Source organism: Argiope bruennichi, chromosome 6, assembly GCF_947563725.1.
Source record: "Argiope bruennichi chromosome 6, qqArgBrue1.1, whole genome shotgun sequence".
Classification (NCBI taxonomy): Eukaryota; Metazoa; Arthropoda; class Arachnida; order Araneae; family Araneidae; genus Argiope; species Argiope bruennichi.
In genome coordinates this window covers 5,153,132-5,274,232 of record NC_079156.1, presented here as the reverse complement: position 1 = coordinate 5,274,232, position 121,101 = coordinate 5,153,132, and the positions used below count along the sequence as shown (strand labels likewise).

General features: G+C 30.6%; 3 protein-coding genes across 10 annotated transcripts; 2 read left to right on the top strand and 1 right to left on the bottom strand.

Annotated features, from left to right (window-relative positions):
* Nucleotides 1–10,222: 10,222 nt before the first annotated feature.
* Nucleotides 10,223–12,334, bottom strand: LOC129971257 (uncharacterized). The gene has a single exon (XM_056084852.1). The coding sequence runs from the start codon at nt 12,332–12,334 to the stop codon at nt 10,223–10,225; it is 2,112 nt and encodes a 703-aa protein (XP_055940827.1).
* Nucleotides 12,335–26,222: 13,888 nt separating this feature from the next.
* Nucleotides 26,223–83,767, top strand: LOC129972235 (TM2 domain-containing protein DDB_G0277895-like). Of its 8 annotated transcripts, none has more exons than XM_056086282.1 (3): nt 26,223–26,513; nt 43,091–43,347; nt 77,776–77,983. In XM_056086282.1, exons 2-3 carry the CDS (start codon nt 43,154–43,156, stop codon nt 77,966–77,968), a joined length of 387 nt encoding a protein of 128 aa, XP_055942257.1. In that variant the 5' UTR covers nt 26,223–26,513; nt 43,091–43,153; the 3' UTR covers nt 77,969–77,983. The 8 variants fall into 8 exon arrangements, with proteins under 8 accessions (XP_055942257.1, XP_055942264.1, XP_055942262.1 ...); XM_056086289.1 differs by lacking the exon at nt 77,776–77,983 and adding an exon at nt 63,584–63,725 and having other exon boundaries at nt 26,318–26,513; XM_056086287.1 differs by lacking the exon at nt 77,776–77,983 and adding an exon at nt 82,095–83,767 and having other exon boundaries at nt 26,323–26,513.
* Nucleotides 83,768–94,994: 11,227 nt separating this feature from the next.
* LOC129971498 (uncharacterized) lies at nt 94,995–113,927 on the top strand. The gene is made up of 4 exons (XM_056085324.1): nt 94,995–95,325; nt 97,300–97,640; nt 106,774–106,953; nt 108,566–113,927. The coding sequence occupies exons 2-4, from the start codon at nt 97,302–97,304 to the stop codon at nt 110,228–110,230; spliced, it is 2,184 nt and encodes a 727-aa protein (XP_055941299.1). The 5' UTR covers nt 94,995–95,325; nt 97,300–97,301; the 3' UTR covers nt 110,231–113,927.
* Nucleotides 113,928–121,101: the final 7,174 nt, after the last annotated feature.

The following is a 121,101-nucleotide window of genomic DNA, read 5'->3' as shown; positions in this document are numbered from 1 at the left end:
TTTAATTTTAGTATTTAGAAATGGAGTTGCTATAACCGTTTCTTGTAATCTATCTACTGAATAAATTATTTTATATATAAATTTACAATTTGCAAGTTAGTTTGGGTTTAGATAGAGAGGTATGCACTTACAATGATGGCTTCATTTAACCATCATCAAATTGTGAAGAATTATTTAAAATTCAAAAAGTAAATGATAATTGCAACTGTTCTGTTTGGTGAAAAGACTGTGATTATATCTGCAGCGGCATTGATTCTTCAATCAGAAGGAATATGTGCACGCATATTCATTTTGTATGCATGTACAATAAGAAAACAAATAATGTTTCCAATGATGAAAATTGATAATTGGTGAAGCTGCAGAAACCTACAATCTTAATGAAAATATAGCATCAATTTCATCTCCCAGACCAACCAATGAAACAAATAATTTAACTTTTAATGAATCGGATTCATTTATATATGTAAATAACAATGAATCTGTGATGCCTTTATCGCCCCAACGAGAAAAACTGAGGGAATATTGTAATAAAGTTATTGATTCCCTTGTTACGGCAGAAGAATTAAATGTTGCTCGAACAAAAATTTCTTTCATTATGCCCATTTTGAATGCTTTAAGATGTAATTTAAAACCACATGCTGCTACTTTACAAACCAAAAGTAATGCTTCTGCCAACAAACATCTTGAGCAGCAGAGACGCTTGTTTTTACAAGAAGAAAACATTTCAAGTCATGAAAAAATATTTCTGTCCTTTCTGCCAGTGAATCTAAAGCAATAGCTTTAAATCTTTTAAGTCAGAATATTAATTCAGCAAGCCAGTAACAAAAGTAGTGTAATTATCCAGCATAATTTTATATTAATATTTTGTTAATGCATTAAACCCAGCATCAAAAGCCATAATAATTTTAAATATTTTATCAGTTATTTATAAATAAAATTAGTGTGTTATTGAAAAACTATTACCTGTTTTCAGTCATTTACAAATGTAATTATTGTGTGAATTTGAAAAATTATGAACCTGTTTTCAATTATTTATAACCATTATTGTAGTACATACTCAAAATAATCTGAACTTATTTTTTAATTAATTTTAGATGTGATTGTAGTATGTATTTCAAATTTACTTTGGATTATTTCTAAATATGATAGTAGCGTGAATTTATATATATGATTAATATAAAATGTTTTTAACCTTAAATGTTTTAATAATCTTTTCAAATCTTAATTTTAGTCGCACTTCAGAATTAAATAAATATATATGTATGTTACAATTAAACTTCCTACACAATTCTATTTTTGAAATTGCTCATGTCTAGAAAACAGGTATAAGATTAGATGCTAATTATAACTAATATTTATCTTTATTTACAAAACTTTCAATGAATTCCCCCATGTCACTGATTTTTTCAGATTATTAAGCATGCAAATCGCTTTCAAAAAGTTCACTTTATTTACTTGAAATATTTTATCCACATATCTTCAGAAGTTTATATATGTTGATAATACATCTAATGTATAGTAATTTTTATAATATAGATGAATATTTCATTGACAATTGATACAATAATAAATTATTTGTAGTTTTTTAAGCAGTTGGTAAGCATGACATTGAATATGAGCAAAAGATTATCTTCAAATGTAAATTTAAATCCTACATCAAACTGGGAATTAAATGCATGTCTTGCATTTAGTTATGTAAAAACATTTATTAAAATACAAAATCTTGTTTTTTTAAATTATTAAATTGTATTTTGTAATGAGATATGAAAATAATTCAATATTTTTATTATTACTGAAGACTAAAACAAGATTTTTTGTATATAAAAATGTTTATTTTCAATCAAAAGTAAAAATCTTTATAAAAAATATGTTATGGTGAATGAGAATACATATTTCAAATTACATTTCTTTGTATTCTGAAAAATAAATGATTTCATTGTATGCTGAAAAGAAGAGCACTGAAAACATTATTTTTATATTATAACATCTCAGCAAAAAAGAAAATATATATATATGATAAAATATCCTTTTAATTTGCATTATATCTAAGAATTTTTTTAAAAGATAAGTCTTACTTCTTTTTAACTTAAAATTTCATATTTAATGTCTTTTAATAATACTATCATCATTTCATGCCGTGAAGACTTATTTGTATATATGCATAGTTAGTCATTTTCCAATAATAAAATTCCATTTCATTTTTTTTATGTTTGATTGATTTGATTTTTAATTCAAATACCAGCTATTCTTGTACAATGAAATTATTAAAAAGACCAGTTAAATATTCCTAATGTAATAATGTAATTCCTAATGTAATGCACATGCACATAAAATGTTTAAATACAATTCTGTAGCTTAACGCTTAACCCTTTCAGAATCAACTCTGCCATAAATAATAGTACTACCTTCAAGAATCAGAGGGTTGAATTTATTAAACTATTTACTTTCTTTACATTATATATATAAAATATATATATATATAGTGATATTTTGTGCAATCAGTTTCACTTACACTCTTCTTTAAATATCCCTTAGGAATCATTCAAAAATATTAAAATTAGTTAATAACAAATTAAAACCATAAAATAATTTTAGGTATCATCAAACCAACAATTATTTACTTAAAAGGATACTTGACAAATGGATTTAACAATTTGTTTAAATAATTTCAAAAATAAAATCTTGCTCTTATTACATTTCAAAATAATTAATTTTTTTCATAAACTCCTCCCTTTTTATAGTAAAGATGTCCAACTCAAATGCTAGCTTTAACAAAATAAATAGGGTTTGAATTTATGTAGGAGAGAAAAAAAAATATTTTTAACAGAAATATTAATCTATTTCAAAAATGTCATTAAAAAAAACTAAAGACAAAAGTAATATTAATGCTGCCTTTCTTGCATGTTTATCTCAAGGAATATGTTTTGCATACAGTGATCAATTTCAAAATTATACAAGGTGAATATCAGTAATTCTGGATCTGACATAAAACATATTTCATGTCATAAGCAAAAAATAATTGCTCATACTTATAAGTATTTCCAAATGTGGAAATAATTTAAACTTGTCTGAGAGATACTTCTAAAATTTTAGCCTTTCAGCCTAACTGAACTTTACATAAAAAATGAACAGAATGGCATTGATATATTATATATGGTTAAATACCAATATCGTAATAATGGAGAAAATTGAGATCAATCAATAAAGCTGTACATACAAGGACTTTAAATCCTGAAACTTGTTTCATATGCAATTTCTCAGCCTTAAAAAAATGTCTATATATTTTTGATGCTATGCAGTTTTTCTTAAAATTAATCTGTTGAAGACTGTAAATAGGTATTTTTAAAATTATAGTACAAAAATTTCAATACATATTAAAGTTACTAGGCCATTGTCATATTTATTGCAATTCATGCTCTTATTTTGAGGGATAACATATGCAATAGAAATGCAAGATTAATGCATTATGTTAAGCATTATGTTATTATGTAATTTTTTTTATTGGCTATATTTCTATACTAAACTTTAATGAACAAAATCACAGCTTTGGGCCTTTATATTTTATCTTCTACTAACACTGGTTATTAAGATGCGCTTGATTTTACAATGATTAAATTCTAATAATATCTTAATATTTTAAGAGTTAAAACATCATCATAAGATACTGTGATTTACAAATGTTGTCAGCAAATAAAAATATTAAAAACTAACATTTCAAATCATAAAATCTCAGTTATATATTATATATATATATATTATTAAATATTAATAAGTAAAAAAAAAGCAAACCTCAAAAGGCATGGAGTTGACAATAACAAAAGTCTAGTAAAATATTATTGAAGAAAAAAGGATAATTTTTTGATCATGAATAATAAATGTTATCATTTTCAGTTATAGTTTTTCACAATTTTTTAAAATATAGGTACATTTAACATTTTCAATAAGCTATTACATATATAACATTTCCAATAGTTAAATCGTGCAAATTTAGATTACAATGTATAACATTTCCAATAGTTAAATCGTGCAAATTTAGATTACAATGTGATTATTAACTTTTGTTCTCATTGAGACATGAGTAAGGCTCTCAATTTAATTTATTAAAAAACAAAATTAAAAAGGAAAGGTAAAAAGGACCAGCAAATTATGTTTGAACTAAAATACATTCTCATAGCAGAATAAGCAATTAACTCCTTCATAATCATCAGTTTAATAATAACTGATTTAACACTAATTTAATAATTTGGTAGTCAAATGAAACATCAAATATTTCAATGACACAGATATCAAGGCTAAGTATGCATGTACTCAAAACTGTAATATTAATTTACCGCAAAATAATAATATAAATAACTTTTAAAAATTTAAATGTCATTTCAATATAGTTTAATAAAATTCACTTGAATTATGAAACTGAAATGAATGCAATTTAATATATAAATTTATTTTTCATTTATGGGATTGAAATATTAGACTCGTATATATCCATATTTCTACATAATTACATTTTCAGATCTATGTATTTAATACATATAGTTAGGTATGTATTTAATACATACCCAACTATATGTGTTTGAAAATATTCCTTAAAAAAGCATACTGGCGCTGAAATATATATATAACAGTAAATTGATGAAATCATAATTTTCTCAAATAAATACAAAAGCTTTCAATAGTTACTAATTGATAATATAAAACAAAAAATACTTGTCTGTTGTCACAATAACTCCACCTAAACAAATAATATGACATTGCGTTTGGTATTCCGAGATACGTTTATAAGTAAACTGAGCTACTTTCAAATTAATTAAAGTATTTAAAAAGTAAAGGAATAAAAACTAAATCAATGATTTGGGTGACATGGATGAGAAATCTATGGGTTAAGTAAAGTTTACGGTACGGCGCCAAATTTCAATTTTTCGTAGCATCTTACTTTTCATATGTCATAACTTCTATATAAAACACTATTCTAAAATCAAAGGCATCTACATTTCAGAATTCCGAAGGCAAATTTCGAAACATTATTGAACATACGGAATTATACAGTTCAGGAATCTGACGGAGAAATCACGTGGGCTGAAAAACTCCGTTTTCCCTAAACATCAGAAAATCAGTATGTTTTTCCCTAAAAGCAAAATTTTGGTGCTGTCCCTAGAGTCTAGTCACAAGTATGAGGTCGGCTTTACTTCTAAAGATGACATTTTAAAAACAATCGTATGTAAATGATTTTATTGAATTGCATTTTTATTGCAACGACTTCTTTATCAATCGTCTGAATAAAAATTATTTCTTTAAACATTTTTATTAGTGTGAGGTAGTAGTATTAAATTGAGGTAGATATTAAATTTTAATTATTTTCTATTTTTCAGATTTTAATTTACGATGCTATATATTATTTTTATAATCAAAGTTTCATTTTTACTTCACCGTATATGAAGTACACAAACAGAAAGCATACTAATCATCAAGAAATTCGAACTCCGGATTTTAATGAATTTTCCTGTTTTAGATCTCTTTCACTATGAAAACCTTTTTGAATTATCCTAATGCTTTTTTGGAATTATGTCTGCTGTTTCTATATCTATGGAACACGATAATTCAAAAATGCTTTAAGCTAGACGGACAGAATTTGATATAAATACGTAACACCAAATTTGTATATTCTTATGAAATTTTGAATGCAGTCTATTCAGAGGAAGTCTGTCTATGTGATTTCTCAAATACAAATAACATTAAAATTACAAAACGTAAAGATCTAGATGAATTAAATTTGGACTATACATTTAGCATTTAAAGTGTAGATCCGTTTCAAATTTGGAACCAAATCTTAGAAGGAGTTAATCGTGTAATCTCTTTTATTTTTAAGCGCATGTAACCGCAATAATTCAAAAACTCAATTCTTTAGATAAATGAAATTTGGTACACAGTTTTAGCAGTAGTAGATTCTTATCAAATTTTACATTAAATTTAGCAAAGAATTCCTCATCTATCGATCTTTAGTTTCGCAGGCTTGAAAAGCGATAAACCAAAAAAGGAAACAACTCTGATCGATAAATTTCGATTCAAAGTTTTACTATCAAAATTATATTGAATTTAACGGATTTGATTCAAATTCGACAAAGTGTTGACCATCCGTCGGCCCATGCATACAATCATGATAATTGAAAAATGCAGTGACTCAGAAATTTGGTATGTAATGTTTTTACTGGAATTTTGGTTCCATTCTGTCGTTCAAAATGCGGGCTCGATTTTCTGAGCAAAGCGATGAACAAACGATTTATTACAAATCATAAAACCATCATATCGCTTGTTCTGAAAAAAATCTGAACACTTGGGGCATTCTCGATTTTGACCAAGGTCCAAAATTTTTTACTGGAGTATTACACCTTTTATTAGGGAGTATGGCAGAAATTTTCGGGGCGATTATTCTTGTTGTTTCACAACAAATATAACATGTCGATGACAAAATTATCATTCCCTTCAAATTTTCATGTTCATGTCAGATTCACAAACTCTGCAAAGTTGATAGTTTCGTTTATCTATTCTCTATTACATCAAAGATGAAGGAATTGATGATTATGCTCCTTGAATTAATTATTAAAATAATCTTTACGAATTAATTTATCCTTATTTATTAATCAACTATCCATACCTTTGTACAGAAGTGTTTTGAAACACTCCTTATTTTATCAAATCAGTAGAAATCATGATTTGATACGTGATAATTAAACACGTGAATAAATACATTCATTTCTGTACATTCTCCGAGAAATAAATTTCCAAAATCAACTCTGTCAGTCAGGAAAAAACTACGCCTTTTTAGTAAAAAACATCCAATGAATTCATTATTTTTTCCCGGTTTACCACATTTAAAATACCGAATATGGGAAAATATCAGAAAATATCTTGTTCTAATAGGGCGTGCTGATGGAAATAAATTGCTATTTTAATCCCACTATTAGACCCTCGAAGAATTTTAGAAAACTGGAACACCGTATACCACAAAAAAATTATCACAAACAAAAACAAAAAAAGTTCAAATTTTTAATTAAATTTTTCAAGTATGAAAAAACTAAAAAAAACACTTATAAATATATTTTTCCACTTAGAAATGGAAAAAATACATTTTATGCAATTATTTCTAATTATTTATCACATTATACGTGAATAAATTTTAGATTTAGATTTCTGGCGCAAGATCCTGTTGCAGAATATGCTGCTCCGAAGCAACTTAACATTTTCACAGCAAGATAAAAAGTAGTTTATCGTTATGAGAAGTGCAACTGACAGTGTTCAAACTAGTCAAAAGTTAAGGAAAGAAGGTATTAAAATTGCAAGTTAAATTTCATGAATGATACCAACATCTTTAATGTACGAAAAAACGTTTGGATGATGCGACTCACCCAATAAAAAATCTAAGGTAAAATTGTTGGACTTAAAATGCTTCCAACGAAGATGGCGCATTCTATGGGGTCAATTCATGTGACGTAAAAGTCACATGTCATGAGCTATCCGCGCATGGCATTTAAGTTTCATCCCCACCGCTTTCGTCGATTAGTCTGCCATTAACGTTCTCCGCCGAGTATGAAGCGGATTGTTTTGTTTACATTTGGAGTTATAATTTTTGAGTCATTTTCTTCCCTCTTATTATGTGTTAAAAGAGGAAATACTGGTGGGCTGATGTATGTTTTAATGCGAACCACAAGAGTGACTATCATGATAAAATGTTTTCTTATTTTCCTTTGAACAATCCTGCCTAGGGTTGGTACCTTTGGTATAGATTTTTTCAAGCCTTCGAAGTCGATGATATGCTTCGATCATTTTGAAGAATTCATTCAGTGTGTATTCATTTATTAAATCGTAAATGGAATTCCAGTAATCGCAAATCTTTCAGTAATTTTTTAGAAAAATTCTTCGAAAAAAAGAAATCAGTAAGCGATTTTCCAACAAAAACAAACAAAATCGTGAGTGAATTAGAAATGAATCATTTCTAATTAACTTTATTCACATTTGATGAAATTTCTGATAATTTTGAATATGCTTAGAAGGTTTTAAAAGGTTTACATGAATATTACATTGCATTTTCTAAAAAATCTTATCTAAATTTAATTAATGTAAGTACACAAACTCCTGCTGCAGAAATAAAAACTTCTATAATGCTAAACTTAGGTGGAAGTGAATAAATTTCTTAAAGATTTATTTAATAAGTGAAATCTTAACTAACTACTGAAAATTGAATTTTCTTATTGACTGTTATAATATATATGTAATTGATGTATTTTATTAAATGTGCTCTTAATTTGATAAATTGAATGCTATATATAAGAAATATATATATTTAAGTGTTGAAAACACATGTCATTTAATTAAGTATATAAATCAGTTAAGTATAAAAACCATTAATTAACGTCAAATAATTTTTGCATTTGATTTTTAGTTTTTGGCATTATAATAAAATGCATTATGAGGTTTTACTTTTTTATTATGAACCTTAAAGTTTTCTTTATCTTTTAGTAATTCATGTTATTCAGTTATTGCTGGGTAGTCATGTCTAATAACAAAAGAGCAAAATGGATGACACCAGAAAGCATTATTACTAGTTTTCTAATTACATTTGCAGATTTGTGATGGATTCAAAGTGAATTTATATCAAACAACTTTTCTATTGTTAAAAATGAAATGTCAATAGTTTATTGTATTTAAACTGAAATTGACTGTTATCATAATATCATGTTATACCATTGTGCACCTCAGTGATTTCTGTTTTAATAAATACAGGTCTTTTCATTCAAAATCAATTTCCATATCAACATTTATTATATAATTTTTATTCCCAACTTCATTGCTACATGCATGTTTCACTTTTTTTTTTTTTTCTATTTTTTTAACATATCAATTTTGAATTATAAAATTCTGTAAAAGTATAAAAGTGTTTCTTCCAACTCATCTTTATATCCTATTTAACTTCTCTCTCTTTATATATATATATATATATATATATATATATATATATATATATATATATATATATATATCATGACCTTATTCTTGTTTATTAAATTAACTGTATTGTATGTTTTATTTTATGATATTCATTCAATGTGATTTTTATCAATGTAACTTTAACATTTAAAAAAAAATTAATAAATGTTCTGCTTTAAAAGTATATTGTTCAACATAATTCATTTATTCATGATAAAAAAAAACCCCTGTTGTTTAGTATTTAGAATGTTTCTGTTGAATAAATTTGATTTCATCATTTACATTGACATTCTTGTCATACTGTGTTTATATTTTTTCTAAGTGTCTAGAAAAATAAATGTTGATAAATAGTTTTTTGTATTAGTGAGTACATTGAAACATCCATTTGATCATATTTTTTCAAATAATTATCATATATATTTTATCTATATATATATATATTTTGTAATGTGTAAATAAAAAATATGAAAGTGTAATTTTGTTTGTTTTCCTTTAATGATCTCTACAAATTAAAATGAAATAACTGATTCATAAGTTGCATAGATTTAAAAAAAGGTATCTATACTTTTTATATTTCATAATTTGAAATTGTAAACATAATTTATTCAATACATACTAATTTGAATTTCATGTTCTTTCCTCTGAGCAAACTGAAAACATCAAAGTCTCAATATTAATAAAAATCATTACATAAGAAAAAAATGCAATAATTTTATTAGTAAGCTTTAAAATATTAATTTATCTAAGAGTAATAATTTATTTTTAAAAATAACTATATTTATAAGATTCAACATTCAATAATATGTAAAAAAAGAACATATGTAATTTTTAAAAAACACTGCCATAGTCATTTGTCAAAATGTATCCTTCAGATAAAAAAGGATTTGGGAAAGGAAAGAATAAAGCAGCACCAAACTCATTAAAAAGCTACGTTAATTAATTATGCAAAAACAATAATTCCATTGAAAATACTAATTAAAATTTTAAGATAAGAAATAAAATTATATAACTACGAAAATTTGGAGAAAATAATTCAAAATAATATCTTCAAAAAAAAAAAAAAAATCAGAAGTTTTTAATGGTTGATCGGCTAGCGTAACAATTACTAAACAATGGTTTCATCAACGTTATCGGCAGACATCCCGTCATGCGCAAGACGGTTGAAAATTGAACAGAAACTGTTTGTTTGGTACCTGATACGTGACCGTGAATTGACCCCATTGAAGATCGCGCATCTATTTTAATAGAATCTTGCGTATTCTATTAAAATGTGTCGGATTGTTAAAATATCTCCACAATTAAAACATACTAGTGGTGGTTCGGCAAAAAGTAAAAATCTATGTGTCAAACGAGTGTGACCAATGCGTAGTCGGGATAAAATTACATCATAGCGCCTGCTTAGTTTTGAACACCAGTTGGCCAATTGTGGTTTAATAAAGTGAAGCTTGTTGTTAGTTTCCATGTCCCATTGATTTTGCCACTGGCGATGGCACCAATGAATAATAGCTGTACGCATATCTTTATAAGAAATACGTTGGGGCAAAATTACACTCGCTGACTTAGCTACTGTATCTGCGATTTCATTTCCAGAAATACCCATGTGCGAAGGGATCCAGGAAAGCAAAACTCTAATATTTTTCAAATATAGAAGACGGTATATCTTCTTCACTTCCTGTAGAAGTGGATGACCTAGAGATGAAGAGTTTAGAGCCTGCAGAACACTCAGAGAGTCCGTGTAAATAACAGACTTATGGATCTGTTGTTCATCAATATATTTGAGGGCTAAGTAAATAGCAGTTAATTCCGAGGTAAAAACAGAAGTAAAAGGATGGAGTTTATAACTTATAATGCGATGACCATGAACAAATGCGCAACCCACATGATGAGGTGACTTAGAACCATCCGTAAAAATGGGTTCATAAGAACAGTAAAATTCCCGATGATGTTTAAAAAGTGAAATAAAAACCGAGCTATCAGTGTCAGATTTTCTAAATTGTTTCAATGGGTCTTTATAGTGTAATTTATTTTCTATCCATGGAGCTGAATTTGGACTATCATCCGCATATATCTGTATATCGGTAAAATCATTTGGTAATATTCTTCGTATACGCAATCCCAAATGAGGTATGTAGGATTTGCACGAATTAAACAAACGGTCGTTAACGTCATTCTGGAATTTCTCATGAAAAGGATGGCGTTTATTGGATAAAACATGATAGAAATAAAACAATGATAGCTTCAATCTCCTATTAGACAAAGGAGGATCAGACGCTTCAGCATATAAACTAGCTACTGGTGATGTCCTGAATGCTTTAATGCACAATCGGAGAGCTTGATGAACAACGTTCAAACGTTTAAGGTAAGATTGCTTAGCAGAACCATAGATAACACATCCATAATTAATTGTTGATCGAATGATACTTCGGTAGACTCTTAACAAAGACGATCGAGCACCAGCACCCCAAGAAGTATTGGATAAAACCCTCAGTATGTTTAGTGACTTCAGGCATTTACTCCGCAAATATGTAATGTGCGGAAGGAAAGTAAATCTTTTATCAAGTATAATTCCTAGAAATTTGTGCTGATCCTGAATGGAAATTAGATTACCGTTCAAGAATAACTCTGGCTCTGGATGAAGAGGACGTTTGCAGAGGTGCATTGCAACTGTTTTCTGAGGAGAGAATGTGAAACCGTGTTTATTTGACCACTCTACAATATTATTTATCGCTGTCTGAAGCTGTCTCTCAATGTATCGCATGTCACGGGCGTAGAAAGAAATTTGCATATCATCTACATACAGCGTCTTGCTAACACTTGCTGGTACAACAGATAAAATAGGATTAAGAGCTAAAACAAAGAGTGTCACACTTAATATACAGCCCTGTGGGACACCTTCTTCCTGGCAATAAACATTGGAATAGGTATTCCCAAGCCGCACTTTAAAATATCTCTGGTGTAAAAAATTTTGAATAAAAAGAGGTAAATGCCCTCTAAATTTAAGGTCGTAAAGATTTTTCATGATCCCATATCTCCATGCTCGATCATATGCTTTATTTATATCAAAAAATACTGACACCAAATGATTCCTTTTTATAAAGGCCATTCGAATATCCGTTTCCAAGGCCAAAAGATTATCAATTGTTGAACGATTCTTTCGAAAACCGCTTTGAAAAGGGGAAATAAATTCCTTTTCCTCCAGTATATGAACGAGGCGTGCGTTTACCATTTTTTCAAACACTTTACACAAACAACTGGTAAGAGCTATTGGTCTATAGTTAGATGGCTCTTGTGGATCTTTTCCAGACTTTGGTATAGGAATTATTATAGCAAATTTCCATTTATCAGGAAACATATGCTCTTTCCAAATTCTGTTATACAGGATCAAAAGATTTTGGAGGGATCTATCAGATAAATGCTGCAGCATTGAATAAGTAAATAATTCCCTCCAGCCCCGGTGCTGTTTGTTTTGTGACAGATAATGCTCTGCTCAACTCCAAGATAGTAAAATCAGCATTGTAAGACAAACGCTTTTTTGTTTTAAAGCGTAATTTGATGTATTTTTTGTGCGTGAGGAAAGGTTTCGTGTAATTACTCGCTGAACATATAGAGGCAAAAGCTTCTGAAAGAGCATCAGCCATTTCCTGAACACTGGAAATAACTTCCCCATTCTTCTTCAGGCAAGAGATGGAACGATCAGGATATATTCCGCATACTTTTCGAATGCTGGTCCACATATATTTGGAAGTTGCATCAAAATTTATGATCGATACAAATTTAATCCAATAAGTCCTCTGACTTCCTCGCTTAACTCGTCGTGCTATAGATTTGGCCTTTTGAAAAAGAATCAAATGATTCGTTGTTGGACGCCACCTAAAGGTGTTCCAGGCCTTTTACCATATTACGTGTTATCAGTGCCCTTGAGGTAAAGTCTATCCAGTCAGCTTTTTGAAAAATATATCGTGGTAGATGTGAAATATTTACACCACTTCCAGTTAAATGATCTAAAAAAAAATGTGAAAATGGTCGCTATCAAGTAAGTCAGTTCCCACTCTAAAATTAAAGTACGGAGCACATAGCGAGATCTAGTGAATGAAAGGTTTTGATCCTTTGATGAAAATATGTTTCTTCTCCGTTATTGAGCAGGCATAGTGAATGGTTATTAATGAATTCTTCAATCAGCCGCCCACGAGGGTTAACATCTTCACTTCCCCAGAGAGGGCTATGACCATTTAGATCACCAACTATGATGAAAGGTGATGGTAATTCATCCACTAAGGCATTAAGATCTCTTAATTCTACCGAAGTACTGGGTGGCAAGTAAAGACAACATATTGTCGTCAAAGAAGGGTTCAAGACTCGAACAGCAACAGCTCGCAAATTTGTACGTAATGGAATGATAGACGACGGTGCATTATGGGATACAAGGAGAGCAACACCTCCAGCAGCTCCGTCAGATTCCTTATCCTTTCGGATAAAGCTATAACGTCTGATTTTCATAGTGTCTGACGGTTTCAAATAAGTTTCTTGCAGAGCTATACAAATCGGATGGGTTTCATTAATTAAATCTTTAATATGAGTTGTTTTGTTACGGAAACCACGGCAGTTCCAGGAAACAAATTTGGCCATCAAGATTGAGATTTATCTGGAGGTTTTTTCTTTTTTTCACCACCTGATTGATTTTTAGAGATAGTAGAAGGGTCTAACTCCATATCGGAGAACTCAGAAGACGATGTATAAGTTTTCAAGAAATCCTCTGCCACAAGGGGTCGATTCAATAATGCTTTCTTTTTTGTTCTTTGCTTTGTATTTACTTGACAAGCTTTAAGAGATGATGTCGTGGAGATTTTTGTTTTATTACTGGGATTAAGTTTGCCAGTTTTATCAGTTACAGGGTAACTGGATGACATCGAAGAAACAGAGGAGACTGCTAGCAATTTTGCAGTTTATTTGAAACTGAACTAGTGGGTGGTAATTGAGTTATGCGAGAATCGGTTTGAACACTACTACATATGAATGTTGCTTTAAGTATACCGGAGTAAGATGCACCAACTTTTGGAGTTCTATCATTTATTAATTTTCTAGCTTCTGCGAAGGATATGTTTTTTCATATTTTTGTGGATATCACCTCCTTCTCTAGAGTCCATTTAGGGCAAGACTTGGAGAAAGAAGTATGAGACCCAGAGCAATTAACGCACTTCATGGTGTCTGAATGGCAATTATTTATGTCATGTCCATGTTCAGCACATTTTGCACACATGATCATTTTGCTACGACATGCTTGCTGTGAATGGCCGTACCTTTGGCATTTAAAACACCTTAGAGGGTTAGGTATGTATGGCCGAACTCTACAAATTTGGTATCCTGCTTTGACTGATTTAGGAAGAACTGGAGTTTGAAAAGTTAATACAATGTGTTTTGTTGGTATAAGTTGACCGTCACGTCGAATGTTAATACGACGAGCGGCGCATACTTGCTGGTCTGAAAATTCTGTTACAAGATCTCCATCAGATAAGTCGATGAGATCCTACTCGGAAATGACACCACACGAAAAGTTTAAAGTTTTATGTAAGGCTGTTTGAACCGGAAAATCTCCTAATTTGGTGAGTTTACTAATAAGAAGAGCTTGTTTCTCGGAAGTCTGCAACAAAAGGTCACCAGAACGTAGTTTTTTTATATTTTGTACTTCACCAATTGTCGATTGTATCAATTTGTGCACAAGGAAAGGAGAAACTCTATGAAATGTGTTTTGAGTACTAATAATCATGAAACGAGAATTGGATGATACTACAACGACATTAGATTCAAGACCCATATGATATAGATTAAGGTTCGGGCCTCGACGGCACCACCCACCACGGAGCCCAACAAGGGATGGCAGCCATCGGCTCCAGACATTCTCAGCCTCGGTGCTTACCATGGTGCTAGCCGAAACCTATACGCTGGAGTCACCCCCGGGGACAGTGACCACCCTTAACGCCAAGCCCAAGAAGTGACCCCTTCGCTTAATACCCTTCAGCGGCCCAGTCAAATCTCTGGGATACCAGCCGATTGATACATCAGGGATCGAAATGTACCACCCGTCTAAAGGGTCGCTACGCACGGGAAACACGTGGGGGTTTTGACTGTCCATGAGAAGCAAGAAGCAAACAGAGCGGCGACAGCTTCTCATGGAGAACTCCCTCGCTTACCGTCGAGGGATGGAAGAATGAAGAAAACAGAAGGGAAGGGGGGATTTAAAGAGAGAAGGGGGGAAAGAAGAGAAAAGAGAGAGAGCGGAGAGTTGAAAGAGAGAAGAAAGAGTAAAGATTCCTGAGTACCTCGGGATTGGGATACCCGTACCCACCTAAAGAAGGAGAGCCCCTGAGGGGACGTGAATAAATATACGTGAATTTCGGGTACATTTTCCGTGAAATAAAATTACAAAATCAATTAAAATTTATAAAGTAAAACTATGGGGAAATGCTAAGTAAATGATATTTTTTCCAACTATATTAAACAAACAAACAAAAACAAAAAAGATTTTAATTTTCAACTATTTGCTGTTTTTCAGATCAACGTGTTAAGAATTAGCTCAGACGTACAAGATAATTTTTGTCCATGTGTAAAATATGAGAATGCTTTTCCTTGACCTGATGTCACTAAGCATCAAGGAGAGGCGATGGGGAGATTGAAGGGATGCATATCTGCCTCCATATTTATTCCATGGCCTGCATATTTGATCACTATTCGGCAATATCGAAGGGGAATCTGAATATAATATTTATTCTATACGTTGTTGGCATATGAATAATATGTTGTTACTTTTCAATAATCTCAGCCTGGTTTTTGAAGACAGCACATTTATTGGACATAGAAAACGAAAAGAAAAGAACACAGGTATTGACAATTACGCACACAGCATCTTGTTCGCGGGAGGAATGGTGCCGGAACGAAGCGCCAGAAGCGTAGTCACACAGATATTCCTACGCGAGAAAAATAGTCCGCTCGCTACATCCCAACATAATATGATTACAGTGTTAAAAAAAAAGTGAAATTTTACATCTCAAGTTTTTATTTTTGTGAAATATATATATATATATATATATATATATATATATATATATATATATATATATATATATATATATATATATATATATATATATATATATATATATATATATATATATATATATATATATGAATATTGTTGAAACAATTTAGTTACCGAGAGAAAACTTTTTGTCATGTGACTAGCTTTCTGTGCAGTGATAAATGTCGCTTCATGTGAATACCATTTCCGCATCCGCCAAAGTCAAATTTGTAAAGATTCAAAAATATGTTATTTTTATTGAATGAGCAGATAATTCATATTACTATTTTAAATATGTATTTATTTTTCGAAATCCGCATATATACCGATCCAATTAATGCGAATTAATCGGCCAAGACTGATAACGAAAAAGAAAAATAATTAAGTGGAAAATAACTGCATGACAATTTGTAATCTTATATTAGCCAGGAAACTAATTCCAAATGGAAAAATCAAAGCATATTTTTTTTAATGTATCACACGCAATTTTTAGAAAACAAATATCGTTTTATTGTTTTTAAACTAAAACAATTTTTTGAATTCTCGATGATCCAACTGATGCAATAAAATAAAAAATAAAAAATAAAAAAAAAATCCCAACGAGTTTTCGTTTATTAATTTTTGGCTTAAAAATAAAAGAAACAACCAAGTTTAAGCTTTTAAATGAATGTTTTAATAGATGAGTTTGAATTTCATCTTAATATTAAAATATTTAAATTAGAACAATTCTTTTAAGATTTTCATTTTTCTTTAAACCATTAACTTCTACATTGTATACATTTGTCTGCCTTGCTCTAATCAAACATTTTTTAGCGAGTTAAAATTCTTCAAAAGCTATAGAGCCAATCTTTTTTTCCTTGATTTTACATTTATGCAGAATCTAAAAAGAAAATTAAGGATTAGAATTATTTTATGAAAATTGTTACTCTAATAAAGAATTTTGTCAATGAAATCACTTTTAAAAAAAGTTAAGTTATCCATAGATAACTGTTTATTTCCAGCAGCGGCAGCTTTTCACATAGGCGTTGGTGGCGGTCGTCTCGTAGCTTGAAATCTAGGCGGCTCATATTCAACTTCGCCGTACTAAGCCGGTTGAAAAAATTTTGCATTGCAGATTTGTTAACAATTATTTTTCTTTTACTTAAAAAAAGAAAGGAAAACAATCAATGAAAATGAAAATAGTGTGGTGATGTTCATGTAGAGTGTAGTGTAAAGCATTTCATCGCTATTAGAAAAATAAACTCTTTATTACACTAACAACTATCGGAACATCGCTGCTTAGCGCACGTATACACAGAACGGGGATTCCCCGGGAGAAGTAATAACAGAGATTGTATTAGGGAAAGTAGATAGGTAGCGCTTTAGAATGACATGATTAAAGATGGTGCTACGATCACTACATGAGTATCCCCCTAGTGAACAAGGAGAACGACAAATGTAATAATACAAGATAATTATACGCGCATAAAAATAAAACATCACATAATACAATAAGTATAATATAGGATAATGGTTTCAATGGTAAATAGAAATTGAAGTAAATAGATGCAATAATATATGAAATACATAAAATTACAGTTACAATATATATATATATGCATAACAATTTATATCTCAGTAATTAATCTCGTTGGAAAATGGACATGACGTCCACTACGAGTGGTAGTTGGTTTTGTCGGTAATTGTTCATTTTTAGAGGAAAGTTCACCTTGAGTTTTATGAATAGTTGCAGGTATAGAAGGTAACGAGTCATTAGATCCTGTCAACATATATGCAGGTTTGACACGGTCTATGGAAACTGTTACATTTTTATTATTAACTTTTAATACAAAAGTTTTATCTTTCCTGCTGATTACAAGGTGTGGACCAGTGTAAGGAGGTGAAAGAGGAGGTTTAACACTGTCCACTCTCAAAAATACATGAGAGCAAGTACTTAAGGATGGATGAATATAAATAGGTTTAACCGAGTGTCTAGACGTAGAGATAGGATTTATAGATTGCATTAGTGCTTTGAATTTTGATACATAAGTATCTGTTGGTACTGATAGATCTACTTTTGAGGTTAAAATGTCAGAAGGCAATCTGAGAGTTGTACCAAAGACTAATTCAGCACATGTGGCATTTATGTCCGGTTTAATTGCAGATCGAATTCCGAGTAAAACTATGGGAATAGTTTCAGTCCAGTTTGGTTGACAATGGGCTATAATAGAACTCTTAAGAGCCCTGTGGAAACGTTCTACAAGTCCATTGGATTGGGGATGGTAGGACGTTGTACGGATTCGATTTGTACCCAAAATATTATTCAAATGTCTAAATAGATGTGAATCAAAATTTTTACCTTGATCTGTAGTTATAGTTACTGGACAACCGAAACGAGATATCCAATTATGAATTAGGGCTTTACATGTTGTTTCAGCAGTTATATCTGAAGTAGGAATAGCTTCCGGCCATCTGGTAAATCGGTCAACTATTGTCATACAATATTTATAACCATCAGATAGTGGGAGTGGTCCTATGAAATCAATATTTATATGGGCAAATCAAGCATCTGGCAAAGCGAAAGTGCCTATAGGAGATTTTGTATGTTTTTGAATTTTAGAACGTTGGCAATTATGACAAGATTGAACAGAATTTTTAATAAATGAATTCATGTTTGGCCAAAAATAACGTTTAGTAATCAGCTTTCTTGTTGCTCGAATGCCAGGATGAGAAAGACTGTGAATATTTTCAAAAACTATTGAACGAAAAGAATTTGGAATGTACGGACGAGGTGAATTAGTAGATAAGTCACAATACAAGGTTACATCCTCTAAGGGAAAATATTGCTTTTCTATTTTACAATTTGAAGACTTCAGATATTCTTTAAGTTCAGAATCATTTAACTGTGCAAGTGAGATGTCATTAAAATTTAAATTTTTCTTTGAAATTGAATTGATTTCAATGCGAGACAATGCATCTGCAACAATGTTTTCTGTACCCTTGACATAACGAATATCGGTAGAAAACTGGGATATGAAGTCTAAATGTCTCAGTTGACGAGGTGAGCATTTATCCGGCTTTTGCTTAAAGGCTTCAGTAAGGGGTCTTTGATCAGTATAGATTGAAAATTCCCTACCTTCAAGCATGTGTCGAAATTTTTTTATGGAAGCATAAATAGCAAGAAGTTCTCTGTCGTATGTTGACCAATTAGTTTGACTTTTAGAAAGTTTCATTGAGAAGAATGCAATAGGTTCCCAAATTCCATTTGAAAGTTGATTTAAAGAGCTTCCGATAGCAAATAAGGATGCATCAGTCCACAGACTTAAAGGAGCTCCAGGAATCGGATGTTTGAGTAGGGTAGCTTCGGCAAGAGCTTTCTTAGCATTAGAAAATGCCTTATCAGCTTCCTCAGACCATTGCAGAGTAGTTTCAGATTTTTTTGCTGGCCGTGGTGATTTCTTTTTGTTAGTATGGCCTTCAAGAAACTTAATCAAAGGTGATAATATGTGAGCTGCCTTGGGAAGAAATCTGCGGTAAAAATTAAACATACCCAAAAATCTACGAAGTTGAGTAAGGGTAGTGGGTCGTGGGAATTCTTGAATTGCACTAACTCGATCAGGAATTGGAGAAATACCTTCTTTGGAAACTTTAAATCCTAAAAAATCTAGGGTAGGAACACCAAATGTACACTTAGAAGATTTAATTGTAAGTCCATAATGGTCTAATTTTGAAAAGAGAGCTCTGAGATGTTGTCTATGCTCTTCGATTGATTTTGAAGCAATTAATAAATCGTCAATAAAAGCATACACACCATCTAAATCTCTAGTAACTTCATCAATAAATCTCTGAAAGGTACTTGATGCATTGCACAAACCAAATTGCATCCGAGTGCTCTCGAAGAGTCCGAACGGAGTACAAATAGCTGTTTTATGAACGTCCTCGGGAGCAATCGGAATTTGATGAAAAGCTTTTACTAAATCAATATGAGAAAAAATTGTGGTTCCATGTAGTTCGCTAGTAAAATCCAAAACACTGGGAATCGGATATTTGTCCTTTTTGGTCTGAGCATTAAGAGCTCTAAAATCACCAACAGGACGCCAATCGTCACTTCCCTTTTTCGGAACCATATGTAGAGGAGAGGCATAATTGCTGTTGGATGGCCGCATATGGCCTAAATCCAACATATGCTGAAATTCCATTTTAGCGATTTTTAAGCGATCGGGTGCTAGCCTACGAGGTTTTGCATAAACAGGAGAACCAAAAGTTTCAATATGATGCATAACAGAATGTTTTACAGTTTGGTTTGCACATGGAGCTTTAACAATATTAGGAAAATCATTCAATAACTTTGAAAAATCATCATTACAAAATACAGATTTTACAGAATGAACATCAGTATTATTAAGAATAGCATGAGCATTTATATGTGTATACATATCATTTAAACGACGATTTCTTAAATTAGGTTGCAAATTAAAATGATGTAAAAAATCTGCACCAATAATTGCAGTTTTAATATCACAAACATAAAAAGGATAAACAAATTGTTTTCTTAAACCTAAATCTAAAGATAATAACTTTTGTTTATAAACATTTATAATGGAACCATTTGCTGCAAAGAATTTTTGAATCGGAATACACAGTTTATCATTTCTAGTCGCAGGAATCAAACTACAATCACTGCCAGTGTCAACAAGAAAATTTACATTTGATTTTCTATCGCGAACAAAAAGGCGACGAGAACTACTGGGCGAGGCGTATGTCGCCGCTACTCCTTGCCGTTGTGGTTTGGCTGATAATTGCAAGGCAGAATGCATTTTTGCGCTTTGGAGTCGTACTTCCGATGATACCAACAGATATCATCATTACTGGCAGGGCTTTTCCGTCGAAAACGAGGTTGGCGATTCCGTGAATGACTTCTGGAATGGCGACGCATCTGTGCAATTTCTTTACGCAACATTTTAATTTCTGATAACAGTTCAGAATCAGCTGTAGCAGTTGCATTTGAAACAGCACTTACCTGGTTTGGTGTTATATCCAGTATTTTGTCGGCTATTTCAGAGGCTTTTTGAGGTGTCAAAGGTTGTATTGAGGCAAGAATCGATTGCACATTAGATGGTAGTTGCTGAAGAAATAATTCCAGTAAGAGAGAATCGGCAATATTGTGACTTTCGGCACGTCTTTGCATAATTCTTAACAGCTCGGACGGCTTTCTATCATGCAACTGCTCTCCAGCCAATAACTTACGAATTTCCTGAGATTTTGATTCTCCGCATCGGGAAATTATCTCAGATTTAAGTTGGCTGTAAGGGTCAGTTGCATCTGGCGAAAGAATGATATCGCGCACAGTTATCGCGATTTCAGGTGGCAAAGTGCTCACGCAGTAGTTGAATTTAGTGCGAGAAGCTGTAATTGGCTTTGGAATAGCCAATTCAAATGTTGACTCCACCATCGTAAACCAGAGGGAAGGGTCGGACGGAATGAAGTTAGGCATCTTCACCGCTGAGATTTCCTCCATCATGAAGTGCGCTTTCGTTTCAAAACGAAACTTAGTAAGATAATATTAATCAAATTAAATCAAAAGAGATGCGTGATTTCTTATCCGGGTCACCATTTGTGGTGATGTTCATGTAGAGTGTAGTGTAAAGCATTTCATCGCTATTAGAAAAATAAACTCTTTATTACACTAACAACTATCGGAACATCGCTGCTTAGCGCACGTATACACAGAACGGGGATTCCCCGGGAGAAGTAATAACAGAGATTGTATTAGGGAAAGTAGATAGGTAGCGCTTTAGAATGACATGATTAAAGATGGTGCTACGATCACTACAATAGTCAAAATAACGGTACGAGGGGAATAAAGATGAAGAGGAAACACTAAGCTAAAAAAAAAAAAATAGTAAATAATTTCAATAGCGTTTTCAGAAACCTACTAAAATATAAAAATTATAAAACAAAATTGAAAAAAAGCCAACATATTGAAACTATACTTTCTAGATAAATTGCAGTATGATTAGCAATATTATATGATTAAAATATAGTTAACTAAAAAAAGATATGGCAGAAATCCCCATGTTCTGAGGTGATGATTCAGATGCTTTTTTTCCTGGAACCCAGAGTCAAATTATCAGATAAGCAATGTAGGCAACTGCCTTGGAACTCCGATAGTTTTTTTTTTGTTTTTTTTTGCCCAAGAAAATTTTTATTAAATTATTTATTTTGATTGATAAGGATATTGTTCTAGAATGTATTCTAATTGCAATAAACATTCAGAATATTTTTCTTATGATTTATTTAAACGTTAAAATTTATTTTTGTTGGTTGATTTTTGAGCTTAGAATTCCCTATTATCATAAGATGAAGAAAGAAAATATAATTTCTTATACAAGAAATGCCAATACCACTCTTTTCAAGGAAAAGAGGGAGTGTTCTGCTTGGATATTGACCCATTTGATCTTAAGGTTTTGTAATGAGTGACTTTTCCACACATTTTTGCATTTTCATTTCTTATCCATCACCATTTTTTAAGCCATTACAACTTTTGATTCTCACGTGATACTGGCATTTTTTTTTTTTTTTGCTGAATTGTTAAAGACAGACTGGGACACACGAATGAATCAGCTATCATAAAATGAGCAATAATTTTTGAGCAATTGGACACAATTTATAAAATAAAAACAGTGAATAAAATTTTTTTTAAATGAAATGATAATCTAATTTTGATGTTTGGCTGACTTATTTTCATATTCATTTAATACTTTTAAATGCAAGTAAACATTTATGATTTTTTTTTAAAATTCATAACAAAAAGGAAATATATAACTGTCCAAATTCTCTGGAAGCGAAAAATTTTAAAATATGCAAATAAGAATCCCTGAGACATAATATTATTAGAATTTATTTCCAATATAGAAAAACTTCGAATTAGAATAAACTGTCAATCTCCTGTCAATTCTATTCAATTTTATATTTGTGTGCTGTTTTTAAATTGTAATTTTTAAGTAAGATTTTATTTTAAATGAGTCAATTTTATCTCGTATCAATAAAAAATTTTAAAAATTGTGCAGAATTTTTGGTATGTGAAAAAAAATCGAAGGATCTTTGCTAAAATAATTGTCTTGGAAGATATTGTAAACCTTAACAGAGAATATTTCATTCTTTTTAACTGTCTTTGATAAGTAAAACATATTATGCTAATGGAAGCTGTTGTTTTTACCTAGAGTAGAAACTTTATGTGAGTTTCAAAAAGGTGAAATCGCCGCCTACAAAAATGATGTCAAAAGTGTGAAAGAGATTGCAAATGTGTGGGTGATGCCAGTCCAAATACTGTTTTTCCGCACTTCATGAGAAATCTTAATAGTCTGGGGGACAAAACAAAGATTGCAGTCCTAAAAAAACTGATGCATTAAACTGAGAATTTAAAAACAACAACAACAACAACAAAAAAAAAAAAAAAAAACGAAAATGTTGACAAAGCTTAAAATAATGCAGGCATCACACACGTTTCAATAAGAACCGTCTACAACTGCAGAAAAAACTCCAAAAGGTAAAGGAAGCACCAGCATAAATAGACTGAAAGTCACATTGAACACCGACTGCAGTGAGGTAAAAACCATACATCCTGTAGTTTATAATGGACCCTCCAGTATATTTTCTGATGAGAAACTAATTATGAGATTGAGCTCTTATAAAATTAAAAACGTAAAAATATCATGCCAAAAAATTATAAAATGAATTATATTTTATATTTATATCGTTATTATTATATTATGTAACATTTCATATTCTGACTATCCATATCTGACATATTCTAACTTTCACGTATACGTAATTATTAAAAAAATTCGAAATTAATATTTTGACGAATCTTCATGTTTTAGACCTTTCTGAATTCGAAAAACACACTTTCAGAAAATGTCCGTCTGCCTGTGACAAAGATAAGGGAAAAACGCTTTGAGCTAGACAGTTGAGATTTGGTATATGGTCTTTACATCCCATTTGCAGATTTTTATCAAATTTTGAGTAAAATTTGTTCATAAAAGCGCTTTGTGTCCCTGCAACTGTCACTTGCAATTACAAAACTTGGAGAGCTAGACAGATGAAATTCAGTGCAGAGTTTTAACTTCTATCGTGTAGACACCAATCAAATTTTGAACTAAATACAAAACAGGGTTGATTGTCTGTCAGTCTGTATTTGGTGTGAGATTGTGTGATTTTAAATGTAATTTTGTGATACATTTTTGTTTCAATAAATTGTGAAAAATGCTTCTAAAATACAAGTTCTATTTTCGGAAGATGGCCCGACAGATTCAGTAAAAATACTAAATTCATGCCAGGTTAATATTTCGTAACTATTGTACGCCAATGCCATGCAAGTTGTTCTCTGGACTAACACCTTTATGAGAGAGTATGCGAGAAAGTTTAGAGGAGGCCACTCCTGCTGGTTTTCAAACGATGTTGCGCTACATATCTGACAACGGTTGATCTAATGTAAATAATCTCTTAATAATATGGATGAATTGAAAAAATATATATAAGCAAATGGTTCGTAACAATCACATATTTATTATTTTTTTTCATACTAAGCACTGAAATATAAAGCGAAAGAATAAAAACATAAAAAGCAAAATAGTCCTTCTGTTCGGCTGTACGAATTCGGCTGTCAACACGATAACTGTAAAACCAAAAATAACTTGATGGATAAAATTCGGTGCACAAGTTCAACGTATATAGTGCAGACACCTATCAAATTTTGAGTCAAATATAACAAAGATTTGACCACCTGTTAGTCTGTTCTTCCTAAAGCATGTAAAATCGATAACTCAAAAAAAAAAAAAAATGAAATTTAGTATGTGATTTTATGACTACACTCGCAGTTTTATGGTAAATTTTGGTTTTAGTCGGTTGGAAACAGCGCGTTAAAACATATATTCGATATTCGCGCTCCAGTTGCTAAATACCATGAATGAATCACCCCAAAAAATCGCCAAGGAACACTCGATAGATTCAGTAAAAGTACTTAATTCACGTCAAAGGTTAATATTACGTTTATTGTACATCAAACCCACGTGAGGCGTTTTCTGAAATAATATAATTATTAGAGAGTAGGTGATAAAGTTCTGGAGGACTACTTCCGCTGATTTCGTTATGGTATGGAGTATTGTGTTATAGAAGAGGATATATATATATATATTTGTATATATATATATATATAGCAGTATAGGAATAGTATAGGAAAAAGTCGGTTTTCCCTCTCGGTAGCTGATATAAATGAAATATAAAAAGTTCCGCGCTAACGAGGCAGGGAAAGGAGGAATGTACTCCAAAACAGCAAATTACAGTACAGAAATTAATATAAGTAGTGAAATATAAAGACAATGTGATGCCGAAAGCAACAATTATATAATATTGACTAAATAAAAAAATAAAAAAAAGGAAAAGTATAAAGATGAGAAGAGGGTCACTAATAAGAACAGTAGAGAAAAATTAAAAAATAGTGATGAAAATAGCATAAAATAAGTAAGGCAATAAAAATAAGGGAAATAATTAATAACACTATAATGTCGAATAAATGAGAAAAAGAATAAGTCGAGAAAAGGGTCGATAAGAACAGTAGAAAAAAAAAATAGAAATATTGAGCGACAGTAGGGGAAAATATTTTGTGTAAACAGTTTTATTATTCAATTATTTTATATCATTATGTTTCGAATTTATTTATTTTGCAGTCTGCATTGAGAAATGCGATATAACTGGAAAAATTCATAAAGATTTAATTAGTAAACTTAGTGTTAAAAACTTGTTAAAATGACGAGTGAGGAAATAAAATGGGTCTTTTCTTTACATTTGCTACATATTCTATGGTATCTAAAAATAAAAAGCTAAACGTCGAAGAAATGAAAGGGCGGTGTTTCTGAAACATGTGTACCAAATGACATTGTGCTTATTTTCAAACTATGACTGACGTCATTATTTCCAAGTATTTGTTGCGTGCCTCTGCGAGCGTTTCAGGCAATATCTCGAGAATTCTTTTATCGCCTTTTTCAGAACTCTGTTCCACTTCAGAAACAGGTTTACATACTTAATTTAATAATTAAAATTCTGTTCTTAAAATTGTATGCAACAATAAAATCTATTATTTGACTTATAAGCTAAATATAGAAGCAAGGCTTCATTTTGTTTATCGATGGAAAACATGTGTGCGTAAAGTAAACAAATGTTGGCGTGAAATACCCGTCGCCAATGAGCGCCGCGTTCAAGTCGCGTAGATTTTTCGCTCAGCCTGCAATCGTATCGACTTGATTACGATTCGTCACGAGTTTGTGAAGTAAGCAGCTCTGATTTAAGCAGAGGTGTTATCATAGGTGTGTCTATCAGATCTGGCTATTTATTCGGACTTTAGTCTCTGAAAGATATCTGTATATATTTTGAGTGATCAAAAAGGATATCTCTTTTTCGATTTGGGCGTTCAGATTGAAAGGTAATTTTTAAATATATGTTATTATTTTATTTAATTTTCTTTTAATCGACATTGTGTTTGAATATTTATGTTGTTGTACACTTCATTTCATATAGCTCAAATTTTATTTTAGACATTTGTTCCAATGTATTGATTATATGTAAAGTTTTATAGCGATTGGTAATGAGGGAAAATACTACTATGAAAAATTTAAACTAGGTAAACACATATTGAAATAATTTTTTACTTACTTTTCTATTAGTTCAAAGTTTTTGTATATTTTAGAATTGCATGCAGTATTAAACTATTATATTTCAAGAGTTCATCACACATTTTTGAAATGGTTTTTTTTAGGATGTAAAAGACTAATGGCGACATTTTTTTTTGACAGATTACTCTTTTTTTTTTATAAAATTTTTAAGTCAATATCTAATGTACTAAATTTTATTAGAAGCATCTTAATGAAAACGACAGCTTAAATTGTTTCTGGTAAATATGATTAACTCTTTATTTTTTGGGAGAAAATTAAAGTCTTTCACTTCGTCAGTTTTCGTAAATAACCGTTTCCGCATTGAATTTTCAGTTAAAAAAATTTCTTTCATATTTTTACAGAGAGCAGAAAATGTGTGTTGTATCTGAAGTGAATCGAAACATGGTTCAGCAGTAGTACAATTTTTTAAATGCAATTTCGATACTTAAACCTGAAATTGTTTATTTTAAAACAATCTTGTTTGCGGACATTTCTTTATAAAATTATTGCAAAACGTTTTAGTAATGCCAAATTCTAATGTATGTGATAACGTTCCAGGTAGATTAATTTCGTGATTTGCCGTCGACACTCTTTGAGGCTGTTTTCAATGCATTTTAATTTATGAATTTTAGAATATTGCGTAATTATCAAAATATTTTTTTGAATTAGTCAGAAATGGTTAATATTTTGTTCAAAGTATTAAAATAGTAATTAGTATTTATTAAATTATCTTGGGTTTTAATGTCCCATATCGTGTTTTTCATTTGTCGAATCAATGTTTCCGAATGAGTGCGTTAATGCATTTTTTATAAAATGACTCGAGTGTGTCAAATGTGTCAACATGCATTTAGCCATTCTAATATAATCATAAATTTCAAAAAAAATAATAATACTTACACTTTCTTTTAGATGTTTACATTAAAACAAAATAGGCATCGAAACCACACTATCGAGTGTCTTTACTGTCATTGCATGCACCTTTCTTTTGGAGACCTTTGAGATCGAATATCCATTGTTATCTGGAAGCATTGGATATTCAGAAATTATATTTTTCATATTAATTTTCAAGAGTGAGTTGTCAGATTGTTTCTCTATAAATACGTATCGACATTGATATTGCGTAGTTCGAATAGAACAGTTTCGTAACATATAGAACATTTCCATTAAAATTTCAATCTACATTTATATTTGTTGCCACATAGACTTGGGTGATTGTTTGCTCTGGCCAGTTCTAATATAAAAAAAAAAGGTCTGGCATAGTCTGCATTAACTTGCCCAGTTTATTTAAGCTTAAATGTAAATCGAAATCTAGCGCTCAATGACTATTTTTGGAAAGGAGACATCCGATCCCTAGCGATGAATGTTAATAGGCAGAGGGAGTGGTTTTCCGAAAACTTTCTCGCATACTCTCTAATGAAGTGTTCATCCCAGACGATTGAAATAGTGGCAATTACAAAATAGCATACCAAATTTGATATCCTCACGCCATGGATTCTCTGAGTTATCACATACACATGTATCTGAAAGGCAGGCCAACCTCTTGTTGGATTTGCTCAAAATTGGATAGGTGTCAACTCCAAACGTGTTAAATCTGTGCACTGCATTTTATACATCTATTTTTATTTGTTTTGTAGTTATTGTGTTAAATGATATTCCAGCAGTCGGACAGACAGACTTCCTTTGAACGGATTTTGCTCAAAATTAAAAATGCGAATTTGGTGTAAAGATCTTCTATCAAATTTCATTCGTCTAACTCAAAGCGTTTTTAAACTATCTTTGTCGCAGACGGACAGACAAAAATTGTTTTAAAAATGTGTTTTTTGAATTCATAGAGGTCTAAAATGTGGAGAATAGTCAAAATCTCGAGTTCTATTTTTTGACACTTTCTCTATAGTTCGTATACGAGGAAGCATTATTTATTATTGAAGTGGATAAATTGGAATTTTTAGCAGTAAAAGATTCCTTTATAGGCAGAGTTAGAGAGAGATTCAGAATTAGTAAATAACAAACAAAAAGAAATTTAGGAAATGAAGGAACATTTGTAGAAAGCACTAGAGAAAAACAGTTTTCTGGATCAAAATGTTAAGGCGAAATTTCATGACGATTGAAATAAGATAAAGTAAAAATACAGCAAAACACTTTTAAATAAATGTTCTTTACTTTTCATATGTTAATAACATAACGCTGCTGTCTTTCTAATTTCTCGCATACGAAGTATCTAAAGAAGCATTATCATCATTAAAAATTCTGACCTCTAGATTTTGAAGGATTTTTACGTTTCAGACTTGCCCGGATTCTAAAAACACATTTTCGGTCTGTCTGAACACGATAACTCACTTGTTGTCGTAGGTCGATCTAATTGTGTGTGTGGTCTCCATACTAAATTTTTTGAATATCTAGTTTTTTCAACAAACCCATCCATAGGATGCTTTCGTTTTTCTCTCTGTCCAATTGAACACTTTAACTACAAAACGGTAAATGGCTAGAGGGATGAAAATTGATACATCTTTAGCATTTAAATTGTGGATATCCATCAAATTTTGAATCGTACCCGCCAAAGAATTTCCTGTCAGCTTATCTGATTCGAGTGTGAAAAAGCGTTGCTGCTCAAACCAGCGGGAGTGCTCTCACCAAAACTATCTCGCATACTCTCGAATAAAGGCGTTATCCCAGAGAATCCTCTGCATTGGCGTTGGCGGACAATTGGCGTGAATTGGCATTTTTAATGAATCTATAACGTGATTCTTGGAGAGTTTCCTGGCAGTTAATCCCTGATACGTGGTTAATAGAATCTGAAAATCGAATTTGTGGACATATTTTTCCCCAACCGATTGAAACCAAAATTTGACACAGAACTGCACTTGTAGTATCAAAATCACAAAGTCAAATTTGATGCATTTAAATCATTGCGACTTTGAGTTATCGCGTTTACATGTTTCTACAATTATAAACCGACAGAAAGTCGCTTACTTGCTGGTTTGTCACAAAATTTGATAGGTGTCTAGACTATTGTTAATTCTGTGTATCGAATTTTATCCATCTGGCTCTTTCTATTTTGTAGTTATTGTGTTAAATTATATTCAAACAGCCGGACAGACAGACTTCCTCTGAGCGGATTTTGTTCAAACTTTGATAGGAATCTACAAATTTGTTATAAATGCCGTATACCAAATTTCATCCGTCTAGATCAAAGCGGTTTTCAGTCATCTCTGTCGCAGACAGATCGACATTTTCCAAAAATGTGTTTTTAGAACTCGGGGAGGTGTAAAACGAGGAGATTCGTCAAAGTTTCGAATTCGCTTTTTTTTTTTTGTGTGTGTGTTGTTGATTAATATGCTTTCTTTTTACTACGCATTCCAGAAAGTAAAACTGCAACGATTTGGACAAATGCAGCTTGGTTTGCGATCTTTCTGTTAAAATTGTAAATCCGCATCGGATTTTGTTTCCAATGAGTGGAAAAGAGGCGTTCAAAATGCATTCTCGGTTTCCTTCCGCGTGCTATGGAACCCAAAATGTTAATTAATTTTTTAATGGCTGCTCGCATCACGTGGGTGTGATAGTCGGAACAACTGTTAGATTCCGTTCACGAAACGTGTGTGATGATTGTTGACCGGTACCACACTCTGATGATTGATGAACTTAAACGAGTGCGGGTATTGTTATTCACTCCGTTTTTGATTTTGTGTATTATTGCTTTTATCATTGTAAAATGTTTGTAAAATGATCTCACAAAGGAAAAATATTAAATTTGTTTTTAACTGTTGTTAAAATGTGCTGTTACTTTGTTTTATGTGTACGTTCGCTCATGTTGAATTATTTTATGTATTTACAAAAAATATTTTTTAATTCTTCAAAAATATTGGCTGCATCTTGGCGACATTTGAGTTTGTAGACGTGTGGTCATTAATGCATTAAAAAATATGCTTGGATTGGCTAACACTTTTATTAATATACTAGAAAATTTCGAGGCGGATATTTTTGCTGTGGCTTTTTTTGTTCGTATATCTATGGTTTCGCTACTTGTTTATCGAACATCAGCATTTCTTTTTTTTATATATATAAAAAATCCATATTTAGATATATTACAATAACTGTTTTTATGCATACTCTTTACATTACTGATTTTAAATTTGTCATGGGGCCAAAAATTTCATAACTTTTCTGTTCTAAACTTCTTTCGTGTGGGATCTTTCTGAATACCAGCAGTGCTAACCTGAAAGCTTAAATCCTTAATCTGTGTTTACCAGAAGAGTTGGAACTCTTTCATAACCATTCTCTGAACGTGGAAGCGCTGAATATTTTCGTTAGTTAGGTTACATTAATCTGTTTTAAGTTTATCTGAACCCGTATCTCATCTTGCTCTCCATCCTTTCATTTATCTAATCGTGTTTAACTGAAATGCAATGTTAGATAGAAATGTTTCGTTATTTTTTCAAACTTAATCAAAACAACATATTCAAAGGTTGTGTGAATCAAGTATAGTAACAATTTACAAAATTTTCCCCTCGATTTCGATACAGTCTTTCGAATGTATTATGCCGTCCGACAGGATTCATTCAATCTATCACTGTTTTTTTAGGGGATAGAATTTAGAACTATTTAATGAAAATCGTTTTTTGAGATAAAAATATTAGACTATTTTTTAATATCAATAAACTTGTATGTACAACACTTAATGAATTATTTTATACAAGGCTTTGATATATAAGGCGTATGATTTATTTTAATGCATTAATATTCTTAAATTAATTAGAATTACTAAATATTTTTTTAAAACTTTATTTGAACTTCGTAAAAACTTTTTATGTAACTTACAGGTATATCGATTCCGATCGAAAGAAAAAATATCGTAAAAAATTGCGAGAAGATCTTCGAAAATTCCATAACTTATCTGCACTTTTTTCTTAAAAAAATATCCTGCAATTGTTGATGGACGAAGATGGCACAGAAAGTAATGCTGTTTATACATTATCTAATAGCATTTTAATTTTCGTTTATAAGTTAAAAATATTAATAAAAAAATGTGTTAATAAATAATAATCAAATAAATGAAAATTTAAAGAAAATCATTCCGAAATGCACATTTTCCAGTAATAACGTATCTTTGTGCCACATTTATTCGCTTTTAGTCCAACTGTCTGCCCTGTTAAGCGTTACCAGAGACACATACATATAAAGTGAAACACATTCTCGCTTTTATTATTAGTTTTAATACAGTTAAGAAATTTATTTAAAGATGAAAACTTTCATTACATTGTAATACTGGGGGAATCGCGATTTTAACGAGGTTAGTTTAAACGCACTAAATTGATATACTAGTGTTTCACAAAGCTTTATTTTCCCGAATTTCCCGAAGATAAATGCAAGCCCATGCATCTGATTTTCGCAAAATTTAGAGTGGTTACTACTTTTATGTGACTTTTGAATGATGAATTTGCCTAATAAGGTTACTAAAACAAATATCCCAGTTCCTTATATCTACCGAGATAGATGTAAGAGCATCTGCCAACTATCGTAAAAGAGATTTCTTTCGAGATATTACAGTTGATTGATAATTCCTCTTTTCAGAGGAATTGCTATTTGCAAATTCCTTGACGCTCATGCTTAATGAAAACACTCCCACGGGGCTGACCGTTGGACCCAGAACTGTCAAATTTCGTTTAGAATTACTTCTTGTTCGCTAAAACAAGTTTGATTTTTTTTTAAAATTAAAACTAAGAAATTTTATTTTTTTTTCTAAATAATTTAGTATATTACTGTCAAACTATTTTTAAATGAAGACAAGTTTTCAATAATACGTCTTATTTCTGTACATTTTAAATCAAATGTCAATACATTTTTAAAGAATTTTATTTTTAATAATATTTTAACACATTAAGCACCGCTTCAGTCATCGATGATGGGCACTGAATTCGGGCAGCGTGTGTCACAGTCGGAATGGATCGCCTTCATGCGGAGATAACCCAGCAGTTTCATAAAAATGGATCGATGGCAGAATTTCGGTGTTTATTATCAGAAAAAGTTGCTCATAGCTCATATACATCGCCACGGTCGCACGTCCGCCACTTCTTCCCATTTTTGCGAACACAATTTCAGTATTCCTTGACAATCACTGCACGGATTTCGCCACTTTTTATTCTGTGTGAAAACTTGGTACCCAGATAGTCACCAATAGTTGCCTACCTTTCGCCTCTCTCCCTTCGTCCTAAAGTTCCGAGATGCCACAAAATAAAAATGGCAGAATAGAAAAGATTCCAAAGTAAGGAAAATGGTTATTTATTGAAAAAAAAAATATATATAACAAAAGAAAATAGGTGTAAAAAATGTATTTTGTAATCATTTTTATTCTCGCGTGAAATTTCTATTCATAAATACAAAAATGATCATCAGAGACGATAATTCAAATCCTGGAGTCATTTTTCAGCCTGGGACTGAGTCGAAAATTGTAATTTTTCTGGTCGTCATTTTAACTACAGGAGTTTCTCTTGAACCCTGCGCTTATATGTAAGAAGTACTCCGATTTTCCTCCCCTTTCCCTTTGAGAAATATTTTTATTATTTACTTTGGTTGGATTCATTTTTCTGAAGAAGAAAATTTGTAATATCTGATTGTTTCACTCGCTTCCTCATGTGCACGAATGTTGAAATCTTATATATCTGTGTATTTTCGATGACATGACGTCATCATACTCCTTTAATATTTTCAAAATGTGACCGGCAATTCATTTATTAATTTAATTAAATACTGATTCTGTACCCGTAGTGTCACCTCATTCATTTGTTTAAAAGGAAAAAAAAAAAAAAATGTAAATCCCATAGTATTTGAAATGATGTTTTATAACTTAAAGATAAGAAAATCATTGAAATAAAAATTCATACCACATAAACAAAAAGTAATAAGAATGTTTTATGAATGTGTTTTAAATAGTTAAGTAAAAGGTCTGTCTTAAAAGGCTCACCGGTTTCTTTCCTAATTGCCTCTCCCAGTCAATGAATCGAGAAGAACCACCCACTTATTCTTAACCTACTTTTGGAGGCGTTGAGTTTCAGAGCTATTTAAGATACATCCGTGGGACCTTTCAAGAGCACGGAAGAACGGTTCGAGTTCGGTGGTTCATTAAACTGTGGGGAATTTCCTGCAGCGAAGGATTTTCCTCGATGTTTGGTGAATGAGAATTTTTTGTACGTATGTCCTTTTGAACTGCAAAAAAATGCAGTCGGGGAATGAATGAGAGCGAAGGGGTTTCCGTAAGTTTGAAGGTATGAGGAATTTATCCAAAAATGGACAAGCCGAAATTGTACTTTATACTGCTAAAAATAAAGTAACCGTTTTTGTTGTTAAATGAGAACAATAGATAATGAACGACGAATTATTGCGTTTCCAAACCATTCCAGAGACCTTCTTGAGCTGTAAGTTGTCTCGGAGCGAGAAAGAGGACCCCAGAACTACTGCGCAATCTGGCTCTGTCCACGTATTTTGGCAAGCATGGCGGACCCTGCTGAATGGGCAGTGTGGAGCAATTTCGTTCAATTTGACTTCTGCATTCCCACCAATATATCCCTTGTGATTCAGTCGCACTTTCGAATTTGTTTAAGGTATAACTTCATGAAAATCGCCCTAAAATTTAAGAAGTTATGAGTGGTATCGTTTGGATTGAATCCTTTTAACTTGTCATTTTCTTTTCTGCTATTTGATTTTGATTAATATTTAATCTTGTTAAAAATTTATTCTTCTTTAAAATTCTTCTTTTTATCGCTTTAATTTTGAAATATTTCTTAACTCGGTTTACTTTTGAAGTAGATGCAAGAGTTAGGGTTTGTATGAAGTAAATGCACATACCATACCGTATTAGTTGTTAAAAAAACACCTTTTGACAACGGCATATAAGAAAAATAAAAATATGTTTAAAATATTACCCGGATTCTATTCGTTAGGTCGGAGGTCTCTTTTTATTCGAAGTCCATTAAATATTAAAAAGATTGCTTAATGTAAATAAAATATTTAAAAATAAGTTGAATTTTAAGATGGTGTAAAAATAATATTTGTGGAGTGATTTAATCAGAAATGATGGTGGAAGAATTGAAAACCATTCAACCCCTATTTCACATTCTTTAGAGAGTTGTAGAAACTTTTTAATATTGCAACTAATCCTTCTAAGGTACTACGTTCAGTCAGTAGAAAATTTTTTAGTGCAAATAATAGGAATCTCGAGCTTTCTTTTGTCCAAATCAGTCAAAAGTTTGGGTTAATATACTTCTAAAAGTTTTGTTTAAAGATTTTTCATGGATCATTTGTGGCCCTCGAATTCGGCATTCAGATTGAAATAGCCATTATTCTTTCATAGTAGATGCTTTCTCGATAAAAAGCATTTCGGATTGAAATAGCCATTATTCTTTCATAGTAGATGCTTTCTCGATAAAAAGCATTTCAGATTGAAATAGCCATTATTCTTTCATAGTAGATGCTTTCTCGATAAAAAGCATTTCGGATTGAAATAGCCATTATTCTTTCATAGTAGATGCTTTCTCGATAAAAAGCATTTCGGATTGAAATAGCCATTATTCTTTCATAGTAGATGCTTTCTCGATAAAAAGCATTTCGGATTGAAATAGCCATTATTCTTTCATAGTAGATGCTTTCTCGATAAAAAGCATTTCGGATTGAAATAGCCATTATTCTTTCATAGTAGATGCTTTCTCGATAAAAAGCATTTCGGATTGAAATAGCCATTATTCTTTCATAGTAGATGCTTTCTCGATAAAAAGCATTTCAGATTGAAATAGCCATTATTCTTTCATAGTAGATGCTTTCTCGATAAAAAGCATTTCGGATTGAAATAGCCATTATTCTTTCATAGTAGATGCTTTCTCGATAAAAAGCATTTCAGATTGAAATAGCCATTATTCTTTCATAGTAGATGCTTTCTCGATAAAAAGCATTTCAGATTGAAATAGCCATTATTCTTTCATAGTAGATGCTTTCTCGATAAAAAGCATTTCGGATTGAAATAGCCATTATTCTTTCATAGTAGATGCTTTCTCGATAAAAAGCATTTCGGATTGAAATAGCCATTATTCTTTCATAGTAGATGCTTTCTCGATAAAAAGCATTTCAGATTGAAATAGCCATTATTCTTTCATAGTAGATGCTTTCTCGATAAAAAGCATTTCGGATTGAAATAGCCATTATTCTTTCATAGTAGATGCTTTCTCGATAAAAAGCATTTCGGATTGAAATAGCCATTATTCTTTCATAGTAGATGCTTTCTCGATAAAAAGCATTTCAGATTGAAATAGCCATTATTCTTTCATAGTAGATGCTTTCTCGATAAAAAGCATTTCGGATTGAAATAGCCATTATTCTTTCATAGTAGATGCTTTCTCGATAAAAAGCATTTCGGATTGAAATAGCCATTATTCTTTCATAGTAGATGCTTTCTCGATAAAAAGCATTTCAGATTGAAATAGCCATTATTCTTTCATAGTAGATGCTTTCTCGATAAAAAGCATTTCAGATTGAAATAGCCATTATTCTTTCATAGTAGATGCTTTCTCGATAAAAAGCATTTCGGATTGAAATAGCCATTATTCTTTCATAGTAGATGCTTTCTCGATAAAAAGCATTTCGGATTGAAATAGCCATTATTCTTTCATAGTAGATGCTTTCTCGATAAAAAGCATTTCAGATTGAAATAGCCATTATTCTTTCATAGTAGATGCTTTCTCGATAAAAAGCATTTCGGATTGAAATAGCCATTATTCTTTCATAGTAGATGCTTTCTCGATAAAAAGCATTTCGGATTGAAATAGCCATTATTCTTTCATAGTAGATGCTTTCTCGATAAAAAGCATTTCAGATTGAAATAGCCATTATTCTTTCATAGTAGATGCTTTCTCGATAAAAAGCATTTCGGATTGAAATAGCCATTATTCTTTCATAGTAGATGCTTTCTCGATAAAAAGCATTTCGGATTGAAATAGCCATTATTCTTTCATAGTAGATGCTTTCTCGATAAAAAGCATTTCAGATTGAAATAGCCATTATTCTTTCATAGTAGATGCTTTCTCGATAAAAAGCATTTCGGATTGAAATAGCCATTATTCTTTCATAGTAGATGCTTTCTCGATAAAAAGCATTTCGGATTGAAATAGCCATTATTCTTTCATAGTAGATGCTTTCTCGATAAAAAGCATTTCGGATTGAAATAGCCATTATTCTTTCATAGTAGATGCTTTCTCGATAAAAAGCATTTCAGATTGAAATAGCCATTATTCTTTCATAGTAGATGCTTTCTCGATAAAAAGCATTTCGGATTGAAATAGCCATTATTCTTTCATAGTAGATGCTTTCTCGATAAAAAGCATTTCGGATTGAAATAGCCATTATTCTTTCATAGTAGATGCTTTCTCGATAAAAAGCACCGTTTTTCTTTTTAAGAGCTTTTCCGAGTTTAGTTAACTATGACTTCTGTGAACTGAAGTGTGCTCAGTCGCTTTACAACAACCATTTCTTTATTCCAAAGCATAACAATTGTTCGGAGGCTATTCATATGAATCTCGCTTCTTTATAATCTGAAAGTGAAATGCCGTAGGTGAAAGGAATTTTTTATTTGTATCTTTTAAAAATTAATGAACCGTGATCGGAAATGAGGAATGGCGATTTTATTTCTAATCATTTGATGGGAAATAAGGTGGGACGTATAAATGTAGGCAAGAGGCCGTTTTTCGTCTCGCTGCTCTCTACTTGTAAGCTGGTTTTTACGCCAGAAAGCCAGATCATAGGAAAATTCCAGCCGTAAGAACTAAGTGAAATGCAGCTTTTTACCACATGTAACACTCTGACATAATTGAAAACTGTCTTCAGTTTCAGAAAAGTTTTATCTTTCGTATTTACGGTAAAATAAGCTTAATCGATCTGTTTTGTAGCGAATAAATGAAAAATAATATAATGCTGAATGCTAAGCAGTGTCATATCTGCCATGATGTAGAAAAATCTTAAAACACATGAGAGTACGAGTATGTCACCCCAATTATGACATAATCAGAATCTACTTGTCTCGGAAAATATCTGGCATACCTCCCTGTACATCGTTTGCAAGCAGATTGTGCCGGCTCCACGCAAACATTTTTCTGTCTGTTTGAGAAATGTTAAGTCTTGCAAAATGAAGAAGTGAATCGAATTTCAGCTGTATCCTCAGCTTGCTGCATTCAGAATTAAAATAGATATTACTTAACAATGTCTGTTGTAAAAATTTTGTCTGGAAAAGTTTCCTTCCAAGTGTTTACTTTACCCTTCCCTCCTGTTCGCGTATCGAAGTTTTCTTTTAGGGTCAAGCAACTGTGAACCGTGGCATTGACACGAATAAAACCAGAATCGGAAGTTAAAACCTTATTAGGTGCGCTTCATTCTACAATGAATTCCTATAATGAATCATAAAAAGCGAACGGGCGTCTCTCGCACTTGCCTTATTAAGTCTGCACTGCTCTTGTCAGTTGAATTCGACTGATTGAAATACGCATTAACGTGGCATAATCGGATTCATCTAATTAACCTTCTTATGTAGATGAAATTATAAGAATTTATTTGAAACTGATGGTAAAGAAATGAGAATGTTTTTTTTTATGAAATTGATAAACTTTGTAAGTGGGAGTCATTACATGTTAACGCTGTCATTTGGGGTCATGCTCTATTGCCAAGTATATTATTTATTTTGCTGCGTATTCTTTTGTTTTATTGAAATCTGAAGAAGTGCAGAGAAGACAAAGTTGCACATCTTGACTCATTATGATTGATTGCTTTTAACGAATTGTGAAAAATAAACATTTTCAATGATGTACTAAATCGAACGAATCAAAAACGTGTAAAGAAAGACAGCAATTTTTCTCCGTGTCACAGCAACATTGGAATGTTAGATTTAACCCCGGAATGGCAACGTTATCCACGAATTCTTTCGTTGGAAAGATGAAACTGATTTGTTCATCTATTCTAAGATCAGTCCACTTTGAAGTATTGAAGAAGCATTTTTAATTATTTAAAATAGAAACAAAACTTTCATAAATTATTTTTTTACATACAGGTTTATGTACAATAAAAAATATACAGTTCAAAGAATGACATTTTCAGTTATATAATGGTAGGCTATGCGCTAAAAAGATGAATTCAACATTTTAAAAACAAGAGCAAATATTATATATAAATTTAATATCCGTTAGTTTAACTGAACCTTTTACAGATCCGCACATCTTGACGCATTCCAATGAAAATTTGCACAGAAGTCCCTTTTTACTTAGACAAATTAGATGCGTTATTAAAAAGTTTCTAGGCCTCCCAATGGAGAGATGGAGAACTGATAAATAACGGCTCTTACAAAATATATTAAAAAATATCTAAATATTATTAAAGCAAAAGGAAGTTTTTGATTATATTATATAATGTAAAGTAAATATGTTACCTGTTATTTTTCAAGTTTTGCAAATTCTAAAATGGCCGTTTTGTTTCTGTCAGTAGAAATAACATTCACAAATAATAAAGAGAATAATATCGAGTAAAGCTGCCGAACAAAATGTAATTTGAGACATCATGCAAATGAAGTCCCAAGTAATTTAGTAAATAAGTAAAAAAAGGGTCGAATATTAGGGAATAAATGAATGCGCATAAAAAACTCCTATAATGTATAATGTAATAAAATGCCTTTGCTTTTTTGGGGGAAAAGAACTCCTGCACTGAAGCCGGAAGACGAAGATAGGTTTCGTTTGTCTCAAAGTAAAAGGGGAAAAATTTTTATCCCTCACATCATTTCCTCCCCCAGTTTCATTAGAGTTGAAGGTGTGAGGATAGAAGTGTCCCATCTTCTGCCCTCGTATCATTCGGGAAATTGGATTCTAACACAGAGCTGTGCTTAGTTATTTATTATGTTCGTCTTAGTTAAGTGCACGCAGTATCTTCATTTATTTCATGCATAAAACGAACTGCGAATTGTCTGACACTTTTCAGCTCTCTGACTTTAGATACCAACTCCTGGGAAGTGTTGTTATTTCTTCATCTATTTAAGTATATCTATATCAGTATCACTACTATATCAGTATTTTACTAATTAAAATCGCCTCATTTAAATGATTTACATCAATGCAATGATTCATAATACCTGTATAAAACGATATCCGGTCGCTAGGATGGAAAAATATTCGATCAGGATTTATTTTTAATTAGCAATGAATTGCAGGCAAATGAGGTCTTTTAATAATAGATTTCCAAATACATTTTTTTAAAGCACTTTAGTTTATATTCATTTGTTGGATGCTTGTAATAGTGAAAGTTTCTAACAGATTTTTTCCTCACAGCCTGATATGTTAAAAAAAAATAATTTTTTTCCCTCGCTTGTGTTTTTTTTAATTTTCTCTTTTGTAATTATATATATAATATAATATTTCAGAAATTCGCATGTTCGCTACTAGAGAATTTGGAGAAAATTTCGGGCATGTCTAAAAATGTCTCATTAGTTTTTCAGTCGGCGTAGAAAAATGCTTAAAAACTGTTCGTCGAGAACAGAGAGTGAGAGTGTTGAATTTGAAATGTTTCCTTGGTATTCTCTTTTGGGTAACGTATGTAAATGGATTCACATTTTTTTCTCAAGCTGAAAAGAAAATTCAAAATATCTTAATTTCCAATACGTATGTCTTTTTAATATACATTTTTCTTCTCAGATGAGCAGTTTTTTATTTAAACATGGAAGACCGACGTCTCAGCTTCCTGTCCTTTCCTCTCTTTTTCTGGCCTCTTTTGGCTGACTAACCCACAAATGAGTTATAAAATTGCTGCTATATAATGTTTACATATCTTGATAGTTCTCATAATTCGACTGGATTGCTCGGATTTCTTCCTGGATACCAATATCGGTTAACGCATATCGAAAAGAAAAACACAATCCTGAATGTATTTTCCCACCGGTACATATTCCTTCATTAAGATTTCTATGAGTGCGTCTTCAAAAATTTTTCCTGAATCATGAAGTGTGAAAGCTTAAAAATGTATTGCAAAAGCCTTTAAAATAATCTCAAAAGGTTTGCCAGTCATTAGCGAAAGAAAGAAAGAAAAAAAATGACTTATTCCCGGAAGTACGATTTGATTATGAAACGTTTTTCCTCAGTTCCATTACTATGCGTATTTTCTGAGAAGTAACTGCATCCGATTTTAAAGTTTGTGCAATTCAGAGAAAGTTTGCAATTTTGCGATATCTCTGTTCGAAACGAACTTTTAAAAGCTTTTTAGATTAAATAAAAATAATTGATTTCATTAAACATCTGTCGATTTCAATGATTTAAATTCCATTTTTTCCAAGCTGAATTAAAAAAAAAAAAAAAAGATTACACGTTCTTTTAACTTCTAACCGAGCTCTTTATAAATTACATATACATTCTATTGACATAATATTCCAAAATTTATTGAACTAAGGTAATTTGTATGCAAAATGCTTTTACATATTCGGTATATAAAATTTTCTTATGTAGCTTCTTTGGTGATTGCACTGAAAATAATGTTCTTTTGTCTGAAATATATGTTATTGTTTCTAACTCCTTTATTAAATTAAGCATTGAAGTAACGTTATTAAAATAAAACATATGAAATTTTAGAACACTTAAATTTCATGAACATTTTTGCAGACTTTCTGTTCTCTGTCTAGTTGGAAAATTCAATATATTTATCTTCTGAAATTTTTTCTCTATATGTAAAATCATTTATTGAAAAAAAAAGTGTCAATAGTCTGAAGCACTTTTTATTTTTGTTTTCCTTCAGATCGAAATGCATTTTTAAAGGCATTTCGATCACCTCGAAAATAAAATTTAGAAGGAAAAAAATTGAAGAATTCCATTTAACATTACAAGTTTTAAATGATTCAAGCATACCTGTCTGGAATATATTACCTAAAAAAAACTCCGCTAAAATATTTAATTAAAAAAATTACTGACAATACCTAAATTTCTGTGATAGCCATTGGATTTCTGTTAAATAAAATCGTCAGTTATCGGATTAATGAATGTGAAAACATTAAAAGACATTCTTTAAGAGCAAATAAACTTGTAAGAACATTTTTTAAAAAAAACTCTATCGGATGATTTCCATCTTTCATCAGAAATACCTGCACAGTGATTAAATAATTTCTTGCAATATCTCTTCAACTTTTGACATTCCTCCCTCTTGTACCTGCTTCAACTTTATTTGCTCTCGGTCGTTTCAAGGCAGTGCAGAGGTAGTGTTCCGTGTCAAGCCGTGAAAGAGAGTTGTGTGTCATTGTGTGTGTCGTCCTTGAGATGCGGCAGCTGTTCGACAGGGTAATGATGACAATCGCGACTGCTGTGGATCAGTATCTGCTTTCGGAAAGCGAGAGGCAGTGTTTTCCCAGGAGAGGAGATGCTTTCTCATTACTGGGCGTCTCAATTTTAAAATGAGAGCCATCGGAATGAATTAAATTATTTGAGAGGCTCTGAGAAAAGTGAAATTATTCCGACTTCTCTGCAATTGCCAATAATGTAAAGGAATTTTCTTTTCATATCAATTAATTTTTATCTGTTTATATTTTGTTTGAGTGCTTATTGCCGTCCATAACAAACGCATACAGATGCAATCGTTATAACACGCGTTTAAAAACACTTTCCTTTTTCTTTTCTTTCTCTTTCTTTCTTACTTTCCTTTTCACAACCACGTTGACATAGTTACGAGTTTTGCATTGATTAGTCTCCAGCTTCAGGGTCTGAGAATAGCGTGTTCGAAATAGCACTGAAGTAATGTGATCCTAATGCATGTGACTGCAGTCAGTAGCATGCAGTGAATCGTTAGGATCAAATGTTTTCACACTGATACGGTGAAAGTGGAAAAGTTTTTAAAGTGTTTTCCTGGTTGGATGCCTTTAGATATTAGAGAATCAATACTTTTTTTTTTCTTTTTGTTTAAAGGAAGTAATTTTTTTTTCAATTTAAAGGACTTGATATTGCTATTGATTCCCCTCAATTAAATCAACGAATCACTGTATGGAATTTGATTTGGATTTTCTTAAACATATTTGAAACTATGTTGTAGTTAAGCATTTTAAAAGTTTGTCTGGAAGTGCTACTTCCCCATATCAAGGAATGAACAACACTTAATCCATTTCTTCATGAAATAGAAATTTAAATTGTTTTAAATGGAAATATTGTGAATTAACTTTTCAAAAAAAAAAACTGAAATTTTACTAGTAGTTTTTAATTAATTATGATAGCTATAATGCTATACAATCTAAAGATCAAAATAATAGATATCACGATCCCCCCCCCCTCTTGAGTAATCGTTTGATTTGGCATTATTTATATTTCAGAGTAAGGATCAAAAGAAAGGTAAAGATTCTAGTCAGAACTCTCAAGCCAGTGAAGATTCTGCCATGTCAGGTTACCCACCTCAGCCAGCCTACGGTGCGTACGAGCAGCCGCCAGCCGGGTATGGGTACCAACCACAGCAGCCGTACTATCCTCCACCCCCACAACCCGGCTTTCAACCCGGACAGCCGACAGTGTGCCAACCTGCCGGTGGAGGTTACTACCCAGGGCAGCCTATTCAACCGCCTCCTCAAACGATGTAAGTGTGTGCTTTTTCTCTGTATCGGTGCATAATGGTATTATTTTAACTCGCTGCATGGCGCGCTAATTTCACATGGCTTGCCCATATGAATTTCTCATTATGTGTTGAACATTTTAGTGAAATATTAATTACAACAAAGAAGCTACTTTGTATAATCATTCGTAATACAATTATTTTCCTGTGGTCACCGATGACCCCTTGCGCTGAAATGCCACGATATATATATATATATATATATATATATATATATATATATATATATATATATATATATATATATATATATATATAATGTGTGTGTGTGTGTTCCGGTGAACACATGACAATCAATGTGTTAAGTACAGGATGAGTTTTAATTCATCTACAACTTTTCAAATGAAATAGTTTTTATCTCGTTACCAAGAGTGCACACATTTTTTTTTATTAATAAGAGCAAGGAAAAGAAATGAAGTAAATGATGTTTCCTGAGAACTTCCAGAGGTACCACAGAAACTGGCATAGCCAAGTTAAAAAAAAACGAAAAAACTCTTCTTTAAAATCTTAATTAAACCTTTTCTAATAACTTATTCCGGTGCTCCAGAGGGTAAAGGTTGATGATTTGAAGCATACTTCGAATTGTTTATTTTCACTTCATTAATACCGATTTTTAAAAATAAAAATAAAGTATTCGGTTTGGAAGACATTGAAAAAAGGATGAAGCAGCAATTTTGTTTTATGCTTTCTTTCATTGAATGCATTCGTGGTTGCATCTGTTCAGGTTCTGATATGTTATTTCATTTCAAAGTTACAGATCATTCTTTGAGTACTTTTAAATTTTAAATACTCTTGGCTCTCTTTCGAGTTCAAAAAAAAAAAAAATGTTTGTTCTTCTGCACGCATGTAAATAAAGAAATGAAGCAGGCAAAAGGAAACTTTGTTCAGTGTATGAATTTAATCAGACATTTCAAATGAAGTTTGCTTGCTCTTATGTTAGTCGGCAGAAATAATTAAAATGTGATGTTTGCATGTCAAGACACTACTATGTGTGACCTCATTTGTAACCGACACTCACTGTTTAACCCCTTAAACAATGATTTACGTTCTAAAATTTTGGGGCGGAAACGTAAAACAAGGTCACGCTGACTTCGAGCCATTCCATGGTTCGACAAATTGGTTCTAAGTTGTATGCGCACGACTGGATAATAATATGGAATGTAAAAACTGTGTATAAGACACAACTGGTTTAATTTTGTCGGATATTTGATATGTAATTGCAACTTGATGTAATAATTGTGATAGATATTCAAAAGAATTATCAATCTCTAAAATATAACATAAATCAATAACATTTATTTGTAGTTCCGGCCCGATCATCTTACTACGGGCTATTCCCATAGTTCTAAGTTAAGGGGTTAAGGCCTTGTCAGCCATCAGTGACTCACGATGCACTCTTCTTTCACTCATTATTTACTGGCTGCTAGCTAGCAAACAAGATCGGCTATCGGAACTAAAAAAGAAAGGACACCAAAAAGTAGTCTGGTACTTAAGGTTCTGCACTGTACCTGTTATAGACTGAGATGACAAAAGTCATGAGATACCTTCTAATAACTCGTCGGTCCTTCTTTTTTTCCTGGCGAAGTCTACAACTCAACGTGACCGGGACAACACGCCGTTGGAATTCCCCTACAAAAATGATGAGCCGTGCTGCTTCTATAGATATCCATAATTGCGAAAGTGTCGATGTTGTAGGATTTCATGCGCGAGCTGACTTATTATGTTCCATAAAAGTTCCACTGGATTCATGTCGAGCGATCTGGGTTATCCAGAATGTTTTTCAAGCCAACCACGAACAGTTGTGGGCCGGTGACATGGCATATTATTACCCATAGAAATTCCATTCTTGTTTGAGTACACGATATCTATGAATGGCTCAAGTGGTCTCCAAGTAGCTGAATATAACCATTTCTAATCAACGATTGGTTCAATTTGGACCAAAGGACCCATTGCATTCCATGTAAAAACAGCCCATTATGGAGTCACCACCAGCTTGCACAGTGTCTTGTTGACGTCTTGATTCCATGGCTTAGGGTCTGTGCCACACTCGAACCCTGCCATCAACTCTTACCAAATAAAATCGTGAGCCATGATTTCAGTTGGTAAGTCTTTTAACAGCAGTCACTCATTTCCAGTATTCAAGGATCCAACCAATATGGTCACGAGCTCAGAAAAGACGCTGCAGGGGATATCACGCTGTTAATTTTAACGTTCAAAAACCTCTAGTTGGTCGTCTACTGCCACAGTTCATTCATTCCAAATTCCGCCGCACTGTCCTAACGGGCATGTCCGTTGTACGTCCCACATTGATCCATGTGGCTATTACACGCAGTGTTGCTTGTCTGTTAACACTGACAATTCTAAGCACACGTCGCTGGTCTCGATCGTTAAGCACAGACAATCGGCCACTGCGTTGTCCAAGATGAGAGGTTATGCCTGAAATTAGGCATTCTCATCACTCTTAATAATACTGTGGATCTTAGAATATTGAATTCCTGAAATTAAGTCCATACGTCTAGCTCCAACTGAAAGTACATGCCTATCTCGAACAGTTTTGGGATCGAGATTAGAATGAATCATTTTAGATACCTTGGTCTTTTTGTTAAGTTTACTGTTGCTTGCATCGAATGCAATATTTTTATTTCTGAATGTTCTACTTTCTTAATTCTCACACACTAGCCAGTGTATATACAGAAAGCATCCTTCCTACGTGAGAAACAATTGTCATAAATTTGCATGGCACATTTTTTTTCTACTTTAAGAAATGAACTGTTTACCAGAATTGACACGGAGATATTAATCCTCTGCATTACGAACAGTCATGAAATGTATATTTTTATACTTATAGGAATAGGAGAATTTCTGCAAGAGCTTCGGAAGTTAGAAATTCTAGCAAATCAATAGTTTTTAAATTTTTGTAAGTTTTACACAATTGCTTTTATTATAACCATTATCTAACTAGAATTTGAAACGATATTTTCTTCAGAAGGGCGACTCTACAAATAGTTCATTTGCATCATAAGTGACTTTGTGATGATAATATTGTGCAAATAATTAATTTGCATATTATGACTTTGAGTTGATGTTTCTCAAAACATTCAATGATTCAATGTTGATATTTCGTAATCTTTTCGGATGACTTAAAATTTTTAGACACCTCGGCTGCAAGTAGAAGAAAATGAAACACGGTTGCAGGTGTTGCACGCTTCCTAATTCCACGAATATCTGAATTCATCCTATAACTAAATGCAAACATCTCCCAGTTTCACCTTTCCTCTCACCTCGTTTTTGACGAAATGAAAACTCCTCCTGCACAAAGATGTTGAGGATTTCCGAATCTCGAGATGGAACAGTAAGGTCAAAAGTCTACCGCCTTCTCTTGCAAATATCACACGGGAAGCTCGGCGCTTGATTGGAGATAAGACATACGAGATTTAACCATTGTATGACTGTATAATAAACAAAGCTGTTTTGTCATTTTTATCTGAATAATTCTGTTTCAGTTATCAGATTTGTTTATTTTTAATCATCCCTTTATTTTTATTGTTAGTCATTTTAGTTTTTATGTATTCTTTGCCTTCAAAACAGAATTTAGATTTTAAGTAAATAAATTAATTAGGTCACAATTTTTTTAAAGGTGCGAATTCAGAGTCAAGCAAATATTCTTACTTTTTTGGCAAAAAATCATGGTTATATTGATAAATAAAAAGTAAGGATTTATATCATTCTAAACTCTTTTGCGGTCCAATGTCCAGTGGCACTGGACACATTTTGTTGACTTTAGCGAGTAAATGAATTCATTACAATTGCAATTTTTTTCGTGTATTCAAATTGACTGTAAAATAAATTAGGGGACAGCAAAAGAATCGAGCAATGCACTAATTCTAGAATGTTTTTATCTCAATAAAATAATTCAACATTTCTTGTAACACTATTTTAATTCATCACACACGTCCGATTCCGAGTTTTATTCATTTGGAAAAAAATAAATAGAAGATGAAATTCATCCTTGGTCTTTTTTTTTTAAAATCTATTTTTTATTTTTTTTTTATGAGCAGAAAATTTTTTGCTAGCGGTTTAAATCATTGAGTCGACAAACACACCTGATAACATGGTTGCTACGGATGTATTGATTGCTAAGTATTGATAATTTCTGTTCTGATAATTTGAAACATTTTCTGAATATTTCATTGCCAGTAGAGATAATCGATTTCATCCGCAAGTGTAAAACATGTTTAAATCTTTATGGGAAAACGATTTAAAGTTGAAAAATAACTAGGCATAAAAGAAGAAGTTTTTTTGCAGTTGACGAATTCGATATGAATTTAAAGGACTTAATCAATATTTATAATAGCAAGTCTTTTTGTAATGATGTTTTTACTTTAAACAGTTTTGAAAATAGAACTTTTACATCAACAATTAAATAAAAGAGGAAAAAAAAAAATTCCATGGCCGAAGAGGTTTTCGTATTTTATTACATTTCATATAATGCCGAAGATGTTTCTAGCTCGGCATCAAATCGTTCTTTATAATTATTCTGTTTCTGTTGTATTTTTCGTAAAGGTATAGCAAATCAAATAGCGTACGATTTCGTAATTTTTGTTGAATTTATTGAAAACGGGCATATATTAAGAATATTTTCTCATCTTTTCGTGCATGACCTGCTTTTCTTACACTTATAATTGCTTTTAGATTTTAATATATCTGTACTCTTCTCACTTTGTACAAAACTTTTTTGCATGTTATCTCATTTCATTTCCACTCCAAGCCAAAGTCGTGCTCCAGTTGATAACGTAGTGAAATTTTTACAGATTTATTGTTAATTGCGTGAAAGAAATGAAGTTACAAAATGTGGAAATGACCACTCTCCATTTCTTGATACCCTGAGCTTCATCATGAATCCGCTGCAACGGAATCTGGAATTGTCCTCGGACAACGGTATGCGACATTTTGACAGGGAAGGATCATTATTTGTTCTATAAAAAGGATTAGAGAAAGGATTTAGGAAATGATTTTTCCTCTAAGTCCTTGAAGATGAGATCTGCCGTTCTTTTCGGTCGATAATCACGGTTTTCGTTCGTTCGTAACATTCAGCCATCGCTCGTATTGATGGATTTATCCCGGGAGTGTAGATCGAATTTAACACTGCATAAAATCTCGATAAATCGGCATTTGAATCGGAGAATCACTCGGTAAATTGAGGTGTGGTAACAGAGTATAATAATTCATGATAAGGATTCATGTTAATAATTTAGGATGTTTATAGACGGACGTTAAACGGTACGATTCGAAATTTCATAAGCAAACTTTAAAAGTAATTTGAAAATTTCATTCGACATTTTTAAAACGGAACGTGTGACCATAAACACAAGGGGAAACTGATGCAAGGCTATTTTCATCAGTCAATTCACTAAAATATAGAAAGGTTAAAAAAATGCAGTGGATTAAGCGTGCAGCACTGCTTTAATAATACAAATTCACTTGAATACAGACGCATGCATATCAGCGTTACAAATCCTTCATAGCTGAACAGGAAAAATAGCAAGCAGAGCACAGGATCAACAGCCGAACCTCTTACAGTACTTAAATTACGTGAAGATCCACTGCATCGCATTATATAAGCAACTTGCGTTGTTGTGAATTATTCCATTAAGCCTATGTTGCACACATTGGTGTATCTGTTTTTTTTTTAACTTAACCCTTTGCTCTCGGATGATGACTCTCGCTCACTATTCAAAACGGCTATGTACGATTTTGACGTTTTATTGATTTAATTTTCATTGTTAAAAATACCTACAAAAGGGTAAAAAGATGTAACTAAATTTTTAGAAAAATTCAACTTAAAACATGTGATTAAAAATCTTGTATTAGGTGAATAATGTTGCACTGAATTACTCTTTCGAGTGCATCATGTTAATTCATTCTGCAAGAATCTTCTGTAGCAGTCGCTTCATATCTGTTGCAAAATCAATCTTACTTTTAATGCTTGCCTGGGAATTTTCAAATTACCCTATATATATATATATATATATATATATATATATATATATATATATATATATATATATATATATATATATATATATATATATATATATATATATATATATATATATATAGTTGTTATTTATAGAATTTATTAACGAATTTTTAGTTGCATGCTCATTTTTTTTATTGAAACTAACCAACATAATATTAAATCCTTTATCCCTCGGTCCTTTCTCTCCCTTTCCCCGCATCCTTTCCCCGTCTTTCTTTCCCCGCCATTTTTACTTTCAGAATCGTACAGGAGCGAAACTCCGACGACGACTGCATGAGGGATTGCGCCATTTGTGCCCTTTGTACAGCTCTCTGCTGTTTCTGCTGCTCAGACTGATAAGTTCACTAAAAAAATGTTACAGAACAAGAAAAAAAATCAGTGTTTATAGCATAATTTTCTCCAAGATTTCCAAATTGGATTTATTTGTGTAGTTTCATTTGGAATCCCCCCCCCCTTTTTTAACACATACAGAATTAGTTATTTTCTCTATTTTACATGTTTAAAGTTAACGCAGTTCCTTTGAATGCTAAAGTTCCTAAAGATAGTGAAAATCATCAACAGTGAAATTTTTTATTTTTTTTAGTTTGAACTTGGATAGATTTAATAAAATAGGAGTTTGCTCGAGGCATACATGATCAACAAATGCAGGGTTAGTAAATTAAACAATTCTAGTTTTATTCTGTAATCATATTTTTCAATAAATGTTTATTGTTGAAGTCATTTAGAATTTTTTTTAAAAAAAATTTTGTGCAAAAGAAAACTATAAACAGTTTCCTTTCGTTCGTGTGTAAGTAGATATTTTATTCTAAATTATTTAAACTGCAGGTGTTTTTGACGGGGAAAAAATCTAATTTCTAGTGCCGAAGAATCAGATCAAGAGATATCTATGAAAATGATTAGATTAGTAACCTAAATATTGAAAAATGTTGTTCAATTTTTTTATAATATTACAATATATTTTTAATATTAATAAAATGTTAAAAATATTGTTGTATATATTTGTTTGAAAAATATTGGTTTACATTCATTTACATGAACTTGATTGCATCTTTTCTTAATTTTGTTTTTAATGATACAATTATGTTTTGCACTTACTCTTTCTTTGATCAAAAACCTATAAATTAGGTTCGCAGTTTTTTTTAATCTTCTTATTTCACGAACAAATATGCAAACTACTACTGAGGAATAATTGTGTAATCTTTGATATTTTTGTATAATCTTCGATTTTATATGTAATTCTTGGAATACGAATATTTCTCTTCTATAATCGATTGTTTTCTGTTTTCTTTATCTGAAAAAATTATTTTTCGGAACTACTTATTTCGATGTACTCTGGTCGATTTTTTTTGCCAAAAGATTTCTTTCTAATAGCTGAAAATAATTTTGCTTTCCTGTGTAATGGGATTTTCTTTTTCAATTCCAATTTTTATATGAAGTTTGTAAATATTTAATTATTTTTGTATTTTTATACTGTTTTCGAATTGTGTTTTTTGTTACTATTTTGTCTTAATTAGTTATGAATTTAATATGGCAATTTATAATAAATGATAGCTTAATTTTGAATAATTATTGATATTGCCAAAATATGTGATAATTTAATAAAAGTATGTAGTAAATATTGCATAATGTTTGTGAAAAAATAACAAAGTAAAATAGTTTTTCATAGTTTTAGAAAGCTTTTTCTTTTGCTAAACACACTTGATTTTCGCAGTTTTTGCACAATTGTATATTTTTGTTCCTTTGATGTTCATTCTATTTATCTTGTAAAAAATAAATTTAAATGTTTACAATGGAAATATTTTTTAAAAAAAATCAATACAATCATTGTAGCAAATGATAGAAAATTAGTTAAAATATCATTCTGAGCTTATAAAGAACACGATAAAAATCAGACCACTATTAAAATTGCTATAAAAACTGCTATTTTTTTATATATATTTTAATAACTATTTTTATATTAAAAAGCGTAAGCAAGAGTTCATCGTAAACTGCTAAATAGTTGTGTACGATATGCTTTGCAATATATATATATATATATATATTAAATATGCGGCAATTTATTTATATATTTAATATTCTGTTATTGAATGCTTGCTTGAATGTGTTTGTTTAGCTTACAACTTCTGTAAAAAAAATGAATAAAGGTGCATATTTTTTGATTACCGAAAAAGTCCCGACAGATTTTTTTCTACAGAGCAGCTTATATGCTACCTCTAAACTATGGTATTGAATATCAGTTACTGAATCCATTTTACTCTTTATCAAACTCTTAATCAAACATTCTCTGTTTAAGAAAACAAGACAACGACTTTACAGAGAAGTTTGATTGAAAAGATAGGTCGCTAATTTTCTAAAATACAATTCAGATTAAAGATTATATTATTTCAAAGTTGCTCCAAATTTTGAAGGTTTTTTTTAATTACATTACAACCATATTCTCTTGATAAATATTTTTTATGGCACGGAACTGAAGAATCGTTATTGCTTTAAGGCCTTAGCCATAGAGTAGAGATTTCGGAATAGAAGAATCTAGAATTCTGTACCCGATTATGCCAAAGGTTATCTGCTTATGTGGGCGTGAGGTTTGATAAAGGAACTGCGACATTCTGGGCAATGAAACGGGGAGAAACTTCAGTTTTAAATTAAGGGTTTTCTCAATTAAATTTTATATATGTTAAAAAATCTATAAAAAATGATAGAACGAATATTTTACTTTAATTACAAAACAATAGCAAAAACATTTATTTCTTAAAGTATTTGTTTGTAATGACAAATCGAATATGTGTGCTGTGATGCGATCATTTTTAAGTTCGCTCAAATCGGTACGCACAGAAAAAAATAATTATCAGCAAAATCGCCTTAAAATTAATATAATATATGAGCCTATGTTTAATAATTGCAGTGAATTTACTTTAATTTAAATATACTATTAACAAATAAGTGAATGTCGTGTAACTTCAAAAATTAAAGAAAAATATTTTGCATGATAAATAACCTCTAAAGATTGATACTATTGCGCATAGAAACAGAATTAACAGGTGCATAATGTTTGTTAATATCCTTGTTCAAGGTTTTCATATGTGTTGTAATGAATGGAATGTTTTTTACACGTACCGAAATTTGAAGAAAACTCGCTTCTAGAAAAAGGCATAAATACTTTATATTTCTATCACAGGAGCTCGTGTTAGATTCATTATTAAAAGATAATTAATTATAAAATCTTTCCCAAAATAATCGTTTTGTTTAGTATATTGATAGATAGGAACCAATTGCTTCTTCAATTCAATTGAACAACTTCTTAATACAGTTGTATTGCATAGGGAAGGAACGTAGCTTCCTTTCGTGGTTCGTTGAATCTACACTGCGCTCCAGTGTTTCATTTCTTTGTTTTATAATTTTGTAATGAAAAGCAAGCTTTAAGATCCATAAGCATGAAAAATAACTTTTTTTCAAAAGATTTCTATTAATAAACCTTCACCTCTAATACTTAACAGAATCGGATAGAGAAGAAATCTACTCATCTCAAACGTGATTGCAAAATAATTTAACTCATTAAAGAAATTGTATCGTTTTTCTCGCGCAAGATTTCGTCAAGGATTAGCTGAACAAGTATCATTCAGATACACTGCATAATAAACGTACATGAAACTATTTTTATATTTTTCTTTAGAAACGATTCATGACCATGAATTATAAATAAATCGGATATGAAAGAGGTCTTAAATGCAGTACATAATTTAAAGTCTTTCATGCGTAATATGAGTTTTTCCTCAATATTTTCAAATATTTACGAAGTAAATAATTCATTCATTCATTGTTTTAGAGATCGTATTTGTAGCACCGTTTCTAGCTTTCATCTCTAATATTGTGTTTTTAGAGTAGCATGCCAAGTAAAACTGTTGGTGTTGGCGCAGATTTTCTTTTATATAGTGTCATTATCAAAATTAACGATAATGAATTGAAATGAAAGGTTTTTCATTTTAATTAGAAATATTTATCACGTGTAATAGTATTCTAGGATTACAGGGTTTCATCCCATTTTTTTTTTTTTTTTTTTTTTTTGTTAATAAATGTCTTGTGAGTGTTCTTTTGAAAATCTTATATAATTCAATATATTTAATCGATATTAAAATTTATTTAATCAAAATTGAATTCTGAAATTAATTATTATTAGAAGCGGAAATCTTTATACCTATATTTTGTATATATTCTAACAATGGTAGAAGCAAAACATTTGTTTAGGCTATGTTATAAGAAAAACTTACCTTACTCACTTAGTCCCTTGGATGAAGTGAATGCTGGTGCTGAAGTGAATGTTTCATTTTCATGGAGTAAATGATTTGATTCCCAGAATGCTGCCTGTTTTCTTTACAATGTAGCCAATATTGCTGCTAGCAAAATGTACTGCAACCCTCGATGTTGCCTGGTGGTGAGGTCTCGGTTCAGAAATTAATTCCACCTTGTAAGCAGACTTGATGTACGCTAAATCTGTCAGGATCAAATATCCTCCCAATTGAAAAGTATTGAAATTTGGTGGAAGAGGAAGGAGGGTGCCCTTTCAGGTGGCATTTACGTTATTGGGTAGCGATTTGTAACATGTGATCTAAAATGAAACATTAATATTAGCCAACAGTTCATCCAGGATCTTGTAACCTTCGTGCTGTGTTTGCTGTTCTTTTTTTTTTTTTTTTTTTTCCTGCCTTGCACAATGTTCTCCTGTTGCTTCGATCATTTTTTTCTTTCCTAGATATTTTATAGACTCATTAAGACGCACGGACAAATTAAAGTGAAGATACATTTAAAAAAATTGTATTACCACACTCGCTGTGGCGAGAGTATATCCGCTAACAGGTAGGGAAATTAGGTAAAAATGGCGGAGTTACGGATACAGAGTGAAAAATTATGGACGGATACTTACATAAAAATAAATACAATAAAAAATAACGGCGAAAATACTCTTCCCAAATCCTTATACACAGCAATACGAAAGAATCTTTAGCATGGTTCGAGAGAATAACCGAATGTTAAGCCTGAATATAAAAACACCGGAGTCGTCGCTCCTCATAACAAAAAAATGTCGGAGAGTTCGTTATGATTCTAACGTAAGCGATGATGACTTTAAAAAAAAAGCAAAAGGTCTTTGTATTTAAGGAAAAGCATGCAATTGTGTAACAAATATTGTTTCATCAACAAAATCGTGTTGTATGATTTTTTTTAACAATAAAATTATTTTACTTATATACTTAGTCAATATTAAATGTCTGTGGAAATAATGTTAAGTGATATTTGAAAATATTTGTTTTAATTAATTAAAATCCTTTGAAATATCCCAATAATGTATTGATTCTTCACTCTATGACGTACCGGCAAGAAGTGGCATAATATACTAAGCTTATGGCCAGTGTTAACATGCTTACCGCACCCAGTAGAAGCGCGCCTCCGAGAAGGCGATAACAATGCTTTGTCGCTGCGAACCGGTCGAAACTCGCTTTCAATGAAATGTGGGCGCAAAAGCAACGGACATCTCCAGTGATATATCATTGTCTATTGTACACAATTTTTAGGATAGTGGGCCCAAAAAAGAGTCAAGTTTTATACATTTCGGTAGTGATAGTGTCAGTCAATCTGTTGAAAATAATACTTTTGATTCTCGTGATGAGACTATCGGTGGCATCATGAAATTTTATTCGGAAAATAGTTGCGTCACTGATTGCGTGGAACGCCATAGACAGTGAGGTGAGATTAGATAGAAAACAACATATTTTGCAACCCAATGCTAAAGAACACAATGGCGGCTTAATATATTCTAATCGTAAACTGCCTGGAGGAAAAAAAAGCAATAGTATGCATACTTCTGGGAACAGAAAACCATTCTTTCAGGTTGGGAATTGTTTCAAAAAATATCACACATTGAGAAATTATAAATAATTATTTGAAACTTATCTATTTGCAATATTTCTTCAGAAAATAAATAATTTCTAATAAAAAGTTATACTGCAAACGTTTCGCATATTTAACGAAATCAGTTACAACCTAGTGGCAATCGCATATAAAGAGCTAACGTTCGATAAGAATGAAAAGCATATAGGATTGCACGCTGAAAGAAAATCTATTTAAAGACATACTTATTATAATATAATATAAAATAAAGTTTATTATTAAGAACAGACTTTTCACTGCGTGTAAGCTCTAATATTAGCATTTTTTAAAATGCGTAAGGCATTGTTTTAGGCTTAAAAATCTGAAAGTTTTCATGCAAAATATTTTTTAAATATGATAGATTTTTTTTTTTTTTTTTGTTCATCACAAAAACCATTTAATTCTTCATGATTCTCATCTGATAGATCACTCGGTATTATCATTTAGTTCATTGCCATTATCAGTGTCACTCTCATCAAAAATTGCATCGCCCTCTACTTATCCAGCAAATAATTTTTTTAGCTTCTTTAATATTGTCCGTAAATACGAAACCACACGTCATTGGACCCCATTTTACCGTGAATGGGGGGAAAATGTGACTTACACATTTCCCCCCATTACATTGTAATCTTTTCCCTCGCCCGTTGAACAAAACAAGGGATGAATGCGCTTTATTTTTTTTTTTTTTTTTATCATGTGACAACATGATGTGGTTTTGGTTAGGAAGTTTTGAATCTTGAAATCGCGTAGGCAATGAATAATGCATAAATGGCAATTTTCATCATCATCTTTCAACCGCATATATGTTTTTACTTGCTTTTATCAGTATTGCATTATTATTACGTATGCTTCTTTGACAGCAGATGCCGTTTTAAAAGATTGTTGCAAAACTACGACATCAAAGCTGCTATTTCATTGCAAAATCGGTCGATCTCCAAAACTTTGTTTCCCAGCTAGAAAAACTGAAAATGAGTTTTAAAAAAATTATAATTATTTATATATTTATAATATATATATATAGATAGATAAAGTATCGTGATTATTTCAAACCGGTTTAAAATGGTTAATTACTTAAATTTATTCAGACAAATACATGCAAATCTTTCAAATAACTTGAAATTTGTAATCGTAGATTTCAATCTTTTTTTTTTTTTTTTGCAGCATGTTTTTTATTGGCGTTTTATTTTGATTTTCATTAGAGCTTTTTGATTCATATCCCTCTCGAAAGCTTCATTTCTTAAATTTTGCAGTGAATTAAGATTGTCATTCAGATAATGTGCAGTGGATTAGATAGCCTTTCCATCTGTATATTTTGCATTGCATTTTTATTTTCATTAAATTTTTTAGGGTAGGTGAGAGCCGGTTGGACTAATTTCTGCTATATGATCTCATTTGCACTTCACTTTCGAAAACCAGAGTCATATTTATTTATTCTTGTCTTGAGATAATCTTGTGTGTTGGCCATTTAACATTGACTTGCTCTGGTTTTATATCTACAAATGGGATTTTTTTAATTCTTTATATATTTAAAATAATAAATCTTTCTACAGAGTTCTGTAAGAAATATATAACCCAATTTTTTTTATATACAATATGCGTATGAAAATGCGACGTTTAAACTTGTGGAAAAGAAAAATTTGAAATGTGAATTTAAAGACGAATCAAATACAATATAATCCTTATTTTAGCTAGCAGTATCTTCTATAGAAGATGTTTAAACTAATATAAGAATCACATTGTCAACGCATGAATTTCTGCATTTTTTTAGAAGTTCCATTGACACTCGACTTGTTATTGGAGCACTCGATTTTTCAACATCTTTTTTGAACTCCTCCCCTCTCCCCTTACCCTTAGGTTTCTGTGGAAAACATTTTAAAAATCAGACAAGTGACATCTGAATAAAAAAAAAACAAATTTATCTGCTTTCATGGGTTTTAGACCTTTGAGAGCACCCTCTACCATTGCTTTATGTCTTATTTTTCATACTCATAACCCATGTGCAATAATACTTTTGAGACTGATAAAAAACAAAAATCGATATTCACTTTTAAATTCTTAATATATTCGCAGAATTCATTCTTAAATGTATTAGTATGCATAACTATAAATCAAACTGAACGAAACTGTATTTTTCCATCAAGAATTTTGAAATCAATAAAAAAACAGGATTTCAAAATTTCTTAAATATTTGATAAAGAAATAATTTTCAATAGCTTTTTTTTTTCGTTTATTCAGACGATACAGTTTCTGTAGAAGTAAAAGTGAGGATGGCACGGCGGCGTATTTCCATTCAGTTTAAAAACAATTCAAATACATCCTGTATTACTTGAAAAGAAAAAAAGAAATTTTAAATATGAGAAAAAGAAAAAAAAACTCTTTTTATTGCTATATTTCTTTCTTTTGTTCATCTCTTTTTTACTTTCTCGTATATGAAGTATAGAGAAAGTATTGTAATCATCCATTTCGATATTTTGACGAATCTCCCTATTATAGACCCCCTGACTTCAAAATACACTTTTTCGGCATTATATTTGCGTGTGTCAAAGATAAATCAAACGCTTTGAGCTAGACGAATGACATTTGGTGCATGGTCTTTACATCAAATCTGCGGATATTTGTCAAGTTTTGAGCAAAATTCATTCAGAGGAAGTCTGTCTGTCAGGCTGTTGGAATATAAGTGAACAAGTAACTAAATAATACAAGTTAAGTTACTAAAAGAAGACAGCTAGATGGATAAAATCTACTACATAGATTTAACATCTACAGCGTAGATGCCTGTCCCATTTTGACAGATGGTCAGTGAAGAGTTGACCGTCTGCCGATCTGTTCTTTCAGAAGCATATAAACGAAGCAACTCGAAACTGCAATGCATCGAATTCGGTGTGTGATTTTTCGACTACACAGTGTTAAAATTTTGTTTTAATGACTGGGTGCGTTCTAAAACACACATTCGTTTTTTGGATATTATTAACCATATGTGAGTCCAAGAACTCTCCAAGGATCACGCTCAAGTCATGCCAAAGACTAATATTCCGTGACTATTGTACGACGCATTCTCTGAGACAGCCCCTTTATTAGAGATTATGTGAGAAAGTTTTGAGCTGACCATTGCCGCTGATTTTCGTTGCGTTTATTGGATCTGATTTTAGCTGCCTTAAAATTAAGACGCGCCAAATGAAAGATAACTTTTTCAATCCTGCGTGCTTTACGTAGGCTCGTGTATATTTCTGAAGTTTTCAAATTTGTGCTAACTCCATTTTATCGATAAACAAAAAAACGCCATTTACGGATATGTGATAAGTGCCATATTTTGAGTTCAAAACAAACGTCTACCGACTTTCTCTTATCTTCTATTGATTTTAAGTAAGCATAGCTGTAGTAAACTTTCGACTTTACATATTCGTTTGATAATTTCTACTATATATATTCATATGAATTCATAACAAATTGCCTTTACATTTGTATGAGTGAATTATTCATTTAAAGCTGAAATGAAAACATATTAAAATGACACTTGTTTATGAATGGCTTAAAATTATTCCCAGTTGTTAAAATGGCATCTTCCATTTAAAATACTTTTCAAAGTTATATTAAAATGCTGAAAAATTTTCTTGAGACATTTCTAAATGAGAATTTTGTTTCAGCCCATGCTTAGTTGCTTAAAATGGTTTTTATATGAAGAATTCGTTCATTTCGAAAAAATAAATAAATAAATAAGAAAAGAAATAAAGGGAAGGGAAATAGTGAATGCATACAATTTTTTTCAAAAATACATGATTATTTAAAATTGCGTTTCTGTTCGTTCCATTTTTATAGTTCATTTAACAGAAACGTATGTTTCTTATTTTTTTCTACTAACGCAATAAAACCACCAGTGGCTTGGTATGAAGTCTTAACTACGGGACCGAATGATTTCCAACTACATAACGAACTTCCGCGAAAGTGGGCTTGGTGTATGTTAAATCCATTGGACTCGTCCTCCCGGCGGTGAGTGCCAAAAGTTTTTTTTTTTTTTTTTTTTTTTGTAAAGAAAAACTCCCCGTCTTAAGTTGCATTTTCGTCATAGGACCCAAATTCAAAATGACGGGGCTTCTCCAAATGTGTCCTTGCGTGACTTCAAACTGCGATGTTCATCTAACTATATCAATAATAGATTAAAAGTTTTAAAACAACAAGGTTTCTTTTTTTAAATAAAGTATTTTCATTACATTGCGGAGCTCAGGTTATCTAAGGCCTAGATAAGAAAAACGGAGTGCGCTAAACGGCATTTATTCAGAATACGCGTTCCTGTTTTATTGTCTTCCAATAATAAGCTTGACCTTTCAAGGAATCGCTTTTGCTAGTACAAATTGACTTCACGAGCAGATGCGCATTCTTAAGACAAAAAATGATCTGTTTGCCTCGTCATAAATTTTTTTAAAGCTTTTCATTCGAATTTTAATATTTGAGCGCAGTTGTGAGCGAGGCCAATAAAAATAGAATATATAGATATATTTTGAAATAGTTCGCCTCGGAATATTTGAAGAATGTGCTGTATTTCTATTTCTCTATGAAGTAAATGACCTTCATTTTCGATGGCTTTTTTTAGTTCCAGAGCAGTTCGGCTATTCAAAATGGAGCAGTGTTTGAAAATGTTTCTCAAGGAAAACGATGCATCATCTGACCACTCGGGTAGGAGTGCTCTCTCTTCGACACTCATGGATTTTTATACAATGTGACACGTTTTGTGTTTAATCTTATGCAATGAAGAGAATTAAATATGCATTTTGGATATTGGCTTCAGAATTTACGGTTTTGATATCAAGATAATATATTAAAATTCAATCATCTTGCTTGCGACGTTTTTAAATTACCGTACTCGTATTTCACACTGGGAGTCTGTCCAAACGACGGATATGGTGGGAAAAAAAAGTTCTATCATTTGAAAGTAAAATTGTTTTCTAAAATTTACAGATTTAGCTTGTTATAATAGTTATTAGTTAGTTAGTTAGTCATTGCCTTTACATATAAATGAACATATATATTGGTTGGCCGTCAATCTCTAGACAAATTTGATCCAAAATTTGATACAGATCAAAAATCACATGTTGATTTTCAGATATACAGCTCGCTGCGTTTTCAAGTTATTATGATCGTACGTACGCATAGAGAGAAATGTATTTTCTTTTAGTAAGTTTTGATCAGAATTTACTGGAAATTCATAATTCTAGTGTAAAGATCGTATTCTAAATTTCATTTTTCTGAGTTATCGTATTTACAGACTTCTTTTTCTTTCTTCTTTTAAGAAAATCAATGAAATGTACAGATTCGATTAAAATCACCAGGACGAACTTTTAGATGACAAAATGTACTTAGTAACGAGAAAATGCAATCTGCTGTTAAGATTCTAAAAATAAATTCTTAAATTCAGTGCAAAAAATTGGATATTTAATAGATTTAAACCAACAATTTGAATAAAAATTTTCAAGTTACTAAAATTAGAAAATGGTATGCAAACGAGTGCATAAACAAAGACAATTTCACAAACGCATGCAAATATTTATTCCCGCTTTTTCAGTCAACTAAACAAAGTGTCTCCTTCATAAACCGATTTTTTTTTTCTTGCTATGTTACGCACATTTCCTTCGCTGGAATATTAAGGTGAAAAGGGGGAGGGGGATTCAGATTAACAAGATTTGTAAAGGGAAAAGAGAAAAAGCATGCGATTTTCATTATGGCTACAGATGGGGTGTTCCTAGAACAGTCCTTCGAAGAACATTTCCCTGTAGTTTTTACCTCGTTTAGCAGCGCTTCGGGCTGCATATTGAGCACAGATACAATTACAGTACACTCCCGAGTATCCGGCCTAATGTGGCGGAAGGCCAGGCCGGATAGCCCGAAGTTCTAGGAATTTATTTCGTTGCCCACTAATACCAGAGGGCAAAGTTTTTATACCAAAACTTACTGTTGTAATACGCATTTTCTCATTTCTTATTGAGTCCTCCATTTGTCTCAAGCCATGTAGAATGTGAAAATAAATGCAAATTTTGTTGAAAATTCTCGGAATTTATGAATTTTGGAGCATTGCATAAAGCTTTAAATAATGTTTCCTACAGAACTTTTTAGAAAGCATTTTGAAGAACTCTTTAATGATGGAGTTCAGTGAGGTTATTGACACATCTTCATGTCTAATCAAAATTCTCTTGTTCTGCGCTGGCAGTTTTTCGAGGTTTTCAGGAGAACATATTTTTTATAAAATAAATAAAAGCCGTTTTTTAAGGACTATTGAATTCATTTTAAAAGCTATAACTATTTTGTAAAGTAATTTTGCGCGTGAATTGCATAAAATAGCTCCCTATATAGCGACCCCCCCCCCTTTTATCTTGGCTAAATAGTAAAATAAAAGTTTCATGCATGCACATTTTTTCCTCTTCCGAATACAGTTCAGATTCCTTAGGAAAAACCGTGTATTATTTTTTCCCTTTTCATCATAATATTAAAAATGAAAATAATTATAACGGAAAAAAACAGAGTTTTTTTACAAACATGCATTAATGTTATTTTATCAGTATCCTTAGTGCATTTTTTATATTTGTAGTGGGAAAGGAAAAGCAAATGTTTAAGACATAATGTTTCTTTTTCAGTAATCTATGTCGGCCATTTTTATCAATCAGAAGTTATCCTCATCATTTTAATAAAATAGCGGGTTTTTTTAAAAAAAAAAATCAGTTCGTATAAATTAAAGTAAAATTCATCAATGTTGAATTCCAACCAACTCAATAAATTTTCTTCGAGATTTACTCATAAGAAAAGAATTCACATCAGTTCATTTTTATTGCTTTGGATCTGTTCTGATTGGATTATTTTGTCATCATCTCTATTGAATGCCAGCTGAATTCATGTGTTTGAACTGCAAACTCAAGAGCGGACAAATCTGGAGATAAACCAAGAAGTTTATCCCCAGAACTTTATCCTAAGACACTTTTGCAGTCAGGTTTTAAATGGTCTTCAGCCGAGGTTTTACTCTCGCGTGCGGACTAGATGTGTGTTGGCACTCTTAACAGAAATCCGCGTCTAGCTGGAGTATTGAATGACAATATTTTTTATCACTTTATTTCTCTGCCATTTGAAATGTTTAAATTGATTTTCTATCATTACTTGGAAAAAATTATTAAACTTTCGGACAAAAATTCCCTTGGTTCTTGAATATCATTTGGCACAGTCTCATTTTTCGAGAAACGATGAGATTTAACGAGCGTGGCGGTCGTGCATACTTAGCCAATCTAGACCTTCTTTTATGTACCACTTCTGTCCTCATCTGCGTCCCCTAAGCATCTATTGGGTTACGTCAACCCGTCAGACTTCCACATATAGGCGCGTTTGTGCTTTTTTCATATACGAGGAAAACTGATTATGATTGGCCATTTTTTTTCCTCTGATTGAATCAAAAATCTTTTGGTTACAAGATCACTTTCCAAATTTTATTTATCTAAGTCATTGCGTTTTGGGGTTACTGCATTTACACGCATACAAATATACAGATCCCCTTTTCAACAAATGAAGGTCAACATTTAATACATTTTTACAATTCCGATATTGTATATATAATACATATATATGCTCATTTTTACACGTACAGCTCTTTACATTTTTGAGCTATAGTATTCATATGCGTAGACACACGCAGCCCGCTGACAGATTGTGACCAGATTTTGATGAATAATACGAAATTTCATCGTGCATACAATTTCACATTTATAGATAAATAAATAAAAAAAATATTTCTGAAATTGTATTTTCCGATGGGCTCGGGGAGATCTGAAAAGTTGAGATTCATCAAAATCTCGGGGGAATCTTTTTTAAACTATAATTTTTGATTATTCACGAGATGAATGTAAGATGAGAAAGTAAATGATTATTGGGTGCGACTCATATTCTCATTCTAACAAAAAAAAAAAAAAAAAAATTGTAGACTATAAGAGAATTTTAAATGCTAATTTATTATTTCCTTTTTTTTCTTCTTTTTTTTTAAGTTTAAGATGCGAGTTTTTTTTTTTTTTTTTTTTTTTTTCTTCTTCCAAGCAACGCCGGGCATATTGATTTATTTAAAATTTCCTTATTTTTTTTATTTTTTAAAAGTAAATGGGTCACTTTACAGATTGTTTTTCCGTTAAAACTTTGGGGAGAATGAACTGAACCTACTTTTAATAATTTCCTTTAACCGTTAGTTATTTTGAGCGAATCATTTATTTGCGTTCTCAGACTCGACAGAAGGACCAACCACAGTTCCTTTTTCCATGTGCAGCTCTAGCAGCAAGACTTGTCTGTGTTGCGACCACGTGAAATGCGTCCATGCATACGAGGACTTCAAACTCTGCTGCAAGCTGTGCCTCCTCTACTTTCTGTCCTATATCTGTTGTTGCAGTCCTTGCTGCTGCCTGTGCCTGTCGCCCTGCATCGTTGCATGCGATGCGTGCGACGATTATCTGCAGGCATGCATGCATTGTTAAAGGTTCTTGTGACTTTGTATCGGATTTTGAATAAAATTTGAGTTTTTAAACACCTCCTTGTGAATAAATGTGTATTGAAGAGTTGAGCTTTGGCAGGATGGAAAAACTCCTTTTGGGGAAGTCATTACTAGATCCTTCCCAAGATGGCTATCGGGGAAATAGATGAAATAATTTTTTTTTTCTTTTTTTTGTGAAGAGTAATGTAACAGCTGCTCAAATGGCATGTACTTGTAAAAAAATTAATGGATCAGTTTTAAATTGTTTTATTTTCACACTGGTGGTGTCCGCCCTTGACGTAATAATAGGACCACTCATTCTTGTGTTGCGCCTTCGGAAGCGCATGCGGCGCGTTGAACAGTTATACTGGAAGGAAAATAAATATTTCATCTCATTTTGTATCTGAGATTTGAGAAGAAAATTCATGAGGGAAATAATTAATTAAAACTTAGTAGAAAGAATTATTCCGACTGTTCTAACTATAAATTCAGAAGAAAAAAAATGTTCTACTGATATTGTAAGAAAAAAAAATAAATAAATAACTAAATAAATAAAAATAGAATGTTTAATTTAAAAATATTAATTTTTGAGTTTTATCAGAAAACTGTTTTTAAGAAATTTCCCAAAATCAATCAGTTACATGAAACAGTCTAAAACTTTAATTCAGAACATTGCTTTTTCATCCGATTGAGAATCTGTTTATTTTTTATATTTGTCCGAACAGTGCTTCAGGCAAGTTCGTGCAAAAGGTTATACCAAATAATGCAAAATCTTGTAAATAAAAAGGAAATGTTTAGGTGTCTGTGTTTACAGCGTCCAGAAGAATCCGTCACACTCACAACCAAGAAGTCTAGCTCGTGTTTCATAAGGAGTAACTAAATGCATCTCGAAGCTTAAATTTTAAAATGTAATGTAGAATTTTTTTAAAGAAAAATGTAATGTAAAAAAAAACAAACGAAAAATCTTGAAACTGAAACAAAATTTTCTGCATCCGGCATTCTCTTTTAGTTATCTTTTTCAAATTTTTGAGGTCATTATTCGAATTTTTATCACTAATTTGAAACGAAAACCAACGAGAGGCTTTTGTTGGTTGATATTTAATTGTATATAATATATTAATCGCTTTATCTCTCTCTCTCATATATATAAGAGGAAATGTTTAGATGTCTGTGTTTATATATATAACGCTGTATTTGGCACAGAAATCGCTCTTGTTGCCTGTAGTCGAATGTAAACAAACCATTGCATGAATTTCAGACTGCTTCAGCTTTCGTTTTTGAAGCTGCACTGAATTCGAAGTTTCGATTAACTAATGAATGGCGCTATAAAATATTATTAGAAATGCTCTGTAGATGGTTCGCCGCATCACAAAAAAGTACATTCAGTCAAAGGAAAGGAGGTATTAAAAAAAATCAAGAAATAGCCTTCAAATCTAGCTCAAAAATAGACTTAACCATTGCCATATGGATAATAGTAGTTATAATTTGACTACGGAAACTGATATCTATATCTTCCAAAACAATTTTCTTAGAAAAATGGTCTTAAAAAGTATTTAATTCTAAAAATACTTAAGACTTAAAAAAAAAAAATCTTTTTAATAATCTTAATTTTAGTTCCGTAGAATTTCCCCCTTCATTTTATATATATTTAAATTTGGTTTTGATGCATTACACGTATCAATATCTTTGAATACTACAATGGAATTCAAAGTCATCCATCAAAATATTCGATTGCGAGTTTTTGCCAGTCATTTACTCTGTGACAGGATTTTCACTTCCGCTTTTATTTCGTAATATATACATTTTTTATATAGTTATGGGCCTCGATTTGGATTATACTAATATGAACAATGGGGATGAATGAAGGTGATTGAAAAGCAGAAAATAAAATACCAAATATTCATTGGCCCACTCTAATCGTTGCTCAGTAGCTAATCTCTAAAGTGTCAGTCAATAAATCTGACTGACTGAGATAGTTTTTCTGATTGCCAGTGCAGTGCTAAAAGTAAATATATATATATATATATATATATATATATATATATATATATATATATATATATATATATATATATATATATATATATATATATATATATATATATATAGTGCCTAGATTCTTTTATACAGACCCTCGGTCCTGTCCATTATAGCTAGTAAAATATTCTCAATAGAAGAAAAATTGTTGTCAAAACTCATCGAACCCTATTTTGGACGATTTTCTATTGGAAGATCTGATTATCAACGACTCTCTCGAAACAACCCCCGATTGATCTAAAATGATGAAGCTTTGAATTTCATCAGTTATGGCAGAAATGTTAAACAGTTATTTTCAAAAATATTCTACTAAACGGTTAATTGAAGTAAAATATAAAAATTTAGTACGGCCTACATAAAAATTTAAATTATGGATAATTTTCAGTGGCGTATATAAGGACTTAAAAAGTGTAAAAATCCTTTGCGCCATTTAAATAATTTTTTCAGTATTCGAAAGTAGAAATTGGAAAGTAGACATTCTGGATAATTTTTCTATATTCTCCCTTATTGTTTCAAATTATTCAGATCCTTAATCAGTGGTTTTCCCATTCACCTCTACTTTCTCGTAAGTATTGCAATTGTCAAAAAATTCGAACTCAAGATTTTGACGAGTCTTGGAACTCCCCATGTTCGAAAAACGCATTTATGACATTGTCCATTTCTGTCAAATATAACTAAGAACGAAAACGCTTTAAGTTAGATAGATGATCTTTGATATATGGTCTCTACACCAAATTTATAAAATGTTGAGCAAAATTCATTCAGAGCATATCTATCAGGTTTGTTCGATTATAATTTAACACTATGACTAAAAATACGATGATGGATAAAATTTGGTACATCTATTAAATAGTGAGCCAAATCCAGCAAGGGATTTGACGTCTTTCGATCCGTCATTTCAGACACATGTAAATGTGGGAACTCGAGAACATAATGATTTACATATTTCAAAAAGGGTGCATGTTTTTGTGATTCATTCTATGTCAAATTTTATTTCCAACTTTTTTTTGGCGGGGGGGGGGGAGACGAATTCACTCAAAAGCGAAAATTCACCTTCATTAGAGAATACATGAAAAAGTTTTGAGAAGACAACTCCTGGTTATTTTGATTTTTTATTTCTCACCCCCCCCCTTTTTTTAAATGTACAGCCAGCGCCCACTGTTGAAACCGAAAACAATTGGGTCATTCTAGTAAAGCTAAACGTACAGTGAGTTTTTGTAGTTGATTCTTGAATTCGCAAAGGCCCGTGTCTTCAATACACTTTTCTCTTCCACACATAGCTCAAAATGGAAGGACTGTCTGTGTTGTGATCACGTGGATTGCATACGTGCTTACCAGGATTGCAAAACCTGCTGCGCGATTTGTTTCATCTACGCCGTCACCTCCTGCTGCCCCTTCTGGCTGTGCTTCGCCCCTTGCCTTGTCGCCTGCGGCGTTTGCTGCAAACAGCTAGAGCTGTTGTTGAATCTTTGACTGCATCCAAATGATGCGAACTTGATGTAATTTTTACACATTTTTATTTTACTAGTTTCATGTTTATAAGGAAGGAATTTTGTAAAAGATTTTTCATTCCATTCCAGAGGGGCTTGCCTTTTCAAATTTTTTATCTTACTCGATTTCACTACGCTGTTTTTACATTTTTAAGATTAAACTATTATCTACTTAAGCAATCTAATTCCTTTTTTATTCCATTTGCATGTACCCTCTAGTAAAGAATTCGAAAAAAAATCAGTTTGTAGATTTCATAATATGAAAATAAATTTTAAACTAAAAGGGGAAAAATTATTAAAATTCCACTTTTTATTACGCTCATAAATGTCTTTTTAAAATCTGATTTTCCTAAATGTATTTAAAAATCCGCCTTATTGAATGAATTAAGAATCTTAAGAATTGGTAATATTCTTGAAAATTGGAGTTATTACGAATTTGGGAAATAGAAAACTATGAATGAATGTTGATAATGTTCGATTTCTACCCGCCTTTAGCGACACATTCTATACTATAGTTATATTGTTAGTATCTCATTTTTATGGAAACATGCCTAAAATAAGTTTTCTTTTATTCAACGAATTGATAAACTTAATTTGTTGTTGTTTACGCTTTTCGTTTTGTGGGCCATAATGGTTCAATTTCACTTTTGTGTGTGCGTGTAATATAGACCTGACATGAATTATACTCTCGACTCTGTATTCGAAAATACCCGAATTAGAGAGGCTTAATCTTTCTTGTAATCTATGTCGGGAAAAGTCGCGTTTTAATGCTCCGTTAGGCGATCATTCTGATTTCTGTAACGGAAATTGTTAACTCCATTACCCATGCGCAGAGAGCGGTCAATGGAAAGGGGTTTATTCCTCAGCTCTCAAGTTTCGAGTTCCGGCTATTGTATGTTTGCGCTCCAAATTCCTCTACAAATGAAGTTCTATTAGATCTTAAGTAATACTTAAATTAAATTAAATTTAAATTAAGTAATACTAGCCGCCTTTGGCAACCAGTATTATCAGAGATATTCGTTCTATTTAATTTTAATTAAATTATTTAAATAAAACTTCATGTCCATGATTTCATCAAATTATCAGACATTAAATCTGTCTGATTCTAACACTCGCATTTGTTCTGTTCATTGAACTTTTCTAATAGAGACCCGTTCATGGCGTTATTTTGTCTTTAAATTTATTTGCGAGTATCGTAACTTTCGTGTTTTTATTCGTCCTTTAAACTTTACGCCTATTAAACAGGATTCTTCTTCAGCTTACAGATATGGAAGAAAATCGGGTGGCCAGCTATTTGATGAAACACTAAAAACGATTTCGGTCTCATTCACAACAACGGAAATAGTGTTGCGAAATATGTTTAAAAATCTAAAGTAAAGATTTTTACAGTAGTTAAATTTTTTTAATTGAAAAGATTAATTTTTACACCGTTTAGAAGTCCCATCCTTCAAATTTTTTGTGCGGAATTTTTTTTTTGGAAGCTATAGCGAAAAAACATTAAAAATCTAGCTTGTTTTTTATTAGAATCCTGATTAAAATTTCCCCAAAAAGTGCCCTCTCACTCTTTAAGCTATATATATGCCGGGTTTGGAAGCTGTAGGTGAAATGATCTGATCTACAGAGCAGACCCACGCAACCACACGCGCACACATACACACACTCGCGCGTCTCTATTGTTAGTAGAAATAATTACTGTCAATTTAAGAAAGCTTTCACATGGCACATTAGTTGTGTTACATTATTTCTTCCCCTCTTCCCTCTCTGCTGGTGCGGACTGAACTGATGGCATGCATCGACAATTGCCATTGAGCAATCTGAGAAAATCGTGTGCATTAGATTTGATACGAACAACTGAATGTGGATAATACAGCCATTCTTATTTCAAATTCAAATTGTTATTGTTGGGGTAACGCTGAGAAAACGAAAAGCTAGTGGTTATTAGTCATATTCTTTTAAGTTCAGAGTTTCTGTTTCCATTTTATAAAATAACAGCTCAAAATAGCTTTATATATTAACCAGAATGACCTTTTTCACTTTCAGTCTGAGTGTCGAGTCAAGAATTGTTGCAATTAATATCTTCCAGGGGTAATTTTGATGAAGATTGCTTTGATGTTATTCGCTTAAAAATATCTAAAAATGTTCGCCTGGATCGTAGTTCATATCACTTGATGTCCGGCGTCAGATTTTTATAGCGGATTTAAGATTCATGTCTTTTCTAATTTCTGTTTTCATTGGTTAAGCCTTGAGATGTCATATTTTTGGCCGGAAGCCAAAGTTAAGTCTTGCATTTTTACTTTCTCGTACATGCAGTATAGAAAAAGGATTATAATCGTCAAAAATTTGAGTTCAAGATTTTGATGAATCTGCACGTTTCAGTTCGAGAAACACATTTCTGGCAATGCGTTTCTCTGTATGTCCGCCTGTCTGTGACACAGAAAACTCACTCTTTGAGCTGGACGGATGAAATTTGATATACGGTCTTCACACCAATTTGTAAATCTCTTTCAATTTTTGAGCAAAATCTATTCAGAGGAAGTCTGTCTGTCTGACTTTAGAATACAAGTGAACACGATAACTACAAAATGAAGACACCTATCAAATTTTGAGTTAAATCCAACAAGTGGTTGATTGTCTGTCTGTCTGCATTTTCAAACGACATTTCATTTACTGAGTTTCACATGTACATCCGATGACTCAAAAAAGCAATGACTTAAATAGATCAAATTTGGTATGGGATTTTGCGACTTCATTTATAGTTTCTGTGTCGAATTTTGGTTTCAATAGTTCTGGAAAAACTCATCTGAAACGCAAATTTACTTTTATTAGAAGGTATGCGAGAAAAGTTTGGAGGGATCTCTCCCTTTGATTTAACAGCGTTTTTCATTCTCCTGATTCTAGTTCACTCTGATCGGGTTGGGTGACATACTGACTCGAACCTTAATAAACAGAGAGAACGAGATAGATAAATGCTGAAACACAAAAGATTTCATGACTTTCAAAAGCATGACAGTGCGCCAATATACGGCCAGTAAGATTACAATTCTCTACAGTTGGATTTGAGAAATATTGCGTTTTATGCAGGAAAGATTAATATTTTGAAGATATTACTTGTTTATTGTTATTCTCTGCAATCAGCCATGTAGAGTTATAATAGTGTTGATTGGTTGATTGTCTGAAAAAAAAATCTATTCAATGTGCACAGTTTCTCTGATGTCCAAAAAGCTTGTCTAATTTTCTCATCCAGGATATGGATCCGTTGTCAGTCTCTCCCCGAATCTTTAAAAACCAATTAAAAAAACTTGTGCATGCAACAAACACTCAACTGCTTAAATTTATTGGATCAAGGGATAAGTTTTGTCACTGATTGTTTAAAGAAGAATTTCACATGATGACGCTACTCCTCCTGGACATTAAGTATTTTTCACCTACTCGGCATTCATGAATGAATCACTATTTAAGATTACAGCCGGACACGTGACACAATCATGCGTTTGTCTGTCTTTGACTTCCGTTGGCATTTCGCTTGGCTGTAACAATTTATAACAATCCAGTAATGTATAAAAAATATATTTTAGTCACTCTTTGTACTGCTTTCTTAGCTTTCTTCTCTTCATTAACTGTTTCTTTTTCTGCTTCCTCTCACTTTTCCACTTTCTCACTCGCAGCGTTAAGTGGCGCTTTTGCCTTTGTTGCGACAACGTGAACACGGAGGCTATTCGCGACGAGTTCGAGATCTGTTGCAAGGTGTGCGTCATCTTCTTTCTGGTGTATGCCTGCTGTTGTTGGTGTCCCTGCTGCTGCCGCTGTTTTTCTCCCTGCCTTGCAGTGCTCGACCCCTGTCTCTACCTGCTGGACCTCAAGCTCCTTCCCAAGTAGAACTCTTTGTACATAATGCTTTCAATAAACTGTTAGTAACAGTAGTAGAGTTTTTCATTTTTGGGTTTTTACACTCTTCGATGCTTTTTGCTTTCCCGTATGCGAAGTAGAGAGAAAGTATTGCAATCATTAAAATAATTCGAATTCGATTTTTTGTCGAATCTCCGCGTTTTTCAAGTCCGAGTTTTGAAAACACATTTTTGGCATTATGACTGCCTGTGACAAAGATAACTGAAAGAGTCGGACGGTTGGAATCTGACGTGTGTCGTTTATACAGAATTTGTAGAATCGTAGTAAATTTCGAATGAAATCTTTCAGAGGTAATCTGGCTGCTCGAATATAAGTTAACACGGTAACTACAAAACGAAGAGAGCCAGATGGATAGGAGTAGGTACGCAAATTTAACATCTTATCAAATTTTGGACTAAATCCAACAAGAACATCTGTCCTTCTATACTTTTAGAAACATGCGAACGTAATATCCAAAGGCGGAATGACTTAAATGTATCGAATTTGTCATGTGATTTTGTAATTACAAGCGTATTTCCATTCGATTTGGAAAAACGCATATAAAACGGAAATCCGATTTTTGGATACTTTTAACCGCAAGACAGAGATAAAAGCCGAAAAACTCACCAAGGATCAAAAGATAGATTCATTATAAATGCTTTCACACCAAAGTTTATTATTTCATCATTATTGTACGCCAGTGCCATTCAAGGCGTTCTCTGTCTTACCCAAGGACCACAATTTTTCGCGGGATATGGGAGATAATACGATTATTAAAGTATGCGAGAAAGTTTTGGGGAAACCACTCCAGCTGGTTTATTTTTGACCATCTTGAATGTATTCTTTTCGGTACGGGAATATGAAATCTAGTCTGCTTTGGTTTAGAGCCGGTGTTATAAGCCATTTATTTATGAAGATTTAAAGAGAGAAAAGAAAACGAATCATTATGAAAACAAAATTCGAGAAAAGGAAGTAACAATATGAAATTCATCAAATATTCTAAGCAACTAATATAAACTTTTAGATGCTTACAAAAGATTTATAAAAAGTTATCATAATTTTTAAATAGTTATTATTTTCCTTCATTGAATGTGATAGCTGTATTTTCCATCACTGTATTTTACATTCAAATCAGAATTGTACTCCATTCCCACAATTTGTACCAAACACGTCATAATAATTATTATTATTAGTTATTTCATGCAAATAACCATTGCACTAACATAAAACTCTTCATTATATAATTATTAGTTAATTATAATTAGTTACGTAATTATAATATTCAAAAATAATAAATAAATCATTTTAGATTCAATTATGAAAAAAAAAACATTCATTATACTACGCATTTTTCATGTTTATGTAAAAATGCTTTGTTCATTTTCGTCCCATAGCTCCTGACTTATAGAAAGGTACATTGCTTTGAGCATTTGCAGGAAAAGGACTCTCAATAAATAAGTTTTTCGAGAAATGAATGAAATTCAGCAGTGTTATGCATTTCTCATTTAATTGCCTTGTGAATTTTGAAATGAACAATGTTGCAGACCGTAAACAGTTATTTGTTCATGTTTATGTAGAACTGCTTTTCATTTCTTTTTCGGTGCGAAGATATCATTATTCGGTGATTCAACTTCTTTTCTACTGATCACAAAATAAAAAACGCTCACAAAAAAAAAAAAAAAAAAAAAAAAGAATTTTGATTTTATTCAAAGTACCACGAATTTCAGCTGAATTTAGGAGCGTACTTTCAGCTATAAAGAATTTCGGCGAGAAATGAATGTCAGCAATGTTTCTAACTCTGCGCATAAAATTATTCTTATTCGAAAATGATAAACATCGTGTCTTTTTATTGCATTCTCGTCTACAAAAAGAAAATATCGTAATCGCAAAAAAAAAAAAAAAAAAAAAAAAAAATCGAAGAATTCAAGATTTTGACGAATTTTCCTTTAAAAAAATATTTTTGAAATAATGTAAATGTGAAGGCGATAATTTAAAAATGTCTTTGAGCTGGAGCAGCTGGTCTTGACTTTCAAATTTGTAAATTTCTGTCAAATTTCTTCTGAAAAAGTTTGTCTATGCGAGTGCAAGTAAATACAATTAAAAAAAAGGCCTTTGTTATCCTGCTTTAACCTCTAAAGTATGGATATGTATCAAAATTTAAACCAAATCTTTCAAAGGATTGACTGTCTGTCACCTTGTACATTCGATTGCATGTAAATGTCATAATTTAAAAATCTTACAACTTAGATAAAATGAAATTTCCTGTATGATCGTGTTACTAAAACTGTGTCAAATGTTGTTTCAGTCGTTCGAAAAAGAGGCGCCCGAAATACGTATTCGGTTCTCTTCTGCTTCGCACTGCAGGGAAAATAATCATATGAGGGGGAGGGGGGGGGATCTGACCATTTACTGCCAGAAAGTTCTCAGTTTTTATGTTGGAAGGAAAAGCAAAAAATTATTATTTAATTTTTATCAATTATTTATCATTTTCTTTTATACAATTACATTCGCATAAATATTTTTTTCTTAAATCTAAAAATAGCATTATTATATAAAGAGACATTTGCATTTTAATGAGTAGGTAGATGGCATATCATATAAGAATTTGGATTTCATATCATTTTTATTATATCTTGCTGACCATTGCAAATGGGGAGCACGTACGTTGCGCTTGCAAAATTTTCATACATGTCATCGACATGTCTCGACGCGTTGATTATTAGCAAGAGTTTAATGCCTGGATTTTGCGAATAATGTTTTATGTTAGCTTCCTAATGATTTTTGAAATTTACAATTATTTGCTACTGGTTAAATTAAAAATATTTCACAATTATTTCTAAATGACGCGTCATTTTGCAAGTTATAGATAACCTTCATAGGTTGTTTCTATTCGAACAATATATTGTATGATATCTTTATGACGCTGTTTGATATTCTGAATGCTATCTTGAAGATATTATAAGAGCATTTTCTGCTAATAGGAATGGTTGCTAAGTTTTTAAAAAGTGCCTAGTATGCCAAAAATCTGTGCTATAGAAATAGAGGAACAACAGGAAAATGAAAATATTTGAAAAATAATTAAATCACAAGTATGTTTTTATAATGTGGATAAATTTCCCCATGAAAGCAATTTTTGTCAATATTTTTCGCATATAATGTTTCTACATCATCGGTACTAAGCATTATTCATGGAGATCATCCCTTTTCGATAAGATATCTTCTGCATTTCCATTAGCATCATCCTTGTCTTTATCGAGTGCTTTCAGGAAAGAAAAATCTTACCATTCATTTGAAAGATGTTATTCGTGGTTTTCGAAAGAAAGTGTATTTTGCACCTAAAAATATTTTATTACTTTCTCTTATACGAAGTATTATAATCATCAAAATAATTCGTACTCGCGATTTTGACAAATCTTCACATTTTAGACGTCTCTGGTTCAAAAAACAGCTTTTGGCATTATGTCTATCTATCAGTTTATGAATAAGTTCATTTAAAAAAGCTTTCATCTAGAAAGACGAATTTTGGAATGTGATCTTTAACATCCAATTCGTACATTTTTGTTGAATTTTCTGTAAAATGAATTCAAATGAAGTCTATTTGTCTGGGTGTTCGAATATAAGCCAACATGTTAGATGGATAAAATTCGATACATGGATTTAACATGTACACAGTGTAGACCTATCCAAGTTTGAACCAAATCTAAATAGAGGTTGACCGTCTGCCGATCTGTACTTTCAGAAGCGATAACTCAAAAACACAATGTCTTAAATATATCAAATTTGTTAAGTGATTTTGCGATTATAAGTGTTGTTTCTTTGCCAAACTTTTGTTTTATTCGCTTGGGAAAAACGCATCTAATACACAAATGTTATTTTCTGCACTATTAACCGCATGGCAGGAATAAATAGTCAAAAAACTCGTCCAGGATCATAAAATAGATTCAGTAAAAATGCTAAACTCACGCCAAAGATTAATATATCGTAATAGTGGTACCAATGACGTGGAAAGCGTTTTTTGGGATTACATCTTTATTGAAGAATATGGTAGAAAATGTTGGATAGATCACTCCCTCTAGTTGCGATGCTCATTATTCTTAACTGTTGTTACGCCATTCCACTAGATCTTGGAACATGACACCGTGGAGCTGAGAGCGCGTTGACAAGTGATGTCATGATATGATTTAAGACACAATTGTAAAAGGTAATGATGTAAAAACGTTGTCAATAATGTGACAGTTAATGGGATTATATGGTATTAAACATTAAAAACGTAAGTTATCGATTGGTGACAGCTACACCGTATTCTACAATGTACGGTCTCACGAGAGTTTTCCTCGGAGCTAAATCTTGGAGGAGCTCGGTTACTTGGGAGGTACCTTCCACTATTATAAAAATAGTATATCTTATAAACGAAGCGGTGTTTCCACTGTGTTTCAAATGCTGCTCAGTAAAGTGAAAATATCGTTGCAGTACAGCGGAGCGTCATATGTTATTTGGGCCTACTGACCTTGAAAGTGAATAAGGCAGGAAAAAAAGTGAACATTTTAATGAATTTCTTTTTTTGACCGAACACTGTGATGGATTCTCATCTCCTTCATTTCCGGCACAGAATATATGAGCGAAGCCCCGAGGATGAAGCTTTACAGTTCTGTCTGCTGTGGTGCGCCCTGCTGACTTGCTGTTGCTGGCTCCCTCTCCTTCCATGCTGTCCTTTCCTGCACTATTGATTTCCGCTGCTGCGTTTCTTATGTCATGTATATTTCTTTCGAAAATCACCGCTGAATAAACTATTGTTTCTCGTTTCAGTTATTCATTTTATCTCCACATATTCACATTTCAATTATAAGATCTCGCAATTCTATATATATATATAATATATAAAATGTTCAAGCCAACCAAGTTTCGCAGTCACTTGCCGGAGACCGTATCCCAGTGAACATAATTCGCATCTATTAGGCATAATTATAGAAGAAGTGTTCTATGGCGCTATCACTAACCCGAACGCGTGAAATCGTAGTGCTGATTGGAAGGATTGAAGAATACACTCCAGGTATTTCTTGCACGTTGGCCGCTCAGTTGTGTCATATTCTACATAAGCTTCCCTGACTGCTTTCTCATAAAAAGGATCTTAAATATAAAATTATTATTTCGGTGTTCTCGTTTACCTTCTACAATTTTATGTGTAACTAGCCACATATCACGACCAGCTTGTTCACCAAAGTTATTGACTTTTGAAACAGTAAAATGCTTTATATGAAATACATTTTTTTTAGTTTCAGCATTTTATTTGATATTGCTGAAATATATATATTTAATTGAATCATTACAAATTCATTTTGTACTATATACAAATTAAAAAATGTATATAGTACAAAATAAAAGCGGGAGGAAAAATCCTATTTCGGAGTAATATCGAAAGAAGGCTATTTTTTTTTAATCTTAATTTTAACATTGTCAATAGCTTGTGATGGAGGAATAGGAATCGTTGTTCCGGATTGAAACCAAAATAAATATAAAATATATATATTAATAATTAAAACACATGCATCGAAATGAAATTGTTATCATTAAAAAAAGTATTGAATTTTTAAGGTAATACAAAAATTATTTTTGTGAGGCAACAGTTTTGGAAGATATGAACGTCAGTTTCCATAGATAAGTCATTGTGATCATCCACCTAGGGCCGGTTAAACCTATTTTCGCTGTCGATTAAACTTTGTTTGAAGATTGCCTAGATTTCTTTTTACATATTCTTTCCTCTGATTTAATGGAGTTTTTTAGTCCACAATCGAGAATTTCTAATAATTTTTCGCGGCACCATTAATTAATTATGCAAAGTGTTAAATTAAGTGCAACTGTAAAAATGTTCAGTGACGCAGTCTGAAATTCTTGTATGACGCTTTGTTTATATTTGATTGATGCCATTCGACAATAAATATTAAGAGAGATTTCTGTGCCTCGTGCGCTAGTGTTTCGTATACATAGATATCTTTCACTGAACGCTTTGTTCGAGATCAGTTATAGGCATCTAATTTTGATTTGTTAAGAGATGTGGATTTCTTTAGAGAGATGTAATTCTAAACTATTTGAAATTCAATTTTGATAAAATAATGCAGAGATGGATTAGTAGATAAAGAACAGGGATTAGTCTGTCATGCACTTTCAGTTTCTAAGTGGTCTTGCAGTGTTAAACCTATAATAAGAGCACTCGGCTGAAGCATTCTTATAAAATTTTTTTGATAAAATGAAAGTTATTCCCTAATTTTGATCGAATCCAAGCGCGATGTTCATCGAGCAATAAAGCCTGTGATCATTCACAAGAGAGAACAAATGCATTGTGGATCTTCTACGATAAAATCATGTCTCATGGTACGCTAACTTTTGGCCTATAAAACTCAGCCACAATTTTGACATTGTGATCGAGTTTAGAAAGTGTTTTTGTTATCTTTATTAATTATTTGTAAAGACCGATTACTTTTCTTTTTACTTTAAAAAAACGGTGTGCTTTAACGGATGCTATATTTTGTCACATGCAGTTATTCGAACGAAGGAAGAGATGGCAAGAGGGGAAAAGGGAAAATACAGGCATGTTGCGACTCTATAATCTGTTGCAAGCGTAGAGATTCTCCGACACAAACCAGATTTCAAGATAGTAGCGACCCGGTGATTTTATCCCTGGAAGATATCAATAAAGAAAATATGTCCTTCATCTGGAGTAGTGTCAAATGAAAATATAAATGCCTCTCTGGATTAAAAGGCAAGCCCTTGAGTAGCACGCTGAATTATTTTGTGATTATGTGAAATTTTTCCTGATATTTTGGTCTATATTTGTGTGAATAGTATTTTAATAAATAACTTTAGATTCTTTTGTTTGACTCTTCTTTTTGAATTGAAATCTTTCCTGAACTGTTTCAAAGTTATTTTTTTAGAATAAAAAAGAATTTCTATTGTGAATGAGTTTTCAACAAATCTTATTCCTTTGCGAGGTATTAAATAACTTCCAGGACCTATTCTACACCGCTTATAATCTAATGTCCAGATACAAGATAGTTTTTGTTAGATATCTTTGTTGTCATACTTTCTTCATCGTCATTCATTCAGGGCATTCCACTGATTAATTACAAAGAAATGATTATTTGTTTAAAAATAAATTTACAATAGAAATGGAAGCAAGAACTGCATAATGCTGGATTCAAGATGCTGGTTGTCAGAGTAATGCATTCTTTTTTCCTCTTCCACTTTTCCATGCTTGCCACGTCGCCGCCGACATTGTTTATGATTTCAGATACAATAATCAATTTCTTTTATTAGAACAGGATGATTTGGGACAGATCTTAATACAGATACAGAAGAATCAATGCTGTGATCCTGTAAGGGAAATTAGAAATCCATTTGACTGGTACTTGAAGATTGAAAGTGTCCGTGTATTTTAGGAGTATAGAAACTAAACACGAACAATTTGTATTTATTAAAATACAAAGAGTTCATAAAATATGATTTAATGTACGTATTACAGTTTCCTTAACAATTATTTCATTATTTCGAAAATATAGCATGAGTTTAACGAGCTTTCGAATCTTTTGTCAAACGAAATCATTTCTTCAATCCATTTCTTATCAAGAAATCCTACTGATCCAAGTATTGTATTGATTATCTTCAGAGTGATGGATTTTCCTTATTCTCTATTTTGAGCTCGATTTATGTGGTTTCGAAATGGAATTCCTGCACTGCAGAAGATGCACTTCACTTGGAGACAGTGCTTAGTTTTTAAAAGGCTGAAGTATGACAATAGAATGAATATGGGGAGGGGGGATCTCTCTTATTGCAATGGCGGGATTTCAGTTGGAAGTCATTATTCTGCTGTTTTTTATTTATCCGCTAAAGCTCTAACTTACTCACGTAAAATTACTGTGCGCACTTGATACAGCTGCATCGTTGAATACCTAGTATTTTCTCTTCATTGTCTCGCTGCTTCTATGGAACACTTACTTTATCAACATCCAACAAGATTTCCCTTTTTCATAAAAAATATTCCACATGAAGATTACTGGTGACGCAACCTACATAAGGCGGTTCAAAAAATTTTTTAATAATCTTCTGGCATTCATAAAACAAGTCGCCTTCACAACAGTAAGTGAAGTGGTGAACTCAAAGTGACCGTTTACCAGTGCATTAAGTAAAAGGAAAGGATAAACCACAGATGTGCATTAAAAATTTTGATGGAATACGAATTCACAGTTACGGTTGTATGAATAAAAACACGTGAACCGCCCTTAAAACTCATTTGAAACCATTCAAAGTTTTGTTTTTACATATCTGTCTTGGATGTGCTATTTTGAATTTGTATTCCATTAAACCCATCTTCTACATTTTATCTGTTGCTCCTATTTATTCAATTCTCTTGCAAGGGGTCTTCTATAGCTATCGTACTTCCGTTTGCCATCTCACATATTGATGTAAAACCGGTTTCTCTCTATATACCCGATTTCAAGTTTATTTAAGAATTTTGAATCCCCTATAATTTGTTTTGCTTATGAGCCGTTTTCTGTGTCGTAGAAATCCACCTCTCACGAGAGCCGAGCAGAAGGGAGGAAGATTTTCGGCCTGCCTCTATGGATGTCTCGGAGCGATGTCTGCTCTGTTGTGCTGTGATGCCCTTGAACATTGTTTTATGCCACCCGTAGGATTTGAAGATTTTCAAGAGCAAGATGGACTTTTCGATCCACAGAACTCGTTTCTGAATGACAATTCCGTCAGTGACATCGCGGATTTTTAGATTATAAACTGGGAGAAATTCACCTTCCGAGCAATTCGGAGCGGATATCATACAAAATTGGAAGGTTTTTCATAAATAAATAGAGTATTACGTTTTGGTTTTGTTTCCTTTTTCTTACTTTTCAAATTCAGCATGTGTACTACTGCTATTGAGTACATATAGCAGATTTTTTTTAAAAATTTTATTTAATTGCCACACAAACATGGAGGATTTGGGACACAAATGCAAGAAAGCTATCACAGAAACATTATCATAGATAAGACGTCTCCAACACTTTTAAAGTTCTTTTCATAAGCGTTTCATCACCATGTGGAGGTAAAATTGCATCCTCATGTCCATGTTGAAATTGCAAATAGTGAAGAAACTATTCCGCGTCATTTACTAATTATTCACCTATATTCTAGAAGAATAATGGATAAGGTGTTAAGGAAATGTCCTGTTGTAAACAACATTTGAAACACTTTTGTAACTCTTGCTTGAATAAGATGTAATGCTAAGGTTACTGATTCGAGGTACTGTAGCCTTAGTTGAAATGTTTTCCTTTGTTGATTCAATATACTTTGTAGTAAAGTTGTTTTTCTATCTGTGTAACGATTTTTTTTTTTTTCATACAATCAATAACGGGGGATTGGACATCAAAACTGCAGAGGAGAATAGTCCTCCGCGTTTGAAATGTCTATTTTCTATATTATTATTATTACTGACCTTAGAGTTGTGACGCATTCTTAGTTCTTCTATAAGCGTGTTCTAGAAGCACAAGGGAGATTGATTTTTAAGACTATGCAGTTTCCCATTGTTCAGAAATTCCATAAGAAGGCAGGAACTTTTCGGTTCTCTGTTAATGAAGGTCAAAGAAATATCTGAACAAAGTTTTAAAAAATGTGTATTTTTTCCCCTTTCATTTTGCCTAATTGCAGTGGATTTTTCATATGCTTCAGAGTTTGTGTAATTAAAATTTAAAAGAAATCTTTTCAATATTTTGAATTTCTTTTGGGATAAAAAATTAATGCATATCAGTTTATTTATATAAATTATATTGATCCACCGTTTTGTCCCGCCCTTAAAAATGGTTCACTCATCCCTGTATTAGAGAATTGAAATTTTTGATTCTTTGATTATTTTATCATCGACAATACATATTTTAATATTTTTAAATGATTCTTTGAATAAAATTTTGATTCTTTACGAGTGGCGTCACCTGATAATATTTTTTAAGGGAAAAAATGACTGCGTGATTCTATAATTTCTACTTATATAATATAAAGCTAATGTACATGGTACATAAATCGCGCTTATTACTTATTGTCGAACTCAAAACAAACAATTATACAAATTTCAGACTACTTCATTGAATACTTTTACAACTGCAATGAATTGAGCGCTTCGCTTAGCTAATTAATGCAGCTTCAAAATGTGTTTAGAAATGTTCTGGAAAGTGTTCGCCACCAAAAATTTATTCAGTCAGAGGGAAGAAGGATTAAAAGAAATCGAGAAATAGGCTTCAAACAAAAAGTTTAATTGAACGCAAAAATAGGCTTATACGTCGCCAAATAGGTAATCTTTATGGCTTTCCTATGGATATTGTTGTTCTTAATTTCTAAAAAAAATATCTTCTTAGTATCTTAATATTCAACGTATTATATTTTTAATGACATCAAATCCATCATTTATAATTTTTTCTCTTAATTTTAATAATATTTTTTAATTCACTTTGTTACTCAATCTAAACTTCTTTAAATATCACGACGGATATCAAAGACATTCCCTCACATGCTTTTAACTTCACAGTGGTATTTTCACTTCCGCTTTTATATAGTATATTCACTTTTTTAATTTGCAACAAAATGATTTAATTGAATTCATGTTTTTTAGTCGTATCGCATACCAAGATAAAAATTTTAAAAAAATGCATTCCATATCAAAAATTTAATAGCCTAAAAAGTCAGTAATTTCGAAGACTAAGATGGTCGCCAAAGGCAGCTAGTTATTAAGAATGAAATATAAAATAAATATTAAAAAGAAGAAAATAATTGAAATAAAAAAATCGTTTTGCTACATTCCTTTTTGTTTATGTTCCAGTGTCGTCCATGAGAAACAGAAGTCAGACGATTGCTGCCGCAACTGCCTGCTCTGCGGCCTGTGCACGGCGCTGTGCTGCTGGTGCTGTGACTGCGACTGAGGACCACTTACCTGTTACTCTCTCATCAAAAATGGCTGGATCTTCTTTTCGAAACACCGACATTTTTTTGAGACTTTAAGGACTTGCATTTTTCTTTCTTTCTCTTTTCCTTGCATTTTATAAGATACAGGCTTCCAGAAGTTAAGATGCGACTGGATTTTTAGTTGTTACCCAGGAATATTTAGAAAAAAATCATTCAATTAGTGTATTCTTTTTTCATCAATGTTATTGTATACTAGGCGATATGCTCGGTGTTACGCGGAACGAAAATATTCTTTGGACTATTTTCTAATATATTTATAATATTTTAATGCAAAAAATTCTCATATATTATAATGCATAAGGTTTCCTTACTGCTTATAATATTAATTTCAATTAAAACTGAGAATATCAGTTGCAGGAAATGATTTTTTTAAATCTTGTAGTTTTTTTAAAAACTATACTATGACCAACAATTTATAAAATTTGTCATATTTACAAGAGTTATTTATAATTTTTAAAGAATGGTACAGATTTTATAAAATATTACATGTGATAATTCAGAGGAAATGAATGTAATTTCCTCATTCGATAAAAATGGCAACCTAATGATAAAATAATGTCTTTTTCTAATGTGGAAACATGCTTTTTATTTAATAGAAAAAGTAGATATTGAACAAAATGTTCCCTGAAAATTTTCCTTATATATTGTGACATAATTTAATGAGTAGCTTAGATTTTATACATTATACAAATTATATAGAAGATTCTACTTTTATTTCTATAGATTACATTATTTCAGCTTAGCGAATCATAAGAAATTAACTAATCATATGCTTGGAACTATTTCGTTGTTTTGCAACTTTATGATTAAATAATTAAGCATGTAATTATTAATCGCTGTACAGAATATATTTACGTTACGAATAAAAATAGAATATAAATATATGAATATTTTAGACTAATTTATGATCAGCAACTATTAACATATGCAGAGATGTATCGGTTCACTTGTGAAACTATTTTTGTCGCATTTCATTTAGCCTTTTTTTTAGATGCGACCGTCCGTAGATCACATGCTTTTATTTTAATCTACAATCTTTAAATTTTTTTTATATATTTGACAATCGTCCTCATCGTGGGGATTAGAAGTTTGATTAAAACGTATTTTTACTTAAAATTTCTTTTAAATATTTTATTGAAGATTTCATAGAAGCAAAGCAGTATGCGTTGCATGTTAGTTTTGGAAGCCTGTGTTTATTAAAAAGAGAGATTATGATTGCCGTACTTAGTTTCTGAATTAATTTTCGTTGTGTTGTGAACAGTGATTGGAACAGTAATGAAAGAAAATGAATTCGTATTCATTTTCAAATCAGCATTGGGAGAAAACTGTAAACAACGTGAGATTTAATGTTGCAACTAGAATTCTTAAGCACGGCCTTCAAATACCTAGAAATAGGCCATTTGTTTCGGAATTTTTTTTTTTTATGTAACTTGATCAGAAAAAAAAAAAAAAAAAGGTTACATTAAAAATTTAAAGTGGTAGCATAAAATGCAAAAAGGATGCCAATGCATGATTTCTGCACGCAGTCATCAAATCAATTCAGGCATATATCAGACCGTTAAATAGACTTGGTTGAAATCACCCTTTGTGCATTTAGCAATTTTTTTGATAGCTGCCTTAAATTTTTTACCTGGAGGAAATCTTGCCTCTCACAAATGCTTCATCAGTTGTGGGAAAAAGAAGAAATTCCTAGGAACTGAATCAGGGCGACGGAATTTCACTCCGAGCAGAATCTCGGAAGGCAGAACGGAACTGGTATACATTGCCTTTCTGCCAGATTCAAAAGAGTGAGGGCTGTCTACTCACTGCATACTCACATAAATATGAACGATGAATCTCGCATGCATATACATGTTTAGCGTGAAGACAGCATTCACATTTCAGCAATTCTCCACATTCCAGTGTGTCCATATTCCTTTGAAACTCAATGAACATCAGTTATCCTCCTAATGGGGATGCTGCCTCATAATTGTTTTTATAGAGTAACATTTCTTGTTGCCTTTTGAGTTGACCGACCTCGTTCAGCTCTATTTTTGACTTCATTTTTTAAAATTTATATATAATTGGATCAGTTTAGCGGTATCATAAACGGAACAGGAGACTGCTTGTTTCTTAGCTTCAGGTTGTTTGAGTATCGGCAATCTATAGCTCCGGAACATATGCAGCTCTTTTAATGCGCATATGCAACTTTAAAAAAAAAGTAGAAAAAGAAAGAAAAATCTGAATTACAAAGTATTAAATAAAATCCTTAAACATTTGGATTTCCACCGATTTTCTGATCGATAACTTTTGCGAGCGGTTGCAGATATTTACGAACATTTTATTAGATATCAACTAAACAATGTGAAATTGCCTTCTTGTTTGATCATCATATTCACCACAATTTTTGTTAATTGGTTAAACGAAATAGTATAATTTTTTCGTCAAACTTGAATTTTTCTTTGGCAATAATTCACCAAATGTGGCAACCTAATTAACAGTATCAAGAGGATTTTTAGCACTGTTTGGTGCAATGATACTGTACATTTATACTTAACAAAAAAAGATTAAAGGCACTTTTTTTTTACTTCCAGTAATTATATTTTGACAATATAATAAATATTTCAATTGCTCCGGGTATGTTATTACAATACCTATAACGAAAGCAAAAATAAATTCATAAAAATATATTTTCAGAAGTATTTATAACAGAAATTTATGTTGCTGATTTACGACACAGTAATTATTACTTTGCAAAATATAATTCTACTAAATATAAAAAGTTTTTGTAAAACGATTTTACCAACGTATTAAAAAAAAGAAGAAAAAAAAATTTTTAATTCAAAATTGTGGTTTTATAGCATTTTTCTGATGTTTTTTGCACCTCATACTTTTTGTTTTGGCCTCCAGATTTTTTATCAATAAAATGTTTTTTGTTTTTATAAAGCTCCTTATCTTTGCTGATAGCGTGTTTTTATTTAAAAGTTTTAAAAAATGCATAAAATACCTAAGTTGTATCCATCAGCATGAATTGTCGTAATTATTCCTTATTCTTAACCAGTGTTTCTAATTTGCTTTATTAGTGGTTGCTTTACTTATTATTCTTTTATTTAATCTTGAAATAATAATAGTAAGATAAGAATTATTATTATTTATTATTAAGTTTATTTTTATACTGATTTGTGAATTAATGTGATGTAATTATGAAGTGAATAAAATGAAATAGTTTTGTTTAATTGTTCTTCTGTTTGCCATTTGTTTGTGTGTTTTGTCCACGGTATCTTTCTACAATTGCCCTAACCGTCTTCCTTTTCGCTTCATTCGTATATAAAAAAGCATTAGAAATGTATGCATAAAATTTTGTAATAATTACAGAAAGAAAAAAGCATATTGATTAACATCAAAAGTATTAGCTAGTAAGTAAACAAACATCAATAAGTTGTTTTTTTTTGTAAAGTTTGAATAAATTTTTGGTGATTGTATAGCATACTGTTATTTTCATAATTTTTAATGAAACTTTTTACAAATTTCTTTATTAGTTTTAAAGAATATCTCTAAGCCAAATACTGACAATTCAAATATACAGAAGTGTATTGCGTGAAGTCTACTACATAGATAAATTTAAACAAAAAGCAACCATACAGTGTTGTATCCTAATATATACATAAACCATAAATAAATAAAATTACATAATAAATACAAAATGCCAGTCTGAAAAGAAAAATTCAACAACTGACAGTATGTATAAAATTTTTCTTAATTTTTTTTCATATATGTGTTGTATCTCACAACTCGATCTCACTTTTTGTTTATGAAAAAGTTTATTATTATTATTGGTACTCTCAGTCAACACTGTCCTTTTCAAGAGGTGCAGGTCTACGAAACAGAAAACTGAATATTCTAAGTGAAAGAACAAATACAAGCATAATTAATGATATTACAGAGAACATATCACAAACGTAAGTAGGACTATTAATTAAATTAAATCTAAGTAATTATGAAGAGGTCCTTTATCGCTTATTGGAATAATTAAATGCTTATTAGGCATTAAAAAAATAAAATCACTGGTTATCATAATCATTAGGCATATCATCCCCTGAACATATGCAGAAGAAAGTATTGAAAATTCATTAAACTTCTGATGAATATGAAGTTTAGAAATCTTTTAGACATAAGATTAAGGAATTGGGATCTATAATACTTGCCCACATTTGAGGACACTCTCAACAAAATGATTTGCTAACTCGTTCACGAAGTTTTCAAAATGGACTCTAATGCAATGGACTTACAGAATTTGATTCAAAACTTCATACATGATATTTGCATCTAATGTAAATTTGAATTTGATTACAATACTTTTTACAATATAAAAGACAAACTATCTGTGAAGATTTTTAATTTGTCACCATTCACTGTGGTTCACTATGACGCAATGCTACTTTCTAATATTTCAGTTCAGAGAATTTTTGAGTCAACATACATCTTGAGGTCCACTGTGTCTTAAATGTAAGGGGCCTACTTGCCATCAGGAAAGCCGACCATTCTGCTCCTGAGTATGAGTATGAATATGGAATACAAAATTTGCACAATACAAAAAATATTCTCGCACTCAAAAAAAAGTTCTATTTTATTGTTTTAACTGAACTATTTTAAATAGTAGTTATTAAGGAGTCTTAATGTGTTATTATATCAAATTTTAAATCAAGAAAGAATTAAACATCAAAAATATATTATAAATTGCTTTCTCTTGAAACTATTAATCTCTCAAAGTTGCCAGTATCCATTTAGAAACTTCATGTTTCTCTCATGGGTGAGAAGAGACTTTTCTAACATATGCGAGATTCAGATCAAACTGGAATTGTTTGGTGAGATAGGATCCTTTCCCTGATAACATCGCCCAGTAATGATGCACTTTCAATGTATTTTTGTTAAAACTTTCATTCTTCATTTCTGAGCTGACTGGGCGAAGATGGCTACATCAAAATACGAAGGAATGATAGGAATCAATTGAAAATACTTTAATCCTAATCCAGCTGTCCCGAGATTCATGACTGTAGGATTGTAGCAAATATGTGGAATTACATATTCACATAAAAACTGTGATATGATGCTATTGAAATGAAACGAATTTATTCTGTGGGTAAATCATTTTAACAAAAGAATGGAAAGTTTTGTTTCTCTCTCTTTCTCTTTTTCAATCTTTACCATTTTAACTATTAATTTCTTGTATATGAAATCTAGTCGAAAAGAAGATATTATAACTGAACTTCGAATTTTCAACGTTTTAATAAAAAAGAAATGGAATCATGTTCGTCCGTTTCTGCAATGAAATGTCTTGAATTTGGTTTTAATAATAAGGATCTTGATCAATTCAATAGCGAGGTATTTAAAAATCTCTATTTATTAAAAATCCAGCTCAACTAAATTTAAATTGAAAACTATCTTTTAATCATAATAATGTACAGTATCTTTAAAAATGTCACACAATTAATGGATCCTAAGAACTAAAGATCTTTAGTGCTTCAATTTATAGCATAAGTTAATTTGCACATATTAGAAAGAAAGCATTCAGTACTGCAGATGTTTATCTATATGAAGTAGTGAGAACCAGGCTATCATTGATCTGAGTTTGAAAATTTTGAACCCAGATCAAGATTTCTAACAGTTTCTGCACATACACATAAAAACTCAAACAGCTAGATAGATAAAATTTGGCATACAGTAATTGCCAAAAAAAAAAAAAAAAAAAAAGTAAAATCATTTTTAGCAAGCTGGAAAGTGAAGGTGGAGTTCTTTGGTCTGGGGACAGAAGCAAAAGAAAATTTCCCCAAAACCTTCATCCTCAAATGGATGAGGGTTGAACTAAGAAGATGAAAAAGAGTGGAACTCATTTCTACCATTAGAACAGTAAGATCTAATTTGAGTGCCTATGGACCAACAAAAATAAAACCTATCTAAATAAAATAATTGGGAAAGGAGAAAAAAAAATATTTACTTGTACTATGATTAATGCTTTACAATTTTGAAAATAGGTGTTTTTTCAAGACAGAATTTCACAATCCAGCTTCTGCTTTCCTCCCCCACCTCCATCATATATATGACTAATTTTAATGATTATATAATAAAAAAAATATTATTTTTTCTATTCTATATATTTATTTATCACAAAAAAATACAATAATATACTATTAAAATTAATATTATAAAATGTGTACATATATTTAAATAATATATATGAATAAATAAAAAAATATATACATTAATACTTTGTAACCGATTCTCTTTTTTAATTACTTACTTGACTGATAAGAAAAATCTTCCATTAATTTTATAGCATTTATTTGGTATTTGTGTTTTAATTGTATGTCAGTGATTAATCATTAATGATGCAATGTTTATTGCAACCAGTGATTAATTGCCACAGATGAAATATTAATCCATTGACTTTGTTCATCAATGACAAGCTGTTAAGCCGAGAGTCCATTATTAACATTTAGATAAAATAAAATGGTTAAAGATCACTAATGGCATGCGATTAATACACGAGAATCATTTATTTTTATAATAAATTTCAGAATTAATATAGTGAATTTTTGCAGATACCTATGATTGCCTTTGATCTGCAGAATCCTTGGTCTACAATTTGTAAGATGATCCAAACAATAGGTAGTTTTTCAATGAAAGCAACCCTTCAAAATTGAGTTTTTCATAGATACTTTTGCAGCTACCTAATAGAGAAAATGCAATGAAGAACCCAATATTCCTAACAGTACTTTTCTTCAAATATATTAAATTTTTTTCACTGTTCAATGAAAACACTCCAGAAAAGCTAAATTATAAAGATTTTTTTTTTTTTAACAAGTGTTGCTTTTCATACTCAAAGATAAATATATAACCTTTTTTTTTTTTTATTATTCTGTTTATTTACGTTCATATAATCATTTTAGCAAATTGAAAATAATAAATACATTTCTGTCTTCATATTGCATTATGTAAATACATTTCGTATCATCTGACTTTACATTTCAGCAAAATGTAAAAACTTCTGCAGACCTTAAAGTTTATGCATGGGCATAAAGGCTACAAATTTAGTAACTTGTAAAACGTAAGTAAATTTGTGTTTCATCATTTATTATGCACATGCAGATAGAGATTTTATAGAGTGGACTTACCCATAGATATTCAGCAGTACTTTTGGAAATAACTCTGAAAAGACTAATGTAGCAACTGCCAAATGAAAATCATTCCTAGTCAGTTACTGAATTAGACCATTAAGACAATCTCCATTTTATGTTCATTCTTCCTATCCAAAGCAGTCAAATCAGAAAGGATATTTACCATTGGTAGATCATCCTTTAAAACTGCAAAACTTCTTTCTAAAAGTCTTCTCTTCATAATATTTATCACTAATTATGCAAATACAGTAATTAGTATTTTTAAATTCTTCTAGTTCAACCTTTGATAGACAAGATATTTAAAAAAGAAATGGTGGGTGTTACTATTTAGCCAGATTATAAGCAACTGTTGGCTAATGAAATATTCTAACATATACCTAGGGTTAATGCCTTAAAAATCAACACAATAGATTGCAAAGCGAGTCTTAATTAATCAGGAGTTTTGAGCTGAAATAATTTACCAGAGAATCACTAGATATTTGCAAATATTATAAGTTATATACAGAATGTGTAAAATAAGAGACATTAAAAAAAGGTTGAATGTCACTTTTAGTCACATTCAATATATTTTCTTAATTATTGCATTTAGCCCAAGATCATACTTTTGTAGTTAGAAATTGGTATTTTTGTGGTGAAAACGCAACAACTATTTCTGAAATTGCATGGATATTCAAAAGCCTGTTTAAGGAGAGTCTGAAAAAAAAAAATTAAAACATTTTGATTTGTTCAAGATACTTCAAAGAAAGTATCTTTTAAAAAACTAGATTGTATTATTGTCTTATGTTGTCTCAACAATTTAGCTATGAAAACATGCATTATATACATTTTTATTCTATTTTCAATAAAAATAAAAGTAGCAGTCAAATGCAATTTCCCACGATATGAAAGAAGAAAAATATTTATATAAACATAAAACTAAAACCTCCAAAAAAAGGATATATATATATATGATATTTTAAAATTTAATTAAATCCTAATTAATTTCCAAAGTTTTATCTTAATTTTGTTTAATTAATTTAATTTAGGCCATATTAAATTCATTCTAAAATGTTCTTTTATTTCCTGATCCAATTCCACCTTTTTTAATTAATTAATGCTACAGAATCTCTGTAAAATTGCTGAAATCGACAAGTTCCCACACTCGAGTGAAGGGATAACAATTTGTTGATCTAAACACATTTTTTAAAAAGATCACTATAATTTCCTTCCTAAATCAACAAGTGTAAAAAATTTCTATCAGAATCTCACAGTATATGAGTACTGGAAAAAACCTTTCTGCCTTTTTTTCTCTCTTTTACACTTCTTCTGCTCTTGTATCGCTTATGAACAGATGCCAGTTTTGTCCGCATTTCTTGTACATAAATTAAGTCTCTTGGGATGGAATAAAGCCAAGTTTAAAAATTCAAAGCATCTCCTCTCTCTTCAGCCACAGAATTGTTTATATATAATATATTCTGAGATCGAAGGGAAAAGATCTCTAAAACAGAAATTCCATTATAGAAAAAAAAAAAAAAAAGTCACCTGATTCTAAATATACAAGTCTCTAAAGAAAGATTCAAGCAAAGTCGCTATTTTTATATTCCAGACATTATAATCCATTATTTTAAAGAATACTTTAAATAACTAAATGCTGCAAATGGAAATTTTGGATTTTTTTTTTGAAAATTTTATTTAATATAATATTTGAAATAGATTAAAAGTTTAGGTACGTACAAAGATTTTTATTTAACTTCAACCGAACAATTTTAACTTACATTAATTTGAATGGGCTTGTTGAAGATTTCCCAAATATTTCCACGACACAGCAGATTGTTTTATGATACTTCCAGTAATCATTGTAAAAATATTTATATAATTTAAAAATATTTATATAATATATTCCAGTAATATTGAAAAAAGTTATTCCACTAAAATTTATTAAAATATAACTGTATCTAGAATATTCAGGTGCAAATAATTGTCTTAACAGCAATGTAAACCGAAAAAGATCTTTTGCCGAATATTGAATTAAAACAAGGAATAGAATACTGAATTCAGGAAAGACAGAGACTGCCCAACAGGGGTGACATGACTTGCTATTTGGTAATGATGATTCTCTCAAATTTCTGCAATATCTTTTAGTTTAATAGCCCATTATGTAAATGGGGTATAAAAATAGTGCAAAAAATTGTATAAGATTTTTTTTCTATGTAGCTTATTATTCTGGTTATATAAATTTCAAGACCTTATTAACCACACTACTGATAAAGTTAATCTGAAACCACATAATTTTATTTCCTCAGCTACCGTTATTTTAAATTTAATTCAAGCTCAACAAACACAAAGATATGGACTCTGATGAATCTTTAAATTCATTGCATTAATATGCATTATTTGTATATCTCAGTAATTTTTACATTTTTCTTATCACATTTATTATAAGGGCTCTGCACGCAAGAATATTATATACATACAATATAATTAATAATAGAAAAGCATTAATTTAAATACTCACAAATAGATAATGCACTTTTGTTTCTATTCCAAGATATCCAGCAGTACATTTCACATAAAAAATATAACTATTAAATTACAATAAATAAATATTCTTTAAAACAAACAAAATCATAAATGAAAAAAACTTGTTTTATTGGAAAATATGATAAACTATGTGTTAGTGATGGTAGGTCCTTATAATATGAGCAGAAATGAAATGATCTTTTGAATACATTTTATCAAGCTTTTCTACCATGGGATACGAATCTAATTTTCTTGACTTGCTACAATACATTCCAAAAATCCTGAGGCTTTGTAGTCTATTCTGAACCATTCTAGTGCATATAAAATTTTTTACAATTTGTAATGTAATGAAACTTATTTTACATTCATATGTTGACACTGATATTGAGCATACAATTTGTATAAAATTATTCATTTCCTAAAATTTATCATGAAATTTACTGTTGCAATTGTAATAATATTTTTGGTTTTAATGTATCTAGCTTGCATTCAAAAACCCGACACATATTCTCCAGATGGTTTTCAAATGTTGCAACTTTCAGCACAGAAACTGATTCAATTCACCAATGACTCAGACTCAACTATTCCAGTGGCATAGTAAATTTTGAAATAGGTCTATTGAAATGAAGAAAAGTTGCCAGTAGAGAGACAATTGCAAAAATTTCTTTTCAAAGAAAATTTTCCTTCCAAGATACATCCTGCCCTGACATGAGAGGAGATATTATGAGATATTATCCTTGATGCGAACTTCTCCCCCTCCAAACATTCTATCCCTAATTGAAACTGAGGAGATAATAAAAGATTTTGAAGATAAAAGAGCAAGAGAAGTAAATTTTTGAATGGAATTTATAATAATCAGCTAAATAGCATAATTTTAAAATTCAGTAACTATATTATTTTAATTTTAACTAGAAAACTATAGAATTTTCAGCATAATTTAAGTTAAAAAAATTCTCACTACATTATAAAATTATATTTGTAAATAACAAATGTTGGTATTTCAAATGCAAATATTAAACAATTTAAGAAATATACTAGTTGTGAGTGTACTCCGATTGATAAAATTATCTTGAGACAAACTTACATATTCTGCATATGCCTAATTTATTGCTCTTAATAAGAAAACCGAATACTTCTGCATTAACTGAAGGTCACTGGCAAACTTTTGATTTACTTGCATACTATTTCTAAACTTTAAGATTAACCATATACCTTTGGCAAACATAGTCAATAGATTAGCAGGGCATCTTTGATGATTAATCACTTGTTAATAATATAGAAGCTATTGTTAGCATTTTTTGACAATTAATTGCTGGCATGCAATTAATACATAAAAACTAAAAAATTGCACAAAAAATAAAAGAAAAAGAAATTTTAGTAACTATGGATATTTATGGCCTCTGGTTTACTTGGCAATTTACTGGCTGTGCCAAGATTACCAAGCTCCATTATACGTAATACAATTGTCTTTGCAATATTTCTCATCTGCTAAGCGAAAAAATCTAGATGCCATAAATATCTACATGTCCTGAAATTTATTCTTAGTAATATATCTGTTTATATAAAACACAAGTACATGAGATTTATTGAAGATATAATACTGGTGTATTAATTGCATGCCAATGATTAATGGCCAAAAAAGTCATATTGGTCAGTTGACTATGTTCACCAATAGTATTCAGTTCAGCCAAACATTTACCAATGTTATGAAGTAAATATGCAAGCACCAAAGGTATAAGCATTTCATTTCTTTCTAGTTTGGCAGTAAATAAAAGGCAAGTTTGAAATTATAACAGCACTTGAAATTCTAGTTTAAAAATTTTTATGAACAGTAAAATATACTTGCATAAATCCTAATGAAGAATAAAATTCAACATCATTGAAAATTATTCATGGCTTTTGATGACACAACTTTCCCAATTAATTTAGAGATTCAACACTTTTAAATCATATGTAGAATTATATAACTTTTTTAATTTTCTCATGAATATTTTTTTTTTTTCTAATGCATTTGTCATTTTATAACAATTTAAAAATGTAAGCTTAGATAAAAAAATGCAAGTAAAAACTTATTTAAAAATGGTAAACTGGTTAAAATGTATTAATTATAATCAGAAAAATTAAAATTATAATTTTAAAATAAAAATTATAGCTAAAATTTCTATTTTTAGCTATAACTTCATATAGATCACGTACTATTAACTGCTATCATGAAGGCATCATAATGTTTCTCCTCTGATTACATATAAACAGTACAATATTGCTCTTCATCATTCAGTCATGTTTTTAAAACTCAAAAATAAAATTTTTTAATATTTTTCTTACATTTTATACTTATAATGAAATTTTTTTCTCTGCTATAAAATTACACAATAAAAAGTTTCAATATATCCTTTATTTTAAGCATATATTTGGAAATAAAAGTTGAAAACATGCTAAAATAGGAAAAAAATTAAACAATCATATCTTGAAGCGTCATTTAAATTCATTGGAAATTGAGCTATTAATCCATACAAAAAAAAAAAAAAAAAAAAAGGAAAAAAATTTACTTTACCGATGCGAAAATATTATTAAAAAGTAAAACAAAACAGTAGAAAAAAATATTCAATTTTACCACCCAATCCATGCCGGAAGGTTGCATTCTACTGTCATTTAATTCCTTCAATAACGAAGGAGAAATTTGCTATTTTATTTTTCCCGCACGATCACATCAGATGTTGCATTCAGGCCTCCATTCGTAGGACAAATAAACAAGGACTAAAACAAAGCAGGAAATCCTTCAGTCGAAGTTATCTAAATACCAAATTATATTTCACTCTTCAAGAAAAAAAAATAATAATAAATAACATGAAATAAAAGAAAGAAATGGATAAAAAATTTCGAAAACCAAATTGTAAAATAATTTTAATTTTTAAAATGTTCATTTGTTTCTCATTAAAACAATTAGTTAAAGAAACGTTAATTTTTTACACAATCAGTTAACTAAGACATATTTCCGTGTTTTATTCTATAAATTTTGCTTTTTCAATCAATTAACATTAAGAACTTGAAGTTTGGACTTAAAATTTCAAAAGAAAAAAAAAGTTAATTTTCAAGAATTTTGTACGTAAATGTTGGCGTCATGCCAACAGCCCATATCGGGCAAGAAATTGTTGTAATAAGTTCATCTGTGAATTTAGTATATATATTTATGGATAATAAACTGAATCGGAAATTGTGAAAAATGCCGTTTATGTCTGCAAACTAAGGATTTTTTTATAATTTTTTACGCACTATTTAATTGAGGAACGGTGTCATTTTACGAATTTTCCTCGCCTGTCTTCAATTTCTCAGTCATCCGATTATTCGAATAATGAAAAAATACGCATTGCATTTTTACGTTATTTCGAAAATGTTATATCGTAGAATTTATTTTGTATTGTGTCTCTGAAAATGGTAGGTTTTTAAACTTTTTATTTTGAAAGTATGTACTTGCTTGAATTTAAGTATGACAAAACAATTTTTTCTTCAATTAAATAAAGCTCGCCAGATTTAAGCTCTCCTCTTTTTTAATTTGACTTTGAAAAGGTATTTTTTTCTCAGTCAGTATAACCTGATTTGTTAAGATTTTTGTAAAATAAGTTGATTTAAATGCTAGTTCTTATTTCCATCAATTGTGGGAAAAAAAATTTGGTCTTGACCAATGATTTATAAATTAATTGATTTCAATTTTTTTACTGTCATTGAGGAAAATTTAATCTCTAAATAAAAACATAATACAAATAAAAATATTTCTATATGATAGATAATTGAAGAGTAGAGTAAATTAACAGTAGCAAGCTATGTGTATTCTGAGATTTTGCAAATAAGATTTATCTATTTTAATTGAAAGGTTATTTATACTTATAGAATTTGTTTTATTATGAACAAATTGTAAAGTTTTCAATGCTTTTAGATCTCTTCATGATGCTTTTATTTCTTTAGAAAAAACTAGGAATCTGTAAGAGTTTTAGCGTATGGGGATTAGAAATATATCAAACAGTACTGATATTTATATTTTCATATTTATATATGAGTTTTTATTTGCATGAGTCTATTAAATTGATGATAAATTTATTTTTATCAATATATATCTTTGTTATTGCTAAAGAAATTTTATTTTGCTAAAGAGACTGATATTTTAGTGCATTTAAGATAATACTTGATATTCTAATATATTAAATAATAACATTTATCAAAATAGTTACTGATTTAGGCCCAGCTTCTTTCAGCTTTAATAACTATTAATTTTGATGGTTAAATTTCATAATTATTATCCTTAACTGATAAATGTTTTATATGTGAATTAATATCAAGCATTTATAAGTTACAGAAAACACCAAATTTTACATTTTAGTTATTCATATCAGTTATAGAAGATCATATTATAACTTTTTCACTCCAAATATTATAACTGAGAAGAAGGCTTCTAAATTTCAAATAAAATAATTATTTTGAAAAAAAAAATGTTGAAGTTAGAATAGTTATGAAATTATCCTTCAGAGTGTTAAGCTTATGTGAAAGAGAAAATGAAGAAAAGATTTCTTGAAAGTAATACTTGTTGAAGAGAAAAAGTTCTCAAATCTTTATGAGATTTCAAGTGTTTGTAATTTTATGTTAGTATTATCTCAGATGAAATCCAACTAATTCTTAGTGATAATTCATGAAATATTTGCTGTAAATATGGATGTTTCTAGAACTGTCCCAATATTCAAGTTTGTTTTGTAGTTGAGTCCTTGCTTTTAGGAAGAATTGATTTTTCTTATAACTTAATTAAGCCCATTATTAATTATTAGAAATAGCGGCATATAATAATTTTTATATAATGATATTAGAATACTATTTTCTCCTATAAATTGTTTTGATTAAATTAACTAAAAATATATATTCTAGTTTTGATTTCATCAATTATCTTATATCAAATGAAAAATTCCATTTATTATGGAGTTGAAGACACATAAGAGGGCATTTGAAAGAGTGATTATGAAGCAAATTTTCATCTCAATTACCAACCATCAAGATGCACATAAGGGAGTTTTTTTTTTTTTTAACTAAATAGACATATATCATTTTAGCATTCTTCAGTTTTGTTTAATGTTTTCATCTTGTTTTATCCTATATACTCTGGTTGAACAAATAATTACTTGCTTTATTGTAATAATAATTGTTTTAATTATATCTGAGAAATATTTAGATTTTACTTTGGATTGTGCGTATTGCATTGGTTTGGATCAGCGCTATTGTTAAATAGAGTAAAATGATCACTATTATCTATCATTTATTACCATTATGTGATATTAATGTATACTTCAAACGTTCTTTTAGTTTTTATCATTTTTATATGTATTTGAACTTTTGCATTTTTTATTTAGAAATATATTCTCTTTTCAGTTATGAAAATGACATTTCAAGCCCATGATGGGCTTAGTGCCCGAAGTGAAGAATTGCATAGGCATATTTTGCGAAGTCATCTTGCATACCTTAATCAAGAAGAAACCCCTGCTAAATTGCAGCATCGGCACAATTTGGAAAATCTGATATCTGAATTTCTCAGCATAGTTCCTCATAGTTCAAAATTTACATTTTTTGAAGTTGCTAAAGTTCTAATTGACAGCATAGAAAACAATAGAAATTTTAGTGCTTATAAGGCAGGATCTGCTTTTGAAGCACTGGAAAAATATGCAACAAATTTAATTAGTCATCCATGGAGAAAAGAATATAAAACTATAAAAGTGAGCATGCATGATTTTTTTTTAAGAAAAAAGATTCTGTATCCCACTTTGTTTCATATATGATATATATATATACACATACATACAGTGCCTCAAATAATTGAGAACACACCTTACTTTTATTTGATAAATCCGACTTTCAATATAAATAACACATTACCGAGAAGTGCAAACATGTTTTTATTCTTACACATAACAAATGGTTTAATTTAAAATAAAAATAAAGAAAAACCATCAAAAAATCTCTAAACTGAAAAATTTCAGAAACATTTTAAATAAACATATGTAGATTTTTGTCTTAAAAAATTGAGAATACACCAGTGAAATTTTTGTAGTATCTTGCAAAGAAAAAAAGTGTCAATATTTAATTGCATGTCTTTTGGCTTTAATAATGGTCTTTAAACGTCCTGATACCGATTTGACCAATTTTTGGTGGTATCTGAAGATATTTTACCCCATTCTTCTTGCAAACTTGTTTTAAATAGGTTGTTTTAATTTTGTGTTTTTGAACCACTATTTCGAGTATGGCCCACAGAGGGCATTAGTGTCAGGGTACTGTGGTGGTGTGTGTAAATGTTGTTTACAATGAATAAGGCATCACATTTTGACATTACGTGCTTTCTGTTTGGAGTTGTTGTCCTGCTGGATAATGAAATATCCTTCTAAACCCAAATTTTTAGTACTTTCCTTTAGATTGCTGTGAAGTATATCCAAGTAATCCATATGACTCATAATGCTATCTTTAAAAATTAAATTTCCTGCTCCTGATGAAGCCATACAACCCCAAAGCATTTTTTGGATCGAAAATGGTATTAGGCTTTCTCCATACGGGGCAATGGATGTCACTGTCAAAAATGTTGAATTTTTTTTTCATCCCTAAATGTAACTTTCTTCCAAAAGTTATTGGTCCTCAATTGATGAGTTTTTCGTAAATTTTAAATGCTTTTTCTGAATTTGCAACCTGATGAATGGTTTCTCTCTTACAGTTCGATTTTTATATCCAGCTTGTCTAATTACATTTCACACAGTTTCAGCACTTACACTTTTGCCTACGATTTGAGAAATTCCTGCATCAAGTTGGATGAACTATATAGTCTCAGTAATCTAAAGGAAAGTGCTATAAATTGGGTTAGATGAAAATTTAATTCTCCAGCAGGACAATGACTCCAAACAGAACACATATAACGTCAAAATGTGATCTCTTTTTCATTGTAAACAGCATTTACACACATCAACACAGTATCCTGACATCAATGCCATTGAATATCTGTGGGCCACACTCGAAATAGTGGTTCAAAAACACAAAATTATTAACAAAACCCATCTAAAACAAGTTTGCAAGAAGAATGGAGTAAAAATTGGTCGGACCACCAAAAATTGGTCGAATCGGTACTAGGACTATTATAAAAGTTAAAAGGCTGTTATAAAAGTCAAAAGACATGCAATTAAATATTGACTTTTTTTTTTCTTTGTGAGATATTACAAAAATTTCACTTTTGTATTCTTAATTTTTTGATGCAAAAATCTGTGTATGTTTATTTAAAATGCCTCTAAAATTTTTCAGTTTGGAGGTTTTTCGTTGATTTTTCTTTATTTTTTCTTTAAATTAAACTATTTGTTATGTGTAAAAATAAAATCATGTTTGCGCTTCTCAGTAATGTTATTTATATTGAAAGTCAGATTTATCAAGTAAAAGTAAAGTGTACTCTTTAATTGTTTGAGCCACTGTATAATATATATTATTCAAGCATATTTATATAGAACAAGCATGTAAGACCAATAATGTAGGATTTATAATAAATATCTTTTATCACCAGCCTATATAATAAGTAGAACAGAAATTTTAAGGGAAACTTTTGGCCTGAAGGTTAATTATAAAATATTCCAAGTAAACATACTGATATAGTTTGGATGTGATCAGAAATACATAGGAAATGCTTTCAAATCAATAAACTGAATTTTAAATAAAATTTGTATATTTGAAATCTGATGCATAAAATTTCTTTAATTTCTGAAACTCCTGAAAAAAATTTTTGGTCTTTCTAGAGAGAATAATTATTCTTTTAAATTGGAAACCAATTTTTGATATTTGGCTATATTTTTAATTTGTGCATTTTTTATATTTATTAATTTAGTAACAATTTTTTTTTTCACCCAGAAAAGTCTTCAAAATATGTCTTATTAGGTTTGATTAGTGTGGATGAGTTAGGATTTCTTATTTTTGGATATTTTCTGTAGGCAGAGCTGTAAATGAACGACTTTGTATTTAACTTGGAAATTTTCAAGATCTTATAATTATTGAATTGATCTATAAATTATTGAAAAACCTTGTGGTGTTGCTTAAGGTCTGATGTCTGATACTTACTTATAAAAAGCATTGCTTTCTTATCTATTTCCTAATTCAATGAAAAATATCGAATAGTATTAATGTAAAATTTAAATTAAAATGTTTTCATTAGCATTTTCGAGAACTTTATCTAAAAGTTAACTAATTATTTTAATCTCATTTTAATTTTGGAACGAGTTAGTATTAAATCTGAAAACTATCCCCCCCCCCAAATTATAATTTTCTGTAAAACATTGTGTGGCTCTGGAAATTAGAATTTTTCTGAAATATAATGATAAAATAATTTCGGATTTTGATGAAATTTAATCAGAAGTGAATTTAATAGTGCCAAAGAGCATGCAGTTTAAATTTGACTTTTAAAATATAAATTGAATTAAGCAAACAATGGAATTACTTAAAAGCTGATTTCTGTTGCAAATTTGTTTTTTAATTAAATTTTTTGTTCTCTGTTTGATTTAGCTATTTAGAATAAGCTCTGTTGTTTCATGCAGCTGGTAATAAGATTCCTGCTTCAATAAGCAATTTAAAAATGATTCTACCACATATCTGTGGTGTATGTAGCCTTCGTTACGTAATCTCAGATTCATGTTTAAATATCTTTTTATTGCAGAGGTGCTAAAATGTGTAGAAAGAGTACTTGTTCTGGAACTGTTCTCATCATCTGACTATAATTAAAAATTACTAGCCCAAACTAAAATTATTATGTGCTTTTTTTGTTTTAATAACATCCTCATTAAGACGGGCACATTTTCACTTTTGTGGCTAAAACATTCTCTCTCTCTTTTTTTTTTTTTTTTATTAGTCAGATTTGGGATGTGGGGGGGGATAATTTATTTTCGAAGTAGTTGTAGAAAATTGAAAATAATCTTTATTTTTTTTAATGTTTTACTATCGTTTAAAAATCTTTACCTATAAAAGAGTATATAAACATTTTTTTTTTTCCCAAATTTCTTAATTCTTTTTCTTTAACAGAAACATTTTTAAAAATTTTATTTTATTTCAGAACTATTGTAATGTTTGTATTTTAATCATAATTTAAAATAAATTTGTTGACATGTATGTTTTAAATTAATTTCTCTATATGGGTTAAAGCAGGATGTTAGTGTAACTAAATAAAACATTGATTGAAATTGATGTATTTACTGAAATGTTGTTACTATTAATGTTAAACTCTTTTCATTCAATAGATTACTTGTTGATTTATTTTATTTCTTTACACTACTTCAGGATGAATTTCTTTAAATATTTATTTTTTTATTACCTTATTAAGTTTTTGTAAAAATGTGTGTGTGTGTGTTGTAAATCATTTTTAATTTTTTCCCCTGGTTTTGTATATAGCAAAATAAAACATACATCCATGACTAATCTACACTTCAATATTTTCTTTTAAATGTAAAATTTTTAATTTGCATTTACCATTGTCATAAGAAATTGAATGTTTAAATGTCACAAATGTTTCTTTTCTATATTTTTCAATATTTCTTTAAATGTGTTTCAAGGTTATTATTTTTAAATATTTCATTACATCTAAAAATAGACTAAATGCATACTACAATTTTAGATTAAAAACGAAATTGTTTATAATTTGTGAATTATTGTTTTTAATCACAAGTATAATAAATGAATGTTTCCATTTAATGCAACTCATAAACTTGTAAGAGGTAAAGACAAAGCAGCAAGTTTGGGTCTGTAGACCAGAACTTTTGGAGGACAATTATTGTGACTTTAAAGCATTTCAAAAGAAAGTTATCTACAGAAGATTTAATACATTCATCAGTTTTTAACTTGTCGGTCAACTTGTTTTCTATTTACATATGTTCAGTTGCTTATTTAGAAAATGATTATGGCTGAAATAGAAAATGCTTACCCATATACGATTTTTTTTTTTTTTTTTTGCAATTAAAACTTAAATTAAACATATCATATTGTTGCACAAAAAGTTTTTTGCCTTTTTAAAATTAAAAACATTAGTATTTCAGATTTAATTTTAGCACAGTACCTTTTTTCCATTGAAATATTAAGTCTATTTTACTGTTTAATTACTTTGGTCACTTGCAAGTTTTTGCTAGTGTTAACTTTAACTTCTTTCTTCAAACATTTTTGATTTTTATTTCTTTATATATTTCAATATGCAAATTCAGATATTTACTGTTAAATAGTATTTTTTAAAACTATTTTACAATTTAACTAAATTTTGTATCATATTTTAACACTTTCAAATCTTGAATGCCCCATTTGGCAAATCGTATGTCTTTTTTATGGCCATTTTATAGTTTGAGTCCAATTGTTAAGATTTTATTTTACTGATAAGTTTGTCAGCTTTTATTGAATTATTATATATTATTGCACACACATATATATATATATATATATATATATATATATATATATATATATATATGACATTAATGGTTAAATGAAGTAAGTATAGTATAAGTAAGTAAATAAAATAAGTATATATATATATATATATACTTATTTTATTTTATTTGGTTTAATTTTGATACCTTTTTCCTTTTTAATGTGGTTTTTATTACTGATTGTCTCGATTCGTCTGTGTTTTAGTAGTAGCTGCATTTGTGCTCTCTAAATACAATGGTGCTTTTCCTGGTCTTTTTTTAGTTGGATTCCGAAATAATTTTATATTTTGATTGTTTCAATAATAGGTTTTAATTGCTTAATGCTTATATTTTTGGTTATATATATATATATATATATATATATGGATATTAGATAAAGCATTAAAAGTTATGTCCCCTTAAGAAAAGTGGGTATGAATGCAGGTTACAAAATCTGCATGAAATCAAAATATTCCCACAAATAAATAAACCAACCGGGGGGGGGGGGTATATATTGCATCTTGCTTCATGACGATTATTTATTTGGGCATATTGGAATTCTATTTTTAATAGTGGTTATTATTAAGATATCTATGTTAAACATCAAGTATTAAATATTTCAGCCCAAACAACTTTTTATGTTGCCTTCTCGTAAAATAGAGTAAATTTTGCATTTTAACCTGCTAAAATTTCTAGTAACAACCTAGAGATTTTGTATTTCTCCTACTATCAGTCAATGTTTTTTTATTCAAGAATAGGAAATAAAATCAAGTTTTGCATATATACAGTGGATAAAAAAAGTATTAGCAATTGCCTATAAATGATCATATTTGCTAACAAAGTATGTTTACAAATTTTATTTTAACATAGCGATTACAGGAGAAAAGACAAACAAATATAACGAAATTTTCATTTAAATATTTTTTTAATCAAAATCTAATAGAAAATACAAAATTTACCTGATAAAAAAAGTATTGGCAAAATTTTGAAATTGACAAAATTATGAGCGAAAACAAAATTAGTATATGTTTAGTACTTTGTATGCATACCTTCTGCATTTATAACAGCTTGTAATCTATTTCTCATAGAGGAAACTAAGGTCTTTGTTGTATTGTTGGGAATTTTGTGCCACTCTTGCAGGAGTAAACGTTTGAGGTCGTCTTTACTTGAAATTTTATGTTTCCTGATTTCTAGATTCAGCAAGTGCCATAAATTTTCAATTGGATTGATGTCAGGCGATTGAGGTGGGGTTTTTAACTGGCGAGGAGCATTGTAGAGTAGCCATTCATGGGTGAGATTCGCTGTATGCTTGAGGTCATTGTCTTGTTGAAAAACGAATGATGTTCCCAAGCCAAGATTTTGGGCACTGATTTTTAAGTTATGGCGCAAAATGTCAATGTATGTACGTGCTGTCATAATACCATCAATAAAATACAGGTTGCCAACTCCATTAGCTGCCATACAGCCTCAAACTAAGACTCTACCTCCACCATGTTTTACAGTAGCAGTTAAATGTTGCTCTTCGAATTCAGTATTTGGCCTCCTCCACACATATCGTCGTCCATCACTGCCGAAAATGTTAAACTTTGATTCGTCGGAAAAAATAACTGTGTTCCAAAACTCTTCGGATAAATCAAGTGGGATTTTGCGAAATCTAAAATCTTTCTCCTATTTATTTGCGAGATGAAGGCTGCCCTTTCTAGCTGCCCTTCCATAATGACGTCTCTCGTGTAAAACATTCCGTACAGTCTGTACGCTGAAAGTCTTTTCCGAAGTGGAAGCAACATCTCTTGCTATCTGGGGTGCACTTATTTTAGGGTTTTTCTTAACCTTGTTAATAATGGCACGTTTTTTTCTTGTAGAAAATATTCGAGTTCGTCCACTTCTAGTCTTATTTTCCGTTGATCCTGTTTCCTTGAACTTTTTTACAACACTTCTGACAGTAAATAAACTTATATTCAACGGCACTCCTATAACACGAAGTTAAACCTTCATTTCTGAGCCTAATAATCATATTTTTAACACTAACGTCCAACTCCTTCGATTTCGAAGTCATTTTACGGCAGTAATCGCAAAATAATGCATAGACACTTTTGGAGTAGTTTTACAGACATTATACCGGTAGAGTTTCTTATCAGTCGAAACACGTGACTTCAATGTAACAAAATTTACATAGCAGTTAAAACTTTGCCAATATTTTTTTGACATGCAAATTTTTGATTTTGAAAGAAAAAATCGTAGAAAATGCAAATTAAAATAGAAGTCTTACTATTTTTTATATATCTAAGATGTCTTGTATTTAATTACGACAGCTAAAATTGCATAACATTTTATTTATTTGTCAATATGAATAAATTAAGGCAATTGCCAATACTTTTTTTACCCACTGTATGTCATGACTTAATGAAACTAAGAGTGTCCTTTGAATAGTTCAAGGGTTTTAAAACATCCTAAAGGAATGAATATAAGAATTCAAAAAATTGACAATTTTATGTATTTTGTTTTTTTATGCATATATAGAGGATAAATAAATGTAGGCACAGATATATTAGCTAGTTACATTTCTATTTTTTTTTTCTGTATAAAATTATGTAATTTTAGATGGATAGTTATGGATATTTGAAACCTGCATAAAAACAGATTAAACAGAGAAGATAGATATATAATATAATATAATAAATAAGTGGATTTTTAGGTGATTGTCTCATCTTCAATTAACTACTAAAAATTATAATAGGTATAAAGAGTTGTACAACTAACTATACAGCATCTATTGTTGATAAAATGTACTTTGAATTCAGTTTCTTGTTTAGCTTGCATTATAACACATTAAAAAATAAAAACTGGAATTTTGTAAATTAATTTTGTATAATAAAAATTTTACAACTTGGGTGAATTAATGTGGTTTCCAAAAGTACTTCTTACATAAGAATACTTTTTCTATTATACTTCTGTAGTAATGTTTTGAAATAATGGAATAGTTAATTATTTCAAAAGAGTATGCTTAAAAGTAAATATCTGAGTGTAAAAATTGCAAATATCGTGGGGGGGGGGAAGACATAAAGGAGAAAGTAGCACATGTGTGCTATGAGATTAAGAACAACCAAGCGCTATTCATGCAAACGTTATGCTAGAAGTCATTGTTCAACATCCCTCCTTTCTCTATAAAGTAATTATTAATCAGAGCAATTATTGGAAAGGAAGTTCAACTAAAAATAATTTTAATTCACTGTTGTTGGTAATTCGTTTGCACTAAGTCTTGGTTAAATGTGGCACAAGACACTCATTAAAATAATAAACATACAGTAGACTCCCGATTATCCGCGGGCGGGTTATCCGCGCCTGCCGCACTAAGTTTTTTATTTGCTTCCAAGCAAAGTGAAAATGTTTCCAAAGCAAGAAGTAAACACAAATAACTGATTTCTTCAAAAAGGCGTAGTTTTACAGTTATGCTTTTGTAATTACATAATACATTACAGTATTAAAACAGTACATATGTATTAATTTTTCTGTGTATCCTTGATGCCTCTCGTAAGTACAAAGCACTTTCCTGTTTTAATTAACAAAACGCATTTTAGGTTAGTTTTGAGAGATATACTAAAATATGAAGCGTTAGTTAAACATTTCCTGCTGTTTATTTTACGTTTTATTGTACATAAAACGATTTTTCAAAGTTGGAATGACTGTTTTCTCTTTTGCTATACCCGTTTTTAGCTTTTTTCGGATTATCCGCGATTTTTGTTATCCGCGGTGGCCGCGCCACCCAATTCCGCGGATAATCGGGAGTGTACTGTACTTTTTAAAAATTGATATTTAAAAAACCCAATTGTTTAAGTATTAATTTTTTCCCCCACAAAAACAACTGTTTGCAAAATCCTGCTAATAATCCTGTTTTTGATAGAGAACTAATAAGTTGCAATTAATTAGGAGCATTCTGTACTAAATCATGTAATCAAAGCTTATTTTTGTCATTAACTTGAAAAAAATGCAAGTATTTCAAAAATATTAAAAGCTTTTGTTGTAATCCGTGTAAGTTTTAAGTTATTCCATTCTGTGATTATTTTTATTGCTGATTTTTGTATATTGCTGCTCCTCAAATTTTTCTTGAACTAAATATATATAAAGTAGGCAATGAAATTAAGCTGTAACTAACATAAAATGAAAATTAATATTGATTTAATCTGAATTCTACAATTTATAATCAAATATTTTAATCAAAGTTATTTTTGTTTATTTTGATTATTGCAGTTAAAAAAATTAGACTAAACTAGAAGCTGATGCAAATGAAAATTATTTTGTACTTATGTATGCATTATATATTTTTGCTACCTTCTATAATTGTATTATAGAATTTATTCTGCAGGAAATAACTCATAATATATACTCCAAATGATTACTTTTAGATAAGCGTGAGATTAAGAAAGCTCTTATTTTACTCCTTTTTCAGCTCTACAGTGGATTTTATAAGCATTCTGTGGAAAGTCAACTCTTTGGTGGAAGCTCTATGCTTTGTCTCTTGGGTTATCAATTTTCAGATGATGGAGTTTTGTACCTGGATGAGCCTGTGGATCCAGATAAAGTTGCTAGAGTTGCTTTAGATTGTCTTATTGCTTATGTTGAATGTCAGGTGAGAAAATTTTATTTCTTTATTGATTTTTTTTCCTTTTCTGGAAAATATATCACACTAAGCATGTGAGACTTCAAGTGTAACTTAAACCTGTAAAAAAGACTTGTACTTTTGTCAGCTCCAAAGGAGAAGGACAAATTTTATTTTGAATAGTATGATACATAAGAACAGATTCAATTGCTAAGTATTTATTCATATTACAATTATTTCTAAAAAAATTTATGTAATTGTATTTTATTTGCTGTGGCGAAAACATCAACTTTAAGTTATATCTGTAAAGATGCCTAGACAAAGGAAAAGATAATAATTAAAATATTTTAAAAAAGCATGCATATATGTAGTATAATAATTTTTCATGCACTAGTCTTTTTTGTTTCATGTATTATTTTCCATGGAAGTAATTTTATGATAATTAGGTCAATCTTAATTTCACTTTAATGTTTCCTCTTGTTTCTATTTCTAAGTAAGATTTTTTAAAAATCAAAGCTTATTACGGGAGAAAATTTTCCTAGCATTTTGCTCATGATTTGTTAATAGTTTCCCTAAATTGAGTTAGTTACAGAGCTTATTGCATGAGAGCCATTACATGGTTATGTTACACCTTTTCTTTTAATATTTATAAATACCATTTTTCCATCATAATTCATTTCTGATCTGAATCTGCATTGTTAAGCTCTTCATTCATTACTCTTAACTGATCATAGAGGATGTCTATAATGAAAAATTCTGAACTTCAACATGTCATGAAAGTAGTAATGAATATCACTCTTTTTATAAACTAGATGCAAAGACTAGTTGCAAATTTGCATTGAAAGAAATTTCAGCCAAAATTGTTAAAAATGCTGAAATGAAAGGAAATTTCTATTTGTTTCTAAAACTCATTGTATGCCTTGCTGGAAAAAAAAAAAAAAAAACATAATTAAACAGCTAAGCATAATAAACCGACTAAAGGCCTAAATCTCATCAAAACTGTGATTCAATTTATTAATTTAAATTGCAAATTTATTTATTGGATGAACTAAACAAAAAGTCATTATTTTTAAATCTAAAATACATTTTGTTATATATTCAATGGAAATGTTTATACTTCTAGCTTTCAGAATTTTTGTTGATAAAAAAATGGCAAAATCATGTAAAAGTAAGAATATAGAATATTTTGTATTTCATGCTTAAATTTAAATTCATTAAATATCTAATCTACAAAGCCATTCCTCAACATGGATCTAACTGATCACATGACCTCAGAGTAGGAAGAAATCCAGATGATAATTGAAAATCAGAGCGAGTATTGGTCTTTAATATTTGGTTGTCGTTCGAGCTTGGTAGATGGTAGTAAATATTGAAACAAATTATTTTTTGAGATTTTTTAATCAACTATGAAAATATTTTCATTTGGCCCCATACTGCATTTACTGTTAAATTGCCCTATCTCTTCTTCCCAATGAATGGTAATTTACACTATTCTTTAAGTTATTGAATTTCATTTTATTTCATTTATATTTACCACATAATATATGGCTTATATGCATTTTCTTATTGCTAGTAGTTGCTTACAGTAGACAAATACACATTTGAATCCATTGCATATCTAAACATTTACCTTTTTTGTTAGATTATGGTTCAAATATGCGAAAGAGTGAAGTCTTTCAAATGTTCTTGGTTTGAAATCAGCCAAATTCGGCAAGACTACACCTGTGGCATTGACGAGGCTGTTCGAATTCTACACCAACTGAAAAGAAATGCTGCAGAGCAAGAAAAACAGGATAGATGGTTTAGAGAACAAGAGAACAACTCCTACTTAGATGACAAAGTATTTCTAAAATCTGAAACAGATACTAGTTATCAAAAGACAGGCATTCTTGTTGATGTATCTAATACATGGCCTAGTACTAATACTTATCCAGCATACAGCAGCAGTTCTTTGGCCCTGCATTCTGGGGGAGCATACCAATCTAAGTCACACACAACTTCGCAGCTCACTCACTCAAAATTACCATCTTGGAGTGAAGGAGTTTCATCTCAGATTGAGGACTATCCAACTCGTAGCTTTATTTCAAAATCTGATGAAATGGATACCTATCTGAATCATTGCTTAGATGACCATACGCATCAATCTAATTATAATTTTTTAAGTAAATGTAATAATGCAGATACAGCAACTAGATTCATTAATTCTGAATCTACCCCTGATAGTTGGAAGGATTCATGGGACTTATTACAACCATCCTATCATACTGTTCGAGATTCTTCATATGTGAATGATAGTCATAGAACTGGTTACAATAGTGGAGTGCCAAATGTAAAAGAAACCTATTCAACTCAGTATGGGCATATGTATCCACCCCATCCTATAATGCCTTTAGGATTACCTGCTTACCCATTACCTCACAATTATGCTATTGGTCCTAGGCTATGTCAATGCCAAATGTGTTGTGGGCATCAGGTGCCTATGATGCCCCATAAGTACCAACTTCCTAAAGAATGTAGTGGAAGCGATTTTGAATCCACTCGAAGATCGTCTACTAGAGCAGAATCTAATCATATGGATGACCCTAATGAACTGTGCTCTTCATTTTTAAAAATGACGGTAGATACACCGCCCAATCCTCCCATGAAAACCAGGCACTTCCCCATCACTTCAACATACTCCTTTCAAACTAACACAAATCCTTCTAGTAGTGATGTTGTGCTTAGATCTACTTCAGGAAGTAAGTCACAACAGAATAAGAGGGGAAGTTATTATGACAATGTACCCTCATATGACGGTGAAGTTAACAGTTCCTTTAATAACGTGGCTGGGCAGAGCTTAATTCCCATGTGTGATCTTCAGATGAATGGGTCAGTGTCCTCCTCCACCCTTCCTTCAAAGTCTAGATCCCAAAAGGGGATGGTGGGGACAGATTCCACTGATGGCATGCTGTCTTCGAAACCTGTTCTGAAGAAAAGCTACTCCACCAACAGCTCTGTAATGGAACCACCTGCACAACCCTCTATCCCAGTGGGTGGTGCAACTGATCTAAAAAATGGCAAACCTCTCTCAGGGCAGAAAGATGTCAAAGGTAGTAAAAAATGGTCGTGCAGTTCATGCACGTTTTACAATGCTCCTGACAAAAGCATATGCGATATGTGTGGTCGCAGCAAACACCCAGGACCTGAAGTGACCCCATTAGTGAGTGGAGGGAGGGAGTGTCCCCAGTGTACTCTAGTGAATAAAAAAGACTGTGAGAACTGTACAGCATGCGGCGCCAGTTTGAAAGATTCCCCAACATATATATGAGCTTACTCTAAATTGAAAAGTGTTTTCACAGCTGTGATATCTTGTGGCACAGTTTTTAGTATATGTATTTGTAGATTCCTTACTTTTTCTATGGAAAGTTATGCATAAAAGTGAGAGTGTTTTTACAATCATTTAATTTCTGAAGGCGTATTTTAAATAGATGCCTACCAATTATGAAAATAGTTCAGAATTTCCCTCTGAAACAAAGAGAATATGTTCTCTCAGAATTTGGAACTAAGGGGAAAACAAAAAAATTCCTGCACAAAACTTCTAGGCTTTAAATAAATATCAGTCTTTAGATGCAGTTTTATTTTATATTGAACAGGGAAAGTAACATATGTTATTTGTTTAAAATTTATTTAGTCTTTGACCAGTTTCTTCATTTAGATTAATAAATGTATGAAATACTAAGCATAAATATAGACTTGTTCAATATACTTGCAAGTACTATTGTATAAATTTTAAGTTCTGAAGAGCACATGAACAATGACTTTAGCTGTGTTGTCTTGCTTTTGCTAATTTGTACCGAAGCTAAAAATTCTGAATGAGATATTATTTAGTAATATTTTTAAAAATTATTATTATTGTGCTTAATAACATTGATAGGATCAAAATTGATTCATTTCTTAATCTGAAATCTCAGATCTTAAGATTCTTGTATAAAATCAGTTTCCTGTTTGGTAGGCATTCTGTTTAAAATAATGTTTCTTTGCTAAATTAAAAGTTTTTAGCACTTGCTGAAGTAAAATGCTTTGCAATTTTAATAGGATAGTTATGAATGGCATGTTTGTCTATTTAAAGCTTTTTCATAAGCATAAATCTAGCTATGCATATGAAAAAAATGTTGTTTTTTAAAAAGACCAAAGATTATGAGGTTTATATACATATTAATCCATTTTAAGCTGGTTGTTAGCAAAAATTATTTTATATAAATTTCTATTGAAATTTACAAAAAAAAAAAAAAAAATCACATTTGTTTATTGTAATTATATTTGGAGATTAATTTCAATATGTGCTCACCTGCTTTTAGATTATTGTATATTTGCCTAGTTCAATTAAAAATTCATGCATCTTTTTTTTTTTTTTTCAGTTAATAGAAGATATAAACATTATAATGACCAAATTTACTGCACCCCCCCCCTCCTGTAAAAGAAATATGTACTTAAAATTTTACCTCAGTAATTAGGATTTTTTTATTTTCGAAGATTCGCGTTTCAATGAGTTGTAAAAGGAAGCATTCTTGAAAGTACTTTTTATAAATAATATCATTTCTAATTAAAATTAAATTTTACTTAATAATGTAAATTCTTTTTCTAAAAAAATCATTTGCAGAACTGTGCATATTATTATACATGCAGATTAATCCTGGATGATGTTTCTAATTTTAATATTATTTTTGTTGTTTTGTCATAAATTTTTTTAGACAAATTTTATATCTGACTAGTTGTTGACAATTAGAATAATATTCGTTATATGTTTTGATTTTTAACTTTTCTCTACAAATATGTAATGTTTGTATTTTACATGCTAACTGCTATGCGAGCTGTATTTACCTTATACTTTTTTTGACAAAAGTATTTCTTTAACATCAGTGTAATTCAAATACATTTTTCAAGACAATATACTGTTACTGCCAATTCAGAAAAAAAAAAAAAATCTATTTTTTCTGTTTGACTGTCAAATACAAATATTGTGTGAAAATTGTGTTCATTGTATGTTGAGAAAAACAATTATTAAAATTGTGTAAATCAGCATTTATTTAAAAAAAAAAAAAAAAAAAAAAAAAGATATAATTTTACATTTAAAATGGATTTTTTTTTCTTGTAAGAATTGTCAAATTATTCTTTTAGTTAGAAATAATTTATATTTAAGAATGGTACAAAAAAGAAAAGGCATCAGATGATACGGCTTTAGAACCTACTGATGCCTAAAAGAGTCTTTCTTTTTATGCATTCATGGGCTGTAGCGTGTTTTTTCTTCACTGCAAGTAAGGAATATCATTATTTTGATGTGAAACTTGAATGAAAAAGAAGGGGAAAAAAACGAAGTGGGGAGACAAGTGAAATGCTTAGTGAAAAATGGAAAAGTTTGAAAAAAGAATTTATACATATGTTATTGTCAACTGTCCCTTGGAATTTGAAGGACAGATTTTTTTACTGCTATTTTTTTGGTCTGTATTTTTATTTTATTCAACAAAGTCATTAAAATTTAATGCATTTTATTTGTGTTTTCTAGCATTGACAATTTTTATTAGTGTAAAATATTTAAATTTACTTGTATATTTCTAATCTTTATTAAATTACACTTTGCAATTTTTTTCAACTTATTTTAATTTTCTTTCAAACTTTACCTAAACAATTTCGTGTTGAGCTAATCTGTTAATTCAAATTACATTAAATCAAAATATTTAATTAAAATTTGTTAAATGACTTTTTAATTAATATTCCCCCCCCCCATGAATAATAGAATCATAGAGAATAGAGTCTTTAATTTTATAATCATGAAATTGTTTTTTTCTGGCAACAAATTATATGTATTTAAAAAAGATCTAAATAAAAATTGCTGATAAAGTATGTGTGAAAAATATTATTTAATATGCTAACTTTCTATATAGACTTCCATGAAGAAGTGAAAGCTTTAAAAAATCTTTTACTGTGATATTGGATTTCATCTGCCATCTTATTTTCAATAAGAATTGCCACAAGAATTTCACAGCTGATCAATGCCATCCCTGTTGGATTGTTCATTTTTTTAATAGTAGGCTATAGCATGTGTTTGCATAGTTTTTATTGCTTTTATTGTTTGTTTTTTTCCCTTTATGCTGAGTATAATATAATTTTATATCTGTTGACAGAGAGTATGAAATTAAGAGATAAATATTTATTATAGTATATTATGGTTATTTATGCTATTGTGGAGTTGCACAGAGGAAAAGATAAGATAGAGCTTTCTTGAGATGTGTGAGCTGTTGTGTATTTTCATTATAATTTGAGATGAACTAAATATTTTAAAATAGGCAATATTAACCCTTTCAAAACTTTTATCCCTCTCTCTGTTACTTGCATGGGCAAAAACTGCTTTTCGGGTGTCTACCGATCATGAAAAAGTCATTCATTTTCACTGAGATTGTTCTTTTCCCTCCTCAAGCAAATAATTGTTGCGATATTCAAGACAGGGACTCTTAAAATATTTCTAACAGGTGAAAGCTGTCAGATATATTTTTACTGGTTAGACTAACCTTATATCTAATAAAATTATTACTAACATGTTAACTGCTGCATGTCATACATAAGCAATATATATATATATAATTAGATAATCTGAATTACATATGGGCTTGAGTTGTGTCATCAGGCATGTTAAATTATTTATAACTTATCATATATTTCCATTGTATGTATCTAGATTTTTAATTTAAGATAATAACTAGGTAAATTTCTGTGCATACTGTGCCTCTTTTTATATCTAAGCATATATTTTAGTAGGTTGCAGCAAATTAGAAATGCATGTGAATGTGTTGCACATAGAGCTTTCAGAAATAATGTAGGGGAAAAAAAAAGAGAGTTAGAGAAAAAACAATAATAATGCTTGAGGTTTAGTATGTCACATTTATGAAAAATATACATTATATTTATCAATAAATAATTCAAAATTATACTTTTATTTTTGTAATTTTGACTAGTAATTTGCCCCCCCCCCCCAAAAAAATTTCCCCCTTTTCTAAAAGATATATCTATATATTTACTTAAGGTTATGTATAAAATTTTTGTCTAATGTCTAGGCTTAATCATTGCTGATGTACATGCATGCCATCATGAGTGGAAATGTTAATTCAAAAACATTTTACTTAAAAAAAATTAATTTGCAAATATTATTGATTAGATTTTGAGATTCCCCCCCCCCCATTGGTAGACACCCTGCATTTTCGTGACATTGTTGTTCTTTCACATGTAAAATTTATTTCCAATGATAACTCTTGGTGTTTCTAAACAGGTATCAGTCAGTTGCATTTTTTTTCTTCTGTTGTATATGTTCAGCATATGAAAAGCTACATCGCAATAGGAAAATTAATTTATAATATGCATCTTCATCCTATCACGCTTGATCCTAAACTTATATTATTAGTTACTCCTTATAGTTTTCCTCAATGGCATCTATTTAAGTTATCTATGATTAAAATTTGCATAAGATACTACTTCATAATTTTCACATTTGCCTCAATATAAATTTTTAAATTACAAATGTTTCATTAGTATTGAAAGGGTTAAAAATAATTTAATTAGCGTTGATTTTAATTTAACAGAGCTTGTGGAGATCAAATTTTAATTAATTAATATTTAATCACCATATTTTTAAAACAGTATTATCCATAAAAATTTACTTAAATTTTGTATGTGAATCTCTTATAGTATGTTTGACGTTGAATGTAAAAAGAATTACTCAAATTTATTTTGTGTGTAGATCAATATATATATATGTACTTTATCAAATATATTATGAACTGCTTGCTGATTTATTTCCTTGAAAATGAGAAAAAAGAATTAAAAATTACCAAAAGCACTTGACTTCTATGTTTCAATTATGTGCTGTTGGAAGTTATTTTTAAATACAAATTTTTGAAATGAAATTCATCAATATTTTTAATGACAATTAAATTGATCAGTTGTGATATCATCTATACTATCACAACTGATTAGTTTAACTACCAACAAATTTATGGATTATAGTCTATCATAATAAACATTTTCATTGTGGAAAAAGATTTCTTTCAGACATTTTAAAAATGTCTGAAAATGAAGAATGACTTTTATATATATAGTTACATTTTAAAATTCATATATATACCGATTACCAAAAATTATGCTAGAACTCTTGTTTCTTCATATTATTTTTTAAAATTTTTTTTTTTACCTATTCTTTATAAAAAATTAGGAATAATCTGGGTGAGCTATCATCGTCTCCTAGCCAGTATTTCCAGATTCAGTCTGTTATGTTGAATACCAGTAAGATTCAGAAAGATACCAGCAATTTCAATAAGCTAAATTTTTTTTTTTTTTTTTTTTTAAGAAAAGCTAAATGAAAATGGATTTTTTATATCCTGCTAATTTTTAAATTTCGGTTTGCAAACAAAATTTTCTGGAATTTTATAAAGGTGTAAAATTTGTTAAATATCTCTGTGTTTCAAAACCACTATTTTAAATTGCAATAAATAAGTGTAAATAATAGTAAAATGCATTACATTATTAATCACAAACATTAAAATAGTATAAGATGGAGATCCATATTCTGAGAAAGCATTTCATTTCTCAGCATAAGTAGAATGGATTGGAAGATTAAACTCGATTTAAACAATCATGCTTCAAATCGATGACAAGATTACTTTTTTTTATAGGCATGACGTGGAATTTGTGCATATATATATAGTGGATTGTTTAATTCATATAATAGCAGCCATCACTACATTGAAAGGTCACCTCAGTACCTACACATCTACAAATTAAGTAGAACATGAAGTTGTTCAAGTGTTTTTAATGCATATCAGTGTGGAAGATGGTAATTCTCCCTCAATCAACAATAACTTAGGATGTACTAATTCTTCAGAACTCAGCAACCAAATGGATGAGGTTCTAATGGCTGAAAGAGCCATTTTATTTCAGTATCTTAGTTTCGGCATAACAAGAAAGATGAATGGAGGGTAAGTGTTAAAAATATGTAGGAAGCGGCAAAACCATTGTTCTTCTGCTGGAAAGTCAAAGAAAATGTAAGAGATAAAACCTTATTAGCATGCAGTATCTCTGTGATGTAGTTCGATATTTTGAATGCTATTGTGAAAATAGTTGGATTTTTTATACTAATAAGGACCACTGTAAACCTAGGGAGTAAAGAGAAATATGCAACAAGCAAATCCAAACTTATCGAACTTAGTTTTGATATTTAATGTGGAAGAGGAAACATCTGACCGACGGAAGAATTTAAAGAGGCAACTTAGGAAGTCAGAACTTCTGTCAAAATAAGGAAAGCACAAATTGGATCGTACCAATGATGCGCACTCCTTTCAAAATATAAAAAAAAGGAGAAAAAAAAAAATCTGACATAGGTTAAATTTCAAAGGGAATATTTGAACTACGCAGTATTTCAAGTGTGTTAATTAGAGGCACGTTGTTAGAAATTGCATAACGGAAAAGTTAAAAGCTTTGGTCTGATGGCAAGTGGGACCTCTTACATATAAGACAATATGGAAATGTCTGAATATGTATGTCTGAAAGAAAACGGGAGAAAAGGAATAACGTGCCCTAGCAGAGAAGTTCCTTTGCCTTTAGAAATTACGTAAACAAAATAAGAAAAAAAATCACTTAAATGTGTTTTTTGGACTGCTAGGGCACGTCTAAAACGTGGAGATTTGTCAAAATCTCGAGTTCGAATTTTTTGACTTCCTCTACACTACGCATACTAGAAAATAATAATAATAAAAATGTATTGGTTTTCAAGATTGCCACTCAAATCTGAAAGAAAAATCCCTGTACATATATTCAAGATAAAAGGAAATGTGCAAATGGCACTCGTGCTAGTTATAATGGAATATGGAGAAGTGGAAAAAGGAAGCAACAATTTAACACTATTCGAAATAGCATATTAAAGGAAGGTTTATATTTACATACAAAAAAGACAATTTTATCTTTATTTATTATCTAGAATTTAGCAAACCGAAATTTATATATAAAGGGTGGGTGGGTGGGTGATATATTACCTCTCAAGCTTTTTACACTAAATCACAAAAATAAGGACTCGAGTGAAATAAAATACAAAACATTTTTGTTATTATGATACAAATTGTTTAATGATTACTTAACAAAGTAAGATTACTTTTTTTTTATTTATGTATTCATTTTTGCCAATTCAAATATTTGGCGTCAATTTCTGCAGATTTTTCAGCCGTCAGTTTCATGGAGCTAATCGGTAACAAATAAGGTATAACATTTCTAAAAGGCCTAATACACATTTTTTTAGCTATTTCACTTTCAGTGAATATATATGAAGATATTTCCGATATATCATTGAATGTATTAAAGGGCGAATGTGACGCAACTAGTTTTAAGGCCAATCGAAATTCAGCATTAAATTATTGAACTAAAAAATTCGAAATCGGTTTACATCCGAACATTAAATATGACGTTTGAAGGTGTCATATTTTCCAGTATTCCTTTTAGATACTCATTCGAACATCAATGATAACTCTTTTGAACAGGCACGCAGTCTTGTATGTTTTCTCGTATTTTTTCGATTTATTATCTTCTTACAAAGCGAGCGGTATGCAATAAATGGCTTTTATGGAACTTCTCGAACCCATTCAACAAAATCAGGATTGATTTTTTTTTATCCATCCAATTCATATTAAATAGGGATTTTGAGCAGCTCATTGATTAAAAAACATCTCTAATCTACTTTGAATAAGCTCACAGTTTCTCAAATAAGAAATAAATCATTCAATAAACTGAGGTGAGTGACTCAATATCACCGCCAAAGAATGTATTTTATTCTTTCGCACAGTTACAGGAGTTTCACGCCCATTCATTACAATTCGGGAATCTCATGGAAAAAAAACAGCTGTCTCGTAAATCGAAACTAGAATGATCTATATAGAAAAATGGGAAGAAAGAAAGGGACTGTTCTCGCATTACACAATTGTAAATGGTATTGTTTCGTTTTTAGAAGCAATGACTGCGATTTTCTATTCTTACAATTATTAGATCGGCATTTTTAAGACGGGGAAGAAGAAAAAAAAACCCTAAGAAACTTAACATTTCCTATATTTTCCCGGTTTTTATGAAATTTTTTTAAATCGTAATACATTTGCCCTACAAAAAAAAAGAATTTTGGTCAACGATGAGAAAAACCCTCTGACAGTTAAAATCTTTGATGCATTTAGCAACAAACTTTTATGATTTAGACTTAAGTTATAAATATGCCTCGACATATAACACAAAATTGTTCCTCACTTTGACTGCTTTTTCAGCAATAGCTGCATTCTCTAGATATTTGGTTCTCCACAAATGCATTTCTCCATTTGAGGCATCATCTTCTCTTCTCAACTTTTGAATAAATCCTATTCATCAGATCAAAACACCACGCAAACTACATTAATTAAGAAAGTCGCAAATTCGTTTTGTATATCATCCTTCAATAAGTTGAACAACACTCCATTTACTAATGGGCTGTCCATCGAGGTAGATAAAATCCTCACACATCCAGTTTTTCTGTAGAAAACGAAAGTTTCGTAAAATATCTTCGGTTGTGGAATGACTCATTTAAGTCGAAGCTTCGTATCTCATTACAAAATCCCTGCTTGTTCTTCTTTTAAACTGAAAGAGCAAATTCATTTCCTTTGTTTCAAGGATTCACTGAATGTTGATTAGGCATTAGACTATAGACAGGGCTGCATTATTCAAATAAGTAAGATAGGCAATGACCTAGGTGGTACCGAAATTTCGATACATGCATTTGCAATACTTCTAGAAAGTGTTATTCATTCACAAGTTCCGTGCAATCGAATTAATCCAAATTCAGATCAAGTATTACAACATACTGTTTTAAAACGTTAAAAAATATGTATAAATATTTTTTTTAAAAAAAATGTCCATTTTCTTGTTTTGTTTTTTATGTTGCGCTCAGATTTTTTTAAAAAATTGTTTTAAATTTGTACCTTGATTTTTCATTTGAGAAGTACTGAAACCAACCCTCTCAAAAGTGCCCAGTAATGATCAGAATTTGCTTCAGAATACTCATTTTGTCACATTATCGAAACTTTCTACATAAATTTGCTTACAGAAATAATTAAAATTAATAAATATATAGAGAGCATTTCACTTCTGCAGTTAAAAAGTGTCACCGCAATGATTGTAAAATGACCACTGAGGATGCCTCCCTCCCTTCAAACGACACCGAAAGAAAAAATTAAAAACTGGCAGCTCTCTCATATCAATATTACTTTTCTATTAGTGTCATTCTCAAGGTAAAAATGATCTCTCAAGGTAGTCCTGTCAAATTGCTATAAAAAAATCTTTTGATTTCGAAGTTATAGTGTTCACTGATCCTCAAAGTGACAAACTTTCTTGAATAAAATTTTTTTGATAAAATTCTGCAAACTTGATGTAAAGACAGCATATTAAATTTTGTTGTTAAAGAATTTTTGAGAACTGTTAATCAAATTCTAAGGAATGTCATTAGTATTTTTAAAAAATTATTCTTAGTCAAAAAATGAATTCAAGCAAAATTCAACTATACAATTTTAAATCACAAGATATAAAACAAATACTAAATTATATAATAAATACAAAATAAAAGAACTGGGATAGAAAGGATCAGAAATTCAACAACTGACAGTACATATAAAAGTTTTTTTAATTAAAAAAAAGATTTTTTTAAGAAGGTATATTTATACAGTTATTGTATCTCAAAAATGGATTTCAATCCCCCCATGACATTTTTTAAAAAATTAACCCATCAAATGAAGTCATTTGCATTACAGAGAAAATATCTCAAACATAATTTGAACTATTAACTAAATCGAATCTAAATAAATATTAAGAGGTCCACTTATAAAAATAATTAAATGTTTATTAGCTATTAAACTGCCATCATAATCACTGGGCATACAATTCCTCAAACACGTACAGAAGAATATATTAAAAATTAATTAAATTTCTGACCAATGAGACATCTAGAAATCTTTTGGGTATAAGAATAAGGGGTTAGAAATTTTAACTTTTGACCACATTTGGAACAATCTCATCCAAATAAACTGCCAGGCCTAAGTTTTAACGGATTTTTGACACAACAGGACTTGCAAGAATTTGTTCAAAATTTCATACATACATCTGCATCTAATACAAATTTGAATGTTACTTACTCCTTTTGTCACCATTCACAGAGATTCATCCTGCAACAAAATTAATTTTTTATAGTTTGATGTGAAAAACTTTTGAGTCAATATACACACCCTAGAGGGCCATACTGCTTTAAACGTAAGAGGTCTACTTGTCATGGAGACAAGCTGGCAACCTGGACAGCGTATCACTGGGTGTCACAGTGTATCTCAATGAAAGCACTTAAAGATAAAATCGGAATATTTGTATGAGGTGACAAACTAAGATGCAGGTTAACAACCAAATTCAGTCCTACTTAACAGTTTCTTTTTGCCTGAAAGCTATCTTAATGCAGTGTAGAGAACACAAACCAAAAAAAATCTTAAATGTGAGCAAAACAATGCCTTGATATAATGAAATGAATATACAGTTGAGAATTCCATTCTATCTTTTCCAATGTACAAGGATGATTTTTTTTTTTTTTTTTTTTGTAATAATGTCCCAAATAAAAGGCATGAGTTGCAAAATAAGATAGAATAATTGATTATTTTAACATCTGAACTATTGAAATAACTATTCCTTAATAAGGATATACATTAGAATTGGGTCTTTTTTTTTAACAAAATTGAACACAGTAACAAAAATCAGATTTGTGTTTCATAAACTAATAAATGAATGAAAATTTTTTATCATTAAAATGTATCATTTCTACTAATAACAAAGATAAGTGTATGTGTATTCGTCTGTATTGGTACGTGACAGGCCAACAAACTTTTGACTCAGAGCTATCAAACACGAAACATTTTTGACAGTAAAAATGTACCCCTTGGAATGATCTTTTTCTTCTTTTGAAATGTCAATTAGTTAAAAATTGACACTTTTTTTACCATAACTTATAAATATTATAGCTCAAAAACAATTTTTATATCATTTGAAAGTTAAAAAAATATTTTTTAATAATATTAAATTGTAATATAATTTTTTTTTCTGAATTTTAGCAATTTTTTT

Coding starts and splice junctions, on each gene's coding strand:
- LOC129971257 (XM_056084852.1), bottom strand. CDS start 12,334: ATGTTTCCTGATAAATGGAAATTTGCTATAATAATTCCTATACCAAAG.
- LOC129971498 (XM_056085324.1), top strand. CDS start 97,302: ATGAAAATGACATTTCAAGCCCATGATGGGCTTAGTGCCCGAAGTGAA. Junction 97,641..106,773: donor AAGAATATAAAACTATAAAA/GTGAGCATGCAT, acceptor CTCCTTTTTCAG/CTCTACAGTGGATTTTATAA. Junction 106,954..108,565: donor TTGCTTATGTTGAATGTCAG/GTGAGAAAATTT, acceptor CTTTTTTGTTAG/ATTATGGTTCAAATATGCGA.
- LOC129972235 (XM_056086282.1), top strand. CDS start 43,154: ATGTCAGGTTACCCACCTCAGCCAGCCTACGGTGCGTACGAGCAGCCG. Junction 43,348..77,775: donor CAACCGCCTCCTCAAACGAT/GTAAGTGTGTGC, acceptor TGTCACATGCAG/TTATTCGAACGAAGGAAGAG.